The sequence below is a fragment of the Salvelinus alpinus genome, unplaced genomic scaffold, assembly GCF_045679555.1.
Source record: "Salvelinus alpinus unplaced genomic scaffold, SLU_Salpinus.1 scaffold_63, whole genome shotgun sequence".
NCBI lineage: Eukaryota > Metazoa > Chordata > Actinopteri > Salmoniformes > Salmonidae > Salvelinus > Salvelinus alpinus.
This window is the reverse complement of record NW_027256004.1, coordinates 11,646-140,867: the sequence shown is the minus strand read 5'-3', so window position 1 is coordinate 140,867 and position 129,222 is coordinate 11,646. Positions and strand designations below refer to the sequence as shown.

The 129,222-nt window shown below is 43.6% G+C and overlaps 3 protein-coding genes and 1 long non-coding RNA gene across 4 annotated transcripts; 2 read left to right on the top strand and 2 right to left on the bottom strand.

Moving 5' to 3' along the window:
- The first annotated feature begins 33,035 nt into the window (after positions 1 to 33,035).
- On the top strand, positions 33,036 to 91,126 carry LOC139567180 (zinc finger protein 180-like). Its single transcript, XM_071388682.1, has 2 exons — positions 33,036 to 33,663; positions 87,135 to 91,126. The coding sequence occupies exons 1-2, from the start codon at positions 33,330 to 33,332 to the stop codon at positions 88,178 to 88,180; spliced, it is 1,380 nt and encodes a 459-aa protein (XP_071244783.1). The 5' UTR covers positions 33,036 to 33,329; the 3' UTR covers positions 88,181 to 91,126.
- Positions 91,127 to 95,463: 4,337 nt separating this feature from the next.
- On the bottom strand, positions 95,464 to 110,444 carry LOC139567184 (piggyBac transposable element-derived protein 4-like). The gene is made up of 2 exons (XM_071388685.1): positions 109,779 to 110,444; positions 95,464 to 98,923 (listed from the first exon to the last, which is right to left on the bottom strand). The coding sequence occupies exon 2, from the start codon at positions 98,539 to 98,541 to the stop codon at positions 97,825 to 97,827; it is 717 nt and encodes a 238-aa protein (XP_071244786.1). The 5' UTR covers positions 98,542 to 98,923; positions 109,779 to 110,444; the 3' UTR covers positions 95,464 to 97,824.
- On the top strand, positions 110,017 to 116,012 carry LOC139567185 (uncharacterized). Its single transcript, XR_011673245.1, has 4 exons — positions 110,017 to 110,147; positions 114,494 to 114,568; positions 114,852 to 115,070; positions 115,809 to 116,012. It is a non-coding gene; the product is annotated as an uncharacterized lncRNA (long non-coding RNA).
- An 8-nt stretch (positions 116,013 to 116,020) lies between these two features.
- Positions 116,021 to 128,093, bottom strand: LOC139567181 (zinc finger protein 180-like). Its single transcript, XM_071388683.1, has 2 exons — positions 127,469 to 128,093; positions 116,021 to 118,800 (listed from the first exon to the last, which is right to left on the bottom strand). Exons 1-2 carry the CDS (start codon positions 127,812 to 127,814, stop codon positions 117,914 to 117,916), a joined length of 1,233 nt encoding a protein of 410 aa, XP_071244784.1. The 5' UTR covers positions 127,815 to 128,093; the 3' UTR covers positions 116,021 to 117,913.
- Positions 128,094 to 129,222: the final 1,129 nt, after the last annotated feature.

The window sequence follows — 129,222 nt, the reverse complement described above, 5'->3', positions numbered from 1 at the left end:
TGAACTACTATAATAGGGATTCTGTCAGACAGCAGCCCTACACTTCATTGACTGACTGATCCATTCATCCTTCCATCCCTCCTCAGCCTTCCTCTCCTCTGAAGACCCAGTGAGGGTGGAGCTCAGTCAGAGAGCTGTTGAGGGACTGGTTAGGAAGAACACTTCTACAGAGAGGTGAGAGTCCCTTAGCGGTTCACCACTTAAGCAAAAGGGAATATGTTCCATCTATGTTCATTTACATTAGTGCAAATTGTCAACTAATATTGGTGTAATTTCTCACCCTTTCTGGCCGTATGAAAGTGAATTTCCCCTCAGGGCACACACATTTGTTCTTTGTTATTACCCGAGCCACTGCCTGTTCAGTCCGCTATCATCCAGAAGGCGAGGTCAGTACAGGTGCATCAAAGCTGGGACCGAGAGACAGAAGCTGTTTTTCAATCTCAAGGCCATCAGACTGTTAAATAGCCATCACTAACACAGAGAGGCTGCTGCCTACATACACAGACTTGAAATCCTTGGCCACTTTAAGGAATGGAACACTAGTCACTTGAATAATGTTTAGACATCTGGCATTACTCATCTCATATGTATATACTGTATTCTATCCTATTCTACTGTATTACTCATCTCATATCTATATACTGTATTCTATCCTATTCTACTGTATCATCTCATCTCATATGTATATACTGTATTATATCCTAGTCTATGTATTACTCATCTCATATCTATATACTGTATTCTATCCTATTCTACGTATATACTGTATTCTATCCTATTCTACTGTATCACTCATCTCATATGTATATACTGTATTCTATCCTAGTCTATGTATTACTCATCTCATATGTATATACTGTATCCTATTCTACTGTATTTTAGTCTATGTATTACTCATCTCATATGTATATACTGTATTCTATCCTATTCTACTGTATTTTAGTCTATGTATTACTCATCTCATATGTATATACTCTATTCTATTCATTAACAAATACTAAAAGGGACTAAGAGTCTGTTGATTGGTCAGTCATTGGGTTCATTTGTTGAAATCAAATCAAGCTTTATTTATACAGCACATTTCAGACATGGATGCAACACAATGGCTTCACAGGAATAAACAAATTAAATATTTAGTACACAACAAACAGAAGACTAACAACTGAAAGACTAATGAGCACCCTAAGGAAATGCCATTGATTAAAATATTAATTGGATGCAATATCCATCTCAAAATTCAAGCTATTTTTTTTTTAGGAGGGGCTCTGTAGAGACCAAGGTCTGGCCCTGGGGTCATCTCTCCCTGGTACCATATAGAACAGAAACATTAACTCATGCTCTGGAATGCGGTCTCATCACCCAAAAGACATTGCAAATCTCCTGTCAGTGTTATCTCGCAGAGGCCCATCCTCAGTAGAACACACAGACGAAATAGTTCTAAGAACCCTCTATTCTGTTGCATAAAACAACCATTTGATGCAACAAAAGTATTATAACATAATCTTGCAATTTTGCTCTCAGTGTCCACTGAAAGTTGACTAGTAACAACAACTGGGACCTAAAAGACACCTACCATGAGACCCACTAAATCTGCCCAAGAAGAGGCAAACAAGAAAAACACACACCAAATTTAAAGACAGGAAGCAACCCAAAAAGGTAGAGCAACTAAAGGTGTTGACTCTCCACATCTATCAAGACAACTGGAGCACTGGGCCAGACACTCTTAAATAGAACCTGGACCAGCTCAGGTGAAACACCTTCCCACTAACGAGATGGACAAGCCAGCACAGGTGTAACACATACTGACTAACGAGGTGACATCAATCGGTGCGCCCTACGTGCTAACGAGCTAAAGTCCAACCTCAAAACATAAATGGAAAAACCAAAGCCTGTAACAACTTGCCCCTTAAGACAACAAAGTTTGCTCACCACCAACAGAAATCAACTTCCATTTCACATTATAATCTACTACAATGCTTCACCTTCACCAATATAAACATGGTGTCAACTTGCTGTCAACAAGAGAAAACACATTTCTAAATAATAATATACAATCATATTATTTTTTTTACTCCTTTTTCTTTCTATAGAATCTTAAAACTCACTAGCTTCTAGAACTCTCTAGCTTCTAGAATTCTCGTCTTCCTGAAACTCACTAGCTTCTAGAACTCTCGTCCCCTTGGAACGAGCCCAAACAAAACTCATCTCCAATACAGAAAAACGCACTGGCTAAACGCAAAACACAAAACTTTTTGACTGCCCACCCTTGAGACAATCAGCAAGTTTTCCTTAAAACGGACATGTCTGATTTCAAGAGGAAACTCCTGCAATATCCATAGTAACTTTCCACATCACTGCGGAGCTTCTCTCTCTTTTCAGGGTTCACTCGATAGGCATGTTGTTGGATCGGGACACAGGCCCCAATGTCATGCTCTGGTACATTTGGGTTGGCACATCTGAGAATGAACCCTGATATTCTAAAAGAAGGGCAACAACGTCAATATAATTATACCTGAAAATTGTCAGTTGGTTGCATAAATAATTATGATTACTAAATCCTACATGAATTGTAAATATGAAATATCAAAAGCAAATGTACACCCCTTTGTTAATATGTATTGGCAATAATTCACTTAATGGTGAGGCATGGAACAATAAAACATGTATATACACAAACATCTGCAACAATCATATTACTTGTATTTTTTAAACAAGCACCTTATAAACTGCACAAGCACCAAAAACGCTGTTGTTTTGACAAGTAGCAATAAATCATTGATATCAATTAGGGGGGAAATCAGGTTGTACGTGCTGTTGAAACGAACACAACAAAAAAAAACACACGGAAATGGGAGATATATTTTACCTCACTGGTTAGAGGACAACCTGCAGAAGACAGTCAGCTACATTTGGGAGTGATGGATTTAAATTTAGGGGTCACTAAGCAAAGGAACGCAACACTTATGTCATAATTAATCGATATCATGCTAAAATAATTTGTTGAAATCAATTGTGCCGAGAAGAGGGAGATGGGGTTGCACGTCCTGTTTAAACTAACAGCTCAAAAACCACACGGAATCTGGGAGTAATGGGTACATCACTGGTTAGAGGACAATTTGTCGAAAACAGCTAGCTACATTTTGATTCAAGTGGGTTGCCAACGTGGTAAACAGCGTAACACAACTCTTTTTTTGTTAAATCTCATAAATAGTACTCTTCCATTTCAGAGCCTGGATTTTTCCCCTGAGGCTAATATCCATATCATGTTGAAATCAATTGATAAGGGGGCAAACGTTTAGGCTTCTACGTTGTGACTATTAAAATACTCCTAATACAATGTTAAAACTTCCCACATTGACCACAGCTATAAGGTTTCTCTCCTGTGTGTGTTCGCTGATGTAGTCAGAGAGCTAGATGTAGTAAAACTCTTCCCACATTGACCACAGCTATAAGGGTTCTCTCCTGTGTGTGTTCTCTGGTGTAGAGTCAGATTGCTAGATGCAGCAAAACTCTTCCCACATTGACCACAGCTATACGATTTCTCTCCTGTGTGTGTTCTCTGGTGTAGAGTAAGATTGCAAGATGTAGTAAAACTATTCCCATCCTTAACATGGTCTATAGACATCTAGATGGTACAAAATCCCATGTCAGGGTTCTGTTTGTTGACTTTTCTTCTGCCTTCAACACAATCCAGCCCTACATTCTGGCACAGAGACTCATTCGGGACTTTTCCTTAGATGGGGGGCTGGTTTTGTGGCTGTTGGACTTCCTGAGCCAACGCTCACAGCGAGTCAAAATAGGTCCCCATGTGTCAGATATACGCAATACCAATACAGGCTCTCCTCAGGGATGTGTTTTGTCCCCACTTCTGTACATCTTGTACACTAATAGTTGTACTAGTTCCCATACTGACAGACACCTCGTTAAGTTCGCTGATGACACTGCCTTGATCAGCCTGTTGCATGATGACGAGGAACATCATGGCCCGGTCCTAGATGACTTTGTAGAGTGGTGTGAGGAATCACACTTGGTCCTCAATACCAACAAGACCAAAGAGATGTGCATAGACTTCAGGAAGCGTACAACACCTACCTCTGCAACATCTATCAGAGGTCAGAACATAGAAATTGTAGAGGAATATAAATATCTGGGTGTCTTTTTGGACAGTAAGCTTCAGTGGAGTAAATGTACAGACCAGATCTACAAAAAGAGCCAACAGAGACTGTACTTTCTAAAAAAGTTAAGTTCTTTTAATATAGACTGTACTATATTGACTCTGTTTTACAAATCCTTTATTGAGAGTATTTTAACTTTTTGTATTGTTTGTTGGTTTGGCAATGCCACTGTCAGTCAGAGAAACATGCTGAGAAGGATTATTACCACAGCAAGCAAGGTACTTGGAGTCAAACAGACAGGCCTGGATGAGATTTTTAAGGTCAGGGCCCTCCGTAAGGCTCACAAAATCATTTTAGACCCAAGTCACCCCCTGTACCTGGACTTTGAATTACTCCCCTCTGGGCGCAGGTATAGGGCACCCCTCAGCAGGAAAAATAGAACGAGACAATCATTTGTGCCAGGTGTGATATCCCTCTTAAATAGCTCGGGCAAATGTTCCCATTGACCCCGTAAGGTCAGCAGGCTAGTCTTTTTTAAATTTTAAATTTTAAATTGTATTTTATTTATTGGTGCGTGACTGTTATTGAAAGTTGTATTGTCAATCTTGTTTTGTATTTAACGCCACTTTAAATGTGTACATGACACTGCAACAAAATTTCCCCATGGGGACAATAAAGTAAGTAAGTAAGTAAGTTGATCACAGCTATAAGATTTCTCTCCTGTGTGTGTTCTCTGGTGTAGACTAAGATTGCAAGATGTAGTAAAACTCTTCCCACATTGACCACAGCTATAAGGTTTCTCTCCTGTGTGGATTCTCTGATGTATTTTAATGCCTGATGATGAGGTGAATCTCTTCCCACAGTCAGAGCAGCAGTGAGTTCTCTTCCCTGTGGATCTCTGCGGGTGTTTCTTGAGGTGTTCTAATGTGGAGAGACTCTTCTCTGCCTTGTCAGCATCATGAGGTTGTTGAGGCTCCCCAGAGGATCCACGATAGTCACGTCTCTCTCCTCTGTGAACAACAAAGTCAGACAGATAATTAAAGGCCCACAACAGCGGAAATCCACTGTAAAAGGTGATGCCAACATACCCATGATGTTATACAACAATTGACGTCTGTAATGAATGTTAAAATTATTTGACAATTGTCTTAAAATGAGCAAGAATAGTCATATTTTGTCATGTTTTCACATTAGTAGTGAACTCGATGATTGTAGACTAGAAATAAGTTATTCATGTGGTTGAAACTCTAAGCAGTGTGCCAGACGACTTTTGGTCTCCAATATAGGGCCCTTTCTGTGTTTAATAAAATTGCTGCATGAGGGCGATGCACATGCAATTTAGTTGTAGAAACTCCTCCCCACTAATGAAGAAACCGATAGATATGGATGTAGTATATCTGGTAATGAGGAAACCACTAGTTATGGATGTAATATATCTGGTAATGAGGAAACCACTAGTTATGGATGTAGTATATCTGGTAATGAGGAAACCACTAGTTATGGATGTAGTATATCTGGTAATGAGGAAACCACTAGTTATGGATGTAATATATCTGGTAATGAGGAAACCACTAGTTATGGATGTAGTATATCTGGTAATGAGGAAACCACTAGTTATGGATGTAGTATATCTGCCTGGAGCAAAAATGGTGAGCAAAGATTTTAGTTTTTCACAATGTATTCTGAATATTACAGCTCACTATCTATTCTGAATGTGAATGGGGGAAACCCTCTATTTACAGGTTGTTTATGAGTACATTTCACACTACTTTGGATTATAATTGTAAAGGCTCGTTTGAATGTCCTGCATAATATAATGTTTGTGTCATCATTGCAAATCAACCGCTTTGTACTTAAAAAACACCAACCAGTAAAATGCTCTTTGGCTAGCTTTTCCATCAGCCTGACAATGAGGGTTTGTACACGGTTTGCCAAATTGGCCCATAACTTCACCTAACAATAATATAGACCTACTGTAGGACTCATAACTTCACCTAACAATATAGGAAAATAGCTCTGTGTGTTGTACAATAGCCTATCCATCAAGGAACAGTTCTCTACACATTATGACCAAAGTAGGGATGTTGGATCCAACGTGGAGCACGGCATAACGGTCTTAACCAGAGTAATGAATGAAGAAGCACTTTGGTTGTTGTTGCATGTCGTGATGTTTGTCATTTGACTGGCATTCAGAAAATTATTTCCAGCTGATGATAGTTGAACATGTGACTGTAACTAAACAGCTACAGTATTAAGAATTATGTGTAATTATTGAAAAACCACATTAAGGACAGTATCCATTTGGGTGTTGTCAAGAAAGTTACGATTACATTTTTTATTTCACCTTTATTTAACCAGGTGGCCAGTCGAGAACAAGTTCTCATTTACAACTGCGACCTGGCCAAGATAAAGCAAAGCAGTGCGACAAAAAAACAGTTTTTTACACGTGGGATAAACAAACGTACAGTCAATAACACAATAGAAAAATCTATATACAGTGTGTGCAAATGGAGTACAGAGGAAAGGCAATAAATAGGCCATAGTAGCAAAGTAATTACAATTTAGCAAATTAACACTGGAGTGATAGATGTGCAGATGATGATGTGCAAGTAGAAATACTGGTGTGGAAAAGAGCAAAAAAAGTAAATAAAAACATGGGTGTGAGGTAGGCAGTTGGATGGGCTATTTACAGATGGGCTGTGTACAGCTGCAGCGATTGGTAAGCTGCTCAGATAGCTGATGCTTAAAGTTAGTGAGGGAGATATAAGTCTCCAACTTCAGTGATTTTTGCAATTCGTTCCAGTCATTGGCAGCAGAGAACTGGAAGGAAAGGCGGCCAAAGAGGTGTTGGCTTTGGGGATGACCAGTGAGATATACCTGCTGGAGCGCGTGCTATGGGTGGGTGTTGCTATGGTGACCAGTGAGCTGAGTTAAGGCGGAGCTTTACATAGCAAAGACTTATAGATGATCTGGAGCCAGTGAGTTTGGCGACGAATATGTAGCGAGGGCCAGCCGACGAGAGCATACAGGTCGCAGTGGTGGGTGGTATATGAGGCTTTGGTGACAAAACGGATGGCACTGTGATAGACTGCATCCAGTTTGCTGAGTAGAGAGTTGGAGGCTATTTTGTAAATGATATCGCCGAAGTCAAGGATCGGTAGGATAGTCAGTTTTACGAGGGTATGTTTGGCAGCGTGAGTGAAGGAAGCTTTGTTGTGAAATAGGGAGCCAATTCTAGATTTAATTTTGGATTGGAGATGCTTAATATGAGTCTGGAAGGAGAATTAACAGTCTAACCAGACACCTAGGTATTTGTAGTTGTCCACATATTCTAAGTCAGAACCGTCCAGAGTAGTGATGCTAGTCGGGCGGGCAGCGATCGGTTGAAGAGCATGCATTTAGTTTTACTAGCGTTTAAGAGCAGTTGGAGGCCACAGAAGGAGTGTTGTATGGCATCGAAGCTCGTTTGGAGGTTTGTTAACACAGTGTCCAAAGAAGGGCCAGATGTATACAGAATGGTGTCATCTGCGTAGAGGTGGATCAAGGAATCACCCGCAGCAAGAACGACATCGTATATATACAGAGAAAAGAGTCGGCCTGAGAATTGAACCCTGTGGTAACCCCATAGAGACTGCCAGAGGTCCGGACAACAGGCCAGGTTGATGAAGACGGCTGCACAGTACTGTCTTTTATCGATGGCGGTTATGATATCGTTTAGTACCTTGAGCGTGGATGAGGTGCACCCGTGACCAGCTCGGAAACCGGATTGCACAGCGGAGAAGGTACAGTGGGATTCGAAATGGACAGTGATCTGTTTGTTAACTTGGCTTTCGAAGACTTTAGAAAGGCAGGACAGGATGGATATCGGTCTGTAACAGTTTGGGTCTAGAGTATCACCCCCTTTGAAGAGGGGGATGACTGTGGAAGCTTTCCAATCTTAAGGAATCTCGGACGATACGAAAGAGAGGTTGAACAGACTAGTAATAGGGGTTGCAACAATGGCGGCGGATAATTTTAGAAAGAGGGTCCAGATTGTCTAGCCCAGCTGATTTGTACGGGTCCAGGTTTTGCAGCTCTTTCAGAACATCAGCTATCTGGATTTGGGTGAAGGAGAAGCTGGGGAGGCTTGGGCAAGTAGCTGCGGGGGGTGTGGAGCTGTTGGCCGGGGTTGGGGTAGCCAGGAGGAAAGCATGGCCAGCCTTAGATAAATGCTTATTGAAATTCTCGATTATCGTGGATTTATCGGTGGTGACAGTGTTTCCTAGCCTCAGTGCAGTGGGCAGCTGGGAGGAGGTGCTCTTATTCTCCATGGACTTTACAGTGTCCCAAAACTCTTTGGAGTTAGAGCTACAGGATGCAAATTTCTGTTTGAAAAAGCTAGCCTTTGCTTTCCTAACTGACTGTGTGTAATGGTTCCTGACTTCTCTGAAAAGTTGCATATCGCGGGGACTATTCAACGCTAGTGCAGTACGCCACAGGATGTATTTGTGCTGGTCGAGAGCAGTCAGGTCTGGAGTGAACCAAGGGCTATATCTGTTCTTAGTTCAATTTTTTTTTAAATGGGCATGCTTATTTAAAGTGGTGAGGAAATTACTTTTAAAGAACAACCAGGCATCCTCTACTGATGGGATGAGGTCAATATCCTTCCAGGATACCCGGGCCAGGTTGATTAGAAAGGCCTGCTGGCAGAAGTGTTTTAGGGAGCGTTTGACAGTGATGAGGGGTGGTCGTTTGACCGCGGACCCATAACGGATGCAGACAATGAGGCAGTGATCGCTGAGATCCTGATTGAAAACAGCAGAGGTGTATTTGGAGGGCAAGTTGGTCAGGATAATATCTATGAGGGTGCCCATGTTTACAGATTTAGGGTTGTACCTGGTGGGTTCCTTGATAATTTGTGTGAGATTGAGGGCATCTAGCTTGGATTGTAGGATGGCCGGGGTGTTAAGCATATCCCAGTTTAGGTCACCTAACAGAACGAACTCTGAAGATAGATGGGGGGCAATCGATTCACATATGGTGTCCAGGGCACAGCTGGGAGCTGAGGGGGGTCTGTAACAGGTGGCAACAGTGAGAGACTTATTTCTGGAGAGATTAATTTTAAAAATTAGAAGCTCGAACTGTTTGGGTATAGACCTGGAAAGTATGACAGAACTATGCAGGCCATCTCTGCAGTAGATTGCAACTCCTCCCCCTTTGGCAGTTCTATCTTGACGGAAAATGTTGTAGTTGTGTCACGTCTGCTCCCGCTCTCCCCCCCCCCCCCTGGCGCTTGAGGGCGCCAGAATGCCTTGCATCACTCACTCCTGCCATCCATCATGTACACCTGCCTTTCCTCGTCACGCGCATCAGCGTTATTGGACTCACCTGGACTCTCTTATCACCTGTTCATTTCCTCCCCTATATGTGTCAGTTCCCCAGCTCTGTTCCCCGCTTCTGCATTGATTGTTTTCTGTTTGCTAACGCTGTTTATGTCTCGTTCCATGTCCGTTATTTATGAAATGTTGCTCCCCGTACCTGCTTCGTCTCTCCAGCGTCATCCTTGTGACAGAATGCAGAAGCCATCACACGAAGCATCGGGGAGTACTGGCGTTCTGGTTGGTATAGTGGCATCGGCTCTGGGTCACCACCGATGGAACCGGGGGTGCCTAGCCTGCTCGTCGGGCTTCCACGCCCTAGCAGGCTCGAGAGGTTTCCTTGCCCCGGTTGGCTCGGATGGCGCCCATCCCACGTCGGGCCTCAGCTGGATCGTCAGTTCTTGTCTGCCCAGCCGGTCCAGGAGTTTTTTGTTTGTTTTTTGTTTTGTCGGTGACGTTGGGGGTGGATTCTGCCGCCGATGGAACCGGGGGTGCCTAAGCCAGCCCGTCGAGCTTTCATGCCCTGGCTGGCTCGAGAGGTTTCATTGCCTCGGTTGGCTCGGTGGCTTCCCATCCCACGTCACACTCCACCGGATCATCGGGTTTCCTCAGCGGGATCGACAGGCGTCTTGACTCAGCCGGATCGTCAGGCTCCCATGCCTCAGCCGGCTCGCCAGGCTCTCACGCTCCTGCCGGTTCGTCGGGCTTCCACGCCTCAACCGGCTTGCCCAGCGCCCATGTCTCGGCCGGTTCGCCCAGGTGGGACGCCGGGTGGCGCCCCTAGAGGGGTGGTACTGTAACGTCTGCTCCCGCTCTTCCCCCCCCCCTGGCGCTTGAGGGCGCCAGAATGCCTTGCATCACTCACTCCTGCCATCCATCACGTACACCTGCCTTTCCTCGTCACGCGCATCAGCGTTATTGGACTCACCTGGACTCTCTTATCACCTGTTCATTTCCTCCCCTATATGTGTCAGTTCCCCAGCTCTGTTCCCCGCTTCTGCATTGATTGTTTTCTGTTTGCTAACGCTGTTTATGTCTCGTTCCATGTCCGTTATTTATTAAATGTTGCTCCCCGTACCTGCTTCGTCTCTCCAGCGTCATCCTTGTGACAAGTTGGGGATGGAAATGTCAGAATTTTTGGTGGCCTTCCAAATCCAGGATTCAGACACGGCAAGGACATCAAGGACATCAAGGTTGCTAAAGCAGTGAGTAAAACAAATTTAGGGAGGAGGCTTCTGATGTTAACATGCATGAAACCAAGGATTTTATGGTTACAGAAGTCAACAAATGAGAGCGCCTGGGGACACACAGGGCCTGGGTTAACCTCTACATCACCAGAGGAACAGAGGAGTAGGATGAGGGTACGGCTATCAGAACTGGTCGTCTAGTGCGTTGTGAACGGAGAATAAAAGGAGCAGATTTCTGGGCGTGGTAGGATAGATTCAAGGCATAATGTACAGACAGGGGTATAGTAGGGTGTGGGTACAGTGTATGTAAACCTAGGCATTGAGTGACAATAAGAGAGGTTGCATCTCTGGAGGCACTAGTTATGATAGGTGAGGTCACCGCATGTGTGGGAGGTGGGACAAAAGAGCTCTCTGAGGCATGTTGAGTGGGACTAGGGGCTCTGCAGTAAAATAAAACAATGATAACTACCCTAAACAGTATACAAGGCATATTTACATTCGAGGGAGACATAAAGTGAGGCATAACGCAATCACAGGTGTTGATTGGGAGAGCTAGCTAAGACAACAACGGGTAAGACAACAACAGTTAATCAGCTAAGACAACAACAACTGGTAAAATGGCGATGAATGGGCAGAGAGGGTCAGTTAACTACACACAGGGCCTGAGTTCGAGGCTGGGGCCGACAGATAAACAAAACAAACAAAATGGAGTACCGTGATTAATGAACAGTCCAGCAGGCATCAGCTATGTAGCCAAGTGATCATAGGGTCCAGTGAACAGCAATATATGAAACAGGGAAGCCGATATGGTAGTCGTTACTACGCTGGCAGGGAGATGCGCCTGGCTCGAGGCTAACTGGTGCTAGCTTCGGGACAAGGGCGTTAGCCACTATAGCCAATCCGGTGCACGGCAGGAATCCGGTGATGTAGTGGCTTCTAGTCGTCTTAGTGAAGAATCTGGGAGGCATCATCTGTGTAGCCGAGTGATCATAGGGTCCACTGAGCAGGCAAACAGTCCGAAATGCTCAGGTTTGATATCGCGCTGTGCAGACTGGCAGGTAGTATCCAGGCTAGAGGTCGTTCGATTATGATTTTTCAACGCCGATACCGATACCGATTATTGGAGGACCAAAAAATCCGATACCGATTAATCAGCCGATTTTTATTTATATATTTGTAATAATGACAATTACAACAATACTGAATGAACACTTGTTTTAACTTAATATAATACATCAATAAAATCAATTTAGCCTCAAGTAAATAATGAAACATGTTCAATTTGGTTTAAATAATGCAAAAACAAAGTGTTGGAGAAGAAAGTAAAAGTGCAATATGTGCTGTGTAAGAAAGCAAACGTTTCAGTTCCTTGCTCAGAGCATGAGAACATATGAAAGCTGGTGGTTCCTTTTAACATGAGTCTTCAATATTCCCAGGTAAGAAGTTTCAGGTTGTAGTTATTATAGGAATTATAGGACTATTTCCCTCTATACCATTTGTATTTCATTAACCTTTGACTATTGGATGTTCTTATAGGCACTTTAGTATTGCAAGTATAACAGTATAGCTTCCGTCCCTCTCTTTGCTCCTCCCTGGGCTCGAACCAGCAACACAACGACAACAGCCACCATCGAAGCAGCGTTTGAATTTGGCGCTCTGCATTTTCTCTGGCTTTTGGCCAAGTGAGACAGTAGCGTCCCGCCTAAACTCCGATTTTTGGATATAAATATGAACTTTACAGAACAAAACATACATGTATTGTGTAACATGAAGTCCTACGAGTGTCATCTGATGAAGATCATCAAATGTTAGTGATTCATTTTATCTCTATTTCTGCTTTTTGTTACTCCTCTCTTTGGCTGGAAAAATGGCTGTCTTTTTCTGTGACTTGGCTCTGACCTAACAATCGTTTGGTGTGCTTTCGTCGTAAAACCTTTTTGAAATCGGACACTATGGCTGGATTTACAACAAGTGTATCTTTAAAATGGTGTAAAATACTTGTATGTTTGAGGAATTTAAATTATGGGATTTCTGTTGTTTTGAATTTGGCACCCTGCAGTTTCACTGGCTGTTGACGCTAGCGTCCCACATACCCTAGAGAAGTTAACTGACTTGCCTAGTTAAATAAAGGTTCATTTAAATAACTAAAAAATATTGTTTCATGACAAACCATTTTTTACAAATCCGTCAAGGCACCAACTTTGAGAAGGGTTTAAAACAAAGGTTTCAAACCAATTCATGAATGTAATTGAATCTAGGTATGTCTTGCATTTAATGTAAGGGCATGAAACAAAATTGGCTGAATATTATACAATGACAGCTCTAATAATTTGACCCCCACAGGAAATCTACACTGGCTATTGTAGAATATACTATATATCCTAGAAACCTGGTTAAACTATCATTATGACATCATGGATGTATTCTAGAATATACTATATATCCTAGAAACCTGATTAACGTCTCTAGGATAGGTGGGACGGTAGCGTCCCACTTGGCCAAAATCCAGAAAAAATGTAGCGCGCCAAATTCAAATATATTACTATAAAAATCAATCTTTCATGAAATCACACATGAAAGACACCAAATTAAAGCTACACATGTTGTGAATCAAACAGGATTTACGGGGAAAGCACACCAAACAATTATGTTAGCTCAGTACATAGCCACGGAAAAACATAGCCATTTTCCCAGCAAAATATAGTAGTAACAAAAAGCAGAAATAGAGATAAAATGAATCACTAACCTTTGAACATCTTCACCAGATGACACTCATATGACATCATGTTACACAATACATGTATGTTTTGTTCTTCGATAATGTGCATATTTATATCCACAAATCCCGGTTTACATTGGCGTCGTGTTCAGAAATGCCTCCAAAATATCCGGAGTAATTACAGAGAGCCACGTCAAATAACAGAAATACTCATCATAAACTTTGATGAAAAAGACATGTTTTACATATAATTAAAGACACATTTGTTCTTAATGCAACCGCTGTGTCAGATGTAATTTTTTTTTTACATAAAAGGCACACCATGCAATAATCTGAGACGGCGCTCAGATTTAACAACATTTCTCCGCCACGTTGGAGTCAACAGAAATACGAAATTACATCATAAATATTCCATTACCTTTGATTATCTTCATCAGAATGCAGTGCCAGGAATCCTAGTTCCACAATAAATCGTTGTTTTGTTCAATAATGTCCATTACTTATGTCCAATTAGCTAATTTTGCTAGCATGTGTAGTACACGTGTCCAAACGCTCGCGCAGATGCAGGCAAACGTCGGACGAAAACTTCAAAAAGTTATATTACAAGTCGAATAAACTGGTCAAACTTAGTAGAGAATCAATCTTCAGGATGTTGTTATCATATATATCCAATAACGTTCCTACCGGATGTCGTGGCAGAATCAGATTTAGCTAAGTAACAGATAGATAAGATGTTATTTTCATCATATGCTTGTGAGATACTTGTCATTAGAATATTCTGAGCTAGGGATTGGTAACTTGGGGCCAGAGAGGGGAGAGGTCAGGCTTGTCTTCATATGTCAATGTATCTGTTAAACCATGTGGTGCTAAGTAGAATATTAGAAGGGGAGGAGGACAGAGTGGAATGTTGGTTTCTTATGGGAACGTTGTTTATTTCTATTCCTAAACCATGGGATGGAGTTATTAATTGGGGAACCAGTTAGTTATCTCATACAATGTCTGTACGCCAGTCACTCCCTACTTTTCTCACAGGGGGAAGGAGTTTGGCCGTGTTTGGAACCATTGTATGTCCCCTCTGAGGTTGCCCTTATCTTGACCTAGTATTTGACCTAAGGGGCTCACTGTCTGATTTTGAGTTTGTCCAGGTTTGGGAGTATCTAGAAATGACAATTGATATATGCCATTGGATGAGGTAATGTTTTGGTAGACAGGGAAGTATCAAGCATGAGATTTAAACCTTGTCTTGGGAGATCAAACTGAACGATGATTTATAGCTGATGCTGTCTAGCGATAGGATACTCCTCTTTCGGGTAAAGGATTCTTTCTAAGTTGAGAGGGGTGTATCTTGGCTATAAATAAAACTAAGAATTGTTTTGTAAGCACTCTCAGAGAATTCATTTATAGACACTGAATTGATCTGAGAGTCATTAAAGGGCTTTGGTGAAGCTTGTATATATATATTAAAGATGGAATATATAATTTAACTCTGACTTGTGTGTGGTTGGCTCTCTCTCTCTCTTTATTGAGTAATACAGGACATTTCCACGACACGGAGCATTCTTTTTAGTCTCTATAAGTAATGGAACGCATGACGATATCATGAGGAAAGTGCGTGACCAAGAACTGCCACTCTGCCAGACCACTGACTCAAACACCTCCCATCCGGTCCCACAACACAGCATAAGCTTCATTCCACGTTCTACTGACTGTTGACATCTAGTGGAAGGCGTAGGAAGTGCAAACAGATCCATATATTACAGGGAATTGAATAGGCGATGACTTTAACATCAACCACTCTCAGAATTCTCACTTCCTGTTTGGATTTTTTCTCAGGTTTTTGCCTGCCATATGAGTTCTGTTATACTCACAGACATCATTCAAACAGTTTTAGAAACGTCAGTGTGTTTTCTATCCAATAGCAATAATAATATGCATATATTAGCATCTGGGACAGAGTAGGAGGCAGTTCACTATGGGCACGCAATTCATCCAAAAGTGAAAATGCTGCCCCCTATATCAAAGAAGTTAAACTATCATTATGACATCAAGGATGAATTCTAGAATATACTATATAGCCTAGAAACCTGGTTAAACTATCATTATGACATCATGGATGGCCAGTCCTTGTATTCATAGTGTAGTGAATTCAGGGGGTAGCCCTGAGCTGAACTCAAACCTGTGTCCAGCGACTGTCAAGCCAACACCTTATAACTGTTACGCCAAGATGTCTGAACTTCTTGACGAGGTCGCTAGGTGTTGGGTTACAGTTTTTACAATATCGTTTTCTATGAATTTGAGAGTGGTTGCACTTCTCCTTCCCCCATCCCTCAGCTGTTTACCAAACCAAGTCTCTGGACAGCCATTTTGTTGCGGTTTAAAAAAACCTCACAACCCAGCAATCTGCAGTTCAAACAATAACAAATCTGTCATTCCACCACTGTTTTGGTAATAAGATGATTATTGGGTTGGAGAAATGTAACTACAGACAGACATATGGATGCAAGGACTGACCATCCATGATATCAACATTATAGTTTTAACCATGTTTAACCATGTTGAGGCTATACAGTGTTGATTTACATTGTTTCTAAACATTGGAGTAAAAAAAGCTTTTTTGGGGATCTGATGGGGTACAACAGTTGAACTAAGCTCATGAAGCATGTGTGATATTCTTCAAGAATCAATGGCTATAAATAAATAATTAAAGTCACAATATGGATGTAGCAATTGCAGATTTCCCCTTTAACACCAAACATCAGTTGAACAACTGCAGAGTTTGTGCCTCTGTTTTTTAAGACAGTACTTACTAGTGTTAACCTGTCTAGCGGAACCCCCCCCACATTCCACTGAAAAGGCAGCGAGCGAAATTCATTTTTTTTTTTTTGAAATATTTAACTTTCACACATTAACAAGTCCAATACAGCAAATGAAAGATAAACATCTTGTGAATCCAGCCAACATGTCCGATTTTTTAAATGTTTTACAGCGAAAACACCACGTATATTTATGTTAGCTCACCACCAAATACAAAAAAGCACAGACATTTCTTTCACAGCACAGGTAGCTTGCACAAAACCCCCAAATAGAGATATAATTAGTCACTAACCAAGAAACAACTTCATCAGATGACAGTCTTATAACATGTTATACAATAAATCTATGTTTTGTTCGAAAAATTTGCATATTTCAGGTATAAATCATAGTTTTACATTGCAGCTACAATCACAAATATCACCAAAGCAGCTAGAATAACTACAGAGAGCAACGTGAAATACCTAAATACTCATCATAAAACATTTATGAAAAATACATGGTGTACAGCAAATGAAAGACAAACATCTTGTGAATCCAGCCAATATTTCAGATTTTTTAAGTGTTTTACAGCGAAAACACAATATTAGCATTATATTAGCTTACCACAATAGCCAAAAACACAACCCATTTATCAGCAGCAAAAGCTAGCGATCGCAAAAAAACAGCAAAAGATATATAATTTTTCACTGACCTTGACAAACTTCATCAGATGACAGTCCTATAACATCAGGTTATACAATACACTTATGTTTTGTTCGAAAATGTGCATATTTAGAGCTGAAATCCGTGGTTATACATTGTGAAAACGTAGCAACTTTTTCCCAGAATCTCCGGATATATTTCTGACACTCACCTAATCTGACCAAATAACTCATCATAAACTTTACAAAAAAATACATGTTGTACAGCAACTGAAAGATACACTAGTTCTTAATGCAATCGCTGTGTTAGAATTCTAAAAATAACTTTAGTACGACATACAGCTTACGTTATAGCGAGACAGCGCCTGCAATGAGGGCGGAAAATAGTACTAAACATTTTCCACAGAAATACGAAATAACATCATAAATGGTTCCTACTTTTGCTGAGCTTCCATCAGAATCTTGTAGAAGGGGTCCTTTGTCCAGAACAATCGTTGTTTGGATTTAGAATGTCCTTTTCTCCTGTCGAATTAGCAAACCAAGCTAGCCAAGTGGCGCGAAGCTGTCCATCTTCACCAAACGCAGAGAACGGAAAACGCCAAAACTCCCGATAAACTTTCAATAATCTGATAAAACTATATTGAAAAAACATACTTTACGATGATATTATCACATGTATCAAATAAAATCAAAGCCGGAGATATTAGCCGTCTATAACGAAAGCTTTTCAGAAGGCAATCCAGGGTTCCTTCCCGCGCCTTGCTGAACAAAGGAAATTTGGGGTCACGTCATTCCAAGAGCTCTTATTCGACCTCATGTAACGGATGTGAAATGGCTACATCTAGTGGAAGGCGTATGAAGTGCATGTATATCCATAGATTTCAAGCAAATGAATAGGAAGGCCCTGGAACAGAGCCTCGATTTCAGATTTTTCACTTCCTGTCAGGAAGTTTGCTGCAAAATGAGTTCTGTTTTACTCACAGATATAATTCAAACGGTTTTAGAAACTTGAGAGTGTTTTCTATCCAATAGTAATAATAATATGCATATTGTACGATTTAGAATAGAGTACGAGGCCGTTTAAATTGGGCACGATTTTATCCCAAAGTGAAAATAGCGCCCCCCTATCCCAAATAAGTTTTAATCAGGGAACGGTTTCTCAAAACCATCTTATTGGTAAGTTCACCGTTAGAACCATTGGATGCCTTAAGATGCGTTTGGGAAACCGGGACCAGATATCCAGTTTCCTCCTCTTCTTCCTCCTTTTTCGATGTAACAGTCATCTCTCCCTCCTCCTCTTTCACTCCATAAACTGCATCCTCCTCTCCTTTTACTGTAACATCCTCCTCCTCTTTCACTCTGAACGCGTCTTCCTCTTCTTTCACAGTAACGACCTCACCCTCTACTTCTTGTTTTACTGTGATATCCTCCTCTTCTGTAGCAGGAGGAGAGTAGCTTAGTGACCGCATGGTCGGGATGTTAGCTAGGCTAATGCTAACGTAACCAGACCACTAGCTGACTAATAACACCGTAAATATTAAATTAAATCGGATAACTAACTAGACGACAGAAGTGGGTTTAAAACACAGTGGCTAATATACACGAAAGCGTATAAGGGGCTTAATTGGTTCGACTATTTTGGCTAGCAAGCTACCGAGGTGGCTGACTAACTGTTGTTGCTGTTGAAGAAGCGTTCCGTCCACTAGATTATACGTCACACTAACAGCATTGCCTTAAAATCGCACACCGCCATCTGCTGACTGGAGTGGGTAACGCTCAGTCTGAACCTCTGACTGCGATGGAGATGTGCGACTTTAAGACAATGACGCTAGTGTGACGTAAAATATATATTATAATGTTCAGACAAAAAGTTAGTGAAGGAAGCATGAGTTTTTACTCACCAGTGTAACAACACAGTGTGGTTAAATGCTTAATAGTAACTTAGTTGTAGTCACGATCTGGTTCCCTATAAGCACAACCAGTTATGTTTTTGAATTATCACATATGTGTTAATTTATTTCGGGATTCTGGGTAATCCACAGCAGATTTAAGGAGAATTGCTGTGGGTGTGTTGAAAATTGAATAGTCTACTATAATAGTATACTTTTACGTCGTACATTAGCAAGTTATGTTTTAGTAACTACTGTTGTTGGTTTGGCGTCAAATAAGCCTCTTTATATGTTATTTGCCGAATCTCAGTTTTCCATGTGGGTTTTATGCTAAAGTTCCCTCTTTCAAGTTGGTATCTAACTGGAAAATGCATCTTCTTTAGGAGTGCTATTTTTACCCTGTCGACTACTGATCATTCATCCACACTGTGTGTCCCATCAATGCAGGTCATTTATGACAAATGTATAAAGTATATGTTTTATAAACTCATGAACACCAGCCAGTTTATTTGCCCGGTTTTGTTAGTTTAGGTGTATTATACTTCTTCGCCACCAGAGGGGGACATTGAGTAATTTCCCAGGTTAATTTGATATTTTGTCAACTTGTCGATATGTTACGTTTGATACCGGAGCTACGAGCCATGCGTCCAAATCACTAACCAATCATTCAAACAGTGTGCTGATGCCTGTATCCCTTTATCAGCAGCACGTGATCAATGACGTCTGAAGCTTCATTTCGTCAAACAACCACCTGATTGGTTTGGTATTGGGCTTGTTCGACACTGCAGGCGACTGCCAACTGACTGATCTACAAATCACTATACATCATAAATAACTACTCATTATTATTTATAAATCAGTCAGCCAGTCAATTTACCTACAATACAGCATGGATTTGATGCTCTCGATCAAGGCCAGTGGTTTAGTAGAAGACATGAAGGCTACGCTGCTACGATGTGGGACGTCATCTATAATAATTTGGCTGTTCTAAATTCTGTTTCGCTCAAAGCCTTGAGTAATGAACCTATTTTTGACACAATTGGCTGGACAGTTTCAATGCATCAGGAAGCTTTGTTTCCCCATCACTACTTTTCAGCATGTTCTCTGTGAAGTAGACTATGGGAGTTTTGTAACTTTTAAAACCTTGGCTTACTGCTAGCGTGCTAGCTGACTGACACCTGTAATCTTTATATTTTGGATTTTGGGGACTTTCCCTGACATCATTCTGTATGTCTCTTTTGATCTGCAGTTATGTTTTAGTTGGGTTTTGTTAGTTGGGTTCTAACTGGTCTCCGGTAGTTGGGCTCCAGCTCGCTGACCATAGCTCGTTGACTAAATAGCTAATGTTAGCTGGCTTGCTAAGATAACTGCATATAGCTAACATTCTTTGATATTTGGTTAGATGGCGTTATGTATTTCCAAAACGTTGGTTTACTTCAATCACTCAAGTCACGAGTGCAAACGATTAGTTTAATTTGAAGTTCTACTTTTGAAGTTATTTCTGTTGTAGTTTACATCATAAGTAATAGTCTGGTCCTCCATATTACTTCACACCTGACTTTGGCATTCTTTGGAATTCTGATTGGTTTTACAGTGAGGGAAAAAAGTATTTGATCCCCTGCTGATTTTGTACGTTTGCCCACTGACAAAGAAATTATCAGTCTATAATTTTAATGGTAGGTTTATTTGAACAGTGAGAGACAGAATAACAACAAAAATATCCAGAAAAATGCATGTCAAAAATGTTATAAATTGATTTGCATTTTAATGAGGGAAATAAGTATTTGACCCCTTCTCAATCAAAAAGATTTCTGGCTCCCAGGTGTCTTTCATACAGGTAAGGAACGGAGATTAGGAGCACACTCTTAAAGGGAGTGCTCCTAATCTCAGTTTCTTACCTGTATAAAAGATACCTGTCCACAGAAGCAATCAATCAATCAGATTCCAAACTCTCCACCATGGCCAAGACCAAAGAGCTCTCCAAGGATGTCAGGGACAAGATTGTAGACCTACACAAGGCTGGAATGGGCTACAAGACCATCGCCAAGCACCTTGGTGAGAAGGTGACAACAGTTTCTGTGATTATTCGCAAATGGAAGAAACACAAAAGAACTGTCAATCTCCCTCAGCCTGGGGCTCCATGCAAGATCTCACCTCGTGGAGTTGCAATGATCATGAGAACGGTGAGGAATCAGCCCAGAACTACACAGGAGGATCTTGTCAATGATCTCAAGGCAGCTGGGACCATAGTCATCAAGAAAACAATTGGTAACAGACTATGCCGTGAAGGACTGAAATCCTGCAGCGCCCGCAAGGTCCCCCTGCTCAAGAAAGCACATATACAGTGGGGAGAACAAGTATTTGATACACTGCCGATTTTGCAGGTTTTCCTACTTACAAAGCATGTAGAGGTCTGTAATTTTTATCATAGTTACACTTCAACTGTGAGAGACGGAATCTAAAACAAAAATCCAGAAAATCACATTGTATGTGTCATGTTTTGTCATTGATTATCATGTCTTGTCCCTGTGCTTCCCTTCTATTCGTTTCCCTCTGCTGGTCTTATTAGGTTCTTTCCCTTTTTCTATCCCTCTCTCTCCCCCTCCCTCTCTCGCTCTCTCTCTCTCTATCGTTCCGTTCCTGCTCCCAGCTGTTCCTCATTCTCCTAACTACCTCATTTACTCTTTCACACCTGTCCCCTATTTTGCCCTCTGATTAGAGTCCCTATTTCTCCCTCTGTTTTCCGCTTCTGTCCTTGTCGGATCCTTATTTGATGTTTGCTGTTCTGTGTCCTTGTTCCGCCCTGTCGTGTTTTTGCCTTCTTCAGATGCTGCGTGTGAGCAGGTGTCTATGTCAGCTACGGCCTGTGCCTTCCCGAAGCGACCTGCAGTCTGTGGTCGCGTCTCCAGTCGTTCCTCTCTACTGACGAGAGGATTTCAGTTTTCCTGTTTTGGATTTACCTAAGATAATATCCAGGAGTATCGTTTTTTGTTTAAGACTGGAATAAAGACTCTGTTTCTATTAAGTCGCTTTTGGGTCCTCATTCACCAGCATAACAGAAGGATCCGACCAAGAATGGACCCAGCGACTACGGATTCTCGCAACACTGCCGTCGAGTTCCAGGGAGCAATGCTCGGCAGACACGAGCAGGAATTGTCTGCTGCTCGTCATGCCGTTGAGACCCTGGCCGCTCAGGTCTCCGACCTTTCAGGACAGTTTCAGAGTCTTCGTCTCGTGCCACCAGCTACTTCCTGGTCTTCCGAGTCTCCGGAACCTAGGGTTAATAACCCACCATGTTACTCTGGGCAGCCCACTGAGTGTCGCTCCTTTCTCACCCAGTGTGATATTGTGTTCTCTCTCCAGCCCAACACATACTCAAGAGAGAGAGCTCGGATCGCTTACGTCATATCACTCCTTACTGGTCGGGCTCGGGAGTGGGGCACAGCTATCTGGGAGGCAAGGGCTGAGTGTTCTAACGATTATCAGAACTTTAAAGAGGAGATGATACGGGTTTTGATCGTTCAGTTTTTGGGAAGGAGGCTTCCAGGGCCCTGGCTTCCCTATGTCAAGGTGATCGATCCATAACGGATTACTCTATAGAGTTTCGCACTCTTGCTGCCTCCAGTGACTGGAACGAGCCGGCGTTGCTCGCTCGTTTTCTGGAGGGACTCCACGCTGAGGTTGAGGATGAGATTCTCTCCCGGGAGGTTCCTTCCAGCGTGGACTCTTTGATTGCACTCGCCATCCGCATAGAACGACGGGTAGATCTTCGTCACCGAGCTCGTGGAAGAGAGCTCGCGTTAACGGTGTTCCCCCTCTCCGCATCTCAACCATCTCCTCCCACCGGCTCAGAGACTGAGCCCATGCAGCTGGGAGGTATTCGCATCTCGACTAAGGAGAGGGAACGGAGAATCACCAACCGCCTTTGCCTCTATTGCGGTTCTGCTGGACATTTTGTCATGTCATGTCCAGTAAAAGCCAGAGCTCATCAGTAAGCGGAGGGCTACTGGTGAGCGCTACTACTCAGGTCTCTCCATCAAGATCCTGTACTACCTTGTCGGTCCATCTACGCTGGACCGGTTCGGCTGCTTCCTGCAGTGCCTTGATAGACTCTGGGGCTGAGGGTTGTTTTATGGACGAAGCATGGGCTCGGAAACATGACATTCCTCTCAGACAGTTAGGGAAGCCCACGCCCATGTTCGCCTTAGATGGTAGTCTTCTCCCCAGTATCAGATGTGAGACACTACCTTTAACCCTCACAGTATCTGGTAACCACAGTGAGACCATTTCCTTTTTGATTTTTCGTTCACCTTTTACACCTGTTGTTTTGGGTCATTCCTGGCTAGTATGTCATAATCCTTCTATTAATTGGTCTAGTAATTCTATCCTATCCTGGAACGTTTCTTGTCATGTGAAGTGTTTAATGTCTGCTATCCCTCCTGTTTCTTCTGTCCCCTCTTCTCAGGAGGAACCTGGTGATTTGACAGGAGTGCCGGAGGAATATCATGATCTGCGCACGGTCTTCAGTCGGTCCAGAGCCAACTCTCTTCCTCCTCACCGGTCGTATGATTGTTGTATTGATCTCCTTCCGGGGACCACTCCCCCTCGGGGTAGACTATACTCTCTGTCGGCTCCCGAACGTAAGGCTCTCGAGGATTATCTGTCTGTTTCTCTCGACGCCGGTACCGTGGTGCCTTCTTCCTCTCCCGCCGGAGCGGGGGTTTTTTTTGTTAAGAAGAAGGACGGTACTCTGCGCCCCTGCGTGGATTATCGAGGGCTGAATGACATAACGGTTAAGAATCGTTATCCGCTTCCCCTTATGTCGTCAGCCTTCGAGATTCTGCAGGGAGCCAGGTTCTTTACTAAGTTGGACCTTCGTAACGCTTACCATCTCGTGCGCATCAGAGAGGGGGACGAGTGGAAGACGGCGTTTAACACTCCGTTAGGGCATTTTGAATACCGGGTTCTGCCGTTCGGTCTCGCTAATGCTCCAGCTGTCTTTCAGGCATTAGTTAATGATGTACTGAGAGACATGCTGAACATCTTTGTTTTCGTTTACCTTGACGATATCCTGATTTTTTCACCGTCACTCGAGATTCATGTTCAGCACGTTCGACGTGTACTCCAGCGCCTTTTAGAGAATTGTCTCTACGTGAAGGCTGAGAAGTGCGCCTTTCATGTCTCCTCTGTCACATTTCTCGGTTCTGTTATTTCCGCTGAAGGCATTCAGATGGATCCCGCTAAGGTCCAGGCTGTCAGCGATTGGCCCGTTCCTAAGTCACGTGTCGAGTTGCAGCGCTTTCTCGGTTTCGCTAATTTCTATCGGCGTTTCATTCGTAATTTTGGTCAAGTGGCTGCCCCTCTCACAGCTCTGACTTCTGTCAAGACGTGCTTTAAGTGGTCCGGTTCCGCCCAGGGAGCTTTTGATCTCCTCAAGAAGCGTTTTACATCCGCTCCTATCCTTGTTACTCCTGACGTCACTAAACAATTCATTGTCGAGGTTGACGCTTCAGAGGTGGGCGTGGGAGCCATTCTGTCCCAGCGCTTCCATTCTGACGATAAGGTCCATCATTGCGCTTATTTTTCTCATCGCCTGTCGCCATCGGAACGCAACTATGATGTGGGTAACTGCGAACTGCTCGCCATCCGCTTAGCCATAGGCGAATGGCGACAGTGGTTGGAGGGGGCGACCGTTCCTTTTGTCGTTTGGACTGACCATAAGAACCTTGAGTACATCCGTTCTGCCAAACGACTTAATGCACGTCAAGCTCGTTGGGCGTTGTTTTTCGCTCGTTTCGAGTTCGTGATTTCTTATCGCCCGGGAAATAAGAACACCAAGCCGGATGCCTTATCCCGTCTCTTTAGTTCTTCTGTGGCTTCTACCGACCCCGAGGGGATTCTCCCTGAAGGGCGTGTTGTCGGGTTGACTGTCTGGGGAATTGAGAGACAGGTAAAGCAAGCACTCACTCACACTGCGTCGCCGCGCGCTTGTCCTAGTAACCTTCTGTTCGTTCCTGTCTCTACTCGTCTGGCTGTTCTTCAGTGGGCTCACTCTGCCAAGTTAGCTGGCCACCCCGGCGTTCGGGGTACGCTTGCTTCTATTCGCCAGCGGTTTTGGTGGCCTACTCAGGAGCGTGACACGCGCCGTTTCGTGGCTGCTTGTTCGGACTGCGCGCAGACTAAGTCAGGTAACTCTCCTCCTGCCGGTCGTCTCAGACCGCTTCCCATTCCTTCTCGACCATGGTCTCACATCGCCTTAGACTTTATTACCGGTCTGCCTTCGTCTGCGGGGAAGACTGTGATTCTTACGGTTGTCGATAGGTTCTCTAAGGCGGCACATTTCATTCCCCTCGCTAAGCTTCCTTCCGCTAAGGAGACGGCACAAATCATCATTGAGAATGTGTTCAGAATTCATGGCCTCCCGTTAGACGCCGTTTCAGACAGAGGCCCGCAATTCACGTCACAGTTTTGGAGGGAGTTCTGTCGTTTGATTGGTGCTTCCGTCAGTCTCTCTTCCGGGTTTCATCCCCAGTCTAACGGTCAAGCAGAAAGGGCCAATCAGTCGATTGGTCGCATATTACGCAGCCTTTCTTTTCGAAACCCTGCGTCTTGGGCAGAACAGCTCCCCTGGGCAGAATACGCTCACAACTCGCTTCCTTCGTCTGCTACCGGGCTATCTCCGTTTCAGAGTAGTCTTGGGTACCAGCCTCCTCTGTTCTCGTCCCAGCTCGCCGAGTCCAGCGTTCCCTCCGCTCAGGCTTTTGTCCAACGTTGTGAGCGCACCTGGAGGAGGGTCAGGTCTGCACTTTGCCGTTACAGGGCGCAGACTGTGAGAGCCGCCAATAAACGTAGGATTAAGAGTCCTAGGTTTTGTCGCGGTCAGAGAGTGTGGCTTTCCACTCGTAACCTTCCCCTTACGACAGCTTCTCGCAAGTTGACTCCGCGGTTCATTGGTCCGTTCCGTGTCTCTCAGGTCGTCAATCCTGTCGCTGTGCGACTGCTTCTTCCGCGACATCTTCGTCGCGTCCACCCTGTCTTCCATGTCTCCTGTGTCAAGCCTTTTCTTCGCGCCCCCGTTCGTCTTCCCTCCCCCCCCCCCCGTCCTTGTCGAGGGCGCACCTATTTACAAGGTACGGAAGATCATGGACATGCGTTCTCGGGGACGTGGTCACCAGTACTTAGTGGATTGGGAGGGTTAGGGTCCTGAGGAGAGGAGTTGGGTTCCATCTCGGGACGTGCTGGACCGTTCGTTGATTGATGATTTCCTCCGTTGCCGCCAGGGTTCCTCCTCGAGTGCGCCAGGAGGCGCTTGGTGAGTGGGGGGGTACTGTCATGTTTTGTCATTGATTATCATGTCTTGTCCCTGTGCTTCCCTTCTATTCGTTTCCCTCTGCTGGTCTTATTAGGTTCTTTCCCTTTTTCTATCCCTCTCTCTCCCCCTCCCTCTCTCCCTCTCTCGCTCTCTCTCTCTCTATCGTTCCGTTCCTGCTCCCAGCTGTTCCTCATTCTCCTAACTACCTCATTTACTCTTTCACACCTGTCCCCTATTTTGCCCTCTGATTAGAGTCCCTATTTCTCCCTCTGTTTTCCGCTTCTGTCCTTGTCGGATCCTTATTTGATGTTTGCTGTTCTGTGTCCTTGTTCCGCCCTGTCGTGTTTTTGCCTTCTTCAGATGCTGCGTGTGAGCAGGTGTCTATGTCAGCTACGGCCTGTGCCTTCCCGAAGCGACCTGCAGTCTGTGGTCGCGTCTCCAGTCGTTCCTCTCTACTGACGAGAGGATTTCAGTTTTCCTGTTTTGGATTTACCTAAGATAATATCCAGGAGTATCGTTTTTTGTTTAAGACTGGAATAAAGACTCTGTTTCTATTAAGTCGCTTTTGGGTCCTCATTCACCAGCATAACAGTATGATTTTTAAGTAATTAATTTGCATTTTATTGCATGACATAAGTATTTGATCACCTACCAACCAGTAAGAATTCCGTCTCTCACAGACATGTTCGTTTTTCTTTAAGAAGCCCTCCTGTTCTCCACTCATTACCTGTATTAACTGCACCTGTTTGAACTCGATACCTATATAAAAGACACCTGTCCACACACTCAATCAAACAGACTCCAACCTCTCCACAATGGCCAAGACCAGAGAGCTGTGTAAGGACATCAGGGATAAAATTGTAGACCTGCACAAGGCTAGGATGGACTACAGGACAATAGGCAAGCAGCTTGGTGAGAAGGCAACAACTGTTGGCGCAATTATTAGAAAATGGAAGAAGTTCAAGATGACGGTCAATCACCCTTGGTCTGGGGCTCCATGCAAGATCTCACCTCGTGGGGCATCAATGATCATGAGGAAGGTGAGGGATCAGCCCAGAACTACACGGCAGGACCTGGTCAATGACCTGAAGAGAGCTGGGACCACAGTCTCAAAGAAAACCATTAGTAACACACTACGCCGTCATGGATTAAAATCCTGCAGCGCACGCAAGGTCCCCCTGCTCAAGCCAGCGCATGTCCAGGTCCTTCTGAGGTTTGCCAATGACCATCTGGATGATCCAGAGGAGGAATGGGAGAAGGTCATGTGGTCTGATGAGACAAAAATATAGCTTTTTGGTCTAAACTCCACTCGCCGTGTTTGGAGGAAGAAGAAGGATGAGTACAACCCCAAGAACACCATCTCAACCGTGAAGCATGGAGGTGGAAACATCATTCTTTGGGGATGCTTTTCTGCAAAGGGGACAGGGCGACTGCACCGTATTGAGGGGAGGATGGATGGGGCCATGTATCGCGAGATCTTGGCCAACAACCTCCTTCCCTCAGTAAGAGCATTGAAGATGGGTCGTGGCTGAGTCTTCCAGCATGACAACGACCCGAAACACACAGCCAGGGCAACTAAGGAGTGGCTCCGTAAGAAGCATCTCAAGGTCCTGGAGTGGCCTAGCCAGTCTCCAGACCTGAACCCAATAGAAAATCTTTGGAGGGAGCTGAAAGTCCGTATTGCCCAGCGACAGCCCCCAAACCTGAAGGATCTGGAGAAGGTCTGTATGGAGGAGTGGGCCAAAATCCCTGCTGCAGTGTGTGCAAACCTGGTCAAGAACTGCAGGAAATGTATGATCTCTGTAATTGCAAACAAAGGTTTCTGTACCAAATATTAAGTTCTGCTTTTCTGATGTATCAAATACTTATTTCATGCAATAAAATGCAAATTAATTACTTAAAAATCATACAATGTGATTTTCTGGATATTTGTTTTAGATTCTGTCTCTCACAGTTGAAGTGTACCTATGATAAAAATTACAGACCTCTACATGCTTTGTAAGTAGGAAAACCTGCAAAATCGGCAGTGTATCAAATACTTGTTCTCCCCACTGTACATGCCCGTCTGAAGTTTGCCAATGAACATCTGAATGATTCAGAGGACAACTGGGTGAACGTGTTGTGGTCAGATGAGACCAAAATGGAGTTCTTTGGCATCAACCCAACTTGCCGTGTTTGGAGGAGGAGGAATGCTGCCTATGACCCCAAGAAACCATCCCCACCGTCAAACATGGAGGTGGAAACATTATGCTTTGGGGGTGTTTTCCTGCTAAAGGGACAGGACAACTTCACCGCATCAAAGGGACGATGGACGGGGCCATGTACCGTCAAATCTTGGGTGAAAACCTCCTTCCCTCAGCCAGGGTATTGAAAATGGGTCGTGGATGGGTATTCCAGCATGACAATGACCCAAAACACACGGCCAAGGCAACAAAGGAGTGGCTCAAGAAGAAGCACATTAAGGTCCTGGAGTGGCCTAGCCAGTCTCCAGACCTTAATCCCATAGAAAATCTGTGGAGGGAGCTGAAGGTTCGAGTTGCCAAACGTCAGCCTCGAAACCTTAATGACTTGAAGAAGATCTGCAAAGAGGAGTGGGACAAAATCCCTCCTGAGATGTGTGCAAACCTGGTGGCCAACTACAAGAAACGTCTGACCTCTGTGATTGCCAACAAGGGTTTTGCCACCAAGTACTAAGTCATGTTTTGCAGAGGGGTCAAATACTTATTTCCCTAATTAAAATACAAATCAATTCATAACATTTTTGACATGCGTTTTTCTGGATTTTTTTGTTGATATTCTGTCTCTCACTGTTCAAATAAACCTACCATTAAAATTATAGACTGATCAATTCTTTGTCAGTGGGCAAACGTACAAAATCAGCAGGGGATCAAATACTTTTTTCCCTCACTGTATGTAATAAGGTGTAACTTTGCATTGGGACTTAAAACATAAATTTAATTTGATATTTTATAAACATACACATACAAATTACAACACCATACAAACATTAACTACATCACACCTGCCCAGACACACTAGAACACACCTCCATCTCCATTAACTACATCACACCTGCCCAGACCCACTAGAACACACCCCCATCTCCATTAACTACATCACACCTGCCCAGACCCACTAGAACACACCCCAGTGGCGATTTTAGCATGTAAATCTTGGTGGGGCCTCCTCAACATTTTTTTAGATGCATGCCAGCAAGACACTACGCAACACAACACTTGCAGTAAGATGTTAACATGATCAATCCAATCAAAACTACTGTACATATAATGTGATTTGACATCATTTTATCTGTGGCCAATGACCTTGAGCCTTCTTGGAAGGCCACTTGTAATATAACTCTATGGCAGGACCCAAAGGGCTGACATTTTGGATGTCTACCTTTACTAAGGACATAAACTTCACCACAACGTATTGTCCCCATGAGTGACAGAACACTGAGCCAATTACAGCGCAATACTCCTATTTTTTGCAGGCTCGCCCCACCACCAGAGAAAGCACTGAGCTAGGCTGAAATACCTGCAATTTGGAGCTGCCTTACTCAAGAAAACAAGAAAGTTACCATGTGTGTATGCAAATTTATTAACTCAATGATATATATTATTTTTTACATTGTTTGTAAACTGATTTGCGACACTTATTAATGCCAAAATAACATGCACAAATTCTGGGGCTCTGCCCTGAATGACGGGACGCCACTGACACACCCCCATCCCCAGCATCAATCTCCGCCATGTTATTTCTCTCCGTCGCCCAAGCACTTTACATTTTTGGATTTTAAAGAATTTGACCTTTCCATTGAGTTAAAAGCGGAGGATTGGTTGATTTCCAGGTTTTTAGAATAGTATTGAAGACGATTGATGAGAAAAGTATCGTCCAACCATCGGGTATCTCATTGCATCCTCATATGCCATGCCTTGAAGTATACAGACAGACAGATTAAAAGTAATTTTACATTGTATAACTACTTCTGACAGCCAACTTTCTAACTCCGCCCATAACTTTATGACGTCATAACATTCCCAGAAGGATTATTGAGTCATTGTTAGTTTTACACTTAAGACATGACTCTGCCGTTGTGCTATAGAATTTGTGAATTTTGTCTCTTGTATAATAAGGGACTATCATTTGTCCCAACATCACAGGCAACGGACTTTGATAAAGACTTCCAAAAGTGTTTCACAGTTTAAGATCAACTGAGTTTTAATTAATGGGGTTTCTCCCTGTGCACCTGTCAATGTAAATCCATTGAACGAGACAAGTTACCAGACAGGACATATTGCTAATGCTCTTCCCATTAATAACCTGAATGACAATCAACTTGTGGGTGGTGGTGGTGATGACGGCCTATTGGATGACGTCGTCCATCGGGATCCCCCAAAAAAGAAGACGCTCTGGACTGATCACTGGAGTCAGATGTGAAGGAGGAGGTTGATCATCAGGAGTCAGATGTGAAGGAGGAGGTTGATCATCAGGAGTCAGATGTGAAGGAGGAGGTTGATCATCAGGAGTCAGATGTGAAGGAGGAGGTTGATCATCAGGAGTCAGATGTGAAGGAGGAGGTTGATCATCAGGAGTCAGAAGTGAAAGAGGAGGTTGATCATCAGGAGTCAGATGTGAAGGAGGAGGTTGATCATCAGGAGTCAGATGTGAAAGAGGAGGTTGATCATCAGGAGTCAGATGTGAAGGAGGAGGTTGATCATCAGTGAACCTCTAGGATTGTGGCTGGGCTGGCGTTTCCACTTCCAGCTTGGTCATATATTTTGATACGTTGAATGTTGATATTGTGAACCTATGTAATATATTTGTACCTCCTGTTTCAGGAAGTGATGTCACTAAGTACTGCCCCAATATATACAGTGCATTTGGAAAGTATTCAGACCCCTTCACTTTTTACACATTTTGTTACGTTATTCTAAAATGGATTAAATAGATTTTTTCCCTCATCAATCTACACACAATACCCAATAATGACAAAGAAAAAACAGGTTTTTAGAAATGTTTGCAAATGTAACAAAAACAACAACTGAAATATCACATTTACATACAGTATCAGTCAAAATTTGGACACTCTTACTCATTCAAGGGTTTTCACAGTTTAAGATCAACTGAGTTTTAATTAATGGGGTTTCTCCCTGTGCACCTGTCAATGTAAATCCATTGAACGAGACAAGTTACCAGACAGGACATATTGCTAATGCTCTTCCCATTAATAACCTGAATGACAATCAACTTGTGGGTGGTGGTGGTGATGACGGCCTATTGGATGACGTCGTCCATCGGGATCCCCCAAAAAAGAAGACGCTCTGGACTGATCACTGGAGTCAGATGTGAAGGAGGAGGTTGATCATCAGGAGTCAGATGTGAAGGAGGAGGTTGATCATCAGGAGTCAGATGTGAAGGAGGAGGTTGATCATCAGGAGTCAGATGTGAAGGAGGAGGTTGATCATCAGGAGTCAGATGTGAAGGAGGAGGTTGATCATCAGGAGTCAGAAGTGAAAGAGGAGGTTGATCATCAGGAGTCAGATGTGAAGGAGGAGGTTGATCATCAGGAGTCAGATGTGAAAGAGGAGGTTGATCATCAGGAGTCAGATGTGAAGGAGGAGGTTGATCATCAGTGAACCTCTAGGATTGTGGCTGGGCTGGCGTTTCCACTTCCAGCTTGGTCATATATTTTGATACGTTGAATGTTGATATTGTGAACCTATGTAATATATTTGTACCTCCTGTTTCAGGAAGTGATGTCACTAAGTACTGCCCCAATATATACAGTGCATTTGGAAAGTATTCAGACCCCTTCACTTTTTACACATTTTGTTACGTTATTCTAAAATGGATTAAATAGATTTTTTCCCTCATCAATCTACACACAATACCCAATAATGACAAAGAAAAAACAGGTTTTTAGAAATGTTTGCAAATGTAACAAAAACAACAACTGAAATATCACATTTACATACAGTATCAGTCAAAATTTGGACACTCTTACTCATTCAAGGGTTTTATTTGGACTATTTTCTTCATTGTAAAATAATAGTGAAGACATCAAAACTATGAAATAACACATGGAATCATGTAGTAACTTTGAGATATTTCAAAGCAGTCACCCTTTGCCTTGATGACAGCTTTGCACACTCTTGACATTTTCTCAACCGGCTTCATGAGGTAGTCACTTGGAATTATTTTCAATTAACAGGTGTGCCTAGTGAAATGTTAATTTGTGGAATTTCTTTCCTTCTTAATGCGTTTGAGCCAATCAGTTGTGTTGTGGTGAGGTATGGGTGGCTCTCATGAGGATTGCCATAGGAAAGGAAGACCCAGAGTTACCTCTGCTGCAGAAGATACGTTTATTAGAGTTAACTTCAACTCAGAATGCAGCCCAAATAAATGCTTCACAGAGTTCAAGTAACAGACACATCTCAACATCAACTGTTCAGAGACTACGTGAATCAGGCCTTCATGGTTGAATTGCTGCATGCAAAAACACAGTTTACAAAAGCTTTGTTAAAGAACAAGAAGGCCTGCACACTGTTTACAAAAAATTTGCTTTTCTTTCAAAAACAAGGACATTTCTAAGTGACCCCAAACTTTTGAACGGTAGTATACATCTACATGATGTATTGTTACACCATGTAGGAGCAGTATAGACCTAGTCTGTTCATTATATACATCTACATGATGTATTGTTACACCATGTAGGAGCAGTATAGATCTAGTCTGTTCATTATATACATCTACATGATGTATTGTTACACCTTGTAGGAACAGTATAGACCTACAGTAGCTAGCTACTTATTTAGATGTTGTTTGACTTAATGAAACTGCCTTACATGTGCTGTAGTAAACGTTTTTTATTCGCACTAATCAATCAACACATTCAGGTCTTTGTATGTCTCAATATAATAGTATTATTTAATTAAAACCATTTAAAATAATATTTGTCTGAAAATAAAATATGATTCTCAACTGCGTTTTCCACTCCAGTCAGCAGACGGAGGCGATGCTGCTAGCGTGACGTATAATCTAGTGGACGGGTCTTCAGAAACAGCTCGTCATCCACCTCCGTAGCTGGTTAGCCAACATAGCCGAAAGATTCAAGCTATTTATACGCTTTCGGCGTATATTAGCTACTGTGTTTTAGACACACTTCTGTCGTATCTACTTGTTAACCTATTTAATTCAATATTACGTTATTTTGTATTAGTCAGCTATTGTAGCTGGCTGGTTAAGTTAGCACTAGCCTAGTCGCTAATGATAACTAGCTAACATCCCCGAACATGAGCTCCCTAAACTACTCTCCTCCTGCTGAAGAAGAGGTGGTCTGCTGGACGGAGAAAGAACCTCTGGGGCTGAACGTTGTCGTGAAAGAGGAGAAGGAAGAGGAGTCCGTTACAGTAAAACAAGAAGTAGAGGGTGAGGCTGTTACCGTGAAAGAAGAAGAGAAAGACGTTTCAGTGAAAGAAGAGGAAGACGCGTTCAGAGTGAAAGAGGAGGGTGTTACAGTAAAAGAAGAGGAGAAAGACGATGTCGTTTTTGGAGTGAAGAAGGAAGGGGAGATTACTGTCACATTGGAAGATGAAGAGGTGGAAATAGGAGATCTGATTAACACCAGTAAGTTCCGCCTTAAATGTGTTTTTAACTTTGGATATTCGCAGTTTGCTCGTCAATACCTCTTCAACGGAGGGCCCTGGGATGATGACTGATATGTGTAGAATCAGACAATGTAGAGAACAAGCTACCCCTTGTTTTCTACGTTCCGTTTCCAAAAAGTGACTTAACATATATATTTGAGAAGGGTCTATCTGCTGAACGCAGACTGGGGGGCACGGGCACGGCATGTAGTGATTTTCATGTAGTGATGTTTTACTACACACCGGTCCCCCCAATAGTGCCATGTGAGAGTTGGGTTGGCTACACCAAAGATTATGGATATACTGACAAGGTGTCTCTCTGCCCTAAGAAGTGGAGTCGTTGTCCAAAAGCGGCACTGCGGGTTGTCTTTCTCCTGCCTATCCTGTCTTTGGATTGGTGGATACATCTTATTATTGTAATCTATTGTTTATATTCTATGAGGGTTGTTGTCGTCAACCGCCTGTATTCAATGGAGAGAAATGCTAAGCTACTAGCATGAATATGCATAGCGATCTGGAGACAACTCCTATAGTGTTTTTATCAAAGTTGTCGGTATGTCCACGTGTCCACATTACTTAAGCTTTATGAAACTTCCGTTAGATCAAGGAAACCTCACGTAGCAAATAAGCCATTAATTTTGTTGTTGACCAAATTCGACACTTTCCGCATTGGGTTGATAATTGTTTCCACTTGGATACAACCTACTGTAGGCTACTGGCATGACCTAGAGAGTTACAACCTACTGCAGCCTACTGGCATGACCTAGAGAGTTACAACCTACTGTAGCCTACTGGCATGACCTAGAGAGATACAACCTACTGTAGCCTGCTGGCATGACCTAGAGAGATACACCCTACTGTAGCCTAGTGGCATGACCAAGAGAGATACAACCTACTGGAACCTACTGGCATGACCTAGAGAGATACAACCACTTGGATACAACCTACTGTAGTCTACTGGCATGACCTAGAGCGTTACAAACTACTGTAGCCTACTGGCATGACCTAGAGAGTTACAACCTACTGTAGCCTACTGGCATGACCTAGAGAGATACAACCTACTGTAGCCTACTGGCATGACCTAGAGAGATACAACCTACTGTAGCCTACTGGCATGACCTAGAGAGATACAGCCTACTGTAGCCTAGTGGCATGACCAAGAGAGATAAAACCTACTGGAACCTACTGGCATGACCTAGAGAGATACAACCACTTGGATACAACCTACTGTATCCTACTGGCATGACCGAGAGAGTTACAACCTACTGTAGCCTACTGACGTGACCTAGAGAGATACAACCTACTGTAACCTACTGGCATGACCTAGAGAGATACAACCTCCTGTAACCTACTAGCTTGACCTAGAGAGATACAACCTACTGTAGCCTACTGGCATGACCTAGAGAGATTCAACCTACTAGCATGACCTAGAGAGATACAACCTACTGTAGCCTACTGGCATGACCTAGAGAGATACAGCCTACTGTAGCCTAGTGGCATGACCAAGAGAGATACAACCTACTGGAACCTACTGGCATGACCTAGAGAGATACAACCACTTGGATACAACCTACTGTATCCTACTGGCATGACCGAGAGAGTTACAACCTACTGTAGCCTACTGACGTGACCTAGAGAGATACAACCTACTGTAACCTACTGGCATGACCTAGAGAGATACAACCTCCTGTAACCTACTAGCTTGACCTAGAGAGATACAACGTACTGTAGCCTACTGGCATGACCTAGAGAGATTCAACCTACTAGCATGACCTAGAGAGATACAACCTACTGTAGCCTACTGGCATGACCTAGAGAGATACAACCTACTGTAACCTACTGGCATGACCTAGAGAGATACAACCTCCTGTAACCTACTAGCTTGACCTAGAGAGATACAACCTACTGTAGCCTACTGGCTTGACCTAGAGAGTTACAACCTACTGTATCCTACTGGCATGACCTAGAGAGATACAGCCTACTAGCATGACCTAGAGAGATACAACATACTGTAACCTACTGGTATGACCTAGAGAGATACAACCTACTGTAACCCACTGGTATGATCTAGAGAGATACAACCTACTGTAGCCTACTGGCATGACCTAGAGAGATACAACCTACTGTAGCCTAGTGGTATGACCTAGAGAGATACAACCTACTGTAACCCACTGGCATGATCTAGAGAGATACAACCTACTGTAGCCTACTGGCATGACCTAGAGAGTTACAACCTAGTGTAGCCTACTGGCATGACCTAGAGAGATACAACCTACTGTAACCTACTGGCATGACCTAGAGAGATACAACCTACTGTAACCCACTGGCATGATCTAGAGAGATACAACCTACTGTATCCTACTGGCATGACCTAGAGAGATGCACTACCCACGTTAGCCTACTAGCATGACCTAGAGAGTTACAACCTAGTGTAGCCTACTGGCATGACCTAGAGAGTTACAACTTACTGTAACCTACTGGCATGACCTAGAGAGATACAACCTACTGTAACCCACTGGCATGATCTAGAGAGATACAACCTACTGTAGTCTACTGGCATGACCTAGAGAGATACAACCTACTGTAGCCTAGTGGTATGACCTAGAGAGATACAACCTACTGTAGGCTACTGGCATGACCTAGAGCGTTACAACCTACTGTAACCTACTGTAACCTACTGGCTTGACCTAGAGAGTTACAACCTACTGCAGCCTACTGGCATGACCTAGAGAGATACAACCTACTGTAGCCTACTGGCATGACCTAGAGAGATACAACCTACTGTAGCCTACTGGCATGACCTAGAGCGTTACAAACTACTGTAACCTACTGTAACCTACTGGCTTGACCTAGAGAGTTACAACCTACTGTAGCCTACTGGCATGACCTAGAGAGATACAACCTACTGTAACCTACTGGCATGACCTAGAGAGATACAACCTCCTGTAACGTACTAGCTTGACCTAGAGAGATACAACCTACTGTAGCCTACTGGCTTGACCTAGAGAGTTACAACCTACTGTATCCTACTGGCATGACCTAGAGAGATACAGCCTACTAGCATGACCTAGAGAGTTACAACCTACTGTAGCCTGCTGGCATGACTTAGAGATATACAACATACTGTAACCTACTGGCATGACCTAGAGAGATACAACCTACTGTAGCCTACTGGCATGACCTAGAGAGATACAACCTACTGTAACCTACTGGCATGACCTAGAGAGATACAACCTACTGTATCCTACTGGCATGACCTAGAGAGATACAACCTACTGTAGCCTACTGGCATGACCTAGAGAGATACAGCCTACTGTAGCCTAGTGGCATGACCAAGAGAGATACAACCTACTGGAACCTACTGGCATGACCTAGAGAGATACAACCACTTGGATACAACCTACTGTATCCTACTGGCATGACCGAGAGAGTTACAACCTACTGTAGCCTACTGACGTGACCTAGAGAGATACAACCTACTGTAACCTACTGGCATGACCTAGAGAGATACAACCTCCTGTAACCTACTAGCTTGACCTAGAGAGATACAACGTACTGTAGCCTACTGGCATGACCTAGAGAGATTAAACCTACTAGCATGACCTAGAGAGATACAACCTACTGTAGCCTACTGGCATGACCTAGAGAGATACAACCTACTGTAACCTACTGGCATGACCTAGAGAGATACAACCTCCTGTAACCTACTAGCTTGACCTAGAGAGATACAACCTACTGTAGCCTACTGGCTTGACCTAGAGAGTTACAACCTACTGTATCCTACTGGCATGACCTAGAGAGATACAGCCTACTAGCATGACCTAGAGAGATACAACATACTGTAACCTACTGGTATGACCTAGAGAGATACAACCTACTGTAGCCTACTGGCATGACCTAGAGAGATACAACCTACTGTAACCTACCGGCATGACCTAGAGAGATAAAACCTACTGTATCCTACTGGCATGACCTAGAGAGATACAACCTCCTGTAACCTACTGGCTTGACCTAGAGAGTTACAACCTACTGTAGCCTGCTGGCATGACCTTGAGAGATACTACCTACTTTAGCCTACTGGCATGACCTAGAGAGATACTACCTACTTTAGCCTACTGGCATGACCTAGAGAGATACAACCTACTGTAACCTACTGGCACGACCTAGAGAGATACAACCTACTGTAGCCTACTGGCATGACCTAGAGAGATACAACCTACTGTAGCCTACTGGCATGACCTAGAGAGATACAACCTACTGTAACCTACTGGTATGACCTAGAGAGATACAACCTACTGTAACCCACTGGCATGATCTAGAGAGATACAACCTACTGTAGCCTACTGGCATGACCTAGAGAGATACAACCTACTGTAACATACTGGCATGACCTAGAGAGATACAACCTCCTGTACACTACTAGCTTGACCTAGAGAGATACAACCTACTGTAGCCTACTGGCATGACCTAGAGAGATTCAACCTACTAGCATGACCTAGAGAGATGCAACCTACTGTAGCCTACTGGCATGACCTAGAGAGATACAACCTACTGTAACCTACTGGCATGACCTAGAGAGATACAACCTCATGTAACCTACTAGCTTGACCTAGAGAGATACAACCTACTGTAGCCTACTGGCTTGACCTAGAGAGTTACAACCTACTGTATCCTACTGGCATGACCTAGAGAGATACAGCCTACTAGCATGACCTAGAGAGATACAACATACTGTAACCTACTGGTATGACCTAGAGAGATACAACCTACTGTAGCCTTCTGGCATGACCTAGAGAGATACAACCTACTGTAACCTACCGGCATGACCTAGAGAGATACAACCTACTGTAACCTACTGGTATGACCTAGAGAGATACAACCTACTGTAACCCACTGGCATGATCTAGAGAGATACAACCTACTGTAGCCTACTGGCATGACCTAGAGAGATACAATCTACTGTAGCCTAGTGGTATGACCTAGAGAGATACAACCTACTGTAACCCACTGGCATGATCTAGAGAGATACAACCTACTGTAGCCTACTGGCATGACCTAGAGAGATACAACCTACTGTAACCTACTGATATGACCTAGAGAGATACAACCTACTGTAACCCACTGGCATGATCTAGAGAGATACAACCTACTGTATCCTACTGGCATGACCTAGAGAGATGCACTACCCACGTTAGCCTACTAGCATGACCTAGAGAGTTACAACCTAGTGTAGCCTACTGGCATGACCTAGAGAGTTACAACCTACTGTAACCTACTGGCATGACCTAGAGAGATACAACCTACTGTAACCCACTGGCATGATCTAGAGAGATACAACCTACTGTAGTCTACTGGCATGACCTAGAGAGATACAACCTACTGTAGCCTAGTGGTATGACCTAGAGAGATACAACCTACTGTAGGCTACTGGCATGACCTAGAGCGTTACAACCTACTGTAACCTACTGTAACCTACTGGCTTGACCTAGAGAGTTACAACCTACTGCAGCCTACTGGCATGACCTAGAGAGATACAACCTACTGTAGCCTACTGGCATGACCTAGAGAGATACAACCTACTGTAGCCTACTGGCATGACCTAGAGCGTTACAAACTACTGTAACCTACTGTAACCTACTGGCTTGACCTAGAGAGTTACAACCGACTGTAGCCTACTGGCATGACCTAGAGAGATACAACCTACTGTAACCTACTGGCATGACCTAGAGAGATACAACCTCCTGTAACGTACTAGCTTGACCTAGAGAGATACAACCTACTGTAGCCTACTGGCTTGACCTAGAGAGTTACAACCTACTGTATCCTACTGGCATGACCTAGAGAGATACAGCCTACTAGCATGACCTAGAGAGATACAACATACTGTAACCTACTGGCATGACCTAGAGAGATACAACCTACTGTAGCCTACTGGCATGACCTAGAGAGATACAACCTACTGTAACCTACTGGCATGACCTAGAGAGATACAACCTACTGTATCCTACTGGCATGACCTAGAGAGATACAACCTACTGTAGCCTACTGGCATGACCTAGAGAGATACAGCCTACTGTAGCCTAGTGGCATGACCAAGAGCGATACAACCTACTGGAACCTACTGGCATGACCTAGAGAGATACAACCACTTGGATACAACCTACTGTATCCTACTGGCATGACCGAGAGAGTTACAACCTACTGTAGCCTACTGACGTGACCTAGAGAGATACAACCTACTGTAACCTACTGGCATGACCTAGAGAGATACAACCTCCTGTAACCTACTAGCTTGACCTAGAGAGATACAACCTACTGTAGCCTACTGGCATGACCTAGAGAGATTCAACCTACTAGCATGACCTAGAGAGATACAACCTACTGTAGCCTACTGGCATGACCTAGAGAGATACAACCTACTGTAACCTACTGGCATGACCTAGAGAGATACAACCTCCTGTAACCTACTAGCTTGACCTAGAGAGATACAACCTACTGTAACCTACTGGTATGACCTAGAGAGATACAACCTACTGTAACCCACTGGCATGATCTAGAGAGATACAACCTACTGTAGCCTACTGGCATGACCTAGAGAGATACAACCCACTGTAGCCTAGTGGTATGACCTAGAGAGATACAACCTACTGTAACCCACTGGCATGATCTAGAGAGATACAACCTACTGTAGCCTACTGGCATGACCTAGAGAGTTACAACCTAGTGTAGCCTACTGGCATGACCTAGAGAGATACAACCTACTGTAACCTACTGGCATGACCTAGAGAGATACAACCTACTGTAACCCACTGGCATGATCTAGAGAGATACAACCTACTGTATCCTACTGGCATGACCTAGAGAGATGCCCTACCCACATTAGCCTACTAGCATGACCTAGAGAGTTACAACCTAGTGTAGCCTACTGGCATGACCTAGAGAGTTACAACCTACTGTAACCTACTGGCATGACCTAGAGAGATACAACCTACTGTAACCCACTGGCATGATCTAGAGAGATACAACCTACTGTAGTCTACTGGCATGACCTAGAGAGATACAACCTACTGTAGCCTAGTGGTATGACCTAGAGAGATACAACCTACTGTAGGCTACTGGCATGACCTAGAGCGTTACAACCTACTGTAACCTACTGTAACCTACTGGCTTGACCTAGAGAATTACAACCTACTGCATCCTTCTGGCATGACCTAGAGAGATACAACCTACTGTAGCCTACTGGCATGACCTAGAGAGATACAACCTACTGTAGCCTACTGGCATGACCTAGAGCGTTACAAACTACTGTAACCTACTGTAACGTACTAGCTTGACCTAGAGAGATACAACCTACTGTAGCCTACTGGCTTGACCTAGAGAGTTACAACCTACTGTATCCTACTGGCATGACCTAGAGAGATACAGCCTACTAGCATGACCTAGAGAGATACAACATACTGTAACCTACTGGCATGACCTAGAGAGATACAACCTACTGTAGCCTACTGGCATGACCTAGAGAGATACAACCTACTGTAACCTACTGGCATGACCTAGAGAGATACAACCTACTGTATCCTACTGGCATGACCTAGAGAGATACAACCTACTTTAGCCTACTGGCATGGCCTAGAGAGATACAACCTACTGTAACCTACTGGCACGACCTAGAGAGATACAACCTACTGTAGCCTACTGGCATGACCTAGAGAGATACAACCTACTGTAACCTACTGGTATGACCTAGAGAGATACAACCTACAGTAGCCTACTGGCATGACCTAGAGAGATACAAGCTACTGTAGCATACTGGCATGACCTAGAGAGTTACAACCTACTGTAGTCTACTTGCATGACCTAGAGAGATAAAACCACTTGGATACAACTTACTGTCGCCTACTGGCTTGACCTAGAGAGATACAACCTACTGTAGCCTACTGGCATGACCTAGAGAGATACAACCTACTGTAGCCTACTGGCATGACCTAGAGAGATACAACCTACTGTAGCCCACTGGCATGACCTAGAGAGATACAACCTACTGTAACCTACTGGTATGACCTAGAGAGATACAATCTACTGTAACCCACTGGCATGACCTAGAGAGATACAACCTACTGTAGCCTAGTGGCATGACCTAGAGAGATACAACCTACTGTAACCCACTGGCATGATCTAGAGAGATACTACCTACTGTAGCCTACTGGCTTGACCTAGAGAGTTACAACCTACTGCAGCCTACTGGCATGACCTAGAGAGATAAAACCTACTGTAACCTACTGGCATGACCTAGAGAGATACAACCTACTGTAACCCACTGGCATGATCTAGAGAGATACAACCTACTGTATCCTACTGGCATGACCTAGAGAGATGCACTACCCACGTTGGCCTACTAGCATGACCTAGAGAGAAACAACCTCCTGTAACCTACTGGCTTGACCTTGAGAGTTACAACCTACTGTAGTCTACTTGCATGACCTAGAGAGATAAAACCACTTGGATACAACTTACTGTCGCCTACTGGCTTGACCAAGAGAGATACAACCTACTGTAGCCTACTGGCATGACCTAGAGAGATACAACCTACTGTAGCCTACTGGCATGACCTAGAGAGATACAACCTACTGTAGCCTAGTGGCATGACCTAGAGAGATACAACCTACTGTAACCCAATGGCATGATCTAGAGAGATACAACCTACTGTAGCCTACTGGCTTGACCTAGAGAGTTACAACCTACTGCAGCCTACTGGCATGACCTAGAGAGATACAACCTACTGTAGCCTAGTGGCATGACCTAGAGAGATACAACCTACTGTAACCCACTGGCATGATCTAGAGAGATACAACCTACTTTAGCCTACTGGCATGACCTAGAGAGATGCACTACCCACGTTGGCCTACTAGCATGACCTAGAGAGTTACAACCTAGTGTAGCCTACTGGCATGACCTAGAGAGTTACAACCTACTGTAACCTACTGGCATGACCTAGAGAGATACAACCTACTGTAACCCACTGGCATGATCTAGAGAGATACAACCTACTGTAGCCTACTGGCATGACCTAGAGAGATACAACCTACTGTAACCTACTGGCATGACCTAGAGAGATACAACCTCCTGTAACCTACTAGCTTGACCTAGAGAGATACAACCTACTGTAGCCTACTGGCTTGACCTAGAGAGTTACAACCTACTGTATCCTACTGGCATGACCTAGAGAGATACAGCCTACTAGCATGACCTAGAGAGATACAACATACTGTAACCTACTGGTATGACCTAGAGAGATACAACCTACTGTAGCCTACTGGCATGACCTAGAGAGATACAACCTACTGTAACCTACCGGCATGACCTAGAGAGATAAAACCTACTGTATCCTACTGGCATGACCTAGAGAGATACAACCTCCTGTAACCTACTGGCTTGACCTAGAGAGTTACAACCTACTGTAGCCTGCTGGCATGACCTTGAGAGATACAACCTACTGTAACCTACTGGCATGACCTAGAGAGATACTACCTACTTTAGCCTACTGGCATGACCTAGAGAGATACAACCTACTGTAACCTACTGGCACGACCTAGAGAGATACAACCTACTGTAGCCTACTGGCATGACCTAGAGAGATACAACCTACTGTAGCCTACTGGCATGACCTAGAGAGATACAACCTACTGTAACCTACTGGTATGACCTAGAGAGATACAACCTACTGTAACCCACTGGCATGATCTAGAGAGATACAACCTACTGTAGCCTACTGGCATGACCTAGAGAGATACAACCTACTGTAGCCTAGTGGTATGACCTAGAGAGATACAACCTACTGTAACCCACTGGCATGATCTAGAGAGATACAACCTACTGTAGCCTACTGGCATGACCTAGAGAGTTACAACCTAGTGTAGCCTACTGGCATGACCTAGAGAGATACAACCTACTGTAACCTACTGGCATGACCTAGAGAGATACAACCTACTGTAACCCACTGGCATGATCTAGAGAGATACAACATACTGTATCCTACTGGCATGACCTAGAGAGATGCACTACCCACGTTAGCCTACTAGCATGACCTAGAGAGTTACAACCTAGTGTAGCCTACTGGCATGACCTAGAGAGTTACAACCTACTGTAACCTACTGGCATGACCTAGAGAGATACAACCTACTGTAACCCACTGGCATGATCTAGAGAGATACAACCTACTGTAGTCTACTGGCATGACCTAGAGAGATACAACCTACTGTAGCCTAGTGGTATGACCTAGAGAGATACAACCTACTGTAGGCTACTGGCATGACCTAGAGCGTTACAACCTACTGTAACCTACTGTAACCTACTGGCTTGACCTAGAGAATTACAACCTACTGCAGCCTTCTGGCATGACCTAGAGAGATACAACCTACTGTAGCCTACTGGCATGACCTAGAGAGATACAACCTACTGTAGCCTACTGGCATGACCTAGAGCGTTACAAACTACTGTAACCTACTGTAACGTACTAGCTTGACCTAGAGAGATACAACCTACTGTAGCCTACTGGCTTGACCTAGAGAGTTACAACCTACTGTATCCTACTGGCATGACCTAGAGAGATACAGCCTACTAGCATGACCTAGAGAGATACAACATACTGTAACCTACTGGCATGACCTAGAGAGATACAACCTACTGTAGCCTACTGGCATGACCTAGAGAGATACAACCTACTGTAACCTACTGGCATGACCTAGAGAGATACAACCTACTGTATCCTACTGGCATGACCTAGAGAGATACAACCTACTTTAGCCTACTGGCATGGCCTAGAGAGATACAACCTACTGTAACCTACTGGCACGACCTAGAGAGATACAACCTACTGTAGCCTACTGGCATGACCTAGAGAGATACAACCTACTGTAACCTACTGGTATGACCTAGAGAGATACAACCTACAGTAGCCTACTGGCATGACCTAGAGAGATACAACCTACTGTATCCTACTGGCATGACCTAGAGAGTTACAAGCTACTGTAGCATACTGGCATGACCTAGAGAGTTACAACCTACTGTAGTCTACTTGCATGACCTAGAGAGATAAAACCACTTGGATACAACTTACTGTCGCCTACTGGCTTGACCTAGAGAGATACAACCTACTGTAGCCTACTGGCATGACCTAGAGAGATACAACCTACTGTAGCCTACTGGCATGACCTAGAGAGATACAACCTACTGTAGCCCACTGGCATGACCTAGAGAGATACAACCTACTGTAACCTACTGGTATGACCTAGAGAGATACAATCTACTGTAACCCACTGGCATGATCTAGAGAGATACAACCTACTGTAGCCTACTGGCATGACCTAGAGAGATACAACCTACTGTAGCCTAGTGGCATGACCTAGAGAGATACAACCTACTGTAACCCACTGGCATGATCTAGAGAGATACAACCTACTGTAGCCTACTGGCTTGACCTAGAGAGTTACAACCTACTGCAGCCTACTGGCATGACCTAGAGAGATAAAACCTACTGTAACCTACTGGCATGACCTAGAGAGATACAACCTACTGTAACCCACTGGCATGATCTAGAGAGATACAACCTACTGTATCCTACTGGCATGACCTAGAGAGATGCACTACCCACGTTGGCCTACTAGCATGACCTAGAGAGAAACAACCTCCTGTAACCTACTGGCTTGACCTTGAGAGTTACAACCTACTGTAGTCTACTTGCATGACCTAGATAGATAAAACCACTTGGATACAACTTACTGTCGCCTACTGGCTTGACCAAGAGAGATACAACCTACTGTAGCCTACTGGCATGACCTAGAGAGATACAACCTACTGTAGCCTACTGGCATGACCTAGAGAGATACAACCTACTGTAGCCTAGTGGCATGACCTAGAGAGATACAACCTACTGTAACCCAATGGCATGATCTAGAGAGATACAACCTACTGTAGCCTACTGGCTTGACCTAGAGAGTTACAACCTACTGCAGCCTACTGGCATGACCTAGAGAGATACAACCTACTGTAGCCTAGTGGCATGACCTAGAGAGATACAACCTACTGTAACCCACTGGCATGATCTAGAGAGATACAACCTACTTTAGCCTACTGGCATGACCTAGAGAGATGCACTACCCACGTTGGCCTACTAGCATGACCTAGAGAGTTACAACCTAGTGTAGCCTACTGGCATGACCTAGAGAGTTACAACCTACTGTAACCTACTGGCATGACCTAGAGAGATACAACCTACTGTAACCCACTGGCATGATCTAGAGAGATACAACCTACTGTAGCCTAGTGGTATGACCTAGAGAGATACAACCTACTGTAGGCTACTGGCATGACCTAGAGCGTTACAACCTACTGTAACCTACTGTAACCTACTGGCCTGACCTAGAGAGTTACAACCTACTGTAGCCTACTGGCATGACCTAGAGAGATACAACCTACTGTAGCCTGCTGGCATGACCTAGAGAGATACACCCTACTGTAGCCTAGTGGCATGACCAAGAGAGATACAATCTACTGGAACCTACTGGCATGACCTAGAGAGATACAACCACTTGGATACAACCTACTGTAGTCTACTGGCATGACCTAGAGAGTTACAAACTACTGTAGTCTACTGGCATGACCTAGAGAGTTACAACCTACTGTAGCCTACTGGCATGACCTAGAGAGTTACAACCTACTGTAGCCTACTGGCATGACCTAGAGCGTTACAAACTACTGTAACCTACTGTAACGTACTAGCTTGACCTAGAGAGATACAACCTACTGTAGCCTACTGGCTTGACCTAGAGAGTTACAACCTACTGTATCCTACTGGCATGACCTAGAGAGATACAGCCTACTAGCATGACCTAGAGAGATACAACATACTGTAACCTACTGGCATGACCTAGAGAGATACAACCTACTGTAGCCTACTGGCATGACCTAGAGAGATACAACCTACTGTAACCTACTGGCATGACCTAGAGAGATACAACCTACTGTATCCTACTGGCATGACCTAGAGAGATACCATCTACTGTAGTCTACTGGCATGACCTAGAGAGATACAACCTACTGTAACCTACTGGCATGACCTAGAGAGATACAACATACTGTATCCTACTGGCATGACCTAGAGAGATGCACTACCCACGTTAGCCTACTAGCATGACCTAGAGAGTTACAACCTAGTGTAGCCTACTGGCATGACCTAGAGAGTTACAACCTACTGTAACCTACTGGCATGACCTAGAGAGATACAACCTACTGTAACCCATTGGCATGATCTAGAGAGATACAACCTACTGTAGTCTACTGGCATGACCTAGAGAGATACAACCTACTGTAGCCTAGTGGTATGACCTAGAGAGATACAACCTACTGTAGGCTACTGGCATGACCTAGAGCGTTACAACCTACTGTAACCTACTGTAACCTACTGGCTTGACCTAGAGAATTACAAACTACTGCAGCCTTCTGGCATGACCTAGAGAGATACAACCTACTGTAGCCTACTGGCATGACCTAGAGCGTTACAAACTACTGTAACCTACTGTAACGTACTAGCTTGACCTAGAGAGATACAACCTACTGTAGCCTACTGGCTTGACCTAGAGAGTTACAACCTACTGTATCCTACTGGCATGACCTAGAGAGATACAGCCTACTAGCATGACCTAGAGAGATACAACATACTGTAACCTACTGGCATGACCTAGAGAGATACAACCTACTGTAGCCTACTGGCATGACCTAGAGAGATACAACCTACTGTATCCTACTGGCATGACCTAGAGAGATACAACCTACTGTAGCCTACTGGCATGACCTAGAGAGATACAACCTACTGTAACCTACTGGCATGACCTAGAGAGATAGAACATACTGTATCCTACTGGCATGACCTAGAGAGATGCACTACCCACGTTAGCCTACTAGCATGACCTAGAGAGTTACAACCTAGTGTAGCCTACTGGCATGACCTAGAGAGTTACAACCTACTGTAACCTACTGGCATGACCTAGAGAGATACAACCTACTGTAACCCACTGGCATGATCTAGAGAGATACAACCTACTGTAGTCTACTGGCATGACCTAGAGAGATACAACCTACTGTAGCCTAGTGGTATGACCTAGAGAGATACAACCTACTGTAGGCTACTGGCATGACCTAGAGCGTTACAACCTACTGTAACCTACTGTAACCTACTGGCTTGACCTAGAGAATTACAACCTACTGCAGCCTTCTGGCATGACCTAGAGAGATACAACCTACTGTAGCCTACTGGCATGACCTAGAGCGTTACAAACTACTGTAACCTACTGTAACGTACTAGCTTGACCTAGAGAGATACAACCTACTGTAGCCTACTGGCTTGACCTAGAGAGTTACAACCTACTGTATCCTACTGGCATGACCTAGAGAGATACAGCCTACTAGCATGACCTAGAGAGATACAACATACTGTAACCTACTGGCATGACCTAGAGAGATACAACCTACTGTAGCCTACTGGCATGACCTAGAGAGATACAACCTACTGTAACCTACTGGCATGACCTAGAGAGATACAACCTACTGTATCCTACTGGCATGACCTAGAGAGATACAACCTACTTTAGCCTACTGGCATGGCCTAGAGAGATACAACCTACTGTAACCTACTGGCACGACCTAGAGAGATACAACCTACTGTAGCCTACTGGCATGACCTAGAGAGATACAACCTACTGTAACCTACTGGTATGACCTAGAGAGATACAACCTACAGTAGCCTACTGGCATGACCTAGAGAGATACAACCTACTGTATCCTACTGGCATGACCTAGAGAGTTACAAGCTACTGTAGCATACTGGCATGACCTAGAGAGTTACAACCTACTGTAGTCTACTTGCATGACCTAGAGAGATAAAACCTCTTGGATACAACTTACTGTCGCCTACTGGCTTGACCTAGAGAGATACAACCTACTGTAGCCTACTGGCATGACCTAGAGAGATACAACCTACTGTAGCCTACTGGCATGACCTAGAGAGATACAACCTACTGTAGCCCACTGGCATGACCTAGAGAGATACAACCTACTGTAACCTACTGGTATGACCTAGAGAGATACAATCTACTGTAACCCACTGGCATGATCTAGAGAGATACAACCTACTGTAGCCTACTGGCATGACCTAGAGAGATACAACCTACTGTAGCCTAGTGGCATGACCTAGAGAGATACAACCTACTGTAACCCACTGGCATGATCTAGAGAGATACAACCTACTGTAGCCTACTGGCTTGACCTAGAGAGTTACAACCTACTGCAGCCTACTGGCATGACCTAGAGAGATAAAACCTACTGTAACCTACTGGCATGACCTAGAGAGATAAAACCTACTGTAACCCACTGGCATGATCTAGAGAGATACAACCTACTGTAGCCTACTGGCTTGACCTAGAGAGTTACAACCTACTGCAGCCTACTGGCATGACCTAGAGAGATACAACCTACTGTAACCCACTGGCATGATCTAGAGAGATACAACCTACTGTAGCCTACTGGCTTGACCTAGAGAGTTACAACCTACTGCAGCCTACTGGCATGACCTAGAGAGATGCACTACCCACGTTGGCCTACTAGCATGACCTAGAGAGAAACAACCTCCTGTAACCTACTGGCTTGACCTTGAGAGTTACAACCTACTGTAGTCTACTTGCATGACCTAGAGAGATAAAACCACTTGGATACAACTTACTGTCGCCTACTGGCTTGACCAAGAGAGATACAACCTACTGTAGCCTACTGGCATGACCTAGAGAGATACAACCTACTGTAGCCTACTGGCATGACCTAGAGAGATACAACCTACTGTAGCCTAGTGGCATGACCTAGAGAGATACAACCTACTGTAACCCAATGGCATGATCTAGAGAGATACAACCTACTGTAGCCTACTGGCTTGACCTAGAGAGTTACAACCTACTGCAGCCTACTGGCATGACCTAGAGAGATACAACCTACTGTAGCCTAGTGGCATGACCTAGAGAGATACAACCTACTGTAACCCACTGGCATGATCTAGAGAGATACAACCTACTTTAGCCTACTGGCATGACCTAGAGAGATGCACTACCCACGTTGGCCTACTAGCATGACCTAGAGAGTTACAACCTAGTGTAGCCTACTGGCATGACCTAGAGAGTTACAACCTACTGTAACCTACTGGCATGACCTAGAGAGATACAACCTACTGTAACCCACTGGCATGATCTAGAGAGATACAACCTACTGTAGCCTACTGGCATGACCTAGAGAGATACAACCTACTGTAGCCTAGTGGTATGACCTAGAGAGATACAACCTACTGTAGGCTACTGGCATGACCTAGAGAGATACAACCTACTGTAGGCTACTGGCATGACCTAGAGCGTTACAACCTACTGTAACCTACTGTAACCTACTGGCTTGACCTAGAGAGTTACAACCTACTGTAGCCTACTGGCATGACCTAGAGAGATACAACCTACTGTAGCCTACTGGCATGACCTAGAGAGATACAACCTACTGTAGCCTGCTGGCATGACCTAGAGAGATACACCCTACTGTAGCCTAGTGGCATGACCAAGAGAGATACAATCTACTGGAACCTACTGGCATGACCTAGAGAGATACAACCACTTGGATACAACCTACTGTAGTCTACTGGCATGACCTAGAGAGTTACAAACTACTGTAGCCTACTGGCATGACCTAGAGAGTTACAACCTACTGTAGCCTACTGGCATGACCTAGAGAGATACAACCTACTGTAGCCTACTGGCATGACCTAGAGAGATACAACCTACTGTAGCCTACTGGCATGACCTAGAGAGATACAGCCTAATGTAGCCTAGTGGCATGACCAAGAGAGATACAACCTACTGGAATCTACTGGCATGACCTAGAGAGATACAACCACTTGGATACAACCTACTGTATCCTACTGGCATGACCGAGAGAGTTACAACCTACTGTAGCCTACTGACGTGACCTAGAGAGATACAACCTACTGTAACCTACTGGCATGACCTAGAGAGATACAACCTCCTGTAACCTACTAGCTTGACCTAGAGAGATACAACCTACTGTAGCCTACTGGCATGACCTAGAGAGTTACAACCTACTGTAGCCTACTGGCATGACCTAGAGAGATACAACCTACTGTAGCCTACTGGCATGACCTAGAGAGATACAACCTACTGTAACCTACTGGCATGACCTAGAGAGATACAACCTCCTGTAACGTACTAGCTTGACCTAGAGAGATACAACCTACTGTAGCCTACTGGCTTGACCTAGAGAGTTACAACCTACTGTATCCTACTGGCATGACCTAGAGAGATACAGCCTACTAGCATGACCTAGAGAGATACAACATACTGTAACCCAATGGCATGATCTAGAGAGATACAACCTACTGTAGCCTACTGGCTTGACCTAGAGAGTTACAACCTACTGCAGCCTACTGGCATGACCTAGAGAGATACAACCTACTGTAGCCTAGTGGCATGACCTAGAGAGATACAACCTACTGTAACCCACTGGCATGATCTAGAGAGATACAACCTACTTTAGCCTACTGGCATGACCTAGAGAGATGCACTACCCACGTTGGCCTACTAGCATGACCTAGAGAGTTACAACCTAGTGTAGCCTACTGGCATGACCTAGAGAGTTACAACCTACTGTAACCTACTGGCATGACCTAGAGAGATACAACCTACTGTAACCCACTGGCATGATCTAGAGAGATACAACCTACTGTAGCCTAGTGGTATGACCTAGAGAGATACAACCTACTGTAGGCTACTGGCATGACCTAGAGCGTTACAACCTACTGTAACCTACTGTAACCTACTGGCTTGACCTAGAGAGTTACAACCTACTGTAGCCTACTGGCATGACCTAGAGAGATACAACCTACTGTAGCCTGCTGGCATGACCTAGAGAGATACACCCTACTGTAGCCTAGTGGCATGACCAAGAGAGATACAATCTACTGGAACCTACTGGCATGACCTAGAGAGATACAACCACTTGGATACAACCTACTGTAGTCTACTGGCATGACCTAGAGAGTTACAAACTACTGTAGTCTACTGGCATTACCTAGAGAGTTACAACCTACTGTAGCCTACTGGCATGACCTAGAGAGATACAACCTACTGTAGCCTACTGGCATGACCTAGAGCGTTACAAACTACTGTAACCTACTGTAACGTACTAGCTTGACCTAGAGAGATACAACCTACTGTAGCCTACTGGCTTGACCTAGAGAGTTACAACCTACTGTATCCTACTGGCATGACCTAGAGAGATACAGCCTACTAGCATGACCTAGAGAGATACAACATACTGTAACCTACTGGCATGACCTAGAGAGATACAACCTACTGTAGCCTACTGGCATGACCTAGAGAGATACAACCTACTGTAACCTACTGGCATGACCTAGAGAGATACAACCTACTGTATCCTACTGGCATGACCTAGAGAGATACAACCTACTGTAGCCTACTGGCATGACCTAGAGAGATACAACCTACTGTAACCTACTGGCATGACCTAGAGAGATACAACATACTGTATCCTACTGGCATGACCTAGAGAGATGCACTACCCACGTTAGCCTACTAGCATGACCTAGAGAGTTACAACCTAGTGTAGCCTACTGGCATGACCTAGAGAGTTACAACCTACTGTAACCTACTGGCATGACCTAGAGAGATACAACCTACTGTAACCCACTGGCATGATCTAGAGAGATACAACCTACTGTAGTCTACTGGCATGACCTAGAGAGATACAACCTACTGTAGCCTAGTGGTATGACCTAGAGAGATACAACCTACTGTAGGCTACTGGCATGACCTAGAGCGTTACAACCTACTGTAACCTACTGTAACCTACTGGCTTGACCTAGAGAATTACAACCTACTGCAGCCTTCTGGCATGACCTAGAGAGATACAACCTACTGTAGCCTACTGGCATGACCTAGAGAGATACAACCTACTGTAGCCTACTGGCATGACCTAGAGCGTTACAAACTACTGTAACCTACTGTAACGTACTAGCTTGACCTAGAGAGATACAACCTACTGTAGCCTACTGGCTTGACCTAGAGAGTTACAACCTACTGTATCCTACTGGCATGACCTAGAGAGATACAGCCTACTAGCATGACCTAGAGAGATACAACATACTGTAACCTACTGGCATGACCTAGAGAGATACAACCTACTGTAGCCTACTGGCATGACCTAGAGAGATACAACCTACTGTAACCTACTGGCATGACCTAGAGAGATACAACCTACTGTATCCTACTGGCATGACCTAGAGAGATACAACCTACTTTAGCCTACTGGCATGGCCTAGAGAGATACAACCTACTGTAACCTACTGGCACGACCTAGAGAGATACAACCTACTGTAGCCTACTGGCATGACCTAGAGAGATACAACCTACTGTAACCTACTGGTATGACCTAGAGAGATACAACCTACAGTAGCCTACTGGCATGACCTAGAGAGATACAACCTACTGTATCCTACTGGCATGACCTAGAGAGTTACAAGCTACTGTAGCATACTGGCATGACCTAGAGAGTTACAACCTACTGTAGTCTACTTGCATGACCTAGAGAGATAAAACCACTTGGATACAACTTACTGTCGCCTACTGGCTTGACCTAGAGAGATACAACCTACTGTAGCCTACTGGCATGACCTAGAGAGATACAACCTACTGTAGCCTACTGGCATGACCTAGAGAGATACAACCTACTGTAGCCCACTGGCATGACCTAGAGAGATACAACCTACTGTAACCTACTGGTATGACCTAGAGAGATACAATCTACTGTAACCCACTGGCATGATCTAGAGAGATACAACCTACTGTAGCCTACTGGCATGACCTAGAGAGATACAACCTACTGTAGCCTAGTGGCATGACCTAGAGAGATACAACCTACTGTAACCCACTGGCATGATCTAGAGAGATGTAGCCTACTGGCTTGACCTAGAGAGTTACAACCTACTGCAGCCTACTGGCATGACCTAGAGAGATAAAACCTACTGTAACCTACTGGCATGACCTAGAGAGATACAACCTACTGTAACCCACTGGCATGATCTAGAGAGATACAACCTACTGTATCCTACTGGCATGACCTAGAGAGATACAGCCTAATGTAGCCTAGTGGCATGACCAAGAGAGATACAACCTACTGGAATCTACTGGCATGACCTAGAGAGATACAACCACTTGGATACAACCTACTGTATCCTACTGGCATGACCGAGAGAGTTACAACCTACTGTAGCCTACTGACGTGACCTAGAGAGATACAACCTACTGTAACCTACTGGCATGACCTAGAGAGATACAACCTCCTGTAACCTACTAGCTTGACCTAGAGAGATACAACCTACTGTAGCCTACTGGCATGACCTAGAGAGTTACAACCTACTGTAGCCTACTGGCATGACCTAGAGAGATACAACCTACTGTAGCCTACTGGCATGACCTAGAGAGATACAACCTACTGTAACCTACTGGCATGACCTAGAGAGATACAACCTCCTGTAACGTACTAGCTTGACCTAGAGAGATACAACCTACTGTAGCCTACTGGCTTGACCTAGAGAGTTACAACCTACTGTATCCTACTGGCATGACCTAGAGAGATACAGCCTACTAGCATGACCTAGAGAGATACAACATACTGTAACCCAATGGCATGATCTAGAGAGATACAACCTACTGTAGCCTACTGGCTTGACCTAGAGAGTTACAACCTACTGCAGCCTACTGGCATGACCTAGAGAGATACAACCTACTGTAGCCTAGTGGCATGACCTAGAGAGATACAACCTACTGTAACCCACTGGCATGATCTAGAGAGATACAACCTACTTTAGCCTACTGGCATGACCTAGAGAGATGCACTACCCACGTTGGCCTACTAGCATGACCTAGAGAGTTACAACCTAGTGTAGCCTACTGGCATGACCTAGAGAGTTACAACCTACTGTAACCTACTGGCATGACCTAGAGAGATACAACCTACTGTAACCCACTGGCATGATCTAGAGAGATACAACCTACTGTAGCCTAGTGGTATGACCTAGAGAGATACAACCTACTGTAGGCTACTGGCATGACCTAGAGCGTTACAACCTACTGTAACCTACTGTAACCTACTGGCTTGACCTAGAGAGTTACAACCTACTGTAGCCTACTGGCATGACCTAGAGAGATACAACCTACTGTAGCCTGCTGGCATGACCTAGAGAGATACACCCTACTGTAGCCTAGTGGCATGACCAAGAGAGATACAATCTACTGGAACCTACTGGCATGACCTAGAGAGATACAACCACTTGGATACAACCTACTGTAGTCTACTGGCATGACCTAGAGAGTTACAAACTACTGTAGTCTACTGGCATGACCTAGAGAGTTACAACCTACTGTAGCCTACTGGCATGACCTAGAGAGATACAACCTACTGTAGCCTACTGGCATGACCTAGAGCGTTACAAACTACTGTAACCTACTGTAACGTACTAGCTTGACCTAGAGAGATACAACCTACTGTAGCCTACTGGCTTGACCTAGAGAGTTACAACCTACTGTATCCTACTGGCATGACCTAGAGAGATACAGCCTACTAGCATGACCTAGAGAGATACAACATACTGTAACCTACTGGCATGACCTAGAGAGATACAACCTACTGTAGCCTACTGGCATGACCTAGAGAGATACAACCTACTGTAACCTACTGGCATGACCTAGAGAGATACAACCTACTGTAGCCTACTGGCATGACCTAGAGAGATACAACCTACTGTAACCTACTGGCATGACCTAGAGAGATACAACATACTGTATCCTACTGGCATGACCTAGAGAGATGCACTACCCACGTTAGCCTACTAGCATGACCTAGAGAGTTACAACCTAGTGTAGCCTACTGGCATGACCTAGAGAGTTACAACCTACTGTAACCTACTGGCATGACCTAGAGAGATACAACCTACTGTAACCCACTGGCATGATCTAGAGAGATACAACCTACTGTAGTCTACTGGCATGACCTAGAGAGATACAACCTACTGTAGCCTAGTGGTATGACCTAGAGAGATACAACCTACTGTAGGCTACTGGCATGACCTAGAGCGTTACAACCTACTGTAACCTACTGTAACCTACTGGCTTGACCTAGAGAATTACAACCTACTGCAGCCTTCTGGCATGACCTAGAGAGATACAACCTACTGTAGCCTACTGGCATGACCTAGAGAGATACAACCTACTGTAGCCTACTGGCATGACCTAGAGCGTTACAAACTACTGTAACCTACTGTAACGTACTAGCTTGACCTAGAGAGATACAACCTACTGTAGCCTACTGGCTTGACCTAGAGAGTTACAACCTACTGTATCCTACTGGCATGACCTAGAGAGATACAGCCTACTAGCATGACCTAGAGAGATACAACATACTGTAACCTACTGGCATGACCTAGAGAGATACAACCTACTGTAGCCTACTGGCATGACCTAGAGAGATACAACCTACTGTAACCTACTGGCATGACCTAGAGAGATACAACCTACTGTATCCTACTGGCATGACCTAGAGAGATACAACCTACTTTAGCCTACTGGCATGGCCTAGAGAGATACAACCTACTGTAACCTACTGGCACGACCTAGAGAGATACAACCTACTGTAGCCTACTGGCATGACCTAGAGAGATACAACCTACTGTAACCTACTGGTATGACCTAGAGAGATACAACCTACAGTAGCCTACTGGCATGACCTAGAGAGATACAACCTACTGTATCCTACTGGCATGACCTAGAGAGTTACAAGCTACTGTAGCATACTGGCATGACCTAGAGAGTTACAACCTACTGTAGTCTACTTGCATGACCTAGAGAGATAAAACCACTTGGATACAACTTACTGTCGCCTACTGGCTTGACCTAGAGAGATACAACCTACTGTAGCCTACTGGCATGACCTAGAGAGATACAACCTACTGTAGCCTACTGGCATGACCTAGAGAGATACAACCTACTGTAGCCCACTGGCATGACCTAGAGAGATACAACCTACTGTAACCTACTGGTATGACCTAGAGAGATACAATCTACTGTAACCCACTGGCATGATCTAGAGAGATACAACCTACTGTAGCCTACTGGCATGACCTAGAGAGATACAACCTACTGTAGCCTAGTGGCATGACCTAGAGAGATACAACCTACTGTAACCCACTGGCATGATCTAGAGAGATGTAGCCTACTGGCTTGACCTAGAGAGTTACAACCTACTGCAGCCTACTGGCATGACCTAGAGAGATAAAACCTACTGTAACCTACTGGCATGACCTAGAGAGATACAACCTACTGTAACCCACTGGCATGATCTAGAGAGATACAACCTACTGTATCCTACTGGCATGACCTAGAGAGATGCACTACCCACGTTGGCCTACTAGCATGACCTAGAGAGAAACAACCTACTGTAACGTACTAGCTTGACCTAGAGAGATACAACCTACTGTAGCCTACTGGCATGACCTAGAGAGATACAACCTACTGTAGCCTACTGGCATGACCTAGAGAGATACAACCTACTGTAGCCTAGTGGCATGACCTAGAGAGATACAACCTACTGTAACCCAATGGCATGATCTAGAGAGATACAACCTACTGTAGCCTACTGGCTTGACCTAGAGAGTTACAACCTACTGCAGCCTACTGGCATGACCTAGAGAGATACAACCTACTGTAGCCTAGTGGCATGACCTAGAGAGATACAACCTACTGTAACCCACTGGCATGATCTAGAGAGATACAACCTACTTTAGCCTACTGGCATGACCTAGAGAGATGCACTACCCACGTTGGCCTACTAGCATGACCTAGAGAGTTACAACCTAGTGTAGCCTACTGGCATGACCTAGAGAGTTACAACCTACTGTAACCTACTGGCATGACCTAGAGAGATACAACCTACTGTAACCCACTGGCATGATCTAGAGAGATACAACCTACTGTAGCCTAGTGGTATGACCTAGAGCGTTACAACCTACTGTAACCTACTGTAACCTACTGGCTTGACCTAGAGAGTTACAACCTACTGTAGCCTACTGGCATGACCTAGAGAGATACAACCTACTGTAGCCTGCTGGCATGACCTAGAGAGATACACCCTACTGTAGCCTAGTGGCATGACCAAGAGAGATACAAGCTACTGGAACCTACTGGCATGACCTAGAGAGATACAACCACTTGGATACAACCTACTGTAGTCTACTGGCATGACCTAGAGAGTTACAAACTACTGTAGTCTACTGGCATGACCTAGAGAGTTACAACCTACTGTAGCCTACTGGCATGACCTAGAGAGATACAACCTACTGTAGCCTACTGGCATGACCTAGAGCGTTACAAACTACTGTAACCTACTGTAACGTACTAGCTTGACCTAGAGAGATACAACCTACTGTAGCCTACTGGCTTGACCTAGAGAGTTACAACCTACTGTATCCTACTGGCATGACCTAGAGAGATACAGCCTACTAGCATGACCTAGAGAGATACAACATACTGTAACCTACTGGCATGACCTAGAGAGATACAACCTACTGTAGCCTACTGGCATGACCTAGAGAGATACAACCTACTGTAACCTACTGGCATGACCTAGAGAGATACAACCTACTGTATCCTACTGGCATGACCTAGAGAGATACAACCTACTTTAGCCTACTGGCATGGCCTAGAGAGATACAACCTACTGTAACCTACTGGCACGACCTAGAGAGATACAACCTACTGTAGCCTACTGGCATGACCTAGAGAGATACAACCTACTGTAACCTACTGGTATGACCTAGAGAGATACAACCTACAGTAGCCTACTGGCATGACCTAGAGAGATACAACCTACTGTATCCTACTGGCATGACCTAGAGAGTTACAAGCTACTGTAGCATACTGGCATGACCTAGAGAGTTACAACCTACTGTAGTCTACTTGCATGACCTAGAGAGATAAAACCACTTGGATACAACTTACTGTCGCCTACTGGCTTGACCTAGAGAGATACAACCTACTGTAGCCTACTGGCATGACCTAGAGAGATACAACCTACTGTAGCCTACTGGCATGACCTAGAGAGATACAACCTACTGTAGCCCACTGGCATGACCTAGAGAGATACAACCTACTGTAACCTACTGGTATGACCTAGAGAGATACAATCTACTGTAACCCACTGGCATGATCTAGAGAGATACAACCTACTGTAGCCTACTGGCATGACCTAGAGAGTTACAACCTACTGTAGCCTAGTGGCATGACCTAGAGAGATACAACCTACTGTAACCCACTGGCATGATCTAGAGAGATACAACCTACTGTAGCCTACTGGCTTGACCTAGAGAGTTACAACCTACTGCAGCCTACTGGCATGACCTAGAGAGATGCACTACCCACGTTGGCCTACTAGCATGACCTAGAGAGAAACAACCTCCTGTAACCTACTGGCTTGACCTTGAGAGTTACAACCTACTGTAGTCTACTTGCATGACCTAGAGAGATAAAACCACTTGGATACAACTTACTGTCGCCTACTGGCTTGACCAAGAGAGATACAACCTACTGTAGCCTACTGGCATGACCTAGAGAGATACAACCTACTGTAGCCTACTGGCATGACCTAGAGAGATACAACCTACTGTAGCCTAGTGGCATGACCTAGAGAGATACAACCTACTGTAACCCAATGTCATGATCTAGAGAGATACAACCTACTGTAGCCTACTGGCTTGACCTAGAGAGTTACAACCTACTGCAGCCTACTGGCATGACCTAGAGAGATACAACCTACTGTAGCCTAGTGGCATGACCTAGAGAGATACAACCTACTGTAACCCACTGGCATGATCTAGAGAGATACAACCTACTTTAGCCTACTGGCATGACCTAGAGAGATGCACTACCCACGTTGGCCTACTAGCATGACCTAGAGAGTTACAACCTAGTGTAGCCTACTGGCATGACCTAGAGAGTTACAACCTACTGTAACCTACTGGCATGACCTAGAGAGATACAACCTACTGTAACCCACTGGCATGATCTAGAGAGATACAACCTACTGTAGCCTACTGGCATGACCTAGAGAGATACAACCTACTGTAGCCTAGTGGTATGACCTAGAGAGATACAACCTACTGTAGGCTACTGGCATGACCTAGAGAGATACAACCTACTGTAGGCTACTGGCATGACCTAGAGCGTTACAACCTACTGTAACCTACTGTAACCTACTGGCTTGACCTAGAGAGTTACAACCTACTGTAGCCTACTGGCATGACCTAGAGAGATACAACCTACTGTAGCCTACTGGCATGACCTAGAGAGATACAACCTACTGTAGCCTGCTGGCATGACCTAGAGAGATACACCCTACTGTAGCCTAGTGGCATGACCAAGAGAGATACAATCTACTGGAACCTACTGGCATGACCTAGAGAGATACAACCACTTGGATACAACCTACTGTAGTCTACTGGCATGACCTAGAGAGTTACAAACTACTGTAGCCTACTGGCATGACCTAGAGAGTTACAACCTACTGTAGCCTACTGGCATGACCTAGAGAGATACAACCTACTGTAGCCTACTGGCATGACCTAGAGAGATACAACCTACTGTAGCCTACTGGCATGACCTAGAGAGATACAGCCTAATGTAGCCTAGTGGCATGACCAAGAGAGATACAACCTACTGGAACCTACTGGCATGACCTAGAGAGATACAACCACTTGGATACAACCTACTGTATCCTACTGGCATGACCGAGAGAGTTACAACCTACTGTAGCCTACTGACGTGACCTAGAGAGATACAACCTACTGTAACCTACTGGCATGACCTAGAGAGATACAACCTCCTGTAACCTACTAGCTTGACCTAGAGAGATACAACCTACTGTAGCCTACTGGCATGACCTAGAGAGTTACAACCTACTGTAGCCTACTGGCATGACCTAGAGAGATACAACCTACTGTAGCCTACTGGCATGACCTAGAGAGATACAACCTACTGTAACCTACTGGCATGACCTAGAGAGATACAACCTCCTGTAACGTACTAGCTTGACCTAGAGAGATACAACCTACTGTAGCCTACTGGCTTGACCTAGAGAGTTACAACCTACTGTATGCTACTGGCATGACCTAGAGAGATACAGCCTACTAGCATGACCTAGAGAGATACAACATACTGTAACCTACTGGCATGACCTAGAGAGATACAACCTACTGTAGCCTACTGGCATGACCTAGAGAGATACAACCTACTGTAACCTACTGGCATGACCTAGAGAGATACAACCTACTGTATCCTACTGGCATGACCTAGAGAGTTACAACCTACTTTAGCCTACTGGCATGGCCTAGAGAGATACAGCCTACTGTAGCCTACTGGCATGACCTAGAGAGATACAACCTACTGTAACCTACTGGTATGACCTAGAGAGATACAACCTACAGTAGCCTACTGGCATGACCTAGAGAGATACAACCTACTGTATCCTACTGGCATGACCTAGAGAGTTACAAGCTACTGTAGCATACTGGCATGACCTAGAGAGTTACAACCTACTGTAGTCTACTTGTATGACCTAGAGAGATAAAACCACTTGGATACAACTTACTGTCGCCTACTGGCTTGACCTAGAGAGATACAACCTACTGTAGCCTACTGGCATGACCTAGAGAGATACAACCTACTGTAGCCTACTGGCATGACCTAGAGAGATACAACCTACTGTAGCCCACTGGCATGACCTAGAGAGATACAACCTACTGTAACCTACTGGTATGACCTAGAGAGATACAATCTAGTGTAACCCACTGGCATGATCTAGAGAGATACAACCTACTGTAGCCTACTGGCATGACCTAGAGAGATACAACCTACTGTAGCCTAGTGGCATGACCTAGAGAGATACAACCTACTGTAACCCACTGGCATGATCTAGAGAGATACAACCTACTGTAGCCTACTGGCTTGACCTAGAGAGTTACAACCTACTGCAGCCTACTGGCATGACCTAGAGAGATAAAACCTACTGTAACCTACTGGCATGACCTAGAGAGATACAACCTACTGTAACCCACTGGCATGATCTAGAGAGATACAACCTACTGTATCCTACTGGCATGACCTAGAGAGATGCACTACCCACGTTGGCCTACTAGCATGACCTAGAGAGAAACAACCTCCTGTAACCTACTGGCTTGACCTTGAGAGTTACAACCTACTGTAGTCTACTTGCATGACCTAGAGAGATAAAACCACTTGGATACAACTTACTGTCGCCTACTGGCTTGACCAAGAGAGATACAACCTACTGTAGCCTACTGGCATGACCTAGAGAGATACAACCTACTGTCGCCTACTGGCTTGACCTAGAGAGATACAACCTACTGTAGCCTACTGGCATGACCTAGAGAGATACAACCTACTGTAGCCTACTGGCATGACCTAGAGAGATACAACCTACTGTAGCCCACTGGCATGACCTAGAGAGATACAACCTACTGTAACCTACTGGTATGACCTAGAGAGATACAATCTAGTGTAACCCACTGGCATGATCTAGAGAGATACAACCTACTGTAGCCTACTGGCATGACCTAGAGAGATACAACCTACTGTAGCCTAGTGGCATGACCTAGAGAGATACAACCTACTGTAACCCACTGGCATGATCTAGAGAGATACAACCTACTGTAGCCTACTGGCTTGACCTAGAGAGTTACAACCTACTGCAGCCTACTGGCATGACCTAGAGAGATAAAACCTACTGTAACCTACTGGCATGACCTAGAGCGTTACAACCTACTGTAACCTACTGTAACCTACTTGCTTGACCTAGAGAGTTACAACCTACTGTAGCCTACTGGCATGACCTAGAGAGATACAACCTACTGTAGCCTACTGGCATGACCTAGAGAGATACAACCTACTGTAGCCTGCTGGCATGACCTAGAGAGATACACCCTACTGTAGCCTAGTGGCATGACCAAGAGAGATACAATCTACTGGAACCTACTGGCATGACCTAGAGAGATACAACCACTTGGATACAACCTACTGTAGTCTACTGGCATGACCTAGAGAGTTACAAACTACTGTAGCCTACTGGCATGACCTAGAGAGTTACAACCTACTGTAGCCTACTGGCATGACCTAGAGAGATACAACCTACTGTAGCCTACTGGCATGACCTAGAGAGATACAACCTACTGTAGCCTACTGGCATGACCTAGAGAGATACAGCCTAATGTAGCCTAGTGGCATGACCAAGAGAGATACAACCTACTGGAACCTACTGGCATGACCTAGAGAGATACAACCACTTGGATACAACCTACTGTATCCTACTGGCATGACCGAGAGAGTTACAACCTACTGTAGCCTACTGACGTGACCTAGAGAGATACAACCTACTGTAACCTACTGGCATGACCTAGAGAGATACAACCTCCTGTAACCTACTAGCTTGACCTAGAGAGATACAACCTACTGTAGCCTACTGGCATGACCTAGAGAGTTACAACCTACTGTAGCCTACTGGCATGACCTAGAGAGATACAACCTACTGTAGCCTACTGGCATGACCTAGAGAGATACAACCTACTGTAGCCTACTGGCATGACCTAGAGAGATACAACCTACTGTAACCTACTGGCATGACCTAGAGAGATAAAACCACTTGGATACAACTTACTGTCGCCTACTGGCTTGACCAAGAGAGATACAACCTACTGTAGCCTACTGGCATGACCTAGAGAGATACAACCTACTGTAGCCTAGTGGCATGACCTAGAGAGATACAACCTACTGTAACCCAATGGCATGATCTAGAGAGATACAACCTACTGTAGCCTACTGGCATGACCTAGAGAGATACAACCTCCTGTAACGTACTAGCTTGACCTAGAGAGATACAACCTACTGTAGCCTACTGGCTTGACCTAGAGAGTTACAACCTACTGTATCCTACTGGCATGACCTAGAGAGATACAGCCTACTAGCATGACCTAGAGAGATACAACATACTGTAACCTACTGGCATGACCTAGAGAGATACAACCTACTGTAGCCTACTGGCATGACCTAGAGAGATACAACCTACTGTAACCTACTGGCATGACCTAGAGAGATACAACCTACTGTATCCTACTGGCATGACCTAGAGAGATACAACCTACTTTAGCCTACTGGCATGGCCTAGAGAGATACAGCCTACTGTAGCCTACTGGCATGACCTAGAGAGATACAACCTACTGTAACCTACTGGTATGACCTAGAGAGATACAACCTACAGTAGCCTACTGGCATGACCTAGAGAGATACAACCTACTGTATCCTACTGGCATGACCTAGAGAGTTACAAGCTACTGTAGCATACTGGCATGACCTAGAGAGTTACAACCTACTGTAGTCTACTTGTATGACCTAGAGAGATAAAACCACTTGGATACAACTTACTGTCGCCTACTGGCTTGACCTAGAGAGATACAACCTACTGTAGCCTACTGGCATGACCTAGAGAGATACAACCTACTGTAGCCTACTGGCATGACCTAGAGAGATACAACCTACTGTAGCCCACTGGCATGACCTAGAGAGATACAACCTACTGTAACCTACTGGTATGACCTAGAGAGATACAATCTAGTGTAACCCACTGGCATGATCTAGAGAGATACAACCTACTGTAGCCTACTGGCATGACCTAGAGAGATACAACCTACTGTAGCCTAGTGGCATGACCTAGAGAGATACAACCTACTGTAACCCACTGGCATGATCTAGAGAGATACAACCTACTGTAGCCTACTGGCTTGACCTAGAGAGATACAACCTACTGTATCCTACTGGCATGACCTAGAGAGATGCACTACCCACGTTGGCCTACTAGCATGACCTAGAGAGAAACAACCTCCTGTAACCTACTGGCTTGACCTTGAGAGTTACAACCTACTGTAGTCTACTTGCATGACCTAGAGAGATAAAACCACTTGGATACAACTTACTGTCGCCTACTGGCTTGACCAAGAGAGATACAACCTACTGTAGCCTACTGGCATGACCTAGAGAGATACAACCTACTGTAGCCTAGTGGCATGACCTAGAGAGATACAACCTACTGTAACCCAATGGCATGATCTAGAGAGATACAACCTACTGTAGCCTACTGGCTTGACCTAGAGAGTTACAACCTACTGCAGCCTACTGGCATGACCTAGAGAGATAAAACCTACTGTAACCTACTGGCATGACCTAGAGAGATACAACCTACTGTAACCCACTGGCATGATCTAGAGAGATACAACCTACTGTATCCTACTGGCATGACCTAGAGAGATGCACTACCCACGTTGGCCTACTAGCATGACCTAGAGAGTTACAACCTAGTGTAGCCTACTGGCATGACCTAGAGAGTTACAACCTACTGTAACCTACTGGCATGACCTAGAGAGATACAACCTACTGTAACCCACTGGCATGATCTAGAGAGATACAACCTACTGTAGCCTACTGGCATGACCTAGAGAGATACAACCTACTGTAGCCTAGTGGTATGACCTAGAGAGATACAACCTACTGTAGGCTACTGGCATGACCTAGAGAGATACAACCTACTGTAGGCTACTGGCATGACCTAGAGCGTTACAACCTACTGTAACCTACTGTAACCTACTGGCTTGACCTAGAGAGTTACAACCTACTGTAGCCTACTGGCATGACCTAGAGAGATACAACCTACTGTAGCCTGCTGGCATGACCTAGAGAGATACACCCTACTGTAGCCTAGTGGCATGACCAAGAGAGATACAATCTACTGGAACCTACTGGCATGACCTAGAGAGATACAACCACTTGGATACAACCTACTGTAGTCTACTGGCATGACATAGAGAGTTACAAACTACTGTAGCCTACTGGCATGACCTAGAGAGTTACAACCTACTGTAGCCTACTGGCATGACCTAGAGAGATACAACCTACTGTAGCCTACTGGCATGACCTAGAGAGATACAACCTACTGTAGCCTAGTGGCATGACCAAGAGAGATACAATCTACTGGAACCTACTGGCATGACCTAGAGAGATACAACCACTTGGATACAACCTACTGTATCCTACTGGCATGACCGAGAGAGTTACAACCTACTGTAGCCTACTGACGTGACCTAGAGAGATACAACCTACTGTAACCTACTGGCATGACCTAGAGAGATACAACCTCCTGTAACCTACTAGCTTGACCTAGAGAGATACAACCTACTGTAGCCTACTGGCATGACCTAGAGAGATTCAACCTACTAGCATGACCTAGAGAGATACAACCTACTGTAGCCTACTGGCATGACCTAGAGAGATACAGCCTACTGTAGCCTAGTGGCATGACCAAGAGAGATACAACCTACTGGAACCTACTGGCATGACCTAGAGAGATACAACCACTTGGATACAACCTACTGTATCTTACTGGCATGACCGAGAGAGTTACAACTTACTGTAGCCTACTGGCATGACCTAGAGAGATTCAACCTACTAGCATGACCTAGAGAGATACAACCTACTGTAGCCTACTGGCATGACCTAGAGAGATACAACCTACTGTAACCTACTGGCATGACCTAGAGAGATACAACCTCCTGTAACCTACTAGCTTGACCTAGAGAGATACAACCTACTGTAGCCTACTGGCTTGACCTAGAGAGTTACAACCTACTGTATCCTACTGGCATGACCTAGAGAGATACAGCCTACTAGCATGACCTAGAGAGATACAACATACTGTAACCTACTGGTATGACCTAGAGAGATACAACCTACTGTAGCCTACTGGCATGACCTAGAGAGATACAACCTACTGTAACCTACCGGCATGACCTAGAGAGATACAACCTACTGTATTCTACTGGCATGACCTAGAGAGATACTACCTACTTTAGCTTACTGGCATGACCTAGAGAGATACAACCTACTGTAACCTACTGGCACGACCTAGAGAGATACAACCTACTGTAGCCTACTGGCATGACCTAGAGAGATACAACCTACTGTAGCCTACTGGCATGACCTAGAGAGATACAACCTACTGTAACCTACTGGTATGACCTAGAGAGATACAACCTACTGTAACCCACTGGCATGATCTAGAGAGTTACAACCTAGTGTAGCCTACTGGCATGACCTAGAGAGATACAACCTACTGTAACCTACTGGCATGACCTAGAGAGATACAACCTACTGTAACCCACTGGCATGATCTAGAGAGATACAATCTACTGTATCCTACTGGCATGACCTAGAGAGATGCACTACCCACGTTAGCCTACTAGCATGACCTAGAGAGTTACAACCTACTGTAGCCTAGTGGTATGACCTAGAGCGTTACAAACTACTGTAACCTACTGTAACCTACTGGCTTGACCTAGAGAGTTACAACCTACTGTAGCCTACTGGCATGACCTAGAGAGATACAACCTACTGTAGCCTACTGGCATGACCTAGAGAGATACAACCTACTGTAACCTACTGGCATGACCTAGAGAGATACAACCTCCTGTAACGTACTAGCTTGACCTAGAGAGATACAACCTACTGTATCCTACTGGCATGACCTAGAGAGATACAACCTACTGTATCCTACTGGCATGACCTAGAGAGATACAGCCTACTAGCATGACCTAGAGAGATACAACATACTGTAACCTACTGGCATGACCTAGAGAGATACAACCTACTGTAGCCTACTGGCATGACCTAGAGAGATACAACCTACTGTAACCTACTGGCATGACCTAGAGAGATACAACCTACTGTATCCTACTGGCATGACCTAGAGAGATACAACCTACTGTAGCCTACTGGCATGACCTAGAGAGATACAGCCTACTGTAGCCTAGTGGCATGACCAAGAGAGATACAACCTACTGGAATCTACTGGCATGACCTAGAGAGATACAACCACTTGGATACAACCTACTGTATCCTGCTGGCATGACCGAGAGAGTTACAACCTACTGTAGCCTACTGACGTGACCTAGAGAGATACAACCTACTGTAACCTACTGGCATGACCTAGAGAGATACAACCTCCTGTAACCTACTAGCTTGACCTAGAGAGATACAACCTACTGTAGCCTACTGGCATGACCTAGAGAGATTCAATCTACTAGCATGACCTAGAGAGATACAACCTACTGTAGCCTACTGGCATGACCTAGAGAGATACAACCTACTGTAACCTACTGGCATGACCTAGAGAGATACAACCTCCTGTAACCTACTAGCTTGACCTAGAGAGATACAACCTACTGTAGCCTACTGGCTTGACCTAGAGAGTTACAACCTACTGTATCCTACTGGCATGACCTAGAGAGATACAGCCTACTAGCATGACCTAGAGAGATACAACATACTGTAACCTACTGGTATGACCTAGAGAGATACAACCTACTGTAGCCTGCTGGCATGACCTTGAGAGATACAACCTACTGTAACCTACTGGCATGACCTAGAGAGATACTACCTACTTTAGACTACTGGCATGACCTAGAGAGATACAACCTACTGTATCCTACTGGCATGACCTAGAGAGATACAACCTACTGTAGCCTACTGGCATGACCTAGAGAGATACAGCCTACTGTAGCCTAGTGGCATGACCAAGAGAGATACAACCTACTGGAATCTACTGGCATGACCTAGAGAGATACAACCACTTGGATACAACCTACTGTATCCTGCTGGCATGACCGAGAGAGTTACAACCTACTGTAGCCTACTGACGTGACCTAGAGAGATACAACCTACTGTAACCTACTGGCATGACCTAGAGAGATACAACCTCCTGTAACCTACTAGCTTGACCTAGAGAGATACAACCTACTGTAGCCTACTGGCATGACCTAGAGAGATTCAATCTACTAGCATGACCTAGAGAGATACAACCTACTGTAGCCTACTGGCATGACCTAGAGAGATACAACCTACTGTAACCTACTGGCATGACCTAGAGAGATACAACCTCCTGTAACCTACTAGCTTGACCTAGAGAGATACAACCTACTGTAGCCTACTGGCTTGACCTAGAGAGTTACAACCTACTGTATCCTACTGGCATGACCTAGAGAGATACAGCCTACTAGCATGACCTAGAGAGATACAACATACTGTAACCTACTGGTATGACCTAGAGAGATACAACCTACTGTAGCCTACTGGCATGACCTAGAGAGATACAACCTACTGTAGCCTACTGGCATGACCTAGAGAGATACAACCTACTGTAACCTACTGGTATGACCTAGAGAGATACAACCTACTGTAACCCACTGGCATGATCTAGAGAGATACAACCTACTGTAGCCTACTGGCATGACCTAGAGAGATACAACCTACTGTAGCCTAGTGGCATGACCTAGAGAGATACAACCTACTGTAACCCACTGGCATGATCTAGAGAGATACAACCTACTGTAGCCTACTGGCTTGACCTAGAGAGTTACAACCTACTGCAGCCTACTGGCTTGACCTAGAGAGTTACAACCTACTGCAGCCTACTGGCGTGACCTAGAGAGATAAAACCTACTGTAACCTACTGGCATGACCTAGAGAGATACAACCTACTGTAACCCACTGGCATGATCTAGAGAGATACAACCTACTGTATCCTACTGGCATGACCTAGAGAGATGCACTACCCACGTTGGCCTACTAGCATGACCTAGAGAGAAACAACCTCCTGTAACCTACTGGCTTGACCTAGAGAGTTACAACCTACTGTAGTCTACTTGCATGACCTAGAGAGATAAAACCACTTGGATACAACTTACTGTCGCCTACTGGCTTGACCTAGAGAGATACAACCTACTGTAGCCTACTGGCATGACCTAGAGAGATACAACCTACTGTAGCCTACTGGCATGACCTAGAGAGATACAACCTACTGTAGCCTAGTGGCATGACCTAGAGAGATACAACCTACTGTAGCCTACTGGCTTGACCTAGAGAGTTACAACCTACTGCAGCCTACTGGCATGACCTAGAGAGATAAAACCTACTGTAACCTACTGGCATGACCTAGAGAGATACAACCTACTGTAACCCACTGGCATGATCTAGAGAGATACAACCTACTGTATCCTACTGGCATGACCTAGAGAGATGCACTACCCACGTTGGCCTACTAGCATGACCTAGAGAGTTACAACCTAGTGTAGCCTACTGGCATGACCTAGAGAGTTACAACCTACTGTAACCTACTGGCATGACCTAGAGAGATACAATCTACTGTAACCCACTGGCATGATCTAGAGAGATACAACCTACTGTAGTCTACTGGCATGACCTAGAGAGATACAACCTACTGTAGCCTAGTGGCATGACCTAGAGAGATACAACCTACTGTAACCCACTGGCATGATCTAGAGAGATACAACCTACTGTAGCCTACTGGCATGACCTAGAGAGATACAACCTACTGTATCCTACTGGCATGACCTAGAGAGTTACAACCTACTGCAGCCTACTGGCATGACCTAGAGAGATACAACCTACTGTAGCCTACTGGTATGACCTAGAGAGATACAACCTACTGTAGCCTACTGGCATGACCTAGAGAGATACAACCTACTGTAGCCTACTGGCATGACCTAGAGAGATACAACCTACTGTAGCCTACTGGCATGACCTAGAGAGATACAACCTACTGTAGCCTACTGGTATGACCTAGAGAGATACAACCTACTGTAACCCACTGGCATGATCTAGAGAGATACAACCTACTGTAGCCTACTGGCATGACCTAGAGAGATACAACCTACTGTAGCCTAGTGGCATGACCTAGAGAGATACAACCTACTGTAACCCACTGGCATGATCTAGAGAGATACAACCTACTGTAGCCTACTGGCTTGACCTAGAGAGTTACAACCTACTGCAGCCTACTGGCATGACCTAGAGAGATAAAACCTACTGTAACCTACTGGCATGACCTAGAGAGATACAACCTACTGTAGCCTACTGGCATGACCTAGAGAGATACAACCTACTGTATCCTACTGGCATGACCTAGAGAGTTACAACCTACTGCAGCCTACTGGCATGACCTAGAGAGATAAAACCTACTGTAGCCTACTGGCATGACCTAGAGAGATACAACCTACTGTATCCTACTGGCATGACCTAGAGAGTTACAACCTACTGCAGCCTACTGGCATGACCTAGAGAGATAAAACCTACTGTAGCCTACTGGCATGACCTAGAGAGATACAACCTACTGTAACCTACTGGCATGACCTAGAGAGATACAACCTACTGTAACCCACTGGCATGATCTAGAGAGTTACAACCTACTGTAGCCTGCTGGCATGACCTAGAGAGATACAACCTACTGTAACCTACTGGCATGACCTAGAGAGATACAACCTACTTTAGCCTACTGGCATGACCTAGAGAGATACAACCTACTGTAACCTACTGGCACGACCTAGAGAGATACAACCTACTGTAGCCTACTGGCATGACCTAGAGAGATACAACCTACTGTAACCTACTGGTATGACCTAGAGAGATACAACCTACAGTAGCCTACTGGCATGACCTAGAGAGATACATCCTACTGTATCCTACTGGCATGACCTAGAGAGTTACAAGCTACTGTAGCATACTGGCATGACCTAGAGAGTTACAACCTACTAGCATGACCTAAAGAGAAACAACCTCCTGTAACCTACTGGGTTGACCTAGAGAGTTACAACCTACTGTAGTCTACTTGCATGACTTAGAGAGATAAAACCACTTGGATACAACTTACTGTCGCCTACTGGCTTGACCTAGAGAGATACAACCTACTGTAGCCTACTGGCATGACCTAGAGAGATACAACCTACTGTAGCCTACTGGCATGACCTAGAGAGATACAACCTACTGTAACCTACTGGTATGACCTAGAGAGATACAACCTACTGTAGTCTACTTGCATGACCTAGAGAGATAAAACCACTTGGATACAACTTACTGTCGCCTACTGGCTTGACCTAGAGAGATACAACCTACTGTAGCCTACTGGCATGACCTAGAGAGATACAACCTACTGTAGCCTACTGGCATGACCTAGAGAGATACAACCTACTGTAGCCTACTGGCATGACCTAGAGAGATACAACCTACTGTAGCCTACTGGTATGACCTAGAGAGATACAACCTACTGTAACCCACTGGCATGATCTAGAGAGATACAACCTACTGTAGCCTACTGGCATGACCTAGAGAGATACAACCTACTGTAGCCTAGTGGCATGACCTAGAGAGATACAACCTACTGTAACCCACTGGCATGATCTAGAGAGATACAACCTACTGTAGCCTACTGGCTTGACCTAGAGAGTTACAACCTACTGCAGCCTACTGGCATGACCTAGAGAGATAAAACCTACTGTAACCTACTGGCATGACCTAGAGAGATACAACCTACTGTAACCCACTGGCATGATCTAGAGAGATACAACCTACTGTATCCTACTGGCATGACCTAGAGAGATGCACTACCCACGTTGGCCTACTAGCATGACCTAGAGAGAAACAACCTCCTGTAACCTACTGGCTTGACCTAGAGAGTTACAACCTACTGTAGTCTACTTGCATGACCTAGAGAGATAAAACCACTTGGATACAACTTACTGTCGCCTACTGGCTTGACCTAGAGAGATACAACCTACTGTAGCCTACTGGCATGACCTAGAGAGATACAACCTACTGTAGCCTACTGGCATGACCTAGAGAGATACAACCTACTGTAGCCTAGTGGCATGACCTAGAGAGATACAACCTACTGTAGCCTACTGGCTTGACCTAGAGAGTTACAACCTACTGCAGCCTACTGGCATGACCTAGAGAGATAAAACCTACTGTAACCTACTGGCATGACCTAGAGAGATACAACCTACTGTAACCCACTGGCATGATCTAGAGAGATACAACCTACTGTATCCTACTGGCATGACCTAGAGAGATGCACTACCCACGTTGGCCTACTAGCATGACCTAGAGAGTTACAACCTAGTGTAGCCTACTGGCATGACCTAGAGAGTTACAACCTACTGTAACCTACTGGCATGACCTAGAGAGATACAACCTACTGTAACCCACTGGCATGATCTAGAGAGATACAACCTACTGTAGTCTACTGGCATGACCTAGAGAGATACAACCTACTGTAGGCTACTGGCATGACCTAGAGCGTTACAACCTACTGTAACCTACTGTAACCTACTGGCTTGACCTAGAGAGTTACAACCTACTGCAGCCTACTGGCATGACCTAGAGAGATAAAACCTACTGTAGCCTACTGGCATGACCTAGAGAGATACAACCTACTGTAGCCTACTGGCATGACCTAGAGAGATACAACCTACTGTATCCTACTGGCATGACCTAGAGAGTTACAACCTACTGCAGCCTACTGGCATGACCTAGAGAGATAAAACCTACTGTAGCCTACTGGCATGACCTAGAGAGATACAACCTACTGTAACCTACTGGCATGACCTAGAGAGATACAACCTACTGTATCCTACTGGCATGACCTAGAGAGATACAACCTCCTGTAGCCTACTGGCTTGACCTAGAGAGTTACAACCTACTGTAGCCTGCTGGCATGACCTAGAGAGATACAACCTACTGTAACCTACTTGCATGACCTAGAGAGATACAACCTACTTTAGCCTACTGGCATGACCTAGAGAGATACAACCTACTGTAACCTACTGGCACGACCTAGAGAGATACAACCTACTGTAGCCTACTGGCATGACCTAGAGAGATACAACCTACTGTAACCTACTGGTATGACCTAGAGAGATACAACCTACAGTAGCCTACTGGCATGACCTAGAGAGATACAACCTACTGTATCCTACTGGCATGACCTAGAGAGTTACAAGCTACTGTAGCATACTGGCATGACCTAGAGAGTTACAACCTACTAGCATGACCTAAAGAGAAACAACCTCCTGTAACCTACTGGCTTGACCTAGAGAGTTACAACCTACTGTAGTCTACTTGCATGACTTAGAGAGATAAAACCACTTGGATACAACTTACTGTCGCCTACTGGCTTGACCTAGAGAGATACAACCTACTGTAGCCTACTGGCATGACCTAGAGAGATACAACCTACTGTAGCCTACTGGCATGACCTAGAGAGATACAACCTACTGTAACCTACTGGTATGACCTAGAGAGATACAACCTACTGTAACCCACTGGCATGATCTAGAGAGATACAACCTACTGTAGCCTACTGGCATGACCTAGAGAGATACAACCTACTGTAGCCTAGTGGTATGACCTAGAGAGATACAACCTACTGTAACCCACTGGCATGATGTAGAGAATTACAACCTACTGTAGCCTACTGGCATGACCTAGAGAGTTACAACCTAGTGTAGCCTACTGGCATGACCTAGAGAGATACAACCTACTGTAACCCACTGGCATGATCTAGAGAGATACAACCTACTGTAGCCTACTGGCATGACCTAGAGAGATACAACCTACTGTATCCTACTGGCATGACCTAGAGAGATGCACTACCCACGTTAGCCTACTAGCATGACCTAGAGAGTTACAACCTAGTGTAGCCTACTGGCATGACCTAGAGAGTTACAACCTACTGTAACCTACTGGCATGACCTAGAGAGATACAACCTACTGTAACCCACTGGCATGATCTAGAGAGATACAACCTACTGTATCCTACTGGCATGACCTAGAGAGATGCACTACCCACGTTGGCCTACTAGCATGACCTAGAGAGTTACAACCTAGTGTAGCCTACTGGCATGACCTAGAGAGTTACAACCTACTGTAACCTACTGGCATGACCTAGAGAGATACAACCTACTGTAACCCACTGGCATGATCTAGAGAGATACAACCTACTGTAGTCTACTGGCATGACCTAGAGAGATACAACCTACTGTAGGCTACTGGCATGACCTAGAGCGTTACAACCTACTGTAACCTACTGTAACCTACTGGCTTGACCTAGAGAGTTACAACCTACTGCAGCCTACTGGCATGACCTAGAGAGATAAAACCTACTGTAGCCTACTGGCATGACCTAGAGAGATACAACCTACTGTAGCCTACTGGCATGACCTAGAGAGATACAACCTACTGTATCCTACTGGCATGACCTAGAGAGTTACAACCTACTGCAGCCTACTGGCATGACCTAGAGAGATAAAACCTACTGTAGCCTACTGGCATGACCTAGAGAGATACAACCTACTGTAACCTACTGGCATGACCTAGAGAGATACAACCTACTGTATCCTACTGGCATGACCTAGAGAGATACAACCTCCTGTAGCCTACTGGCTTGACCTAGAGAGTTACAACCTACTGTAGCCTGCTGGCATGACCTAGAGAGATACAACCTACTGTAACCTACTTGCATGACCTAGAGAGATACAACCTACTTTAGCCTACTGGCATGACCTAGAGAGATACAACCTACTGTAACCTACTGGCACGACCTAGAGAGATACAACCTACTGTAGCCTACTGGCATGACCTAGAGAGATACAACCTACTGTAACCTACTGGTATGACCTAGAGAGATACAACCTACAGTAGCCTACTGGCATGACCTAGAGAGATACAACCTACTGTATCCTACTGGCATGACCTAGAGAGTTACAAGCTACTGTAGCATACTGGCATGACCTAGAGAGTTACAACCTACTAGCATGACCTAAAGAGAAACAACCTCCTGTAACCTACTGGCTTGACCTAGAGAGTTACAACCTACTGTAGTCTACTTGCATGACTTAGAGAGATAAAACCACTTGGATACAACTTACTGTCGCCTACTGGCTTGACCTAGAGAGATACAACCTACTGTAGCCTACTGGCATGACCTAGAGAGATACAACCTACTGTAGCCTACTGGCATGACCTAGAGAGATACAACCTACTGTAACCTACTGGTATGACCTAGAGAGATACAACCTACTGTAACCCACTGGCATGATCTAGAGAGATACAACCTACTGTAGCCTACTGGCATGACCTAGAGAGATACAACCTACTGTAGCCTAGTGGTATGACCTAGAGAGATACAACCTACTGTAACCCACTGGCATGATGTAGAGAATTACAACCTACTGTAGCCTACTGGCATGACCTAGAGAGTTACAACCTAGTGTAGCCTACTGGCATGACCTAGAGAGATACAACCTACTGTAACCCACTGGCATGATCTAGAGAGATACAACCTACTGTAGCCTACTGGCATGACCTAGAGAGATACAACCTACTGTATCCTACTGGCATGACCTAGAGAGATGCACTACCCACGTTAGCCTACTAGCATGACCTAGAGAGTTACAACCTAGTGTAGCCTACTGGCATGACCTAGAGAGTTACAACCTACTGTAACCTACTGGCATGACCTAGAGAGATACAACCTACTGTAACCCACTGGCATGATCTAGAGAGATACAACCTACTGTAGCCTACTGGCATGACCTAGAGAGATACAACCTACTGTAGCCTAGTGGTATGACCTAGAGAGATACAACCTACTGTAGCCTACTGACATGACCTAGAGCGTTACAACCTACTGTAACCTTCTGTAACCTACTGGCTTGACCTGGAGAGTTACAACCTACTGCAGCCTACTGGCATGACCTAGAGAGATACAACCTACTGTAGCCTACTGGCATGACCTAGAGCGTTACAAATTACTGTAACCTACTGTAACCTACTGGCTTGACCTAGAGAGTTACAACCTACTGTAGCCTACTGGCATGACCTAGAGAGATAAAATCTACTGTTACCTACTGTCATGACCTAGAGAGATACAACCTACTGTATCATACTGGCATGACCTAGAGAGATAAACCCACTTCTGTAACAGTATAGCTTCCCCTCGCCCCTACCTGTGTTCGAACCAGGGACCCTCTGCGCACATCAACAACTGACACCCACGAAGCATCGTTACCCATCGCGCCACAAATGCCGCGGCCCTTGCAGAGCAAGTGGAACAACTACTTCAAGTCTCAGAGTGAGTGACGTCACCGATTGAAACGCTATTAGCGCGCACCACCGCTGACTAGCTAGCCATTTCACAATGGTTACACTTGGATACAACCTACTGTAGCCTACTGACATGACCTAGAGAGTTACAACCTACTGTAGCCTACTGGCTTGACCTAACCTACCTAACCTAATGTGTACCTAACCATAAACATCAATGCTTTTCTTAAAATCAATACATAAGTATATATTTTCACTTCTCTTGCGTTCTCTGCAACAGAGTCAGGGTATATGCAGCAGTTTGGGCCGCCTGGCTCATTGTGAACTGTGTGAAGACCATTTCTTCCTAAAAAAGACAGCCAACTTCGCCAAACGGGGGACGATTTAACAAAAGCGCATTTTAGAAAAAAGCACAATCGTTGCACGAATGTACCTAACCATAAACATCAATGCCTTTCTTAAAATCAATACACAGAAGTATATATTTTTAAACCTGCATATTTAGTGAAAAAAAATTCATGTTAGCAGGCAATATTAAACTAGGGTAATTCTGTCACTTCTCTTGCGTTCATTGCACGCAGAGTCAGGGTATATGCAACAGTTTGGGCCGCCTGGCTCGTTGCGAACTAATTTGCCAGAATTTTACGTAATTATGACATAACATTGAAGGTTGTGCAATGTAACAGCAATGTTTAGACTTATGGATGCCACCCATTAGATAAAATCCGTAATGGTTACGTATATCACTGAAAGAATAAAGGTTTTGTTTTCGAATGATAGTTTCCGTATTTGACCATATTAATGACCTAAGGCTTGTATTTCTGTGTGTTATTATAATTAAGTCTATGATTTGATAGAGCAGTCTGACTGAGCGGTGGTAGGCAGCAGCAGGCTCGTAAGCATTCATTCATACAGCACTTTTGTGCATTTTGCCAGCAGCTCTTCGCAATACTTGAAGCACAGCTCTGTTCATGACTTCAAGCCTATCAACTCCCAAGATTAGGCTGGCAATACTAAAGTACCTATTAGAACATCCAATAGTCAAAGGTATATGAAATACAAATGGTATAGAGAAAAATAGTCCTATAATAACTACTACCTAAAACTTCTTACCTGGGAATATTGAAGACAGAGACAGAGATGGCCGCTTCGCGTTCCTAGGAAACTGCGGTATTTAGTTTTTTTACGTGTTATTTCTTACATTGGTACCCCAGGTAATCTTAGGTTTCATTACATACAGTCGGGAGGAACTACTGAATATAAGAGCAACGTGAACTCACTATCTTTAGGACCAGGAATATGACTCTCCCGAAGCGGATCCTGTGTTTTGCCTTCCACCCAGTACATGGATCTGATCCCAGCCGGCGACCCTAAACAACAACCCTGTAAAAGGGGCAAGTGAAGCGATCTTCTGGTCAGGCTCCGGAGAAGGGCACACCGCGCTCCACTCCCTAGCATACTACTCGCCAATGTCCAGTCTCTTGACAACAAGGTTGATGAAATCTGAGCAAGGGTAGCGTTCCAGAGAGACATCAGAGACTGTAACGTTCTTTGCTTCACGGAAACATGGCTCACTCGAGAGACGCTAATGGAGTTGGTGCAGCCAGCTGGTTTCTTCACGCATCGCGCCGACAAAAACAAACATCTTTCTGGTAAGAAGAGGGGCGGGGGGGGTATGCCTTATGATTAACGAGACGTGGTGTGATCATAACAACATACAGGAACTCAAGTCATTCTGTTCACCTGACTTAGAATTCCTCACAATCAAATGTCGACCGCATTATCTACCAAGGGAATTCTCTTCGATTATAATCACAGCCGTATATATTCCCCCCCAAGCAGACACATCAATGGCCCTGAACGAACTTTATCTGACTCTATGTAAACTGGAAACCACACACCCTGAGGCTGCATTCATCGTAGCTGGGGATTTTAACAAGGCTAATCTGAAAACAAAACTCCCTAAATTCTATCAGCATATCGATTGTGCTACCAGGGCTGGTAAAACCATAGATCATTGTTATTCTAACTTCCGCGACGCATATAAGGCCCTCCCCCGCCCTCCTTTCGGAAAAGCTGACCACGACTCAATTTTGTTGCTTCCAGCCTACAAACAGAAACTAAAACAAGAAGCTCCCGCGCTCAGGTCTGTTCAACGCTGGTGCGACCAATCTGATTCCACGCTTCAAGACTGCTTCGATCACGTGGATTGGGATATGTTTAGCATTGCGTCCAACAACAGCATTGATTAAAACGCTGATTTGGTGAGCGAGTTCATTAGAAAGTGCATCAGCGACGTAATACCCACAGCAACGTTTAAAACATTCCCAAACCAGAAACCGTGGATTGATGGCAGCATTCGCGCGAAACTGAAAGCGCGAACCACTGCTTTTAACCAGGGCAAGGTGACCGGAAACATGACCGAATACAAACAGTGTAGCTATTCCCTCCGCAAGGCAATCAAACAAGCTAAGTGCCAGTATAGAGACAAAGTAGAGTCGCAATTCAACAGCTCAGACACGAGGTATGTGGCAGGGTCTACAGTCAATCACGGATTACAAAAAGAAAACCAGCCCCGTCGCGGACCAGGATGTCTTGCTCCCAGACAGACTAAATAACTTTTTTGCTCGCTTTGAGGACATTACAGTGCCACTGACATGGCTCGCTACCAAAACCTGCGAGCTCTCCTTCACTGCAGCCGAGGTGAGTAAAACATTTAAACGTGTTAACCCTGACAAGGCTGCAGTCCCAGACGGCATTCCCAGCCGCGTCCTCAGAGCATGCGCAGACCAGCTGGCTGGTGTGTTTACGGACATATTCAATCAATCCTTATCCCAGTCTGCTGTTCCCACATGCTTCAAGAGGGCCACCATTGTTCCTGTTCCCAAGAAAGCTAAGGTAACTGAGCTAAACGACTACCGCCCCGTAGCACTCACTTCCGTCATCATGAAGAGCTTTGAGAGACTAGTCAAGGACCATATCACCTCCACCCTACCTGACACCCTAGACCCACTCCAATTTGCTTACCGACCCAATAGGTCCACAGACGACGCAATCGTAACCACACTGCACACTGCCCTAACCCATCTGGACAAGAGGAATACCTATGTGAGAATGCTGTTCATCGACTACAGCTCAGCATTTAAAACCATAGTACCCTCCAAACTCGTCATCAAGCTCGAGACCCTGGGTCTCGACCCCGCCCTGTGCAACTGGGTACTGAACTTCCTGACGGGCCGCCCCCAGGTGGTGAGGGTAGGTAGCAACATATCCACCCCGCTGATTCTCAACACTGGGGCCCCACAAGGGTGCGTTCTGAGCCCTCTCCTGTACTCCCTGTTCACCCACGACTGCGTGGCCATGCACGCCTCCAACTCAATCATCAAGTTTGCGGACGACACTACAGTGGTAGGCTTGATTACCAACAACGACGAGACGGCCTACAGGGAGGAGGTGAGGGCCCTCGGAGTGTGGTGTCAGGAAAATAACCTCACACTCAACGTCAACAAAACAAAGGAGATGATTGTGGACTTCAGGAAACAGCAGAGGGAGCTCCCCCCTATCCACATCGACGGGACAGTAGTGGAGAGGGTAGTAAGTTTTAAGTTCCTCGGCGTACACATCACGGACAAACTGAATTGGTCCACCCACACAGACAGCGTTGTGAAGAAGGCGCAGCAGCGCCTCTTCAACCTCAGGAGGCTGAAGAAATTTGGCTTGTCACCAAAAGCACTCACAAACTTCTACAGATGCACAATCGAGAGCATCCTGTCGGGTTGTATCACCGCCTCGTACGGCAACTGCTCCGCCCCCAAAACCGTAAGGCTCTCCAGATGGTAGTGAGGTCTGCACAACGCATCACCGGGGGCAAACTACCTGCCCTCCAGGACACCTACACCACCCGATGTCACAGGAAGGCCATGAAGATCATCAAGGACAACAACCACCCGAGCCACTGCCTGTTCACCCCGCTATCATCCAGATGGCGAGGTCAGTACAGGTGCATCAAAGCAGGGACCGAGAGACTGAAAAACAGCTTCTATCTCAAGGCCATCAGACTGTTAAACAGCCACCACTAACATTTAGTGGCTGCTGCCAACATACTGACTCTCCAGCCACTTTAATAATGGGAATTGATGGAAATGTATGTAAAAATATATCACTAGCCACTTTAAACAATGCCACTTAATATAATGTTTACATGCCCTACATTACTCATCTCATATGTATATGTGCACTGCTCAAAAAAATAAAGGGAACACTTAAACAACACAATGTAACTCCAAGTCATTCACACTTCTGTGAAATCAAACTGTCCACTTAGGAAGCAACACTGATTGACAATACATTTCACATGCTGTTGTGCAAATGGAATAGACAACAGGTGGAAATTATAGGCAATTAGCAAGACACCCCCAATAAAGGAGTGGTTCTGCAGGTCGGGACCACAGCCCACTTCTCAGTTCCTATGCTTCCTGGCTGATGTTTTGGTCACTTTTGAATGCTGGCGGTGCTTTCACTCTAGTGGTAGCATGAGACGGAGTCTACAACCCACACAAGTGGCTCAGGTAGTGCAGCTCATCCAGGATAGTACATCAATGCGAGCTGTGGCAAGAAGGTTTGCTGTGTCTGTCAGCGTAGTGTCCAGAGCATGGAGGCGCTACCAGGAGACAGGCCAGTACATCAGGAGACGTGGAGGAGGCCGTAGGAGGGCAACAACCCAGCAGCAGGACCGCTACCTCCGCCTTTGTGCAAGGAGGAGCAGGAGGAGCACTGCCAGAGCCCTGCAAAATGACCTCCAGCAGGCCACAAATGTGCATGTGTCTGCTCAAACGGTCAGAAACAGACTCCATGAGGGCCCGACGTCCACAGGTGGGAGTTGTGCTTACAGCCCAACACCGTGCAGGACGTTTGGCATTTGCCAGAGAACACCAAGATTGGCAAATTCGCCACTGGCGGCCTGTGCTCTTCACAGATCAAAGCAGGTTCACACTGAGCACATTTGACAGACGTGGCAGTCTGGAGACGCCGTGGAGAACGTTCTGCTGCCTGCAACATCCTCCAGCATGACCGGTTTGGCGGTGGGTCAGTCGTGGTGTGGGGTGGCATTTCTTTGGGGGCCGCACAGCCCTCCATGTGCTCGCCAGAGGTAGCCTGACTGCCATTAGGTACCGAGATGAGATCCTCAGACCCCTTGTGAGACCATATGCTGGTGCGGTTGGCCCTGGGTTCCTCCTAATGCAAGACACTGCTAGACCTCATGTGGCTGGAGTGTGTCAGCAGTTCCTGCAAGAGGAAGGCATTGATGCTTTGGACTGGCCCGCCCGTTCCCCAGACCTGAATCCAATTGAGCACATCTGGGACATCATGTCTCGCTCCATCCACCAACGCCACGTTGCACCACAGACTGTCCAGGAGTTGGCGGATGCTTTGGTCCGGGTCTGGGAGGAGATCCCTCAGGAGACCATCCGCCACCTCATCAGGAGCATGCCCAGGCGTTGTAGGGAGGTCATACAGGCACGTGGAGGCCACACACACTACTGAGCCTCATTTTGACTTGTTTTAAGAACATTACATCAAAGTTGGATCAGCCTGTAGTGTTGTTTTCCACTTTAATTTTGAGTGTGACTCCAAATCCAGACCTCCATGGGTTGATAAATTTGATTTCCATTGATAATTTTTGTGTGATTTTGTTGTCAGCACATTAAACTATGTAAAGAAAAAAGTATTTAATAAGAATATTTCATTCATTCAGATCTAGGATGTGTTATTTTATTGTTCCCTTTATTTTTTTGAGCAGTGTATATACTGTACTCTATCATCTACTGCATCTTGCCATCTTTATGTAATACATGTATCACTAGCCACTTTAAACTATGCCACTTTATGTTTACATACCCTACATTACTCATCTCATATGTATATACTGTACTCTATACCATCTACTGCATCTTGCCTATGCCGTTCTGTACCATCACTCATTCATACAGTGGGGCAAAAAAGTATTTAGTCAGCCACCAATTGTGCAAGTTCTCCCACTTAAAAAGATGATAGAGGCCTGTAATTTTCATCATAGGTACACTTCAACTATGACAGACAAAATGAGAATTTTTTTTCTCCAGAAAATCACATTGTAGGATTTTTAATGGATTTATTTGCAAATTATGGTGGAAAATAAGTATTTGGTCACCTACAAACAAGCAAGATTTCTGGCTCTCACAGACCTGTAACTTCTTCTTTAAGAGGCTCCTCTGTCCTCCACTCGTTACCTGTATTAATGGCACCTGTTTGAACTTGTTATCAGTATAAAAGACACCTGTCCACAACCTCAAACAGTCACACTCCAAACTCCACTATGGCCAAGACCAAAGAGCTGTCAAAGGACACCAGAAACAAAATTGTAGACCTGCACCAGGCTGGGAAGACTGAATCTGCAATAGGTAAGCAGCTTGGTTTGAAGAAATCGACTGTGGGAGCAATTATTAGGAAATGGAAGACATACAAGACCACTGATAATCTCCTTCGATCTGGGGCTCCACGCAAGATCTCACCCCGTGGGGTCAAAATGATCACAAGAACGGTGAGCAAAAATCCCAGAACCACACGGGGGGACCTAGTGAATGACCTGCAGAGAGCTGGGACCAAAGTAACAAAGCCTACCATCAGTAATGCACTACGCCGCCAGGGACTCAAATCCTGTAGTGCCAGACGTGTCCCCCTGCTTAAACCAGTACATGTCCAGGCCCGTCTGAAGTTTGCTAGAGAGCATTTGGATGATCCAGAAGAAGATTGGGAGAATGTCAGATGAAACCAAAATAGAACTTTTTGGTAAAAACTCAACTCGTCGTGTTTGGAGGACAAAGAATGCTGAGTTGCATCCAAAGGACACCATACCTACTGTGAAGCATGGGGGTGGAAACATCATGCTTTGGGGCTGTTTTTCTGCAAAGGGACCAGGACGACTGATCCGTGTAAAGGAAAGAATGAATGGGGCCATGTATCGTGAGATTTTGAGTGAAAACCTCCTTCCATCAGCAAGGGCATTGAAGATGAAACGTGGCTGGGTCTTTCAGCATGACAATGATCCCAAACACACCGCCCGGGCAACGAAGGAGTGGCTTCGTAAGAAGCATTTCAAGGTCCTGGAGTGGCCTAGCCAGTCTCCAGATCTCAACCCCATAGAAAATCTTTGGAGGGAGTTGAAAGTCCGTGTTGCCCAGCAACAGCCCCAAAACATCACTGCTCTAGAGGAGATCTGCATGGAGGAATGGGCCAAAATACCAGCAACAGTGTGTGAACCTTGTGAAGACTTACAGAAAACGTTTGACCTCTGTCATTGCCAACAAAGGGTATATAACAAAGTATTGAGAAACTTTTGTTATTGACCAAATACTTATTTTCCACCATAATTTGCAAATAAATTCATTAAAAACCCTACAATGTGATTTTCTGGATTTTTTCCCCTAATTTTGTCTGTCATAGTTGAAGTGTACCTATGATGAAAATTACAGGCCTCTCTCATCTTTTTAAGTGGGAGAACTTGCACAATTGGTGGCTGACTAAATACTTTTTTTGCCCCACTGTATATCTTTATGTACATATTCTTTATCCCTTTACACTTGTGTGTATATAAGGTAGTATTTGTGGAATTGTTAGGTTAGATTACTTGTTGGTTATTACTGCATTGTCGGAACTAGAAGCACAAGCATTTCGCTACACTCGCATTAACATCTGCTAACCATGTGTATGTGACAAATACAATTTGATTTGATTTGAAAAGGAACCACCAGATTTCATATGTTCTCATGTTCTGAGCAAGGAACTTAAAAGTTAGCTTTTTTACATGGCACATATTGCACTTTTACTTTCTTCTCCAACACTTTGTTTTTGCATTATTTAAACCAAATTGAACATGTTTCATTATTTATTTGAGACTAAATAGATTTTTTTATTGTATTATATTAGGTTAAAATAAAAGTGTTCATTGTTCATTCAGTATTGTTGTAATTGTCATTATTACAAATATATATAAAAATCGTCCGATTAATCGGTATCGGCTTTTTTTGGGTCCTCCGATAATCGGTATCGGCGTTGAAAAATCATAATCGGTCGACCTCTAGTGTAGAGAACTGTTCCTTGATGGATAGGCTATTGTACAACACACAGAGCTATTTTCCTTTATTCAGGACATTTAGAATGACAACACATTACAGAGTAGCCTAGTGGGATTATTCACAAAATTTTCTGGTGATCAGGTTATGAAATGTCACGACAAAGACATTTTAGTTTCCATGTTTCACCTGAAATATTAAATGATTTATAGTCCTAGGTCTATGTTATTGTTAGGTGAAGTTATGGGTCCTACAGTAGGTCTATGTTGTTGTTAGGTGAAGTTATGGGTCCTACAGTAGGTCTATGGTGTTGGTATAACTAGTGGTTTACTCATTAGCATGGAGGAGTTTCTGCAACCAAATTGCATGTGCATCGCCCTCGTGCGCCAATTTTAGCAAACACAGAAAGGGGCCTATATTGGAGACCAAAAGTTGTCTGGCACACTGCTTAGGATTTCAACAACTGTAATAACTTATTTCTAGCCTGCAATCATCGATGTTTCTACTAATGTGAAAACAAGACAAAATATTACTAAAGTTTCTGACTTGACTGTCTTAAGACAATTGTCAAATAATTTTAACATTCATTACAGACGTCAATTTTTTGTGGCTACGCTGTTGGCATCACCTTTTACAGTGGATTTCCTCTGTTGTTGGGAACCTGTCTGGGAAGGAACCCCTCGCCAACAGCCAATGAAATTGCAGGGCACCAAATTCAATCAACAGAAATCTCATAAATCAAATTTCTCAAACATACAAGTATTAGGCACAATTTTAAAGATACAATTCTCGTTAATCCAGCCACAGTGTCTGATTTCAAAAAGGCTTAACAGCGAAAGCTCCACAAACGATTATGTTAGGTCACCACTAAGTCATAGAAAAACACAGCAATTTTTCCAGCCAAAGAGAGGAGTCACAAAAAGCAGAAATATAGATACAATTAATCACTAACCTTTGATGATCTTCATCAGATGACACTCATAGGACTTCATGTTACACAATACATGTATGTTTTGCTCGATAAAGTGAATATTTATATCCAGAAATCTCATTTTACATTGGCTTGTTATGTTCAGTAGTTCCAAAACATGCGGTGATTTTGCAGAGAGCCACAACAATTTACAGAAATACTCATAATAAACATTGATAATAGATACAACTATTACACATGGAACTTTAGATAAACTTCTCCTTAATGCAACCGCTGTGTCAGATTTCAAAAAAACTTTACGGAAAAAGCACACCATGCAATAATCTGGCGCTCAGAGCCCAAACCAGCCAAAGAAATATCCGCCATGTTGTGAAGTCAACATTAGTCAGAAATAGCATTATAAATATTCACTTACCTTTGATGATCTTCATCAGAATGCACTCCAAGGAATCCCAGTTCCACAATAAATGTTTGATTTGTTCGATAAAGTTCATAATTTATGTCCAAACACCTCCTAGGGCGTTTAGTAAACAAATCGAAACTTACAAGGCGCGGGCAAGTCCAGCGGAAATGTCGGACGAAAATTCAAAAAAGTGATATTACTGGTCGTAGAAACATATCAAACGATGTATAGAATCAATCTTTAGGATGTTTTTATCATAAATGTTCAATAATGTCCCAACCGGAGAATTCATTGGAACGAGAGGTAACTTTCTCATGACTGCGCGTGACCAGCCCGTGGCTGCTGGCAAACCTCCTGACTCATTCCCCTCTCATTCCCCCCTCCTTCACAGTAGAATCCTGAAACAACGCTCTAAAGACTGTTGACATCTAGTGGAAGCCTTAGGAAGTGCAAGATGACCAATATCCCACTGGATCTTCAATAGGGGCTGAGTTGGAAAAACTACAAACCTCAGATTTCCCACTTCCTGGTTGGATTTTTTCTCAGGTTTTTGCCTGCCATATGAGTTCTGTTATACTCACAGACATCATTCAAACACTTTTAGAAACTTCAGAGTGTTTTCTATCCAATACTAATAATAATATGCAAATATTAGCATCTGGGACTGAGTAGCAGGCCGTTTACTCTGGGCACGCTTTACATCCAAACGTGAAAATGCTGCCCCCTATCCATAGGAAGTTAACCATCTGTCTGACTTTGTCGTTCACACAGGAGAGAGACGGGACCATCGTGGATCCTCTGGGGAGCCTCAACAACCTCATGATGCTGACAAGGCAGAGAAGAGTCTCTCTAGATCAAAACACCTCAAGAAACACCAGCAGAGACCCACAGGGAAGAAATCTCATTGCTGCTCTGACTGTGGGAAACATTGCAAATCTTCATCAGATCTTAAAATACACCAGCGAGTACACACAGGAGAGAAATCATACTGCTGCTCTGACTGCGGGAAACGTTTCTCAAGATTAAAATCACTAAAAGTACACATGAGAATTCACACTGGAGAGAAACCTTACAGCTGTGATCAATGTGGGAAGAGTTTTACTATATCTAGCTCTCTGATTATACACCAGAGAACACATACAGGAGAGAAACCGTACAGCTGTACTCAATGTGGGAAGAGTTTTACTCAGTCAAGCAACATGGTATCACACCAGAAAAAACACACAGGAGAGAAATCTTATAGCTGTGATCAATGTGGGATGAGTTTTACTCAGTCAAGCACCCTGTTATCACACCAGAGAACACACACAGGAGATAAACCTTATAGCTGTGATCAATGTGGGAAGAGTTTTACTACATCTAGCCATCGGATTGTACACCAGAGAACACACACAGGAGAGAAACCTTATAGCTGTACTCAATGTGGGAAGAGTTTTACTCAGTCAAGCAACCTGGTATCACACCAGAGAAAACACACAGGAGATAAACCTTATAGCTGTGATCAATGTGGGAAGAGTTTTACTACATCTAGCCATCGGATTGTACACCAGAGAACACACACAGGAGAGAAATCTTATAGCTGTGATCAATGTGGGAAGAGTTTTACTTCATCTACCAGTCTTATTGTACACCAGAGAACACACACAGGAGAGAAACCTTATAGCTGTGATCAATGTGAGAAGAGTTTTGTTACATCTAGCCGTCTTATTGTACACCAGAGAACACACACGGGAGAGAAGCCTCATAGCTGTGATCAGTGTGACAAGAGATACTCTGATAAAAGATCTCTGATCAAACATCAGAAAATACATACATGAAGGAGTTGTTTCACGATATCAATGAAATAATGTCATAATGTTTTAACATTGTAGGAGTATTTTAATGATGTCACAATGTAGAACCCTAAACGTTTGCCCCCTGTTCTATTGATTTCAACATGATATGGATATTAGTCTCGGGGAAAATCCAGGCTCTGATTTGAAGGAGTTACTACTTATGTGATTTAACAAAAAGTGACGAGCTGTGTTACACTTACCACGTTGGTGACCCACTTTAATCAAAATGTAGCTAGCTCTTTTCTACAAGTTGTCCTCTATCCAGGGATGTACACATTATTCCCATATTCCGTGTGGTTTTTGAGCTGTTAGTTTTAACAGGACGTGCAACCTCATCTCCCCACTCTCACGCAATTGATTTCTACATGATATCAATGAGTGATGAAAAATAAGTGTTGTGTTCCTTTGTTTAGCGACCCCTAAATTGAAAGGCATCACTCCAAAATGTAGCAACCATCTGACCATTTTCGGGTACAATTATATTGACATTGTTGCCCTGCTTTTAGAATATCAGGGTTCATTCTCAGATGTGCCAACCCAAATGCAGTAGAGCATGATATTGGGGACTGGGCCCCGATCCAACAACATGCCTATGGAGTGAACCCTGAAAAGAGAGAGAAGCTCCGCAGTGAGGTGGGAAGTTACTACGGATATTGCAGGAGTTTCCTCTTGAAATCAGACATGCCCGTGGTAAGGACAACTTGGTAAGTTTTGTGTTGTGCGTTTAGTCAGTGCGTTGCCTTGGATCACAATTTAGTTTGACTGCACATTTTTCCGTATTGGAGATGAGTTTTGTTTGGGCTCGTTCCAAGGGGACGAGAGTTCTAGAAGCTAGTGAGTTTTATGAAGATGATAGTTCTAAAAGCTAGTGGGGGAAAACATTTATTTGTTTTTAATTGATGACAGCCAGTAGACACCATGTTCATATTGTAGAAGGTGAAGCATTGTAGTTGATTATAATTTCAAAATTTGTTTTAGGATTCTAGAAAGAAAAAGGAGAGAGAACTAATAAGATTGTATATTATTATTTAGAAATGTGTTTTTTCTTGTTTTTAATTGTTGACAGGAGGTGAAGCATTTTAGTTGATTTTAATATGAAATGGAAGTTGTTTTCTGTTGGTGGCGAGCAAATTTGTCCAACAAAAATATAGGATATATTTGTTGTCTTAAGAGGGAAGGTGTTACAGGCTTTGGTTTTTCCATTTATGTTTTGAGGTTGGACTTTAGCATGTATAGCTCGTTAGCACTGTGAGGGAATTTTCTGTTAAACCTTACTAATGCTTGTGTAGTAAAATATAATTCTTTAAGCCGAGGCATTGGGCTTGAGATTGGTAAAGAACCAAACTCCTATAACATAGAACAGTGTGTTGATAGAGGCCTGTTCTAACTGTTCTGGGTGTGTAGAAATAACCCATGATGTTCGGACACTCAGCCAAGAATATGACAGAAACTGACTGGTTCCTCTTGATCCTCGACAGAGTAAAGGTTATATCCTGCACACCAGTAACAGAGCTGTTGTTTTGGACCTGTTTCTGGGGAAAGATTGTGGTGGAGAAATCAGAATTAGCTAAGTAACATAGATTAAGATGTCTTATCTGCAGAATATGCTGATATGAACTTTTGACCTCTTGCTATTAGAATGTCTCCTTTCTGACTGATGTGGGCAGCTGCACTTCCTCCCTCAAATGGGCCTCAGTCACCTTGGGTCCAGAGAGGGGAGAAGTCAGGCTTATCGATCACATGTTCCTGTTGCTATGCAGAATATCAGCATCTATCACATGTCCCTGTTGCTATGCAGAATATCAGCATCGATCACATGTCCCTGTTGCTAGGCAGAATATCAGCATATATCACATGTCCCTGTTGCTAGGCAGAATATCAGCATCGATCACATGTCCCTGTTGCTCGGCAGAATATCAGCATCGATCACATGTCCCTGTTGCTTGGCAGAATATCAGCATCAATCACATGTCCCTGTTGCTAGGCAGAATATCAGCATCGATTACACGTCCATGTTGCTAGGCAGAATATCAGCATCGATCACACGTCCCTGTTGCTATGCAGAATATCAGCATCGATCACACGTCCCTGTTGCTATGCAGAATATCAGCATCGATCACATGTCCCTGTTGCTATGCAGAATATCAGCATCGATCACATGTCCCTGTTGCTAGGCAGAATATCAGCATCTATCACATGTCCCTGTTGCTAAGCAGAATATCAGCATCGATCACATGTCCCTGTTGCTAGGCAGAATATCAGCATCGATCACACGTCCCTGTTGCTAGGCAGAATATCAGCATCGATCACACGTCCCTGTTGCTAGGCAGAATATCAGCATCGATCACACGTCCCTGTTGCTAGGCAGAATATCAGCATCGATCACACGTCCCTGTTGCTATGCAGAATATCAGCATCGATCACACGTCCCTGTTGCTAGGCAGAATATCAGCATCGATCACACGTCCCTGTTGCTAGGCAGAATATCAGCATCGATCACGCGTCCCTGTTGCTATGCAGAATATCAGCATCGATCACATGTCCCTGTTGCTAGGCAGAATATCAGCATCGATCACGTGTCCCTGTTGCTAGGCAGAATATCAGCAGGGAGTAAGGCAAAGGAGATCAGAAGTAAACATTGTTTCCATATGTGAACTGTGTGCATATTGCAAACCATGTGAAGGGATGGCGTGAGTATTGGGGAACCACTCACTTGTCTCCACAGTGTCTGTGCCTCAGTCACCTCCTCCTAGGGGGAGATTGTATTCGGGGCCCAAGGTCTGGCACAGGATGTGTGGGGTTGGTGTTTGGAACCATTGTACGTCGTCTCTGAGGTTGCACCTATCCTGAGATAGTATATAACCCAGAAGCAAGCCTCCTTGTTATAACAAGTCTTTTAATAAAAGTAAAACCTTGATTGATTATTAATTTTGCCTCTCCTCATTATTGATTATGGGTAGAATTACCACCACAGCACGTAGGGCGAACCGATTGGTATCACCTCGTTAGTCAGAATGTGTTACACCTGTGTTGGCTTGTCCATCTCGTTAGTCAGAATGTGTTACACCTGTGTTGGCTTGTCCACCTCGTTAGTCAGAATGTGTTACACCTGTGTTGGCTTGTCCATCTCGTTAGTCAGAATGTGTTACACCTGTGTTGGCTTGTCCATCTTGTTAGTCAGAATGTGTTACACCTGTGTTGGCTTGTCCATCTCGTTAGTCAGAATGTGTTACACCTGTGTTGGCTTGTCCATCTTGTTCGGGTTGGATGTTGCATCCAATTGTTAATATTTTAGTCAATTACATTTCCTTAGAATGTTCATTAGTCTTTCAGTTGTTATTCTTCTTTTTCCTCTTATGTTTGTTGTGTACTAAATATTTCTGTTTATTTTCATTGTTTTTTTATTTGTTTTGGCCTGTGAAGCCATTGCGTTGCATCCATGTCTGAAATGTGCTGTATAAATAAAGCTTGATTTGATTTGAACATATTGCAAAAGAAATTAACCCGAATGGCTGACCAATCAACAGACTCTTGCTAAACCAATGAACAAATATGTGCAAAAGCAACACATATTTTAGTCCATCTTAGTATGAAAAACAGTATAAATTCAGTATATCTTCCACTATGTCAAAATAGTGCATGGTATGTACGTTAAGTATCATACCAACCCAGTTAATGTTGAAAATGAAAAATGTTGAAATCAACAATACGTCAAAGGATTCACCTACTGAAAACTGAAACAAACAATTGGATCAAACAGATCAATCCCACTGGACATTGGGTTTGATTCAGACCCTGCCAGCATGGCCAGAGATGTAACTTATAACCACAGAACCACCACAGACCTTTCATGAATGACTAAAAGCACCTAAGTATTAGATTTACTGCCCTGGTCTGTCACCACCTCAGACACCATTCACAATGCTGGCTGAGGTACGAGTAAAACATGAAATATTAATTCCTAATTGTCAAAAAATCTCCACTCCTTAATCAACTAGTCTCTCACTGTTTAACCAGAATAACATGAGTTGTGTCCTTGAAAACTGTTAGACTGTTTTCCAAAAGAATATTCAGCTACTTAGATGTCATGTATTGTCATGTTATGCTCACTATAAGAAATCCTGAATGTATTAAAATGCCTGGAGGGGATGTGTTAGTTCATAACCCATAATTTATACCTGTTAGTTCATAACCCATCATTTATACCTGTTAGTTCATAACCCATCCTTTATACCTGTTGGTTCAAGTTATGGATTGTATGAATAATGACCTAAATAATGTATACATTTAACGTAGAGCTATAACTAAAACTACCCTGTCATTGTATGATTGTATGAAATTTATTAGAATCATACCTCTATAAATCTGATGTGTGTAGTTTTAGTCAGAATTAGGACAAGGACTTTCTGTTCCTTTTTAGTATGAAAGCAGGGTGCAAGTGTGAGACAATGTATGAGATAAGAGGAGCTATTGACAGACAAGCTCTACTACTGTGTTCCTTACAGGACATTCTGTCCTCACCCAGGGAGGGGAGAGACCTTGGGCTTGTAGTAGATTGTATAACAGGTGGCAGACAATGTATGACAGGAAGACTTGTGAACTATATTGTCATTGTTTCTGAGAGGAGGGACATTTATGATGGAATGTGAGGTATATAGACCAATGTACAGGAAATGATAGGCAGAAAGTTCCCGTAAATAAACATTTGACTTTTGTAGACTGGGCCTCTGTCTGTTTCTATCAGTATCCTACAAATCCTGATATAGCAGACTGAGTAATTTAATTGGTTAAAGAATATGAGAACTTAATTCTCTTAACAGTTCATAACCCATAATTTATACCTGTTAGTTCATAACCCATCATTTATACCTGTTAATTCATAACCCATCATTTATACCTGTTAGTTCATAACCCATCATTTATACCTGTTAATTAATAATCCATCATTTATACCTGTTAATTCAGGGGCAGATCAGGCAGTCTGGCACGCTCCCTGACCTTACTTGGCAGGAACTAATGGAGATCCATAATAAACCCCAGGAAGAGTAGCTGCTGCCTTGACAGGAACTAATGGGGATCCATAATAAACCACAGGAAGAGTAGCTGCTTCCTTGACAGGAACTAATGGGGATCCATAATAAATACAAATACTTTATCAATATATTTGTGTCTCTTTACTCTCGGATTCTGAAATGCTAATTAACATCAAAGTTGACGACATGCAAGACTACAAATCCCTGCAAGCGCCTGCATGTCATCTCTAGCCGACACTTTTCACAGAACAGTTCACTGAATTGTCGATTGAAATCAATTTTGACAATTTAATCATTGCTACATCAAGGCCTGATTGGTGGAGTGCTGCGGAGATGGTTGTCCTTCTGGAAGGTTCTCTCGTCTTCACAGAGGAAATCTGGAGCTCTGTCAGAGTGAACATCGGGTTCTTGCTCACCTCCCTGACCAAGGCCCATTTCCCCCGATTTCTCAGTTTGGCCGGGCGGCCAGCTCTAGGAAGAGTCTTGGTGGTTCCAAACTCATTCCTTTTAAGAATGATGGAGGCTACTGTGTTCTTGGGGACCTTCAATGCTGAAGACATTTTTTGGTACCATTCCCCAGATCTGTGCCTTGACACAATCCTGTCTCAGAGCTCTACAGACAATTCCTTTGACCTCATGGCTTGGTTTTTGCTCTGACATACACTGTGAACTGTGGGACCTTATATAGACAGGTGTGTGCCTTTCCAAATAATGTCTAATCAATTTAATTTACCACAGGTGGACTCCAATCAAGTTATAGAAACATCTCAAGGATGATCAATGGAATCAGGATGCATCTGAGCTCAATTTCGAGTTTCAAAGCAAAGGGTCTGAATACTTTTTAAGTAAATATATTTGCAAAAATGTCTAAAAAACTGTTTTTGGTTTGTCATTATGGGGTATTGTGTGTAGATTGATGAGGGGAAACAATTATTCAATTTTAGAATAAGGCTGTAACGTAACCAAACTAAGAAAAGGTGAAGGGGTCTGAATACTTTACGAATACACTGTATACCGCTGGCAGAGTATTCTACCGCTGGCCGAGGTTTCTACCGCTGGAAGTTTTGTACACATGATTCGTGGTGTAGAAAAATCCAATCTTAGGAGAGTACATGGGAGGCACTATACTGTGTGTCTGCAGGTATCTATCTGGTCAAAACAACTGATACAGGTGCACCTCCCCTCTCTGGTGGGATGTCTACAGAGAAACCTAGATTAAAATACTTAGATTTGTGTGTACTGGGTACATGTTAAGAAATTGTTAGATATTACTTGTTAGATATTACTGCACTGTCGGAGCTAGAAACACAAGCATTTCGCTACACCCGCAAAAACATCTGCTAAACACGTGCATGTGACCAATAAAATGTGATTTGATTTTGATTTAAAATAAACGTCCTATTAATCAAAGGTGCTTTTGCCTGGGGTCAAAATTACTCCAAAGGATTTGAATTTGTTAAAAGTCCATTTTGATACAGAAACACTAAACCATGATTTAGATTTATTAAGAACCAGTTGATTGACAAAGTCATAAAAAATTTGAAGAATTGAATAAACCACATTTTGGCTATGATAAAATATATGCCTCTGGGGTCAAAATGATCCATGTCAGAAGTATGGTTCAATGCAAAATGTGTAGTGGGTGTAAAGTTTGTTTTAAATTCTAACTTATTAAACACGAATCAATCAACACATGCTTCTCTTTGAACGACTTAATATAATATTAAATTTTTATGAAATAAATTAAAAATAAACTTTTGGTTCCTCAACTGCGTTGCCCACTCCAGTCAGCAGATGGCAATGTGCGTCTTTAAAAAAAAATATTATTATATTTTTTTTTTAATTAACAACAAATCAATACAGAAAGTACATGTACACAAGTATATATAGATTATATATAGTGGACAATCGAGCTAGGGGGTACAATATCACATTACAATTACACAAGGACCTTAAGGGACATACATACACTTACAATTCTAACAGCTTTTTTTGTTAGAGTATTTAACAGTCTTAAAATACAGTTCAATTTCATTTTGTAGGGTAAGAAAATGTGATTTTTTGTTAGTAAATTTACATTTGTGTATATGAAATTTGTCCAAAAGAATAATGAAATTAATTACATAATAATGTTTCAGCTTATTTTTATCGTATGTAAAGAATCCAAGCAGTACATCTCTCCACAATAGTGTAAAATCATCATAAATGTGTTCAATTATAAATCTACTGATGTCTAGACACATTTTTATTACATGTATACAATGCCAAAAAACATGCAATACCGTTTGATGTGCGTCTTTTAGGTTCAGGCGATGCTGCCAGTGTGACGTATGATCTAGTGGACGGGACGCTCCTTCAACAACAACAGCTAGTCAGACACCTCCGTGCTTTCTAGCAAACACAGCCACAACATTCACGCTCTTTACACTGTTTTGGTGTATATTAGTAGCTGTTTATTAAACAAACTTCTGTCGTATATACTTGTTGGCCCATTCAATTAAATATTTACGTTGTTTGTCAGTTAGTTGGTTTGCTAAGTTAGCTTAGAACTAGGCTAGTCGCTAATGCTAACTAGCTATTACCCCGACTATGAGTTCACTAAGCTACTCTCCTCCTGCTAAAGAAGATGGGGTCTGCTGGACGGAGAAAGAAGCTCCTGTGAAAGAGGAGGAGGAAGAGAAGGATGTTACAATACAAAAACAAGTAGAGGGTGAGGCTGTTACCGTGAAGGAAGAAGAGAAAGACGTTTCAGTGAAAGAAGAGGAAGACACGTTCAGAGTGAAAGAGGAGGAGGATGTTACAGTAAAAAGAGGAGGCAGAGAAAGAGGGAGTGAAAAAGTTGGAGGAAACTGGATATCTGGGCTCGGTTTCCCAAACGCATCTACCTCTTGGGAATACCCCCCCCCCCTTTCAATTTCCGCCTGAAGACATACCCAAATCTAACTGTCTCTAGCTCAGGCCCAGGAGCAAGGATATGCATATTCTTGGTACCATTTGAAAGAAAACACTCTGAAGTTTGTGTAAATGTGAATTGAATGTAGGAGAATATAACACAATAGATCTGGTTTTGATAATACAATGAAAAAAACCATACGTTTTTTCATTTTAATTGTTGTATCATCATAATTAAAATGAACAAGATAAAACAAACATCTAGATATGAATATGGGAACAATTTCAGTGGAAAACATAAGGCAACAGTACTTGTGCAAAGTTTCAGAATGATAACTTCCAAAATGAGTGTGCTACATGACATTTATCATGAGGTCACCCAGGTGTCCCACACAAGTAGCCCAAATGTACCCAAGTGGCCAAATTGATGAAGGTATACATTCTGAAACAAATAACTATATACAAAATACCAAAATGGTATTCTAACACCCCCCCCCAAAAAAATTGAGAAAAAAATATGAAAAATAAAATATACATTTACAAAATAACATGGGTGACTATTTACACACTTTCAATATTTGGAAGACCCTCAGTCCTCTATAAAATCAAATGTATTTACATAGCCCTTCCTACATCAGCTAATATCTCAATGTGCTATACAGAAACCCGGCCTAAAACCCCAAACAGCAAGCAATGCAGGTGTAGAAGCACAGTGGCTAGGAAAAACTAGAAAGGCAAAACCTAGGAACAAACCTAGAGAGGAACCAGGCTATGAGGGGTGGCCAGTCCTCTTCTGGCTGTGCCGGGTAGATATCGCAGTGGTTGTAGAGGGTGCAACAGGACAGCACCTCAAGAGTAAAAATGAACAGTTTAGGTAGGGTTCCATAGCCGCAGGCAGAACAGTTGAAACTGGAACAGCAGCAAGGTCGGGTGGACTGGGGACAGCAAGGAGTCATCATGCCAGGGGGTCATGACGCATGGTCCTGGGGCTCAGGTCCTCAGAGAAAGAAGGAGAGAAAGAGAGAGCATACTTAAATTCACACAGGATAAGACAGGAACAGTACTCCAGATATAACATAACCCCACCCACTTTGCCAAAGCTCTACACAATATTCTGCTGTCGATGCCAGATGCTATAGCAGTCTCTTTCTGATGTAAAGCAGAGGGTCACCGAGCATGTGGTGCATGTGATGGGCGACTTCATCTTGCAAACAACACAGCAACGCCTCCATGCTGTGCCCTTTTGGCCCTTAGGCACATCCATGTCTGCACAAATATATCTGGGCAGATGAACACTTGTGGCAGGAGCAGAAAGGACAGGGCTTGGTGCAGTGGTGCTGTAGCCAGCAAGCTCCTTGATGAGCTGCTCTCTGAAGGCTTTCTGTGTGAGGAAGGGCTTTCCACAGCTCTTAGCCATTTCCTTGTGTAGGATGAATGCATTCACCACAGCAATATCGACTAAATGATAGAAGGTTTTGTACCATTTCATTGTTTTATGCAGAACATTGTAATAGCCCATCAGCGCATCTGATAGGTCCACACCTCCCATGCTCTTGTTGTAGTCCTTCACTGCAGTTGGAATGGGGACATTTTTGGTGGTCCAATTCCCAGTACCATCCTTGATACGCCGGGCAACATGATCCCCATTGAAGGACTTGTGTATAGTTGAACACATCACGACTTCCCTGGTATCCATCCACTTTACAAAAAGCAGGCCATCTTCGCGGATCCAATGGCCCCCCGCTCAGCCCGCTTAGGCATGTCGTTCACCTTGGTCTTCGGAAAGCCCACCCTGTTGGTGCGAATGGTGCCACAAGCCCACACTTCCCGCTTCCTCAGGTCTGTGAACAGGGTAGGGCTTGTGTAGAAGTTATCCACAAATAGTTTGTAGCACTTCCCCAGCAGTTGGAAATCCAATAACTCCATCACAGAGTCATAGCTAAGTCCTTTACCAGTCGCACAAGTGTTCTTCCCCTCATAGACAAAGAAATTGCATGTGTAGGCACACACAGAATCAGCCAAAACAAACAGCTTGTAACCCCACTTGGTTGGCTTGTTACGCATGTATTGTTTGAGGCCAATTCTGGCCTTTGAGGCTACCATCCTCTCATCGATTGACAGGTTCTGGGCTGGCTGAAAGAAGGTCTTGCAGGCCTCAACAATGCTGGAGTAGAGAGGTTTGATTTTGCACAGTCTATCAAACGTTGCTGTGCCTTTCTTCTTGTCATTCTCTTCATCAACCTTTGGGTCACTGATGTGAAGCGCCTGTGAAACAACCAGAAACCTTTTGCAGGACATAACAGTCATGGGGAAAGGCAGTTGGTATAGTGATGACGTCTTCCAGTAGTCAGTCAGGCTCTTCAGCTTCACCAGCCCCATGTAGATGACCAGTGAAAGGTAGCAGTAAAAGTCTGACATGGATACGGGCTTCCATGCTACCTTTTTGCCTGCCTGCTTCTTCTTCCCAAACTTATTTGTGTTAGACACGAGTGAACCTACAACAGAATGGGTGAAAACCAACTGGAAAAGCTCAAGTGGGCTGTATGTTGTGCTCGAGTTCACCTGAGGTCCTGGCTCCCTTTTCGGTCGGAAAGTTGGCTGGGGTGGCTCCACATCATCTTCCAGGACAGTGTGCCAACGCCCTTCTGTCCCTTCTCTAGCAGGTGGCACACTTCCCCTCTTCCGCTTCTTTGTCGGTGCCTTCACACCGGTAGATGGCCCAGAGACAGCAGGGGTCCGGCTGGATGAACAAGTTGGCGCTGGGGGCGGTGCTGGGGGCTCCCAGTCGGAATCAGTGCCACTGTGAATCAAAATTTTCAGTTAGAATAATTTCACATATGAGCCCTGTATCAACAGGTATAATAAACATATGCGTTTTTATTTATATATATAGAGAGAGAGAACAGGGAACAAAACAAACACTGGTTTCAAATCATATCTGTGGCCATGCTACCATAATATATTGTCAAAGTAGAGTACACATGCTAGCTGTATGTGTTGGCTGTTACATTCTACAGAAATACATTTTTTTTTATTTAGAGAGAGAGAGAGAGAGAGAACAGGGAACAAAACAATCACTGGTTTCAAATCATATCTGTGGCCATGCTACCATAATATATTGTCAAAGTACAGTACACATGCTGGCTGTATGTGTTGTTGGCTAGTGTGAACGCTGCGTGTAACACATCCGGTGTCAGGATAAATAAAAAGCAAGGTCTGCTAACTTTCTTTAATTATGTTTAATTACCGCAAACAATGAATGGCAAATGCAATTTTCGTATATACGGGTTCGCTGTATCACCGCGCAGGGTTAACAGGGAACTGGCAGGAAGTACGTAAACAGCTGTTCTTATACCGTGATGACGTAGTTTCAACGCGCTGTTGGCCTATCACAGTAGAGGCTGGGCGCGGTTTAGACTTTGCCCCGCCTTTGCTTTGCGTTCCTTTTGTCCACATCTGGTTGCTGGGTAGATTAGATCCGTCTTGTGTCTTGTCGATTCTACACTGAAACAGTTCCTAATATGGTATTGTCCAGTATTCTAATCTCCTGGTTGGTCTAGAGAGATGCACCCCTCCCCTCTCCAGACTGTCCACAGCTTTTATGGCCTGTGTTGGGCAGTCCTTACACCTACACACACACACCCCTCTGTATAGTTTGTGTGTGTGTGTAACAAAACAATATTCATCTTCAAACAATATGCTAACAGGCTATTATGCATAAACATAAATCCTAACACTAGCTAGCCGGCTACATGAAGTAAGAAAACAACATGTAATGTAACATCTAATTAGGGTCCACTGGAAACACTGACCAACACTTTGGATCCTACCATGTCTTCTTCACTGAGGTTTATTGTCAGACTACACTCATCAGGTGTATTGCTGCCACCTACTGTAAGGGGTTGTAAAAAATAACCAAAACGCAAAAAAAATTGGGATTAACAAATCATACTTATTACGTCAAATAAACACGAACCAAATTCACTCCACTACCATGAATTTCTAACAAAAATGGTACTATTCAGATCCCTACACAGGTTCAGGAACCTGGGAGGGGTGGAACGTCTTCATTCAGTACTCCCTGTAACATTTCGTCTGTGAAGTCCTGGAGATCCAGAAATCTATTTGCCGCCTTCACAATGATGTCTAGCTTCTTAGATGTTTTATTAGTTTATTATTAACTCAATTTATCACTGTGGCAGTGAGGGCAATGCAAACGCAATTTTGTTGTAGAAACTCCTCCAAGCTAATGCGGAAACTGCTAGTTTTGGACGAAGGTTACTAATAATTTATTAATGCAATTTATCACTTGATCTATAAACACAACAAAGTCCACCTTGTTCACTATTAGTGTGTTGGGATCCTTCTCCTGCATGACTTCACTGTGGGACATGAACTACCTTCTCCTCTCTACTCCTTCAGCTATTTTCACTGCCTCCACATAGGACACCTGCTGGATGGGCCTGATCATCCTAGCTACTGTGACATCCTTCATCCGTACAGGGCACTCCGGGAACTCGGGAACCATCACAATTACAACATGCTTCACCTGACTACGACATATTTATTCCTTTGACAAACACTTGCCACATGTCCAAACTTTTTTACAATTGTAACACTGCAGCGGCTTCTGTATATCTCACTTACCCAGGTTTTACATAAGATGGGAGAACCACTTCACCAAACCACAGTAAAACCTTCCGTCTGTCATTCATTTTAATCAACGTGCGTCTACCTGAAATGTTTAACCTAAACCACACAAAGCTTTCTGCTTTTGCGCTGTTGATACACAATCAGTATCATACCGCACCTGGTCACTCGAACTGATTCCACTTTACCCAATTCACCCTTCACCATCTTTGAGACCGTTAACAGGTCACCCACAAAAACATCCTTGCTGATGATTCCCACTCCGACCCTAAACTGCTGTTCATTACCAACTTTAGCCCTTTTCACTCCACTGTTCTTCACCATCGTCCACTCTGTCTCACCAACTGTACTAATGCCAAGAGAATCCCACAATGCTTCCTCCAGTCATCCCCTGGACTCCCTCGCTCTGTGCTGTGAAAGATGTGAGAGTTTGTGTTCTCAAAGTAGCATCTATATTGTTCTCATTCCATCTATATTGTTCTCATTCCAGCACATCTGTTGCTTCACCAACTTGTTATCCCTTTCGTCTGCAATACTTGCTGTCGTTTCCCTTCCTGATTTCCCTCTTGGATGTCTCCACCATGCTCCTACTCTGTCAGTAATTCCTCCCTGGTTTATTAATTGGTAGTCAAACAACAATATATTCAAGGTGCTGCACATTCTATTCCAAATCTAGAATTAGAATCGTCATTATGTTTCCATGATTTCAACAGTTCACCAGTTAACTAAGCCTATAATGTGGACACCAAGGATGTGGATACCAAGGAACTTGAAGCTTTCAACTGCTCCATTACAACCCCTTCGATGAGAATGGGGGCGTGCTCAGTGTTTAGTCCCAGGGTCCTTAGCTTAGTGATGAGCTTTGAGGGTACTATGGTGTTGAACGCTGAGCTGTAGTCGATGAATAGATGAATAGCATTCTCACATGGGTGTTCCTTTTGTCCAGGTGGGAAAGTGCAGTGTGGAGTGCAATAGAGATTGCATCATCTGTGGATCTGTTGGGGCGGTATGCAAATTGGAGTGGGTCTAGGGTTTCTGGGATAATGGTGTTGATGTGAGCCACGACCAGCCTTTCAAAGCACTTCATGGCTACAGACGTGAGTGCTACGGGTCGGTAGTCATTTAGGCAGGTTACCTTAGTGTTCTTGGGCACAGGGACTATGGTGGTCTGCCTGAAACATCTTGATATTAGACTCAGACAGGAGATGAAAATGTCAGTGAAGACCATTGCCAGTTGGTCAGCGCATGCTTGGAGTACATGTCCTGGTAATCCGTTTGGCCCTGTGGCCTTGTGAATGTTAACCTGTTTAAAGGTCTTACTCACATAGGCTGCGGAGAGCGTCATCACAAAGTCGCCTAAGTTTGCTAATCTTGTCATTTATCTTTGTTTTATTGTGTCGTTTTTCTTCTTTTTATTCAGTTTAGTCACATGATTTCTCAATTTGCAGGATGTTTGCCAATCGGTTGCACAGCCAGACTTATTTGCCATTCCTTTTACCTCATCCTTCTCAACCATACCATTTTTCAATTCCTCATCAATCCACTGGGATTTAACAGCTTTTAACAGTCATTTTCTTAATGGGTGCATGCTTATTAGTAACTGGAATAAGCAATTTCATAAATGCGTCCAGCGTCTGGTTGCTCCTCATTACACACCACAGAGCAGCAAATATTCTTTACATCATCAACATAGGAATCCCCCGTTTTATTAAATAATTGAGACACACAAATGACTCGAGGGAACCAGAGATCAAGATAGCCTAACCATTAGAAGAAAAAAACCTCTTCCTTAGCATTCTCCTCACGCTGCTGCTGGCCTTCGTAAATTCTGACGTTATGCTCCTGAAGTTTCCAGTAATAGGCTACAACAGCAGTCGGCAACCTTTTCCATTTGTAGTGCCAATTTATCTGACCATTTCTACTGATCTGGTGGCAGTTATGATTTTCATATTCACATTTTACTGGAACAGTTTCATTTAATTTATAATAGTAATAATAATTATAATAGTCTTTATCTCAAAATCATTATCTGTGATTAATCTATATTCTATATAAATCGAAGTGAAAATTTTACAAATTTAAATAACTTTTATTGCCATTGCCAACTATGTAAAAATAGCCTATATAAAGCCAACAAATAAAAACAGCTAGAAAATATCTAGATAAAAATAAATCACATTGGCTGCGCATGGCCTGTCTACATAGTTGATACAATGTTTCAAGTTCAATCACCTAGGTCCGAAACTTGATATAAAATATTCTGGGCCCTCAGAGTTTCCCGCGCCAGTGAGTTTGGGACAGACACAGCTCTAGGCTATTTGTGTAAGGGATAAGAAGTAATCAGGTATTTTATGACATTTCCACTGGATCAGAGCATTACATTTTTCCCTTTCATGTTGAGTGGTTATAAAGAGTGAGAGCTGGAAATACAAATACTTTGAGGAACTATTGTCATTTGCCAATTGATTTTAGTAAGACTTTGTTTACTAGCTGTTTGAGGTGAAGACTTTGAGAAGCTCCACAAATCATTAGTGGTGGTGCGTAAATACTATCAGACATCTCCAAATAGGTGCATCGCTCTCTGCATCGCTCTCTGCCCTCTGTTTGCTAAAACGCAATTTGGTTGCAGAAAGTCCTCCATGCTAATGCGGAAATCCCTAGTTATACCATAGACCTACTGTAGGACCCATAACTTCACCTAACAACAACATAGACCTACTGTAGGACCCATAACTTCACCTAACAACAACATAGACCTACTGTAGGACCCATAACTTCACCTAACAACAACATAGATCTACTGTAGAACCCATAACGTCTATCCATCAAGGAACAGTTCTCTACACATCATGAGTTAAGTATCTCTGTGTGTTGTACAATCATGGAACTGGACCCATAACTTCACCTAACATCAAATATACCCAAGTCATGATGTTTGTTGCATGTCGTGATGTTTGTCATTTGACTGGCATTCAGAAAATGATTTCCTGGATCAGCTGATGATAGTTGAACATGTGACTGTAACTAAACAGCTACAGTATTAAGAATTATGTATAATTATTATTATTATGTCTAATTATTGAAGAACCACGTTAATGACAGTATCCATTTGGGTGTTGTTAATAAAGTTAAGGTGACTCTCAGTTAAAAACCATTGGATTTAGCAAACTCTGAAATTATTTAGGATTTCTGTGCCCATGAAAACTGTTTTCCCAGCGTAACATAAGGAGACACCAAATGTTACGTAGTTAGAGTGCATTTCAGAATACAAAAAACTGTCCGACAGCAAGATCCAGTATTTAAGTTGAAGTTCATCATATGACAAGCATAACGTTATGAATATAACTACTGTTCCCTGAAGGAGGGAAACGAGGTACAACAAACTATTAAATGCACACGTTATGACTATAACTACTGTTCCCTGAAGGAGGGAAACCAGGTACAACATACTATTAAATCCATGCCTCACTAGAAGCCCCGCTCTTCACCGACCCAGGAAGGGGCGGGGCCAAACAGGAAGTAGGACTAGTCTACCTGGCCTGAGCGCAAATGTAGGCCTATAAATGTGCCCATTTGGGGATATCTGATAGTATTTCTGATTGTCTTAAAGCACCACCCTAATGAGTTGTGGAGCTTCTCAAAGCAAATTTCTCTTCACCTCAAACAGCAAGTAAACAAAAGTTTTATTAAAATCAATTGCGAATGACAATAGTTCCTTAAAGTATTTGAAAAATATTTCCAGCTCTCGCCCTTTCAATAACCACTCGGCACGAAAGGGAAAAATTAAATGCGCTGATCCAGTGGAAATGTCAAAATACCTGATTACCACGTTTGTTACTAGGCTATGTGATTTATAGGCTATTTATTTGCAATGTTTTTATTTGCTGGCATTATGTGGGCTATTTTTACATAGTTGGCAATGGCAATAATAGAATGTAGATTAATCACAAACAATGATTTTGAGATACTATTATAAATTCAATGAAACTGTTCCACAAAAATGTGCATATGAAAATCATAACTGGCACCAGATCAGTAGAAATTGTAAGATAAATTGGCACTCTAAATGGAAAAAGGTTGCCGACCGCTGAAGTAGTCAATTACTGAAAACTTCAGGAGCATAACTGTAACGCTCGTCCTCCTCCTCGTCTGAAGAGGAGCATGGATCGGACCAAAACGCAGCGTGGTTTGAATACATACTTGTTTTATTAAAGAAAGACGAACACGAAAAAACACTTGATAAACTACAAAACAATAAACGACGTGAACAGACCTGAACTTGAGAACATAAAACAAGAACAGGAAGGAACACACGAATGAACGAACGAACGAAACAGTCCCGTGTGGCACAAACACTGACACAGGAACAATCACCCACAAACAAACAGTGAGAACAGCCTACCTTAATATGGTTCTCAATCAGAGGAAACGTAAAACACCTGCCCCTGATTGAGAACCATATCAGGCTAGTTGAATGAACCCAACATAGAAACACATAACATAGAATGCCCACCCCAACTCACGCCCTGACCATACTAAACAAAGACAAAACAAAGGAAATAAGGTCAGGAACGTGACAATAACAGCAGTCGGGAAGAGTTTTTCTTTTTCAGGTGATATTGATGACTGGCTCCCTCTAGTCATTTGTGCATCTGTAATTCTTTTTAAAAAACAGCGTGCTTAAAGCATCAGACAAGTTAAGTACATATAGTTGATTTTATTAAAACACATTGGGCGATTGGTAGACAGAACAGACGACTCTTGGTTGACCAAGATGGATTTTAGTTGGGGACAGCACTAGAACATGATTTTGGGGCTCCCGAGTGGCACAGCAGACACTGCATCTCAGTGCTTGAGGCGTCACTACAGACACCCTGGTTCAAATCCAGGCTGTATCACAACCGGCCGTGATTGGGAGTCCCATAGGGCGTCGCACAATTGGCCCAGCGTCGTCCGGGGTAGGCAGTCATTGTAAATAAGAATTTGTTCTTAACTGACTTGCCTAGTTAAATAAAGGTTATATTTAAATAAATAAATAGTGTTTCATGACAAACCATTTTTTACAAATCCGTCAAGGCACCAACTTTGAGAAGGTTTTAAAACAAAGGTTTCAAACCAATTCATGAATGTAATTGAATCTAGGTATGTTTAGCCTTTAACGTAATGGCTTGATAATAAATTGGCTGAATATTATACAATGACTTATCAACAGCTCTAATAATTTGACCCCCACAGGAAATCTTCACTGGCCATTATTGAATATACTATATAGCCTAGAAACCTGGTTAAATGCTTCCCTCCAGTCCCTCGACTTCTTGGCACTGACGGAAACATGGATTACCACTGATAACACTGCTACTCCTACTGCTCTCTCCTCGTCTGCCCACGTGTTCTCGCACACCCCGAGAGCTTCTGGTCAGCGGGGTGGTGGCACTGGGATCCTCATCTCTCCCAAGTGGACATTCTCTCTTTCTCCCCTGACCCATCTGTCTATCGCCTCCTTTGAATTCCATGCTGTCACAGTTACCAGCCCTTTCAAGCTTAACATCCTTATCATTTATCGCCCTCCAGGTTCCCTTGGAGAGTTCATCAATGAGCTTGACGCCCTGATAAGTTCCTTTCCTGAGGATGGCTCACCTCTCACAGTTCTGGGTGACTTTAACCTCCCCACGTCTACCTTTGACTCATTCCTCTCTGCCTCCTTCTTTCCACTCCTCTCCTCTTTTGACCTCACCCTCTCACCTTCCCCCCCTACTCACAAGGCAGGCAATACGCTTGACCTCATCTTTACTAGATGCTGTTCTTCCACTAATCTCATTGCAACTCCCCTCCAAGTCTCCGACCACTACCTTGTATCCTTTTCCCTCTCGCTCTCATCCAACACTTCCCACACTGCCCCTACTCGGATGGTATCGCGCCGTCCCAACCTTCGCTCTCTCTCCCCCGCTACTCTCTCCTCTTCCATCCTATCATCTCTTCCCTCTGCTCAAACCTTCTCCAACCTATCTCCTGATTCTGCCTCCTCAACCCTCCTCTCCTCCCTTTCTGCATCCTTTGACTCTCTATGTCCCCTATCCTCCAGGCCGGCTCGGTCCTCCCCTCCTGCTCCGTGGCTCGACGACTCATTGCGAGCTCACAGAACAGGGCTACGGGCAGCCGAGCGGAAATGGAGGAAAACTCGCCTCCCTGCGGACCTGGCATCCTTTCACTCCCTCCTCTCTACATTCTCCTCTTCTGTCTCTGCTGCTAAAGCCAATTTCTACCACTCTAAATTCCAAGCATCTGCCTCTAACCCTAGGAAGCTCTTTGCCACCTTCTCCTCCCTCCTGAATCCTCCTCCCCCCTCCTCCCTCTCTGCTGATGACTTCGTCAACCATTTTGAAAAGAAGGTCGACGACATCCGATCTTCGTTTGCTAAGTCAAACGACACCGCTGGTTCTGCTCACACTGCCCTACCCTGTGCTTTGACCTCTTTCTCCCCTCTCTCTCCAGATGAAATCTCGCGTCTTGTGACGGCCGGCCGCCCAACAACCTGCCCGCTTGACCCTATCCCCTCCTCTCTTCTCCAGACCATTTCCGGAGACCTTCTCCCTTACCTCACCTCGCTCATCAACTCATCCTTGACCGCTGGCTACGTCCCTTCCGTCTTCAAGAGAGCGAGAGTTGCACCCCTTCTGAAAAAACCTACACTCGATCCCTCCGATGTCAACAACTACAGACCAGTATCCCTTCTTTCTTTTCTCTCCAAAACTCTTGAACGTGCCGTCCTTGGCCAGCTCTCCTGCTATCTCTCTCAGAATGACCTTCTTGATCCAAATCAGTCAGGTTTCAAGACTAGTCATTCAACTGAGACTGCTCTTCTCTGTGTCACGGAGGCGCTCCGCACTGCTAAAGCTAACTCTCTCTCCTCTGCTCTCATCCTTCTAGACCTATCGGCTGCCTTTGATACTGTGAACCATCAGATCCTCCTCTCCAACCTCTCCGAGCTGGGCATCTCCGGCGCGGCCCACGCTTGGATTGCGTCCTACCTGACAGGTCGCTCCTACCAGGTGGCGTGGCGAGAATCTGTCTGCGCACCACGTGCTCTCACCACTGGTGTCCCCCAGGGCTCTGTTCTAGGCCCTCTCCTATTCTCGCTATACACCAAGTCACTTGGCTCTGTCATATCCTCACATGGTCTCTCCTATCATTGCTATGCAGACGACACACAATTCATCTTCTCCTTTCCCCCCTCTGATAACCAGGTGGTGAATCGCATCTCTGCATGTCTGGCAGACATATCAGTGTGGATGACGGATCACCACCTCAAGCTGAACCTCGGCAAGACGGAGCTGCTCTTCCTCCCGGGGAAGGACTGCCCGTTCCATGATCTCGCCATCACGGTTGACAACTCCATTGTGTCCTCCTCCCAGAGTGCTAAGAACCTTGGCGTGATCCTGGACAACACCCTGTCGTTCTCAACTAACATCAAGGCGGTGACCCGTTCCTGTAGGTTCATGCTCTACAACATTCGCAGAGTACGACCCTGCCTCACGCAGGAAGCGGCGCAGGTCCTAATCCAGGCACTTGTCATCTCCCGTCTGGATTACTGCAACTCGCTGTTGGCTGGGCTCCCTGCCTGTGCCATTAAACCCCTACAACTCATCCAGAACGCCGCAGCCCGTCTGGTGTTCAACTTTCCCAAGTTCTCTCACGTCACCCCGCTCCTCCGCTCTCTCCACTGGCTTCCAGTTGAAGCTCGCATCCGTTACAAGACCATGGTGCTTGCCTACGGAGCTGTGAGGGGAACGGCACCTCCGTACCTTCAGGCTCTGATCAGGCCCTACACCCAAACAAGGGCACTGCGTTCATCCACCTCTGGCCTGCTCGCCTCCCTACCTCTGAGGAAGTACAGTTCCCGCTCAGCCCAGTCAAAACTGTTCGCTGCTCTGGCACCCCAATGGTGGAACAAACTCCCTCACGACGCCAGGTCAGCGGAGTCAATCACCACCTTCCGGAGACACCTGAAACCCCACCTCTTTAAGGAATACCTAGGATAGGATAAAGTAATCCTTCTAACCCCCCCCCCCCCCCTTAAAAGAGTTAGATGCACTATTGTAAAGTGGTTGTTCCACTGGATATCATAAGGTGAATGCACCAATTTGTAAGTCGCTCTGGATAAGAGCGTCTGCTAAATGACTTAAATGTAAATGTTAAACTATCAATATGACATCATGGATGAATTCTAGAATATACTATATAGCCTATAAACCTGGTTAAACTATCATTATGACCTCATGGATGAATTCTAGAATGTACTATATAGCCTAGAAACCTGGTTAAACTATCATTATGACATCATGCATGGCCAGTCCTTGTATTCATAGTGTAGTGAATTCAGGGGGTAGCCTTGAGCTGAACTCAAACCTGGGTCCAGCGACTGTCAAGCCAACACCTTATAACTGTTACGCCAAGATGTCTCAACTTCTTGACGAGTTCCCTATGAATTTGAGAGTAGTTACATTTCTCCAGCCCCCATCCCTCAGCTGGTTACCAAACCAAGTCTCTGGGCAGCCATTTTGTTGCTGTTTAAATCCTAGGTTGTCCCTTTAAAAAAGCCACACAACAATCAATCAACCAATAACAACGCTGTAATTCCACCACTGTTTTGGTAATAAGATGATGATGGGGCTGGAGAAATGTAACTAGTCTCAAATTCATAGACAAGGACTGACCATCCATGATATCAACATTATAGTTTTAACCATGTTGAGGCTATACAGTGTTGATTTACATTGTTTCTAAACATTGGAGTTAAAAAAAGCTTATTTGGGGTTCTGATGGGGTACAACAGTTGAACTGAGCTCATGAGGCATGTGTTATATTCTTCAAGAATCAATGGCTAGAAATAAATAAATAATTTAAAAGTCCAAATATGGATGTAGCAATTGAATATTTCCCCTTTAACACCACACATCAGATCAACAACTGCAGAGTTGTGCCTCTGTTTATAAGACAGTACTTACTAGTGTTAATCAGGGAACGGTTTCTCAAAACCATCTTATGGCTAAATTCATCTTTAGAACCATTGGATGCCTTAACATGCGTTTGGGAAACCGGGCCCAGATATCCAGTTTCCTCCTCTTCTTCCTCCTCCTTTTTCGATGTAACAGTCATCTCTCCCTCCTCTTTCACTCCAAAAACTGCATCCTCCTCCTCCTCTTTCACTCTGAACGCGTCTTCCTCTTCTTTCACTGAAACATCTTTCTCTTCTTCGTTCACGGTAACAGCCTCACCCTCTACTTGTTTTTGTATTGCAACAGCTTCCTCTTCCTCCCCGTCTTTGACGAGAGCTTCTTTCTCCGTCCAGCAGACCACCTCTTCTTTAGCAGGAGGTGAGTAGCTTAGTGAACTCATGGTCGGAGATGTTAGCTAGCTAGGCTAATGCTAACTTAACCAGCCCACTAGCTGACTAATAACAACAACACCGTAAATATGAAATTAAATCGGATAACTAACTAGACGACAGAAAAGGATTTAAAAGTGGCTAATATACACGAAAGCGTCGAAAGAGCTTTATTGGTTCGGCTATTTTGTCTAGCAAGCTACCGAGGTGGCTGACTAACTGTTGCTGCTGTTGAAAGAAGCGTTCCGTCCACTAGATTATACGTCACACTAGCAGCATTCATCTGCTGACTGGAGTGGGTAACGCAGATGAATAAAATGTATATTTAAATTTTCAGACAAAAAGTTATTGAGTAGGAAGCATGATTTTTTACTCAGCAGTGTGACAACACAGTGTGGTTAAAGACAACTGAATTGTAGTCACGATCTGGTTCCCTATAAGGACATACAGTTATGTTTTAATGTTATTACATATTTATTATATAATATACCCTACTGGTCAAAAGTTTTAGAACACCTACTCATTCAAGGGTATTTCTTTATTTTTACTATTTTCTACATTGTAGAATAATAGTGAAGACATCAAAACTATGAAATAACACATATGGAATCATGTAGTAACCAAAAAAGTGTTAAACAAATCAAAATATAATTTATATTTGAGATTCTTCAAATAGCCACGCTTTGAAGTATTGACAGCTTTGCACACTCTTGGCATTCCCTTAACCAGCTTCACCTGGAATGCTTTTCCAACAGTCTTGATGGTTCCCATACTTTTCCTTCACTCTGCGGTCGGATTCCGGGAGTCGTCAGTTGGACTCATTTCTCAATGTGTCCACCTGACCCGTCAAATAGTCATTCAAGTTGTTCGCAATGTCAGGTGGTTTTGAAAATGAATGTTACAATGGGTAGGAATTCAAACATGTCTGCCACTTGTGTTGAATCAAAGTTGTCCAAAGATGTTTTCCATCAGCCTTGATTTAGTGATGATAATATCCTTTATTTTGACCTTGGTCACTAGATGTATTCATCTATAATAACTGGTCTAGCTTGGTCACTAGATGTATTCATCTACAATAACTGGTCTAGCTTGGTCACTAGATGTATTCATCTATAATAACTGGTCTAGCTTGGTCACTAGATGTATTCATCTACAATAACTGGTCTAGTTTGGTCACTAGATGTATTCATCTACAATAACTGGTCTAGCTTGGTCACTAGATGTATTCATTTTACAATAACTGGTCTAGCTTGGTCACTAGATGTATTCATCTACAATAACTGGTCTAGCTTGGTCACTAGATGTATTCATTTACAATAACTGGTCTAGCTTGGTCACTAGATGTATTAATTTACAATAACTGGTCTAGTTTGGTCACTAGATGTATTCATCTACAATAACTGGTCTAGTTTGGTCACTAGATGTATTCATCTACAATAACTGGTCTAGCTTGGTCACTAGATGTATTCATTTACAATAACTGGTCTAGCTTGGTCACTAGATGTATTCATCTACAATAACTGGTCTAGCTTGGTCACTAGATGTATTAATTTACAATAACTGGTCTAGCTTGGTCACTAGATGTATTCATCTACAATAACTGGTCTAGCTTGGTCACTAGATGTATTCATCTACAATAACTGGTCTAGCTTGGTCACTAGATGTATTAATTTACAATAACTTTGCTCATCAGACAGATCTGTCTCCTACATTTTTTGGTATCATTACGTGGAACCGTTACATTTCTCAGCTCATCAATCCCTGGGGCATCTTTTGACCTCAGTCTGTTTTCTTAATAGGGCCTTGTTTATCAACAATACTCATAAATAATTTCATAAACACACTCAATGCCCTTTCAGGATCATCCTCACTACACACTTCCAGCCATCGCACATTCTGAACCTCATCCACAAATGACTGAACCTCTTGTAGTGCCTTGGGTCAGTTACTTTAGGATCTTTGGTATTTGTGTTTTTCTCTTGAGTGTCACCAGGTTCTGATCACCACTGCTACAGCTTTAGAATAATGTTCAGCCATGTTGGTAAAAATATGATCAATACAGGTTGATGATGTGGTATCAGACTTAGTGAACATTCTGGTTGGTAGTGTCACCTTGGGTTTTGTTACAACCATTGGCCACAGAAATAAGCTTTTTCCTCAGTTGTTGGTGGTAAACCAGTCAATATTCAAATCACCCCAAAAATAAATGTCCCTGTTTTCATCAGATACTTTATCCAACATTTGACAGATTCCGTCAATATATTTCCCATCTGCACAGGGAGGCCTGTAGCAGCAGCCAACTAGTATATGTTTCATATGTGGTAAATGTACCTGGAAACTCTATTTCATTCAGCACTAAAGGTGCTACATGTAGAATGTCTCCCCCCTGTGGAAGTTAGGTGAACTGCAACAACTAGACTGCATTCCAAACTCCCCCATCACACTTCTCTGTAACACGGTGAACTGCACCAACTAGTCTGCATTCCAAAATCCCCCCATCACACTTCCCTGTAACACGGTGAACTGCATCAACTAGTCTGCATTCCAAACTCCCCCCATCACACTTCCCTGTAACATGGTGAACTGCATCAACTAGTCTGCATTCCAATCTCCCCCCATCACACTTCCCTGTAACATGGTGGAGAGGTCAGTGGGGTAGGGAAGTCTGAAGGATCCCGGATAGCACAGACCATGGTGGAGACTATTTTACTTTGTTTCATCCACAAACTTCAAACAGCTGTAAAAACAACTTTTTTTATTGAAAATATATTTCACAGCGATTTAGATGGTACAATGATTGCCTGCACTATTCAGTACTTGTTTTCTCACAAAAACTGAAATTGATTGAAGAGTGTAGATTTGTACATTAGCTGCTTGCCCCAGTCGGCCATTATTGGTTGAGAAGGAGATTGACCACGGCTTTTAGTGACACCGATTGCAGAGAGAGGGTGCAGTTTTCCCATCTTGACAACAGAAAGAGATTTCGACACAAAATCAAATAAAAATGTGAGGGAATACTGTGAAACACTATCATTCCACTATTAATGCAGATATTAGATATAGATATTATAGATATTTTATTTTAAAAAATGTAATTAAATTATAATTGTAGCTCCTTTAATTTTGACCCAAAATGTATTTGCTATAATGTGTGCCATTGCCCGGCTATTAAAAGGGACAGGCGACTATTTGAGACTCAGCCTTTAATTGAAATTTTATGGAATGTTAACTTTGATTCTCTTCAATGAAAATTATAGACCTTTCAAACATGGAATGCTGTATGCAACATTATTGTCAACTGACTTGATGTCTACGGTGGCAAAGAGATTTATAGTTGGGAGTGTCGGGAGTGTCGAGTGTGTTGATATAACGGTAATAATGTAAAAATTCCACTTTTAACAACCATCAGAATTGGTAAAAAAAAAAAATTATGCCCGAGTTATGGCGCAGCGGTCTAAGGTACTAGATCACAGTGCTAGAGGCGTCACTATAGACCCGAGTGGTGCAGCGGTCTAAGGTACTGCATGGCAGTGCTAGAGGCGTCACTAGAGGCGTCACCCGGGTTCGATCCCGGGCTGTACCACAACCTGCCGTGATCGGGAGTTCCATAGGGCGGCACACAATTGGGCAAGCGTCGCCCGGTGTTTCCTCCTACACATTGGTGCAGCTGGCTTCCGGGTTAAGCGGGCAAGTGTTAAGAAGCGCGGTTTGACGGGTCATGTTTCATAGGACGCATGACTCGACCTTCGCCTCCCGAGCCCGTTGGGAAGTTACAGCGATGAGACAAGATCAAAATTGGGGAGAAAAAACGGGGGGAAAATTATTAAAAATGTATAAAAAATTGACAACAAACAAAGGTTACATCCCAACGTGGCAATAAACAGTAGGCAAAGTGACCATGTCAGGACAAAATGAACTCAAACGTTTTACCATTTTACCCACCATTTGCAACAACGTCACTGAGCACCATCACTATCTTTCCTTGGTGGATCTTTCCTACATGTTTACATATCTGGCATTACTCATCTCATATGTATATACTGTATTCTATCCTATTCAACTGTATCTAAGTCTATGTATTACTCATCTCATATGTATATACTGTATTCTATCCTATTCTACGGTATCTTAGTCTATGCATTACTCATCTCATATGTATATACTGTATTCTATCCTATTCTACTGTATCTTAGTCTATGCATTACTCATCTCATATGTATATACTGTATTCTATCCTATTCTACTGTATCTGTCTATGCCACTCTGACATTGCTTGTCCATATATTTATATATATGAGTCACTGGCTTACTGGTGCTCTTCCATGCCGTCCCTAGGAGGGGTGCGTCACTTGAGTGGGTTGAGTCACTGACGTGGTCTTCCAGCCTGGCTTGGCACCTTGTCTCAGGATGGTAAGTTGGTGGTTGAAGTTATCCCTCCAGTGGTGTGGGGACTGTGCTTTGGCAAAGTGGGTGGGGTTATATCCTGCCTGTTTGGCCCTGTCTGGGGGTATCATCGGATGGGGCCACAGTGTCTCCTGAACCCTCTTGTCTCAGCCTCTAGTATTTATGCTGCAGTAGTTTGTGTCGGGGGGCTAGGGTCAGTCTGTTATATCTGGACTATTTCTCCTGTTTTATCCGGTGTCCTGTGTGAATTTAAGTATGCTCTCTCTAATTCTCTTTCTCTCTCTCGGAGGACCTGAGCCCTAGGACCATGCCTCAGGACTACCTGGCATGATGACTCCTTGCTGTCCCCAGTCCACCGGGCCGTGCTGCTGCTCCAGTTTCAACTGTTCTGCCTGCGGCTATGGAAACCTGACCCAGACCTGCTGTTTTCAACTCTCTAGATACAGCAGAAGCGGTAGAGATACTCTCAATGATCGGCTATGAAAACCAACTGACATTTACTCCTGAGGTGCTGACCTGTTGCACCCTCGACAACTACTGTGATTATTATTATTTGACCATGCTGGTCATTTATGTATATCTTGGTCATGTTCTGTTATAATCTCCACCCGGCACAGCCAGAAAAGGACTGGCCACCCCTCATAGCCTGGTTTCTTCCTAGGTTTTGGACTTTCTAGGGAGTTTTTCCTAACCACCGTGCTTCTACACCTGCATTGCTTGCTGTTTGGGGTTTTAGTCTGGGTTTCTGTACAGGACTTTGAGATATCAGCTGATGTAAGAAGGGCTATATAAATCAATTTGATATATTCTTATTCCATTACTTAGATTTGTGTGTATTAGGTATTTGTTGTGAAATTATTAGATATTACTGCACTGTTGGAGCTAGAAACACAAGCATTTAGTTAGGTATTACTGCACTGTTGGAGCTAGAAACACAAGCATTTAGCTACACCCACAATAACATACGTATGTGACAAATAACATTTAAATTATTATGAAGGTCACTTGTGTAAAACGTACTTTTCCACACTCATCTTTTGACATTGCTGATGCATATTCAGTGGCCCGACTGCGTCCAGACTATGTCAAAGGCTCATCCTGGTAGATCTGAACCTAATGCAGCTTGGAGTGATCAGATGACAGAAGTCACATTTAGGTGCCAGGTGTAACTGAGGCCATAAATGCTCCATATTCATTACTTTGAGTGTTATATATATGACTAAATGTGTTTCTTTCTGTGTTACAGGGGCAGTCAAGAAATGGAACGGCAAGACCACAGAACATGACATAAGCAGAGCTGTGGGAGACCACCTCAAGCCCCTGGTAGAGCCGGGGGTGGTGTTTACCACTCCACCACGCCTTCAGCAGGCTGGAAAAGTGGGATTGATGCTGTTTTTCATACTAAGAGGGACCAAGAGTCTGTTGATTGGTCAGTCACTGGGTTAATTTGTTTTGCAATATGTTCAAATCAAATCAAGCTTTATTTATAGAGCACATTTCAGACTTGGATGCAACACAATGGCTTCACAGGAAAAAACAATTAAAATAAAGATAAATATTTAGTACAAACTTGAGAAAAAAAACTGAAAGACTAATGAGCATTGTAAAGAAATGCCATTGATTAAAATATTAACAATATGATGCTATATCCAACCCAAAATATAAGCTGTTTTTTAGGAGTGGTTCTGAAAGACACTATGGGGGTGTCCACTGAAAGTTGACTAGTAACATCAACTGGGACCTAAAAGACACCCACTAAATCTGCCCAAGAAGAGGGAAACAAAAGAAAAACTCACAACAAACTTACAGACAGGAAGCAAACCAAAAGTGTTGACTCTCCACATCTATCAAGACAACTGGAGCACTGGGCCAGACACTCTTAAATAGAACCTGGACCAGCTCAGGTGAAACACCTTCCCACTAACGAGATGGACAAGCCAGCACAGGTGTAACACATCACATGCGTCCTACGTGCTAACGAGCTAGACGTGCTAAAGTCCAACCTCAAAACATAAATGGAAAAACCAAAGCCTGTAAAACCTTCCCCTTTAAGACAACAAATATATCCTATATTTTTGATGGACAAGTTTGCTCACCACCAACAGAAAACAACGTCCATTTCACATTACAATCAACTACAATGCTTCACCAATATAAACATGGTTGTCAACAACTGGCTGTCAACAATTAAAAACAATATTTCTAAATTATAATATACAATAGTATTATTTTCTTCAAATGTTTCTTTATAGAATCCAAAAACTCACTAGCTTCAAGAACTCTAGTCTACTTTTTATTTAACCTTTATTTCACTAAGCAAGTCAGTTAACAACAAATTCGTATTTTCAATGATGACCTAGGAACAGTGGGTTAACTGCCTTGTTAAGGGTCAGAACAACATATTTTTACCTTGTCAGCTCGGGGATTCGATCCAGCAACCTTTCGGTTACTGGCCCAACGCTCTAACCACCAGGCTACCTGAAAGTATGTTGAAATTAAGTTGTTTTCAAGTAATTTAACTACAACTAAACGAATATTGGACATCGGGCATAAACTTATTTTCAAAGACATTTTGCTAGGTGGGATAGCCCCAATGTCAAAACACAGTTTTAACGTGTCCAAATCAATAACAAATATGCAGAAACAGTTTGATCTATTGAAAAACAAAACATAAAATGTGTTAAATACACAAACATCTGCCACAATAATCATATTACTTGTATTCATTTAAACAAGCTCCTTATAAACTGCACAAGCACCAGAAACGCTGTTGTTTTGACAAGTAGCAATAAATCACTGATATCGATTAGGGGGGAAATCAGGTTGTACGTGATGTTGAATCTAACACAACTAAAAAAAACACATGGAAATGGCTGATATCTTTTACCTCACTGGTTAGAGGACAACCTGCAGAAGACAGTCAGCTACATTTTGGAGTGATGCATTTAAATTATGGGGTCGCTAAACAAAGGAACGCAATCACTCATCGATATCACGTTGAAATCAATTGTGCGAGAGGAGGGATATGAGGTTGCACGTCCTGTTAAAACTAACAGCTCAAAAACCACACGGAATCTGGGAGTAATGTGTACATCACTGGTTAGAGGACAACTTGTAGAAAACAGATCGCTACATTTTGAAGTATTGCATTTTGATTCCAGTGGGTCACCAACGTGTTAAAGTGTAACACAACTCAACACAACTTTCAATTCAGAGCCTGGATTTTTCCCCTGAGGCTAATATCCATATCATGTTGAAATCAATAGAACAGGGGGCAAACGTTTAGGGTTCTACATTGTGACATTATTGAAATTCTCCTAGTACAATGTTAAAACATTCTACATTGTGACATCATGTGTGATGTGTGTGTGTTCTCTGGTGTTGTACCAGGCTGTTTGACTGAGTAAAACTCTTCCCACATTGATTACAGCTATAATGTTTCTCTCCTGTGTGTGTTCTCTGGTGTGATATCAGGTTGCTTAGCTGAGTAAAACTCTTCCCACATTCATCACAGCTATATGGTTTCTCTCCTGTGTGTGTTCTCTGGTGTGATATTAGGTTGCTTAGCTGAGTAAAACTCTTCCCACATTGAGTACAGCTAAAAGGTTTCTCTCCTGTGTGAATTCTCTGGTGTCGAGTCAGATTTCTAGAAGTAGTAAAAATCTTCCCACATTCATCACAGCTATACGGTTTCTCTCCTGTGTGTGTTTTCTGGTGTGATATCAGGTTGCTTAGCTGAGTAAAACTCTTCCCACATTGAGTACAGCTATAAGGTTTCTCACCTGTGTGTGTTCTCTGGTGTGATATCAGGATGCTTAGCTGAGTAAAACTCTTCCCACATTGATCACATCTATACGGTTTCTCTCCTGTGTGTGTTCTCTGGTGTGATATCAGGCTGGTTGAATGACTAAAACTCTTACCACATTGAATACAGCTAAAAGGTTTCTCTCCTGTGTGTGTTCTCTGGTGTATCTTCAGATGGCTATATTGAACAAAACTCTTCCCACATTGATCACAGCCGTAAGGTTTCTCTCCTGTGTGGATTCTCTGATGAATTTTAATGCCTGATGAGGAGGTGAATCTCTTCCCAGAGTCAGAGCAGCAGTGAATTCTCTTCCCTGTGGATCTCTGCGGGTGTTTCTTGAGGTGTTCTAATGTGGAGAGACTCTTCTCTGCCTCGTCAGCATCATGAGGTTGTTGAGGCTCCCCAGAGGACCCACGGTAGTCCCGTCTCTCTCCTGTGTGAACAACAAGTCAGACAGATGGTTTAAGGCCCACAACAGTGGAAATCCACTGTAAAAAGTGATGCCAACAGCGTAGCCTCGATGTTGTACAACAATTGACGTCTGTAATGAATGTAATGATTATTTGACATTTGTCTTAAAATGAGCAAGAACAGTCATATTTTGTCTTGTTTTCACATTAGTAGTAACATCTAAGCTTGTAAGCGGTGTGCCAGACGACTTTTGGTCTCCAATATAGGCCCCTATCTGTGTTTAACTTCTTTGGGCTGCAGGGGCAGTATTGAGTAACTTGGATGAAAGGTGCCCATTTCAAACGGCCTCGTACTCAATTCTTGCTCGTACAATATGCATATTATTATTACTATTGGATAGAAAACACTCTCAAGTTTCTAAAACCGTTTGAATTATATCTGTGAGTAAAACAGAACTATTTTGCAGCAAACTTCCGGTCAGAAAGTGAAAAATCTCAAATCGAGGCTCTGTTCCAGGGTCTACCTAATCTTTTGCTTGAAATCTATTAGTATACATGCACTTCATACGCCTTCCACTGGATGTCAATAGGCAGTGAGAGAAGAAATTGAGTGTATAGCTTGAACTGAGGTCGAATAAGAGCTCTTGGCATGACGTGACACCAATTTCCTGTTTTCAGGAAGAAGCGAGGAGGAACCTGGGATTGCCTTCTGAAAAGCTGTCGTTATAGACGGCTACTATCTCCGGTTTTGATTTTATTTGATAAATGTGACAATATCATCGTAAAGTATGTTTTTTCAATATAGTTTAATCAGATTAATGAATTTTTTTCGGGAGTTTTGGCGTGTTCCGTTCTCTGAGTTCTAAAACCAAACAACGATTGTTCTGGACAAAGGACCCCTTGTACAACATTCTGATGGAAGATCATCAAAAGTAGGACCCATTTATGATGTTATTTCATATATCTGTCGAACATGTGTACTATTAGTTTGCGCCCAGATTTTGGGCGCTCTCTCGCCATAACGTAAACTGCATGTCGTAATGAAGTTATTTTTAGAATTCTAACACGGCGATTGCATTAAGAACTAAGCTATCTTTAATTTGCTGTCCAACATGTATTTTTTAGTAACGTTTATGATTAGTTATTGATTAGATTAGGTGCCTCTCCAAGATTTCTCCGGACATTGTTATTGCATTTTGCCTAGTATTCACATTGTATAACCACGATTTGTGCCTCTAAATATGCACATTTTCGAACAAACAATATATGTATTGTGTAATATGATGTTATAGGACTGTCATCTGATGAATTTTGAGAAGGTTAGTGAAAAAATTAATATCTTTTGCTGGTTTATTCGTTATTGCTACTGTTGGCTTGAATCAATGCTGTTGTGTTTTTGGCTATTGTGGTAAGCTAATATAATGCTACATTGTGTTTTCGCTGTAAAACACTTAAAGAATCGGAAATATTGGCTGGATTCACAAGATGTTTGTCTTTAATTTGCTGTACACCATGTATTTTTCATAAATGTTTTATGATGAGTATTTAGGTATTTCAATTTGGTCTCTGTAATTGTTCTAGCTGCTTCGGTGCTATTTCCGATTGTAGCTGCAATGTAAAACTATGATTTATACCTCAAATATGCACATTTTTCGAACAAAACATAGATTTATTGTATAACTTGTTATAAGACTGTCATCTGATGAAGTTGTTTCTTGGTTAGTTTGGTTGGTTCTTGGTTAGTTAGGTTGGTTTTGTGCAAGCTACCTGTGCTGTGAAAAATGTCTGTGCTTTTTTGTATTTGGTGGTGAGCTAACATAAATATACGTGGTGTTTTCGTTGTAAAACATTTTAAAAATCGGACATGTTGGCTGGATTCACAAGATGTGTATCTTTCATTTGCTGTATTGGACTTGTTAATGTGTGAAAGTTAAATATTTCTAAAAAATATCTTTTGAATTTCGCGCCCTGCACTTGGACGGGCTGTTGTCATAAGTGTACCGACACCGGGCTGCAGCCATAACAGGTTAATAAAATTGCGGCACGAGGGCGATGCAAATGCAATTTGGTTGTAGAAACTCCTCCCTGCTAATGAGGAAACCACTAGTTATGGATGTAGTATATCTGGTAATGAGGAAACCAGTAGTTATGGATGTAGTATATCTGGTAATGGATGTAGTATATCTGGTAATGAGGAAACCACTAGTTATGGATGTAGTATATCTGCTAATGAGGAAACCACTAGTTATGGATGTAGTATATCTGCTAATGAGGAAACCACTAGTTATGGATGTAGTATATCTGCTAATGAGGAAACCACTAGTTATGGATGTAGTATATCTGCTAATGAGGAAACCACTAGTTATGGATGTAGTATATCTGCTAATGAGGAAACCACTAGTTATGGATGTAGTATATCTGCTAATGAGGAAACCACTAGTTATGGATGTAGTATATCTGCGAGTCAATCACCACCTTCCGGAGACACCTGAAACCCCACCTCTTTAAGGAATACCTAGGATAGGATAAAGTAATCCTCCTAACCCCCCCCTCCCCCTTAAATGAGTTAGATGCACTATTGTAAAGTGGTTGTTCCACTGGATATCATAAGGTGAATGCACCAATTTGTAAGTCGCTCTGGATAAGAGCGTCTGCTAAATGACTTAAATGTAAATGTAAATGTATATCTGCTAATGAGGAAACCGCTAGTTATGGATGTAGTATATCTGCTAATGAGGAAACCACTAGTTATGGATGTAGTATATCTGGTAATGAGGAAATCACTAGTTATGGATGTAGCATATCTGGTAATGAGGAAATCACTAGTTATGGATGTAGCATATCTGGTAATGAGGAAACCACTAGTTATGGATGTAGTATATCTGGTAATGAGGAAACCACTAGTTATGGATGTAGTATATCTGGTAATGAGGAAACCACTAGTTATGGATGTAGTATATCTGCTAATGAGGAAACCACTAGTTATGGATGTAGTATATCTGGTAATGAGGAAACCACTAGTTATGGATGTAGTATATCTGGTAATGAGGAAACCACTAGTTATGGATGTAGTATATCTGGTAATGAGGAAACCGATAGTTATGGATGTAGTATATCTGGTTGTAGAAACTCCTCCCTGCTAATGAGGAAACCAGACACATCAGAACAAACTTCCTTTAGATGTTTTGGGGGAAACAATGTTACTATGGTTACTGTTGTTCCATGTTGTGACTGTTGTTCTATGTTGTGAATGTTATCCAATGTGTTACTATGGTTACTGTTGTTCCATGTTGTGAATGTTATCCAATGTGTTACTATGGTTATAGCAGTATGGCCTAATAATTTGACATAAATTAACTTATGAATATTTTTGGTTGATACTTCAAGGAGTCTTACAATTCAAAATCAGAAAGCCTAATGATCCTTGGTATAACCTTAAAACAGTACTATACTGGGGAAGCCCTTCATGTTGGAGGGTAGTTTCTACAGTACTATACTGGGGAAGCCACTTCATGTTGGATGGGTGTTGTCTATCAGTACTATACTGGGGAAGCCACTTCATGTTGGATGGGTGTTTCTACAGTACTAGTACTAGGGAAGCCACTTCATGTTGGATGGGTGTATTCTATCAGTACTATACTGGGGAAGCCACTTCATGTTGGATGGGTGTTTCTACAGTACTAGTACTGGGGAAGCCACTTCATATTGGATGGGTGTTTCTACAGTACTAGTACTGAGGAAGCCACTTCATGTTGGATGGGTGTTTCTACAGTACTGATACTGGGGAAGCCACTTCAGTTATTGGATGTGGTGTTTCTACAGTACAATACCGGGGAAGCTCCTTCATGTTGGAGTGGTGTTTCTACAGTACTATACTGGGTGAAGCCCTATCATGGTTGGAGGGTGTTTCTCCCGTACTAATACCGGGGAAGCCCGTCATGTTCAGGACGGGTGTTTCTATAGTACTGTACTGGGGGAAGCCCTGTCATATTGGAGGGTGTTTCTGCAGTTCTATGCTGGTGAATGCCCTTCATGTTGGAGGGTGTTACTACAGTTACTATACTGGGGAAGCCCTTCCATGTTGTGAGGGTGTTATCCACATGTGCTACTACTGGGGACAGCTCTTCCATGTTGTGAGGGTGTTATCTACATGTGTTACTACTGGGGACAGCTCTTCCATGTTGTGAGGATGTTATCTACATGTACTACTACTGGGGACTGCCCTTCCATATTGTGAGAGTGTTATCTGCAATGTGCTACTACTGGGGATAGCCCGTCATGGCTTGGAGGATGATTTCGACAGTAAACTATACTGGGGAAGCACTTCATGGTTGATGCTTCAGGGTGTTTCTACAGTACAATACCGGGAAAGCCCTTCATGATCCTGGAGGGTGTAACCTTAAAACAGTACTATACTGGGGAAGCCCTTCATGTTGGAGGGTGTTTCTACAGTACTATACTGGGGAAGCCCTTCATGTTGGAGGGTGTTTCTACAGTACTATACTGGGGAAGCCCTTCATGTTGGAGGGTGTTTCTACAGTACTATACTAGGGAAGCCCTTCATGTTGGAGGGTGTTTCTACAGTACTATACTGGGGAAGCCCTTCATGTTGGAGGGTGTTTCTACAGTACTATACTGGGGAAGCCCTTCATATTGGAGGGTGTTTCTACAGTACTATACTGAGGAAGCCCTTCATGTTGGAGGGTGTTTCTACAGTACTATACTGGGGAAGCCCTTCATATTGGAGGGTGTTTCTACAGTACAATACCGGGGAAGCCCTTCATGTTGGAGGGTGTTTCTACAGTACTATACTGGGGAAGCCCTTCATGTTGGAGGGTGTTTCTACAGTACAATACCGGGGAAGCCCTTCATGTTGGAGGGTGTTTCTATAGTACTATACTGGGGAAGCCCTTCATATTGGAGGGTGTTTCTACAGTACTATACTGGGGAAGCCCTTCATGTTGGAGGGTGTTTCTACAGTACTATACTGGGGAAGCCCTTCATGTTGGAGGGTGTTTCTACAGTACTATACTGGGGAAGCCCTTCATGTTGGAGGGTGTTTCTACAGTACTATACTGGGGAAGCCCTTCATGTTGGAGGGTGTTTCTACAGTACTATACTGGGGAAGCCCTTCATATTGGAGGGTGTTTCTGCAGTACTATACTGGGGAAGCCCTTCATGTTGGAGGGTGTTTCTACAGTACTATACTGGGGAAGCACTTCATGTTGGAGGGTGTTTCTACAGTACAATACCGGGGAAGCCCTTCATGTTGGAGGGTGTTTCTACAGTACTATACTGGGGAAGCCCTTCATATTGGAGGGTGTTTCTACAGTACTATACTGGGGAAGCCCTTCATGTTGGAGGGTGTTTCTACAGTACTATACTGGGGAAGCCCTTCATGATGTAGGGTGTTTCTACAGTACTATACTGGGGAAGCCCTTCATGTTATTTAAACCTTCTTAAAACAATTCCATATAGCTTAGAAGGACCTCCCCCTCAGACAAGGCTTAGACTATAATGGGTTAAACTATCTGAAACTTACATTACTCTGAGACAAGTTATCCTGGGATCTAACATTACTCTGAGACTAGTTATCCTGGGATCTTACATCTTACATTATGCAAACTAGTTATCCTGGGGAATAGTTTTAATACATTTGCAAAAAATCTAAACCTGTTTTTGCTTTGGCATTATGGGTTATTTTGATGGCATTATGAGGTATTGTGATGGCATTATGGGGTATTGTGTGTAGATTGATGAGGATTTAAAAAAAATAATAATACATTTTAGAATAAAGGGATGCATCGATATTACATTTTTGGCCAATACTTTCCTTGTCCCAAAAAACGATACCGATAACTGATATTAAAAATTTTAGCGGCCTTTTAAGCATTCTAGTACAGTTAAAAAGTAAAAAAACACACACACGGACGCAGCGGTCTAAGTCACTGCATCTCAGTGCAAGAGGCGTCACTACAGTCCCTGGTTCCAATCCAGGCTGTATCACATCCGGCCGTGATTGGGAGTCCCACAGTAGTTGTCTGTTATTGGTGTAGAGGGGAAGACAAAGGAGAGGGATCCCACAGTAGTTGTCTGTTATTGGTGTAGAGAGGAAGACAAAGGAGAGGGATCCCACAGTAGTTGTCTGTTATTGGTGTAGAGGGGAAGACAAAGGAGAGGGATCCCACATGTGGATAGGAAGATACAAATTATCATTATTACAAGAAAATATTAATTTAAAATCCAGGAATTTTACAACTTCAGCTCTCTAGGTCAAGCCAGTAGGCTACAGTAGGTTGTATCTCTCGAGGTCATGCCAGTAGGTTACAATAGGTTGTATCTCTATAGGTCATGCCAGTAGGTTACAATAGGTTGTATCTCTCTAGGTCATGCCAGTAGGCAACAGTAGGTTGTATCTCTCTAGGTCATGCCAGTAGGTTACAGTAGGTTGTATCCAAGTGGTTGTATCTCTCTAGGTCATGCCAGTAGGCTACAGTAGGTTGTATCTCTCTAGGTCATGCCAGTAGGTTACAGTAGGTTGTATCCAAGTGGTTGTATTGCTCTAGGTCATGACAGTAGGCTACAGTAGGTTGTATCTCTCTAGGTCATGCCAGTAGGTTACAGTAGGTTGTATCTCTCTAGGTCATGCCAGTAGGTTGCAGTAGGTTGTATCTCTCTAGGTCATGCCAGTAGGCTACAGTAGGTTGTATACAAGTGGTTGTATTGCTCTAGGTCATGCCAGTAGGCTACAGTAGGTTGTAACTCTCTAGGGCATGCCAAGAGGATACAGTAGGTTGTATCTCTCTAGGTCATGCCAGTAGGTTACAGTAGGTTGTATCCAAGTGGTTGTATTGCTCTAGGTCATGCCAGTAGGTTACAGTAAGTTGTAACTCTCTAGGGCATGCCAAGAGGATACAGTAGGTTGTATCTCTCTAGGTCATGCCAGTAGGTTACAGTAGGTTGTATCCAAGTGGTTGTATTGCTCTAGGTCATGCCAGTAGGTTACAGTAGGTTATATCTCTCTAGGTCATGCCAGTAGGTTACAGTAGGTTGTATCCAAGTGGTTTTATCTCTCTAGGTCATGCCAGTAGGTTACAGTACGTTGTATCTCTCTAGGTCATGCCAGTCGGTTACAGTAGGTTATATCTCTCTAGGTCATGCCAGTAGGTTACAGTAGGTTATATCTCTCTAGGTCATGCCAGTAGGTTACAGTAGGTTGTATCCAAGTGGTTGTATTGCTCTAGGTCATGCCAGTAGGCTACAGTAGGTTGTATCTCTCTAGGTCATGCCAGTAGGTTACAGTAGGTTATATCCCTCTAGGTCATGCCAGTAGGTTACAGTAGGTTGTATCTCTCTAGGTCATGCCAGTAGGCTACAGTAGGTTGTATCTCTCTAGGTCACGCCAGTAGGCTACAGTAGGTTGTAACTCTCTAGGTCACGCCAGTAGGTTACAGTAGGTTGTAACTCTCTAGGTCATGCCAGTAGATAACAGTAGGTTATATCTCTCTAGGTAATGCCAGTAGGCTACAGTAGGTTGTATCTCTCTAGGTCATGCCAGTAGGCTACAGTAGGTTGTAACTCTTTAGGTCACGCCAGTAGGTTACAGTAGGTTGTAACTCTCTAGGTCATGCCAGTAGGTTACAGTAGGTTATATCTCTCTAGGTCATGCCAGTAGGCTACAGTAGGTTGTATCTCTCTAGGTCATGCCAGTAGGCTACAGTAGGTTGTATCTCTCTAGGTCATGCCAGTAGGCTACAGTAGGTTGTATCCAAGTGGTTGTATCTCTCTAGGGTCATGCCAGTAGGTTACAGTAGGTTGTATCCAAGTGGTTTTATCTCTCTAGGTCATGCCAGTAGGTTACAGTAGGTTGTATCTCTCTAGGTCATGCCAGTAGGTTACAGCAGGTTGTATCTCTCTAGGTCATGCCAGTAGGCTACAATAGGTTGTATCCAGGTGGTTTTATCTCTCTAGGACATGCCAGTAGGTTACAGTAGGTTGTATCCAAGTGGAAACAATTATCAACCCAATGTGGAAAGTGTCGAATTTGGTCAACAACATGAAAGGCTTATTTGCTATGTGAGGTTTACTTGAACCAACAGAAGTTTCGTAATGCTTAAGTTGTTATGTGGACACGTGACATACCGACAACTTCGATTAAAACACTATAGGAGTTGTCTCCAGATCGCTATGCATATTCATACTAGTAGCTTAGCATCTCTCTCCATTGAATACAGGCGGTTGACGACAACAACCCTCATAGAATATAAACAATAGATTTCAATAATAAGATGAATCCACCAATCCAAAGAAAGGATAGGCGGGAGCTAGACAAACCGCAGTGAAGCTTTGTGGACAACGACCTCCCTTTGTTAGGGCAGAGAGACATCTTGTCAGTATATCCATATTCTTTGGTGTAGCCAACCCAACTCTCACATGGCACTATTTGGGGGCACGGTGTGTAGTAAAACATCACTACATGCAGTGCCCCCCAGTCTGCGGTCAGCAGATAGACCCTTCTCAAATATATATGTTAAGTCACTTTTTGGGAACGGAGAAAACAAGGGGTAGCTTGTTCTCTACGTCGTCTGATTCTAGACATATCAGTCATCATCCTGGGCCCTCCGTTGAAGAGGTATTGACGAGCCAACTCCGAATATCCAAAGTTAAAAACACATTTAAGGCGGTACTTACTGGTGTTAATCAGATCTCCTATCTCCTCCTCTTCATCTTCATCTTTCAATGTAACAGTAATCTCCCCTTCCTCCTTCACTCCAAAAACTGCAGCCTCCTCTTTCTCCTCTTCTTTTACTGTAACACCCTCCTCCTCTTTCACTCTGAACGCGTCTGCCTCTTCTTTCACTGAAACGTCTTTCTCTTCTTCTTTCACTGTAACAGCCTCACCCTCTACTTCTTGTTTTACTGTAACATCCTTCTCTTCCTCCTCCTCTTTGACAACAATGTTCTGCCACAGACCCTCTTTCTCCGTCCAGCAGACTTCCTCTTCTTTAACAGGAGGGGAGTAGTTTAGGGAGCTCATGTTCGGGGATGTTAGCTAGCTAGCTATCATTAGCGACTAGGCTAATGCTAACTTAACCAGCCAGCTACTATAGCTGACTAATACAAAATAACGTAATATTCAATTAAATAGGTTAACAAGTAGATACGACAGAAGTGTGTCTTAAACACAGTAGCTAATATACATCGAAAGCGTATAAATAGCTTGAATCTTTCGGCTATGTTGGCTAGCAAGCTACCGAGGTGGTTGACGAGCTGTTTCTGAAGACCCGTCCACTAGATTATACGTCAAGGGCAGCAGCATCGCCTGAAAGACGCACATCGCCGTCTGCTGACTGGAGTGGGAAACGCAGTTGAGGATCACAATTTATTTTCAGACAAAGATTATTTTAAATGGATTTAATTAAATAATACTATTATATTGAGACATACAAAGACAGGAATGTGTTGATCGATTAGTGCGAATAAAAAATGTTTACTACAGCACATTTAAGGCAGTTTCATTAAGTCAAACTAAATCTAAATAAGTAGCTAGCTACTGTAGGTCTATACTGCTCCTACATGGTGTAACAATACATCATGTAGATGTATATAATGAACAGACTAGGTCTATACTGCTCCTACATCTGTTGCTTCACTTTTGTCTACACTACTTATCCCTTTTGTCTACACTACTTGCTGCCATTTCCCTTCCTGATTTCCCTCTTGGATGTCTCCACCATGCTCCTACTCTGTCAGTAATTCCTCCCTGGTTTATTAATTGGTAGTCAAACAACAATATATTCAAGGTGCTGCACATTCCATTCCAAATCTAGAATTAGAGTCGTCATTATGTTTCCATGATTTCAAAAGTTCACCAGTTAACTAAGCCTATAATGTGGACACATTGGATGTCGATACCAAGGAACTTGAAGCTTTTAACTGCTCCACTACAACCCCTTCGGTGAGAATGGGGGGGTGTTCAGTGTTTACTCCCAGGGTCCTTAGCTTAGTGATGAGCTTTGAGGGTACTATGGTGTTGAACGCTGAGCTCTAGTCGATGAATAGCATTCTCACGTGGGTGTTCCTTTTGTCCAGGTGGGAAAGTGCGGTGTGGAGTGCAATAGAGATTGCATCATCGGTGGATCTGTTGGGGCGGTATGCAAATTGGAGTGGGTCTAGGGTTTCTGGGATAATGGTGTTGATGTGAGCCACGACCAGCCTTTCAAAGCACTTCATGGCTACAGACGTGAGTGCTACGGGTCGGTAGTCATTTAGGCAGATTACCTTAGTGTTCTTGGGCACAGGGACTATGGTGGTCTGCTTGAAACATCTTGGTATTACAGACTCAGACGGGATGAAAATGTCAGTGAAGACCCTTGCCAGTTGGTCAGCGCATGCTTGGAGTACACGTCCTGGTAATCCGTTTGGCCCTGTGGCCTTGTGAATGT

Excerpts from the sequence above, each read along its gene's own strand:
- LOC139567180 (XM_071388682.1), top strand. The coding sequence starts at position 33,330 with ATGAGCTCCCTAAACTACTCTCCTCCTGCTGAAGAAGAGGTGGTCTGC. Across the intron at positions 33,664-87,134 it reads AGGAGATCTGATTAACACCA|GAGAGAGACGGGACCATCGT; the intron begins GTAAGTTCCGCC and ends TCGTTCACACAG.
- LOC139567184 (XM_071388685.1), bottom strand. The coding sequence starts at position 98,541 with ATGTCAGACTTTTACTGCTACCTTTCACTGGTCATCTACATGGGGCTG.
- LOC139567181 (XM_071388683.1), bottom strand. The coding sequence starts at position 127,814 with ATGAGCTCCCTAAACTACTCCCCTCCTGTTAAAGAAGAGGAAGTCTGC. Across the intron at positions 118,801-127,468 it reads AGGAGATCTGATTAACACCA|GAGAGAGACGGGACTACCGT; the intron begins GTAAGTACCGCC and ends TTGTTCACACAG.